At 44.4% G+C, this 144,179-nt stretch overlaps 1 long non-coding RNA gene across 1 annotated transcript; it reads right to left on the bottom strand.

The window, feature by feature from the left end:
- Positions 1–101,416: 101,416 nt before the first annotated feature.
- On the bottom strand, positions 101,417–102,971 carry LOC143809892 (uncharacterized). Its single transcript, XR_013222515.1, has 3 exons — positions 102,958–102,971; positions 101,852–101,915; positions 101,417–101,731 (listed from the first exon to the last, which is right to left on the bottom strand). It is a non-coding gene; the product is annotated as an uncharacterized LOC143809892 (long non-coding RNA).
- Between the last annotated feature and the right edge of the window lie 41,208 nt (positions 102,972–144,179).

The raw sequence follows: 144,179 nt of genomic DNA, 5'->3' as shown, positions 1-144,179 counted from the left end.
AATAGGTTCCTACAAGTCTTTCATTACACCCAATCCAGCAGATGGACACCCAACCAGGAGTGTTCAGATTTCCAAAAATTATTGGCAGAGACCACCACAGTGGCATAAATTTCACCACAGTAGAAATAGTATAATAAGGACCCACAGTTTTTCCACTACACCCAATGCAGCAGATGGTCACCAAACAAGGAGTGTTCACATTTAAAGAAATGATGGCCTTACACCACGGAACTGGCATAAATTTCACCACAGTAGAAATAGTATAATAGGGACTGACAGTTCTTTCATCACACCCAATACAGCAGATGGACACCCAACCAGGAGTGTTCACATTTAAAGAAATGAGGGCCTTACACCACAAAAATGGCATAAATTTCACCACAGTAGAAATAGTATAATAGGGACCAACAGTTCTTCCATCACACCCAATCCAGCAGATGGACACCCAACAAGGAGTGTTCACATTTCCAAAAATTATCGGCAGATGCCACCAAAGTGGCATCAATTTCACCACAGTAGAAATGGTATAGTAGGGACCGACAGGTCTTTCACTACACCTAATCCAGCAGATGGACACTCAACCAGGAGTGTTCATATTTCCAAAAATTATTGGCAGGCACCACCAAAGTGGCATCAATTTCACCAGAGTAGAAATAGTACAATACAGACCAACAGTTCTTCCACTACACCCAATGCAGCAGATGAACATCCAACCAGGAGTTTTCACATTTAAAGAAATGAGGGCTTTACACCACAGAACTGGCATCAATTTCACCACAATAGAAATAGTATAATAGGTACCTACAGGTCTTTCATTACAACCAATCCAGCAGATGGACACCCAAACAGGAGTGTTAACATTTCCAAAAATTATTGGCAGAGACCACCAAAGTGGCATAAATTTCACCACAGTAGAAATAGTATAATAGGGACCAACAGGTCTTTCACTACACCCAATCCAGCAGATGGAAACCCAACCAGGAGTGTTCACATTTAACCCCTTTCTGACATCCGACGTACTATCCCGTCGAGATGACCTGGGCCTGCCTGACCATCGACGGGATAGTACGTCATATGCGATCAGTAGCCGGGTGTCAGCTCCCAGCACTTTAACCCCCGAAACACTGCGATGAAACAAGATCGCAGCCTTCAAATGGCATAGGGAAGCATCGAGTATGGAGGGGACTCCTCACATGCTTCCCTGAGACCCTGAGAACAACGCTATCTGATCGTGTTGTTCCGAGGGTCTCCTCCCTGATGGCCCCCAGATCCAAAATGCCTGTGGGGTCCTTCCGGGTCCTGCAGGGAGGGGCTTGCCAGTGCCTGCTGAGAGCAGGTGCTGAGAAGCCTCCTACACTGCCTGTCAGATTGCTTATCTGACACAGTGCTCTTCAAAGTGTCAGATCAGCGATCTGACTTTATACAGTGATTTCCCACCCTGGGACAATGTAAAAAAGTAAAAAAAGAATTAACATGTTTAAAAAATTTATTTATTTAAATTCCTAAATAAAGAAAAAAAATGAATAAATATTTTCCCCAAAAATACATTTCTTTATGTAAATAAAATAAAAACAATAACATATATTTGTTATCACCGCGTCGGTAACGACCCAACCTATAAAACTGTACCACTAGATAACCCCTACAGTGAACACTATAAAAATAATAAAAAAATGAGGCAAAAAACAATGCTTTATCATGATACTGCCGAACAAAAAGTGGAATAACATGCGATCAAAAAATAGATATAAATAAACATGGTACCTCTGAAAATGTCACGTTGTTCAGCAAAAAAACAGCCACTATACATCACCATCAGCAAAAAAATAAAAAAGTTAAAGCTCTCAGAATAAAGCAATGCAAAAAAATTATTTTTTATTTCAAGCAGTTTTTATTGTATAAATAACAAACATAAAAAATGATATAAATGAGGAATCGCTGTAATCGTACTGACCCGAAAAATAAAACTGCCTTATCAATTTTACCACACATGGAATGGTATAAACACCCCACCCAAAAGAAATTCATGAATTACTGGTTTTTGTTCATTCTGTCTCACAAAAATCGCAATAAAAAGCGATCAAAAAATTTCATGTGCCCGAAAATGGTACCATTAAAAACGGCAACTAGTCCTGTAAAAAACAAGACCTCACATGAGTGTGGGACAAAATATGGAAAAATTATAGCTCTCAAAATGTGGTGATTAGAGTTGAGTGACTTTTACTTTTTTAGGATCGAGTCGGGTTTCGCAAAACACATTGGTTTGTCAAAAGTCGGGTTTGGTGAAATCGGCCGATTATTGCGTAAAGTCGGGGGCCGAATGAAATACGAAACCCAATGCAAGTCAATGGGGAATCAAATTCGGCAGAGAGTGGAGGACAGGAAAACACCTACAGTGCCCATTTTAATGCCAAAAACATCAATTCTTATTACTGAAGCTTGTCAATCTTAATTAACTTTATAATAATAGTTAGGCATTAAAAACTGGGGGTCATTTGGCTAAAGTTGTGGGGGGGTAGGGCTGGCTCAAGTTTTTCGTGGGCTCAGGAAATGCAGAATACGTCACGGCGGTGGAGCAGGGAGAAGTAAGTATTTCAACTTTGGAAGTGCTGTGATCCTGAGCAAGCACTGGGGGCCCACTTGTTGGCATTGGCACTGGCACAGGTCCCCTCATAGTACGGCGGTGTGTTTGACGGCGGGTGGCACCTCCCACCGGCAGAGACACTTTTGCGTACTATGAGGGGCCATGTACCAGTGACGTCACCAATGAGCATGCCCCCCACCTGATGAAGGAACCTGCACTTTCATCTGCACCTTCCTCTTTGTCCCCGTGTAAAGTGGTATAGTATGCGGGAAGGGGAACCTGACTTTCAGCAGGGTCAGATTCTGGCTGTGTAGAGTGCAAGTAGTACATGTAGTGGTCTGGGTCAATGTACCAGCAGACTCATCTAGCAGTGGCTGGGCAATGGGCAGGATGAGGAGGAAACACAGATATAGGCCCAAATAATAAAATGGGCTAAATGCAGTTCAAAATTGGTAACAGGACTAAACAGGCGGCATTGCATGGTTCAGCGGAAGACAACTGTAATGAGAGGCTGACACAGTTAGTAGACCCAAAAAAGTAAGTAGGCTAAATGCAGTTCAAAATTGGTAACAAGACGAAACGCCTGGCATTGCTTTGCTCAGTGGAGGACAATTGTAAGGAGTGGCTGACACAGTGAGTAGGCCCAAATAAGTAAGTAGGCTAAAAGCAGTTCAAAATTGGTAATAGGACTAAACTGCCGGCGGTGCTTTATTCAGTGGAGGACAATTGTAAGGAGTGGCTGACACAGTGAGTAGGTCCAAATAAGTAAGTAGGCTAAATGCAGTTCAAAAATGGTAACAGGACTAACCAGGCGGCATTGCTTTGTTCAGCGGAGGATATTTGTAAGGAGATGCTGACACAGTGAGTAGGCCCAAATAAGTAAGTAGGCTAAAAGCAGTTCAAAATTGGTAACAGGACTAAACTGGCGGCATTGCTTTGTTCAGTGGAGGACAATTGTAAGGAGTGGCTGACACAGTGAGTAGGTCCAAATAAGTAAGTAGGCTAAATGCAGTTCAAAATTGGTAACAGGACTAAACTGCCGGCGTTGCTTTGCTCAGCGGAGGACAATTGTAAGCAGTGGCTGACACAGTGAGTAGGCCCAAATAAGTAAGTAGGCTAAATGCAGTTCAAAATTGGTAACAGGACTAAACTGGCGGCATTGCTTTGTTCAGCGGAGGACAATTGTAAGGAGTGGCTGACACAGTGAGTAGGCCCAAATAAGTAAGTAGGATAAATGCAGTTCAAAATTGGTAACAGGACTAACCAGGCGGCACTGCTTTGCTCAGCGGAGGACAACTGTAAGGAGTGGCTGACACAGTGAGTAGGCCCAAATAAGTAAGTAGGCTAAATGCAGTTCAAAAATGGTAACAGGACTAACCAGGCGGCATTGCTTTGTTCAGCGGAGGACAACTTTAAGGAGTGGCTGACACAGTGAGTAGGCCCAAATAAGTAAGTGGGCTAAATGCAGTTCAAAAATGGTAACAGGACTAGCCAGGCGGCATTGCTTTGTTCAGCGGAGGACAATTGTAAGGAGTGGCTGACACAGTGAGTAGGCCCTAATAATAAAGTAGGCTAAATGTCTGCCAAATTTTTTTTCAGAAATAACCAGGTGGCATAGCTAGGTACAGGGTTGGGCTCCTCTGCTGAGCAGCAGACAGTGGTAGTAGGCGCAAAGTATTAACTGGTCTAAATGGAGGCCAGGGCCCCTGTATATTTTAACTATCATCTATCATTTCAACAAATTTGTGTTGGCAGTGCCATTGAAGGATTTAACCGCACAGACTACACAGTGGTGGAGCAGGGAGAGGTAAGTATTGCATGTGGTAGAGCACTCTTCGAGCTGGGGGGAACACTCTCTTATGGGCTGCGGTACTGGTACAGGGCCCTTTATATTACAACGGTGTGTCTGACGTTGGTTGTGCACCACCACTGTCAGAGACACTTCATTGTACTATGAGGGACCCTGTGCCAGTGCCGTCGCCCAAGAGTGGGCACACCCACCTGTCCAGGCAAACGGCACTCACACGGGTGCTTGTGCCAGGAGGTGAACACGGCCCTGTGGGGGGAGTCAGCCCATTTAAAGAGGTATAAAAATGGCCTATGGTGTACATTCAGTAGCTGCAAATGGAGGAATTGGAGAAGTCAGTAAGAGGAGGCCAAAAGCAAGACATTTTTCAGGCAAGCTACGTGTCAGCAGGGGAAGGTGGGGCCAAATAATTTGAAATCCATGATTGGTTCATTTTAACGAAGGTTAGATCACCAACATTTCGGGTAGCCAGACGTGTCCTTTTTCAGTCAGTATTGAACCAGCAGCACTGAATACTCTTTCTGATAGCACACTAGCAGCAGGGCATTCGAGCTCCTGTAATGCATAATCTGCCCATTCAGGCCAGGTGTCTATTTTAGATGCCCAGTAATCAAAGGGGAATGACCTGTGAGAAAGAACATCGATAAGGGTGGAAAAGTAGTTCGTAACCATACTGGAAAAATGCTGTCTCCTGTCACTTTGAATCGATGAAGCAGTACCTGTCGTGTCAACGGTCATTGCAAAATCACTCCACAACCTGGTCATAAAACCCCTCTGTCCAACGCCACTTTGGATTGGTGCACTCTAACACCTCTGCCATGTTGCCCACTATGGCTCATGTGAGAACCATCCCCGCCGCTGTGTGCTGGGCCTGGGAATGCCTGAACCAAACGGTCTACAAGAGTTGCTTGTTTGGTAGCCAATATTTGCTCAAGGTTCTCATGTGGCATGATATTTTGTAATTTTCCTTTATATAGTGGATCCAGGAGGCAGGCCAACCAGTAATCATCATCGGTCATCATTTTGATAATGCGGGGGTCCCTTTTTAGGATACGCAGGACATACTCAGCCATGTGGGCCAATGTTCCAGGTGTCAATTCACTGCTTGTCCTGGGTTGAGGAGCACTTTCTTGCAAATCAACATCACTTGTGTCCCGCAAAAACCCTGTACCTGACCTTGCAACGCCACCAGTTTCTATTGCCCCCTGAGAAGCATCCTCCTCCAATAAATATTCATCCCCATCCTCCTCCTCCTCCTCCTCTTCGTCTGCCACCTCGTCCAGGAGAGTTCCCTGAGCTGACAATGGCTGACTGTCATCAAGGCTTTCCTCCTCTTCGGCTGCAGATGCCTGCTCCTTAATGTGCATCAAACTTTGCATCAGCAGACGCATTAGTGGGATGCTCATGTTTATGATGGCGTCGTCTGCACTTACCAGCCATGTGCATTCCTCAAAACACTGAAGGACTTGACAGAGGTCTTGTAGCTTCGACCACTGCACACCAGACAACTCCATGTCTGCCATCCAAGTGTCTGCCCGTGTATGTGTATCCTCCCACAAATACATAACAGCACGCCTCTGTTCGCACAGCCTCTGAAGCATGTGCAGTGTGGAGTTCCACCTTGTTGCAACGTCGATTATTAGGCGGTGCTGGGGAAGATTCAGCGATCGCTGATGTTTCAGCATACGGCTGGAGTGTACGGGTGACCGGCGGATGTGCGAGCAAAGTCTTCACACCTTCAGGAGCAGGGTTGGTAACCCCGGATAATTTTTAAGGAAGCACTGCACCACAAGGGTCAAGGTGTGAGCCAGGCAAGGTATGTGTTTCAGTTCTGAAAGGGCTATGGCTACCATAAAATTTCTTCCGTTATCAATGACTACCTTGCCTGCCTCAAGATGTATACTGCCCAGCCATGACTGAGTTTCTTGCTGCAAGTACACGGCCAGTACTTCCACGGTGTGTCTGTTATCGCCCAAACACTTCATTTGTAACACAGCCTGCTGACGCTTACCACTAGCTATTCAATAATGGGACACCTCGTGTGCAACACTGGCAGCTGCCGATGGAGTGGTCATGCGACTGCGCTCTGTGGATGAGCTTTTGCTTCTGGAGGAGGAGGAGGAGGAGGGGTGGCGAACGCCTACAGCCAATTGTTTCCTAGACCGTGGGCTAGGCAGAACTGTCCCACTATGGCTGTCCCCAGTGGACCCTGCATCATCACATTAACCCAGTGTGCCGTGATGGACACGTAACGTCCCTGGCCATGCCTACTGGTCCATGCATCTGTTGTGAGGTGCACCTTTCCACTGACTGATTGCCTCAGTGCATGGACAATGCGGTCTTTGACATGCTGGTGGAGGGCTGGGATGGCTTTTCTCACAAAGAAGTGCCGACTGGGTAGGTCATAGCGTGGTACTGCGTAGGCTATCAGGTATTTGAAAGCTTCACTTTCAACCAACCGGTAGGGCATCATCTCTAATGAGATTAGTCTATCAATGTGGGCGTATGCATATGATGGAACTGGCGGTGGTGGTGGTGGTGGACATGGCGGATTGAGAGAGGGTTGGTGATGGTATTCTTGATGTTGGCCTACATACAGTGTTTCCTACCAATAACCTTGTGATTCCCTGACTGCTTTGGCCTTGCGACGATACCTCCACATTTGCTGCTGGTGGTGTCCTAACCGGTGAGCTTACAGTGAAGGAAGCAATGTAGCGTTGCTGACTACCTTCATTCTGAGCAGGTGCACCAACGGTACGTGACGTTTGGTAGTTAGTCCAGGCTTGCAAATGCATGCTGGTTAAATGTCTACGCATGCACATTGTATTTAAATTTTGGGGATTCTTCCCTCTGCTTAACCCCTTTCTGTCATTGGACGTACTATTCCGTCCATGTGGGGTGGGCCCTACCTCCCAAGGACGGAATAGTACGTCCAGAGCGATCGGCCGCGCTCACAGGGGGAGCACGGCCAATTGCGGCCGTGTGTCATCTGATTATCACAGCTGACATCCGGCACTATGTGCCAGGAGCGGTCATGGACCGCCCACGGCACATTAACCCCTGGCACACCGCGATCAAACATGATCGCGGTGTGTCGGCGGTATAGGGAAGCATCGCGCAGGGAGGGGGCTCCCTGCGGGCTTCCCTGAGACCCCCACAGCAACGTGATGTGATCTCGTTGCTGCGAGGATCTCTTACCTCCTCCCCGCTGCAGGTGCCCGGATCCAAGATGGCCGCGGCATCCGTGTCCTGCAGGGAGGGAGGTGGCTTACCGAGTGCCTGCTCAGAGCAAGCTCTGGTAAGCCTGCAGTGCTCTAAGTCAGATCGGTGATCTGACAGAGTGCTGTGCAAACTGTCAGATCTCCGATCTGTGATGTCCCCCCTGGGACAAAGTAAAAAAGTTAAAAAAAAATTTTTCACATGTGTAAAAAAAAAATAAAAAAAAAATTCCTAAATAAAGAAAAAAATATATATATTATTCCCATAAATACATTTCTTTATCTAAATTTAAAAAAAACAAACAATAAAAGTACACATATTTAGTATCGCCACGTCCGTAACGACTCAACCTATAAAACTGTCCCACTAGTTAACCCCTTCAGTAAACACCATAAGAAAAAAAAAAAAACGAGGCAAAAAAACGCTTTATTATCATACCGCCAAATAAAAAGTGGAATAAAACGCGATCAAATAGGCAGATATAAATAACCATGGTACCGCTGAAAGCGTCATTTTGTCCCGCAAAAAAGAGCCGCCATACAGCATTATCAGCAAAAAAATAAAAAAGTTATAGTCCTTAGAATAAAGCGATGCCAAAATAATTATTTTTTCTATAAAATAGTTTTTATCGTATAAAAGCGCCAAAACATAAAAAAATTATATAAATGAGGTATCGCTGTAATCGTACTGACCCGAAGAATAAAACTGCTTTATCAATTTTACCAAACGCGGAACGGTATAAACGCCTCCCCCAAAAGAAATTGATGAATAGCTGGTTTTTGGTCATTCTGCATCACAAAAATCGGAATAAAAAGCGATCAAAAAATGTCACGTGCCCGAAAATGTTACCAATAAAAATGTCAACTCGTCCCGCAAAAAACAAGACCTAACATGACTCTGTGGTCTCAAATATGGAAAAATTATAGCTCTCAAAATGTAGTAACGCAAAAAAATATTTTTTGCAATAAAAAGCGTCTTTCAGTGTGTGACGGCTGCCAATCATAAAAATCCGCTAAAAAACCCGCTATAAAAGTAAATCAAACCCCCCTTCATCACCCCCTTAGTTAGGGAAAAATTAAAAAATTAAAAAAACGTATTTATTTCCATTTGCCCATTAGGGTTAGGGATAGGGTTAGGGTTAGGGTTAGGGCTAGGGTTAGGGCTAGGGTTAGGGCTAGGGTTGGGGCTAGGGTTAGGGTTAGGGTTAGGGTTAGGGCTAGGGTTAGGGATAGGGTTAGGGCTAGGGTTAGGGATAGGGTTAGGGATAGGGTTAAGGCTACAGTTAGGGTTGGGGCTAAAGTTAGGTTTAGGGTTTGGATTACATTTATGGTTGGGAATAGGGTTGGGATTAGGGTTACGGGTGTGTCTGGATTAGAGGTGTGGTTAGGGTTACCATTGGGATTAGGGTTAGGGGTGTGTTTGCATTAGGGTTTCAGTTATAATTGGGGGGTTTCCACTGTTTAGGCACATCAGGGGCTCTCCGAATGCGACATGGCGTCCAATCTCAATTCCAGCCAATTCTGCGTTGAAAAAGTCAAACAGTGCTCCTTCCCTTCCGAGCTCTCCCATGTGCCCACACAGGGGTTTACCCCAACATATGGGGTATCAGCATACTCAGGACAAATTGGACAACAACCTTTGGGGTCCAATTTCTCCTGTTACCATTGGGAAAATACAAAACTGAGGGCTAAATATAATTTTTGCGGAAAAATTTTTTTTTTTTATTTGCACGGCTCTGCGTAATAAACTGTAGTGAAACACTTGGGGGTTCAAAGCTCTCACAGCACATCTAGATGACTTCCTTAGGGGGTCTACTTTCCAAAATGGTGTCACTTGTGTGGGGTTTCTACTGTTTAGGTACATTAGGGGCTCTGCAAACGCAATGTGATGCCTGCAGACCATTCCATCTAAGTCTGCATTCCAAATAGCGCTCCTTCCCTTCTGAGCCCTCCCATGCACCCAAACGGTGGTTCCCCCCCACATATGGGGTATCAGCGCACTCAGGACAAATTGCACAACAACTTTGGGGGTCCAATTTCTCCTGTTACCCTCAGAATAAACAAAATTGGGGGCTAAAAAATAATTTTTGTGGGAAAAAATGTTTGTTTTATTTTTACGGCTCTGCATTATAAACTTCTGTGAAGCCCTTGGTGGGTCAAAGTGCTCACCACACATCAAGATAAGTTTCTTAGGGGGCCTACTTTCCAAAATGGCATCACTTGTGGGGGATTCAATGTTTAGGCACATCAGTGGCTCTCCAAACGCAACATGGCGTCTCATCTCAATTCCTGTCAATTTTGCATTGAAAAGTTAAACGGCGCTCCTTCCCTTCCAAGCTCTCCCATGCGCCCAAACAGTGGTTTACCCCCACATTTTGGGTATCAGCATACTCAGGACAACTTGGACAACAACTTTTGGGGTCCAATTTCTTCTCTTACCCTTGGGAAAATAAAAAATTGGGGGCGAAAAGATAATTTTTGTTAAAAAAAATGATTTTTTATTTTTACGTTTCTGCATTATAAACTTCTGTGAAGCACTTGGTGTGTCAAAGTGCTCACCACACCTCTAGATAAGTTCCTTAGGGGGTCTACTTTCCAAAATGGTGTCACTTGTGGGGCGTTTCAATGTTTAGGCACATCAGTGGCTCTCCAAACGCAACATGGCGTCCCATCTCAATTCCTGTTAATTTTGCATTGAAAAGTCAAATAACGCTCCTTCGCTTCCAAGCTCTGTCATGCGCCCAAACAGTGGTTTACCCCCACATATGGGGTATCGGCGTACTCAGGACAAATTGTACAACATCGTTTGGGGTCCATTTTCTCCTGCTACCCTTGGTAAAATAAAGCAAATTGAAGCTGAAGTAAATTTTTTGTGAAAAAAAGTTAAATGTTCATTTTTACTTAAACATTCCAAAAATTCCTGTGAAACACCTGAAGGGTTAATAAACTTCTTGAATGTGGTTTTGAGCAATTTGAGGGGTGCAGTTTTTAGAATGGTGTCACACTTGGGTATTTTCTATCATATAAACCCCTCAAAATGACTTCAAATGAGATGTGGTCCCTAAAAAAAATGGTGTTGTAAAAATTAGAAATTGCTGGTCAAATTTAACCCTTATAACTCCCTAATAAAAAAAAATTTTGGTTCCAAAATTGTGCTGATGTAAAGTAGACATGTGGGAAATGTTATTTATTAAGTATTTTGTGTGACATATCTCTGTGATTTAATTGCATAAAAATTCAAAGTTGGAAAATTGCGAAATTTTCAAAATTTTCGCCAAATTTCCGTTTTTTTCACAAATAAACGCATGTAATATCAAAATTTTTTTACCATTATCATGAAGTACATTATGTCACGAGAAAACATTGTCAGAATTACTGGGATCCGTTGAAGCGTTCCAGAGTTATAACCTCATAAATGGACAGTGGTCAGAATTGTAAAAATTGGCCCGGTCTATAACGTGCAAACCACCCTTGGGGGTAAAGGGGTTAAGGTCTTTGAGCATTTCCTACAGATAACTTTGCACTGATCATTCGGATCTTGGTTAAAAAATTGCCACACTGCACTTTTCCTACTATCGAATACCTTTTCAGGCATTGCACGCTGCGTTACTTTCACCGGATGGCCACGCTGTCCTAAAACTGTTTTTGACACACGTTTTTGGCCTGATACGGGCCTGCCAAATGACAGCCGTTGCAATGTAGATGGCTGCTGCAGATAATCCACCTCTGCTTCTGAGCTACTGACAGCGACACCCTCTTCCCCCAATGGCTGCCAATCTGGGTCAACAACTGGGTCATCTATCATCTCCTCTTCAATGTCATGTGCACCTTCCTCTGTGTCACCGTATAAGGTGCTATAGCATTCGGGACGGGGCACCATAGTCTCATCAGGGTCAGATTCTGGCTCAGTACACTGCGAGAGCAATGTAGTGATCTGAGTCAATGGAACAGCATAATAATCAAATGCACAAGAACATCAGCCGTATATTACCAAACCAAAAAACTAGCGACTCAACCATGAATATAACATTAATAGGAGAACCATGAGTCAAAAAGGGTTGCCAGCCGTATTTAAATCAAATAATATCAATTTTTATTAAGGTACAATCAAATAACATAATAAAATATTACCACTTATGATAAAGTGACATAGTGACTAAATCCGTGGATGCAGTGGTGAGCTGGGAATATCGGTACGAGACATGAAAGCTCCTATGATATACATATGTGAAGATCGTATATTATCACAATGAAGTGTGCTAGCAGCTGACTGCCGAAAACCGGCAGCCCAGCAAAGGTAAATTGATTCTATAAAGTGCAACAGTGCTATGAAACAGACCTAAAGCTGCAAATGCACACAGAGTAAGTAAAAGGTGTTATTTACCCATGTGGGATAGTGTAGAAGTCTCGTCCGGCACCCAGTCACATACCCCAACGCGCGTTTCGCGTTTGAACGTTGCCGCTTCCTCATAATAATAATCAAGCTGTGGCTGTGCATCAGTGCACTCCATGTCCGGTTCATCTTGTAATGGGCAGTTAACAATTTCCCTTTCTAACCCAGGCACGGTATGTGTAAAGAGCTCCATGGAGTAACCTGTAGTGTCGCCTGAGGCATCCTTCACTTTTGGTTTGGGTGAAGGACACAAGGAAGCGACTTGTTCCTGACTGGGAGCATCCACTGACGACTCGCTGCTTTTATATTTGGAACTTTCTGAAGAGGAGGCGAAAGACCTAGAGGCTGAGTCAGCAAGGAAAGCCAAAACTTTTTCCTGCTGCTCCGGCTTTAAAAGCTTTTTTCCTACTCCCAGATAAGGGAGCCTTCGAGGCCTTGTGTAGCCAGACGATGATGCTGGCTCAACACCTCCAGCCTTAGGTCCTATTTTGCTTTTCCCACTACCACCAGATGCTTCACCACCACCACCACCATCAGTACCAGCTGGCAACGACTGCCCACGGCCTCTTCCACCAGACTTCCTCATTTTTGGGAAAATCTAACCAAAATAACAACTTGTATATGGTACTGTAAAACAAGGTAGAATTTGTATATAAAATTTATGAGAATTTAAATCTCCCTTTTTTGGGGGGAGACTGAACCCAAACTCAGGCCCAGTGTATAAAACAACGCAATGTGAGTGGCAGCAAGTGGCTGGCTGATATATGACAAACTAAGAGGACTGAGGTATATCCACTTTGTGAGCATTAAATCTCCCTTTTTATTTTGGGGAGACTTAACCCAAACTCAGGCCCAGTGTATAAAACAACCCAATGTGAGTGGCAGCAAGTGGCTAGCTGATATACGACAAACTAAGAGGATTGAGGTATATTTACTTTGTGAGAATTTGAATCTCACTTTTTTTGGAGGGAGACTGAACCCAAACTCTGGCCCAGTGTATAAAAAAGCGCAATGTGAGTGGCAGCAAGTGGCTGGCTGATATACGAAAAACTAAGAGGACTGAGGCATATCCACTTTGTGAGAATTTAAATCTCCCTTTTTATTTTGGGGAGACTGAACCCAAACTCAGGCCCAGTGTATAAAACAATGCAATGTGAGTGGCAGCAAGTGGCTGGCTGATACACCACAAACTAAGAGGACTGACGTATATCCACTTTGTGAGAATTTCAATCTCACTTTTTTTTTGGGACACTGAACCAAAACTCAGGCACAGTGTATAAAACAACACAATGGAAGTGGCAGAAAGTGGCTGGAAGATATATGAAAAAATAAAAGGACTGTAGTACAATTTCAATCTCCCTACAATGATCTCAGGACAAGTGTGGCAGCAATAAAAAGGACTGCTGCACACAAAAGTGTGGACAAATAAACAAGATAACTGTGCTGAAAAGAGCAACAGGATTTTTGCTTTTAAAAAAGCAGTTGGTTTGCACAGCAGCGGTGCAAACGGCAATGCAGCTATCAGGGAGCCTTATAAGGCAGCCTAATGAGCTACAGAGCTGATGCACAAAGATATAGCCTCCACTGTCCCTGCAAAAAAGGTGGTGTTGGACAGTGGAAATTGTTACAGCACAAGCGGTTTGGGGGTTAATCTTCCCTCCCTATCTATGTCCCTGCTTCTAACAAAGCTGCAGCAACCTCTCCCTATGCTAAGATCGGCAGAAGTAAGATGGCGGTCGGCGTGCACGCCCCTTTATAGCCCTTGTGACGCCGCAGAAAGCAAGCCATTCAGTGTCATGCCCTTCTCTAAGATGGTGGGGACCGAGACCTATGTCATCAGGCTGCCAACACTCTGCATCCTCCTTCGTTGGCTGAGAAACGGCACTGAACGCGTCATATGAAATGCGACTTTGGCGCGAAGATCACCGACCTCATGGCCGATCCCATACTAGGATCGGGTCAGGTTTCATGAAACCCAACTTTGCCGAAAGAATTTGTCCGATCCATTTCGCTCAACCCTAGCCAGTACACCAGGAGATGTGGAGGGGGCCATAGGAGGGCAACAACCCAGCAGCAGAACTGCTACCTCAGCCTTTGTGCAAGGAGAAAATGGAGGAGCATTGCCAGAGCCCTGCAAAATGACCTCCAGCAGGCCACAAATGTGCATGTGTCTACACAAACGGTTAGAAACCGCCTCCATGAGAATGGTCTGAGTGCCTGACTTCCACAGATGGGGGTTGTGCTCACAGCCCAACACCGTGCAGGATGCTTGGCATTTGCCACAGAACACCAAGATTGGCAAATTCACCACTGCTGCCCTGTGTTCTTCACAGATGAAAGCAGGTTCACACTGAGCACATTTGACAGACGTGACAGAGTCTGGAGATGCCATGGAGAGCAATCTGCTGCCTGCAACATGACTGGTTTTGGCAGTGCGTCAGTAATGGTTTGGGGTGGCATTTCTTTGGAGGGCCGCACAGCCCTCCATGTGCTTGCCAGAGGTAGCCTGATTGCCATTAGTTACCGAGATGAGATCCTCAGACCCCTTGTGTGACCATATGCTGGTGCGTTTGGCCCTGGGTTCCTCCTAATGCAGGACAATGCCAGACCTCATGTGGCTGGAGTGTGTCAGCAGTTCCTTCAAGATGAAGGCATTGAAGCTATGGACTGGCCCACCCATTCCCCAGGCCTGAATCTGATTCAACATATCTGCGACATCATATTTTGCACAATCCACCAACATCACGTTGCACCACAGACTGTCCAGGAGTTGGCGGATGCTTTTGTCCAGGTCTGGGTGGAGATCCCTAAGGAGACCATCTGCCGCCTTATCAGGAGCATGCCCAGGTGATATAGGGAGGTCATACAGGCACGTTGAGGCCACACACACTACTGAGCATCATTTCCTTGTCTTGAGGCATTTCCACTGAAGTTCGATCAGCCTGTAACTTCATTTTCCACTTTGATTTTGAGCATCATTCCAACTCCAGACCTCCGAGGGATAATAACTGTGATTTAAGTTGAACATTTTTAGGTTTCATTGTTCTCAACACATTCCACTATGTAATGAATAAAGATTTAGAACTGGAATTTGTCATTCAGTGATATCTAGGATGTGGGACTTTAGTGTTCCCTTTATTTTTTTTTGAGTAGCGTGTATCTATCTATCTATCTATCTATCTATCTATCTATCTATCTATCTATCATATATACAGTATATATACAGTTGAAACCAGAATTGTACACTATATAAATGACACATATGCATGTTATTCTCAATATCTGACATGAAATCAGAATAAAATCTTCCCATTTTGGGTCAATTAGGATTACCATCATTATTAACATTTGCCAAATGCCAGAATAATGAGAGAGAGAGAATGTTTTTTATTGCTTACTGCAAACTCAAACGTTTACATACACTAAGATTACTATGCCTTTAAACAATTTTGGACTGGCCTTAGAATGATGTCAAGTGTTTGGAAGCTTCTGATCTTTTTTGGCAAAATCTAGGTTAATTAGAGACACACCTGTGGATCTATTTTAATGCACACCTGAAACACACTGATTCTTTGTGTAGCATCATTGGAAAGTCAAAAGAAATCAGCCAAGATATCAGGGAGAGAATTGTGGACTTGCATGAGTCTGGTTTGTCCTTGGGTACAATTTCAAGATACCTGAAGGTGCCTCGTTCATCGGTACAAACAATTAGTTGCAAGTACAAACAAGATGGGAATGTCCAGCCATCATACTGGTCACAAAGGAGATGAGTCCTGTGTCGCAGATTTGAACATGCTTTGTCCAACGTGTGCATATCAACTCAAGGACAAAAGCAAAAGACCTTGTGAAGATGATGGCAGAAGCTGGTAAGATTATGTCAATATCCACAGTGAAATCAGTACTAGATTAACAAGGGTTGAAAGGCCACTTTGCAAGGAAGAAGCCATTACTTCAAAAGAAACATGAAAAAGCCAGGTTAATGTTTGCAAATGCACACAGGAATAAAGACCTTAATTTTTGGAGACATGTCCTGTGTTCTGCTGAAATTAAAATGGAACTTTTTGGGCATAATGACCATTGTTACATTTGTTGGAAAAAGGGAGAAGCTTGGAAGCCTTAGAACACCATCTCAGTTGTGAAACACAGGGGTGGCAGCATCATGTGGCGATGTTGCTTTGTTGCAGGATGGACTGGTACACTTCACAAAATAGATAGCATCGTGAGAAAAGAAGATTATTTGGCAATACTGGTGCAACATCTCAAGACATAAGCCAGGAAGTTAAAGCTTGGGCGGAAATGGGCCTTACAAATACACATGACCCAAAGCATACTGCCAAAATGGTAAGAAAGTGGCTTAAAGATAACAAAGTCAATATTTTAGGGTTGCCATCACAAAGCCCTGACCTCAATCCTATTGAAAATTAATGGGAAATGGTGAAAAGGCAGGTACGAGCAAGGTGACCTACAATCCTGGATCAGTTACCCAAGCTTTGTCAGGTGGAATGGGCCCAAATTCCGACCAACTGTTATGAGAAGCTTGTGGAAGGATATCCCAAATGTTTGACGCACGTCATTCCGTTTAAGGGCAATGGTACTAAATACTAATGAAATGTATATACATTTTTGACTTTGCAGTAAGTAATAAAAATGCCTTAAAACATTCTCTCTCATTACTCTGGAAATTGGCGAATATTAAAAATTTCGGTAATCCTAATTGACCTAAGACAGGAGAGGTTTATTCTGATTTCATGTCAGATATTGAGAAAAACATGCACATGTGCCTTTTTAATATAGTGTATATAAACTCCCGATTTCAACTGTATGTATCTCCATAGTTCATCAACACATCCTAAATCTTGGTCATTCATTAGCATGCCCTGTCCTTTTAACCCCTTTCTGACATCGGACGTACTATCCCGTCGAGGTGGGGTGGGCCCCCATGACCACGGACGGGATAGTACGTCCAGCGCGATCGGCGGCGCTCACGGGGGGAGCGCGGCCGATCGCGGCCGGGTGTCAGCCGCCTATCGCAGCTGACATCCGGCACTATGTGCCAGGAGCGGTCACGGACCGCTCCCGGCACATTAACCCCCGGCACACCGCGATCAAACATGATCGCGATGTGCCGGCGGTGCAGGGAAGCATCGCGCAGGGAGGGGGCTCCCTGCGGGCTTCCCTGAGCCCCCCGCAGCAACGCGATGTGATCGCGTTGCTGCGAGGGTCTTACCTCCCTCCCTGCCTGCTCCAGACCCGGATCCAAGATGGCCGCGGATCCGGGTCCTGCAGGGAGGGAGGTGGCTTCACAGAAGCCTGCTCAGAGCAGGCACTGTGAAGCAGCCCGCGCTTCTCTCAGATCGGTGATCTGTCAGAGTGCTATGCAAACTGGCAGATCACCGATCTGTATTGTCCCCCCCTGGGGCAAAGTAAAAAAGTAAAAAAAAAAATTTCCAAATGTGTAAAAAAAAATTAAAAAAAATATTACAAAATAATGAAAAAAATATATACTGTATATATATTATTCCCATAAATACATTTCTTTATCTAAATAATAAAAAAAAACAATAAAAGTACACATATTTAGTATCGCCGCGTCCGTAACGACCTGATCTATAAAACTGGCCCACTAGTTAACCCCTTCAGTAAACATCGTAAGGAAAAAAAAAAAAAAAACGAGGCAAAAAACAACGCTTTATTATCATACCGCCGAACAAAAAGTGGAATAACATGCGATCAAAAAGACAGATATAAATAACCATGGTACCGCTGAAAGCATCATCTTGTCCCGCAAATAACGAGCCACCATACAGCATGATCAGCAAAAAAATTTAAAAGTTATAGTCCTGAGAATAAAGCGATGCAAAAATAATTATTATTTCCATAAAATAGTTTTTATCGTATAAAAGCGCCAAAACATAAAAAAATAATATAAATGAGGTATCGCTGTAATCGTACTGACCCGAAGAATAAAACTGCTTTATCAATTTTACCAAACTCAGAACGGTATAAACGCCTCCCCCAAAAGAAATTCATGAATAGCTGGTTTTTGGTCATTCTGCCTCACAAAAATCGGAATAAAAAGCGATCAAAAAATGTGACGTGCCCAAAAATGTTACCAATAAAAACGTCAACTCGTCCCGCAAAAAACAAGACCTCACATGACTCTGTGGACCAAAATATGGAAAATTTATAGCTCTCAAAATGTGGTAACGCAAAAAATATTTTTTGCAATAAAAAGCGTCTTTCAGTGTGTGACGGCTGCCAATCATAAAAATCCGCTAAAAAACTCGCTATAAAAGTAAATCAAACCCCCCTTCATCACCCCCTTAGTTAGGGAAAAATTTCCATTTTCCCATTAGGGCTAGGGTTAGGGTTAGGGTTGGGGCTAGGGTTGGGGCTAGGGTTAAGGCTACAGTTAGGGTTGGGGCTAAAGTTAGGGTTAGGGTTGGGGCTAAAGTTACAGTTAGGGTTTAGATTACATTTACGGTTGGGAATAGGGTTGGGATTAGGGTTAGGGGTGTGTCAGGGTTAGAGGTGTGGTTAGGGTTACTGTTGGGATTAGGGTTAGGGGTGTGTTTGGATTAGGGTTTCAGTTATAATTGGGGGTTTTCCACTGTTTCGGCACATCAGGGGCTCTCCAAACGCGACATGGCGTCCGATCTCAATTCCAGCCAATTCTGCGTTGAAAAAGTAAAACAGTGCTCCTTCCCTTCCGAGCTCTCCCGTGTGCCCAAACAGGGGTTTACCCCATCATATGGGGTATCAGCATACTCAGGACAAATAGGACAACAACCTTTGGGGTCCAATTTCTCCTGTTACCCCTGGGAAAATACAAAACTGGGGGCTAAAAAATAATTTTTGTGGGAAAAAAAAAGGATTTTTTATTTTCACGGCTCTGCGTTATAAACTGTAATGAAACACTTGGGGGTTCAAAGTTCGTACAACACATCTAGATAAGTTCCTTCGGGGGTCTAGTTTCCAAAATGGGGTCACTTGTGCGGGGCTTCTACTGTTTAGGTACATTAGGGGCTCTGCAAACGCAATGTGACGCCTGCAGACCATTCCATCTAAGTCTGCATTCCAAATGGCGCTCCTTCCCTTCCGAGCCCTTCCATGCGTCCAAACGGTGGTTCCCCCCACATATGGGGTATCAGCGCACTCAGGACAAATTGGACAACAAATTTTGGGGTCCAATTTCTCCTGTTACCCTCGGGAAAATACAAAACTGGGGGCTAAAAAATAATTTTTGTGGGAAAAAATGTTTGTTTTATTTTTACGGCTCTGCATTATAAACTTCTGTGAAGCCCTTGGTGGGTCAAAGTGCTCACCACACATCTAGATAAGTTCCTTAGGGGGTCTACTTTCCAAAATGGTGTCACTTGTGGGGGGTTTCGACTGTTTAGGTACATTAGGGGCTCTGCAAACGCAATGTGACACCTGCAGACCATTCCATCTAAGTCTGCATTCCAAATGACGCTCCTTCCTTTCCGAGCCCTCCCATGCGCCCAAACAGTGGTTCTCCCCACATATGGTGTATCATCGCACTCAGGACAACTTGGACAACAAATTTTGGGGTCCAATTTCTCCTGCTACCCTCGGGAAAATACAAAACTTAGGGCTAAAAAAATAATTTTTGTGGGAAAAAATTTTTGTTTTATTTTTACGGCTCTGCATTATAAACTTCTGTAAAGCACTTGGTGGGTCAAAGTGCTCACCACACCTCTAGATAAGTTCCTTAGGGGGTCTACTTTCCAAAATGGTGTCACTTGTGGGGGGTTTCAATGTTTAGGCACATCAGGGGCTCCCCAAACGCAACATGGCGTCCCATCTCAATTCCAGTCAATTTTGCATTGAAAAGTAAAATGGCGCTCCTTCGCTTCCGAGCTCTGTCATGCGCCCAAACAGTGGTTTACCCCCACATATGGGGTATTGGCGTACTCAGGACAAATTGTACAACAACTTTTGGGGTCCATTTTCTCCTGTTACCCTTGGTAAAATAAAACAAATTGGAGCTGAAGTAAATTTTTTGTGAAAAAAAGTTAAATGTTCATTTTTATTTAAACATTCCAAAATTCCTGTGAAGCACCAGAAGGGTTAATAAACTTCTTGAATATGGTTTTGAGCACCTTGAGGGGTGCAGTTTTTAGAATGGTGTCACACTTGGGTATTTTCTATCATATAGACCCCTCAAAATGACTTCAAATGAGATGTGGTCCCTAAAAAAAAATGGTGTTGTAAAAATGAGAAATTGCTGGTCAACTTTTAACCCTTATAACTCCCTAACAAAAAAAAATTTTGGTTCCAAAATTGTGCTGATGTAAAGTAGACATGTGGGAAATGTTACTTATTAAGTATTTTGTGTGACATATCTCTGTGATTTAATTGCATAAAAATTCAAAGTTGGAACATTGCGAAATTTTCAAAATTTTCACCAAATTTCCGTTTTTTTCACAAATAAACGCAGGTACTATCCCAGAATTTTTACCACTATCATGAAGGACAATATGTCACGAGAAAACATTGTCAGAATCACTGGGATCCGTTGAAGCGTTCCAGAGTTATAACCTCATAAAGGGACAGTGGTCAGAATTGTAAAAATTGGCCCGGTCATTAACGTGCAAACCACCCTTGGGGGTGAAGGGGTTAATGTCTATTTTTTAAACAGGTCATACACAGACCAAAAATAAGTTCATCTGAACATTTCCTATTTTGTTTGATGAATTGATTTGGGTGCACATCCTACAATAAGCAGTAATCCATGGAAAATTGAGTTCTTGGTCTTATAATTGCTTTACTTAAACAGAGTAAGAATAATAAGGGCAGGTGTAACATCAAAAGCATCGTTTTTCTTCCATTATAGATACAAAATATTTCTAAGGCTGGTTTCACACTTGCGTTTTTAAACGCATGCGTTTTTTAAAAAAAACGCATGTAAACGCGTGTAAACGCAGCGTTTTTTTGACGCATGCGTTAAACGCGTGTGTCAAAAAAACGCTGCGTTTACACGCGTTTACATGCGTTTTTGCATGCGTTTGCGTTTTTTTTAACATTTTACCAAAAAAAAAATAAAAATGTTCCAGACACAACCAATGGGAATAGAGAGGGCGTATATGATTGTCTCTCAATATATAGACCCTAGGGGGACAGAAATTTTCAGAGCTTGCGACTGTTTCCGGTGTCATGATGGATCTTGCTATGGATAACTTTTATTTCAAACTGGAGTTCAGCTTCAAGATTTTCCTTGCCTGTGTTTTTGCTTGGGAGCAAGACCGAAACCGCCAAAGATGGAGAAGGAGACAGCGTCGGCGTTTTTGGAGGCACCCCATCATTGAAGTGCGTGAGAGCCGTGGAGCATATCACACGCTCTATGCAGAGCTGAATGCCAACCCGGAGAAATTCCAGGATTATACCAGAATGTCTCAAGATTCTTTCCGGGATTTACTGGCTCGTGTAGAAGGATCCATAAGGCGACAGGATACAAGGCTCCGTAGAGCGATTCCACCTGAGGAACGTCTGTTAGTGACATTACGGTATGTTCCAAAAATAAACCAATGACCGTCAAATTTGTTGTTATGACATTATTTATTTATTTATTTTTTTTTAAACACACCATTAAGAGCCGATTCTAAATGTTTTTTTTGTTTCTTTTTCTTCTAGATTTCTTGCCACAGGAGAGAGTTTATCTTCCCTGCACTTCCAATACCGCCTTGGAATCTCAACCCTCTCCGGAATTGTTGTGGACACCTGTCGTGCGTTATGGAATGTACTCCATGAGGAGTTTATACCCGTACCCACCGTGGACATGTGGCGGGAAATTTCAACTACATTTTTGAACGTGTGTGATTTCCCCAACTGTTTAGGGGCGGTGGATGGAAAGCACATCCGCATTGTCAAACCTGCCAGAACCGGATCTGAGTTTTATAATTATAAAAAATATTTTTCGGTAGTGCTCATGGCAATAGCGGATGCGGAGTGTCGCTTCATCGCCGTGGATATTGGAGGTTTTGGCCGTGGCAATGATTCCCAGACCTTCAAGAGCTTGGATATGGGCCATCGGGTGTATGGCAACAATTTTAATTTTCCCCCTCCACAGCCTCTCCCCAACACTCAAGGCCCACTGCTGCCATTTGTTATGGTTGGGGATGAGGCCTTCCAGATGTGTGAAAATCTCCTGAAGCCCTATTCTAGTAGGGACTTGGACCACACTAGAAGAATATTCAACTACAGACTGACCAGGGCCAGAAGAACCGTAGAGTGCAGCTTTGGCATTCTTGTTGCTAAATGGCGCATTCTTGCAACAGCCATCAATCTAAAAGTGGAAACAGTGGACGAGGTGGTCAAAGCCTGTGTGGTTCTACACAATTTTATAATGGCTAAGGAGCGACCCCACATTGAACTTGATGAACCTGTTTCACACCCATTGCCTGATTTTCAGCATCACCCGATGGGGTCAACTGCAGCCGTTGGTCTTATGCGGGACCAATTTGCGGCCTATTTTGTGTCCGATATTGGACGTGTGTCATGGCAGGACAATGTTGTGTAAATGTCCTGTTGTATGTTTATGTTTACCAATTATTAAACACTGATACAAATTTTTCTAATTAATAAACTTTTTTGTGTTGACCATGTCTACTATCTTTTTCCTCTCTAAACAAAGGTTGACCATAGATGGGAAGTAGATATGTATATTATATTGTGTAATCCAAATCCAGGAGTGGGTGATAGTTGATGAGGTAATAATTTTTATTTTTTAATCGTATTTTACCTCTGTTGCACTCCTTATTTTGGTTTTCAAAGAATGATATAAAAAACGGACCCCAATACGTATAATAATGGTTCAAAATTTACATTTATTTAATGTTAATCTTGTTGACGTCATTGCGTCAAGACTGTCACGGTCTCTATACCCATCAAGTCAAGTGTAAGAAATAATAAATTCGTGATAAACATATACATGATCATGAATTCACAATTTCTTACACCTGGCCAAGTGAGAATAGATATGTAGCGTGTGACAACCATTGTCCCATCAGTTTGACAACCATTGTCACATAATGTGCTATATAGAATATGGTGAATATACAAGGCAGTAATCAACTTAATCGGTCAGGCGTCTATTTTGACATCTGACCGGTTCAGTTGAGTTCTGAACTTGATTTCCACAATTTTCTCTTTGTACAGTGACACTACACTAGGTACAAAAATAAGAGTATGGAAATAAATAATATTTTTTTGGCCAACTCATATCTGTATACTAAAGAAAAACATATAGATGTTGACTTGTATTTTATACTACTGGAGATATGTTTTGGCCAAAAGAATAAGTGTGTGGCGAAGTTTATTGATGTGTATTGAGAGCGGTGAAAGACACAATAAACCAAGCATAATTGTTGCAAATAAACTTTTTTTTTATTGATGAAACACAAACAAATTTATTTTTTTGTGCCGCGACGGGTTGTACCGCGCCGGCGTGGGGTGTAGTGACGTATCTGGGGGGTGTTCAGAACTGAAGCCTGGCTCACCGTGGAGCAGGCAGAGGTGGCAGGAGAAGGGGCAATAAAACTGGAAGGGTCTGGAAGTTCAGGGATGGGGCTTAAAACATGAGGGGCTTGAGACACACTGGAAGGTTGAGACACAACAGACAATAGAGACACATCGGTAGGTGATGGGGGAGGAATACTCAGAGTTTTTTGTTTTTTGTGAGTTTTTACGGTTTCCCTTTGGGTTCTCCTGGTAGGGGGATTTATTCTTGGGCTAGGATGTTGAGTGTTGGCGGGAGACACGTCAGGACCCGGCTCCACAATTACACAGTCCGTCTCCATTGTGGAGCGCTCGGCAACGTCTGAGTCCAATACCATTGTAGTGGGGGGGAAAGATAAAGCCCCGCCTGGGTCCTGGTGCCTCGTGTGGGGGGGGGGAAACAAAGCCCATACCAGTGTCCTGCTGCATTGCTGGTGGGGGGGAACATAAAGGCGTGGCAGGGTCCTGCTGCATCATGGGGGGGCCGGTGCGATACGCCATGCCTGGGTCCTGCTGTATGGGGGGGTGGCCCATCCTATACGACATGCCTGGGTCCTGCTGCATGGGGGGGTGGCCCATCCTATATGCCATGCCTGGGTCCTGCTGCATGGGGGGGTGGCCCGTCCTATACGCCATGCCTGGGTCCTGCTGCATCGGGGGGTGTCCTGCCCGGAAAGCAATGCCTCGGTCCTGCTGCATCGGGGGTGGGCCGGTCCGATATGCCATGGATGGGTCCTGCTGCATTGGGAGGGGTCCGGGCCGATAAGCCACACCAGGGTCCTGCGTCATCGTGGTGTCAGCGGAGGAGGTCCAAGCCGGAGCAGCGGTTGTCACGGTGGTGGCGGTGGGATGTCCAACAGCACTCGTCATCGTGTTGGCGCTGTAGTGTAGTACACCTGTGGATGGAATAGAGGTGGCCGTGCAGTGGTATGCAGCAGCGGTAGGAATGGTGTTTAATAGTGACAGTGACGGCACAGTTGGATATGCCGCCACATTACGACTCTGACTCTGCTGCATAGCCTGCACAAAAGCAACATTGCAGGCCTGCATCACACTCAGCTGGAGATCAGGGCTAAGGTGTTCCGACATGCCCTGTAGGATTTGATTAAAAAAATGATGAGCTGGCTTCTTGAGGTCGGCTTTCAATTGATCAACGCTTTTGGCGACATCCTGGATGCGACAATGTAAGAGATTATGGGTCACATCCATTCTGTCACCTAAAGCCTTGATAGCTTCGTGTAAAACTGAGCTCAAGTGCAAAAACTCGGGCATGACGGACCTATCCGAAGCCCTCTGTCGCTGCCGGGATGTGCCCGCAAAAATGGGTGCAGTGAAAGAGGACTGCGAAAGGGGAAGACCTGATGTGCCAGCCCCCTGGTCTCCAGTGAGTGTGGAAGACCCACCTGGTGCTGCGCTGCTGGATGGCTGGGATGGGTCCGTGGCTGCCGGCTGAAGGACCGCTCCAGAACCTGTTGCGACAGTCGTGCAGTGTGTGCTGTGAAAAAAGAAAACAGAAAATTAATACCAAACTATAACAAGACGGTACATCCTGTGGAATTAAAAATGACAGATTATCTCAATGCAATACAACCAGAAGCATGTGAGAAATACTTACGTTCTCATGAGAAGGACCGGTCTTAGAAAGGCCAGCACACGGTGATATTTGTACGGCCTGGGCCTTGCTCCGGAACCACTGGCTGCACGATTCTCATCATGAAGGTCCTTATTGAAGCGGTCCTTCATGGAACGCCAACGTGTTCTTACTTTGTCCACTGTGAAATAACAATAAAATATAATGGTCAGAAAAAGGACTTTAGGCCATGCTCTCTTGACTGTGTGTGATGACAGAAACTCCGAAAAGTTTCTTTCATCACACACAGTCAAGAGAGCCCGGCCAAGGTCTCTGCTGCTTCACACTGCAGTGCAATACTTACTAAATGCATTACGGACCCGTGGCGGGGCATTCTCCCAGCCATCCCACAATGCTTGGGCCACCTCACTCCACAACCGACATAGCGTACTGTTGACGGCATGCTGTGGATCCCGGCTGTCCCACAATGGGACTCGCTCCTGGACCAGGGTGATCAGGAGGTCATTATCGATCCGGTCGTCGTCCCGTTGTGATACCTAAAAGTAAAAGAAAATCATTTAAGTTTGCTCAATCACATTAGGAAAAAAAAAAAACATAATATGAGAAAGGGCAGGAATATGAAAGACAAATTTAAGAAAAGGATCATACAAGAAAAATTTAAAGAAAATCAAGGGTACACAGAAAGGAAGGTTCAAGAATATTTCAATGAGGACAGTCTGCCTTTTATACATACCCGCTGCCGTCTTCCCACCGGACCTTGACTACGCTGCTCAGTCCCTCTCTGTCCCTCAGTTGAAGTGCTCTAAAAAAAAAAAAAAAAAATTGTCTCATGTGTCGATGTGACAGTCAATACTTACCAAGATGAAGGACAAAAAACTAACCTCACTGACACGATCCACTTCTGACTGACGTGGCTGGAACTCCTCATCTGATGAAGACTCCATAGAAGACATTCTGATGCATGTTGAAAGAAAAAAAAAAGAAATTAGGACATGTAGATCCAAAAAATTTAAAATAAATGCATTGCCTAGGATATACTCACATTGCTCTGGGTATTGTCCACCAATGCGTCCGGCCAGGGTCTTGTCTTCTTTTGAGTCTGATGAGAAGTGACCAGAAACTTCCCCCAACCTTCCTTTTATAACCCTGCTGCTATGGGGGAGGCTTATCAGTGTCTAGATAACCTTATCTACAGTCTATTCAACTTTTGTTTAAAAAAACGCATGCGTCAAAAAACGCATGCAAACGCATGTACAAAAAAACGCATGCGTTCTCATTGACACCATTGCATTTTTTGTCCAAAAAAAAACGCATGCAAACGCATGCGTTTTTTTTGGCCAAAAAAACGCCCCTCAAAAATACTACAAGTTGCATTTTTGAAAATGAACGCATGCAGTAAAAAAACGCATGCGATTGAAAACGCGACCAAACGCGTACACATAAAAACGCATGCGTTTTCAATGTTAAATATAGGGGAAAAAAACGCATGCATTTTTTTGAAAAAAAACGCTGCAGACAAAAACGCAAGTGTGAAACCAGCCTAAAGCAGACGGTTGTGTAATACTGTAAATGTTCTAAAATGTTTTTTTTTAATAAAACTAAATATTTTAGTTTACTGATAATGGTATAAAATGGTTGGTTCAATTAATTGTGAAACATTGATTTGTTTGGTTTATGCCAGGAGTCAGTGAATTGATTCACTTGTTTATTGATTGATGATATTACATTGCTACCCTATTGATTGCTTTTCTATTTAATCCCTCAAACAACCATTTTCTTTATGCTCTTTATAATAAATGAGTATTGCTGCATTAATAAAATAATGTCTTATTATTTAAAATGCTATTCAGACATTATTTTTCTGTCTAAATGACTTCATTTTTGGTTCTAGCATTATGCTGCAATGTTTTTCTTCTATGACCACATTCAGATGTAATCAGTGTATAATTTTTTTGGTGCATAGTAATAATGTGCAACAATCTACTGTACAATGGTAATAAATAAGGTTTTTAGATGCATAGTGGATTTAAAAGAGGCAAAATGCCTATCATTGATTTATCATAACAATAAATGGAGTGGCAACAAATCCACAGTAGATTGGATATGGATTCAGCTGGAAAATTAATGACAAAATTCATATGGATTCATGACGAAATCCCTACAAATTATAGGCAAGATGATTCTAATTAGATATAATTTGTGAGCCTTAAGACAAAAAATCAGGTTGATTGATATTAGTAACCAATATGGCAGTCATGCTATTTCACTAGATACACTTATCTAAGGCTTAAGGGTGCTTTCACACTAGCGCGAAATGCGTCGTTTTGGAGAAAAAACGCATCCTGCAAAGTTGCCCTCAGGATGCCTTTTTTTCTCTGTAGGGTTGCATTAGCGACGCATTGCGACGCATTGCCACACGCCGCTGTTTTGGCGGACCGTCGGCACAAAAAAATGTAACTTTTTTTGTGCGTCGTGTCCGCCATTTCCGACCGTGCATTCGCGGCCGGAACTACGCCCCCTCCTCCCCGGCCATCACAATGGGGCAGCGGATGCATTGAAAAACTACATCCGCTGCCCCGTTGTGCTTTTTTTTCACAGTATGCGTTGGTATGTCAGCACGACGCATTGCGTCGTGCATCGTACGATGCTAGTGTGAAAGTAGCCTTACTTCACTGCATTTTGAACTTACATAGCCACAACAGACTGTGGTAGATTGGTTCACTCGGCTGTACATGGAGGTAGACTAGTGAACACTGTCTCTTTAAAAACTTTTTGGTTTATTATAGGCAGTATAAACCAAGGTGTAGTAAAACAAATACAGTCCTCTGGGCAAAACAGGAAAACAAAACAAAATGGTATCACAAAGCACAGTCCTTCTGGGGTTCCTCCCACTCACCAATAGCAAAACACACCCAGTTAAGGTTGGTTCCAGCACAATCACTTCTCTGGAGTGATTCCTCTCCAGACACTGAACAACTAGTGCCTTTTGTGGCCGGCTACTTAAGCCCCAGACCACACCCTGGGGTGTAGATAAGGTGGACATCTTCCCACTGACTCTATGGATGCCAACACTGAGCCCATTATACCTGTGACTTTGTCACAAGATGTATATCATTGTCTACAATGTCAAAAACTATCTGATAGGAAAAAGTTCTGTCACTTGAGGAGCATTTTGAATATAAGCAAGTCAGGAGCACATCTCATCATAACAGTAGGTTTACATCGATTAGTGGTGACAAATTATGCAACTTCAATATTAACAATGGTGCGCATAGAAATCATAAGAACTTTGATAACAAACAGGATTGGCTATGTCAATCCAAAAATCATAGTAAAAAAAGTAAAATCAAGTGAAAAAAACATTTTTTACAAAATTGGATAAACTATGTATCGATTTACCTGTTTCATCTCTGGAATATAAAAACTGTGCAAATTGTGATGCATGCTATGTGTGCATTAACCCCTTCATGACCTTGCCCTTTTCCGTTTTTGAATTCTTGTTTTTCACTCCCCTGCTTCCCAGAGCCATAACTTTTTTATTTTTCCGTCAACATGGCCATGTGAGGGCTTGTTTTTTGCGGGACAAGTTGCACTTTTCAATGGCATTATTGGTTTTAGCATGTCGTGTACTAGAAAATGGGAAAAAAATTCCAAGTGTGGTGAAATTGCAAAAAAATGTAATCCCACACTTGTTTTTTGTTTGGCTTTTTTGCTAGGTTCACTAAATACTAAAACTGACCTTCCATTTTGATTCTCCAGGTTATTATGAGTTCACAGACACAAAACATGACTAGGTTATGTTTTATCTAAGTGGTAAAAAAAAATTCCAAACTTTGCTAAAAAAAAAAAAAAAATGCACAATTTTCTGTTACCCGTAGCGTCTCCATTTTTCGTGATCTGGAGTCAGGTTAGGGCTTATTTTTTGTGTGCCAAGCTGTCATTTTTCAGCGCTGTTATCGTTTCAAAACCGGCGCCTGCGCTGTGTACTGGTGTCCTGCGCAGACGCAGTAAGCTCTGGCCGTCTGACATCCCAGCCTGGCTTGCACACTGCGCCTGCGCGGGCATTGCGGCCAGCCACCTTTGGAATCCCTGGAAAATGTCTTCTTATCAGTATATATTTATGTTTCACCTATACAGAATATTCCGTGTAATGGCTGATACCAGAGAACAAAAGACATCCACAGAACACCAGGATGGATCTGCTGCACAGCAAATAGCTGTAGGACCTGCGATGACGTCACTGCCATGTGATTAGGTCCTACAGCTATTTGTTGTGCAGCAGATCCATCCTGGTGTTCTGTGGATGTCTTTTGTTCTCTGGTATCAGCCATTACACGGAATATTGTGTATAGGTGGAACCTTTGGAATCCACGCCCCGCACTGTGCATAATGTATAACACAGTGCGGGGCGGGGAGTCCAAAGGTGGCTGGCCGCAATGCCCGCGCAGGCGCAGCGTGCAAGCCTGGCTGGGACATCAGACGGCCAGAGCTTACTGCGCCTGCGCAGGACACCAGTACACAGCGCAGGCGCCAGTTTTGAAACGATAACAGCGCTGAGGGGGCGGCGCCGAAAGCGCAGGAAGATGTGAGTGACGGCAGAGGAGCTGGCCAAGCTGGGGAGTGAGGACCCGCCTACCTGGCTAGAGACAGGAATTGTGGCTAAGTATATAAACGCTTTATTTGGGGTATACTTGGACCTAAAACTAAAAGAGCCAACTTATTAGAATGCAGCATTACTGCTGCACAAGGTGGCTTCTTTAGTTTATAATGGCTGGAGGGGGGTGACAGTGGCCCTTTAAAGTTGTTCAGAGTGGAATTTCCATTCCATCAAAGACACCTCTTTCTTTTCTGCCATTTAGCCCCTAACCTGGATCACCCTATGGGCTAAGAAAAATGCTACACATAAATAACTTCTTCCAGTTGATTTATTGAAAGAGATGAACTGTCAGCCTTTATTTTCAGATGATATAGTGCCATCGGAGATGGAGAATATGATTTTAATGCCATATTGAGTTGCTGCTTCTTTTGGTAGTGTGGGCACAGGAAGTGGTAGTAGACCACTGTGGAATGGAAAATCTCAAAGTGAGAGTCAGGTGGGGAGAGCAAGAAGCATAGACCATTCCCACACAGAAGCAATTGTTAGAGGAATCATGGATGACAACGATGATTATGTATTGGGCAAGTGTCACATATAAAATACAATCTATATAGAGTCTTGTGCTTGGGTGCGAGGAAACACAGAAGACACAGGCTTGTTTTAAGTAGTTCTTGTCTTACTTCATACAAGTAAGGGTTAACACAGTTGCAGGCAGGAGACAAGACAGGCAGGAATAAACCTTAAGTCCATCTAGTCACAGAAGCAGGTTAAAGTCTCTCTCTCTACTTCCCTTGCCAATGTTGATGGTAAGCTGAGGGATTCCTGAGTCCACACATGTCCAAAGATCCAAAGTACAAGGTGGTTAGGATAACAAGTTCAAGACTACCAGGAACAAGATGACAGGTAAACTGCAGACTTGATTCTGAAGCACTGATTAAACAGCTGATCCTGCTTAAAAGGGCAAATGGCAGAGAACAGGGCAGAAACATAGAAATTGAGAACTCCATGCTGGTTAAGGGCAAGGTAGATACAGCAGGACAAAAGCAAAATGGCCGACAGGAAAAACTAGGTTCTATTGAAAATAACAGCAGATATGGCAAAGTTTCTAAAAACCTTACAGAAAGACCTAGGAGCCGGACTGGGGTGCTGAGGAAGTGAGGTGCAAAGTGTATGTGACAAATGGCTTAATATCCTCTGGGAAAAATCTTTTGCTGCAATCAGCTCTTCATTGCAGTGCACTAATACATCACCATAACCACCATCAGTACATGAATACAGCATCAGAGACAACATAAGTACATGACTACAGCACCAGAATCATAATCAGCACATGAATACAGCACAAGTATCAACATCAGTACATGAATACATCAACAGAACCACCATCTGAACATGAATATATCACCAAGCTAAAAGGCATTGCCTCGTGTCTGGAACTGGATGCAGCACTGACATCACATAATAAAGCTAGATTAGTTCAGATATGGTCCTATTAGTATAGTAATACCAGAAAAAAACAGCAAATTGGGATTGTATTAAAAATTAACTTTTATTAAATTTTAAATACAAACCCAATTTTTTGGCTGTTTCTGGTAGCACTGATATCACATCTACAGAAAAGCAACCATTCAAGATTAGCAGCTTTTCCAATATAGATGGAGCACCGCGCTCAGTGCTGCTAAGTTCTTTGATTGGCTGCTGTGCTGTAAAATTGATGACAGCTCTACAGCCAATTCCAGAAAATCGTGCAGTAGAGAAAACTCATCAGTTGACCTGAGTTTCTTTTTTACAACAAACAGAACTTTGGAACAGGAATTTTCTGAAACAGTACAATCACTTTAAGGGTATGTTTCCACGGTCAGGAAACGCTGCTTGTTTGACGCTGCGCAGGGCTGCAGCGTCAAACAAGCAGCGTCCAGATGTTCCAGCATAGTGGAGGGGATTTTATGAAATCCTGTCTCCACTATGCGTGGAAACCCGCACGCGGCGGCCCTGCGACTCCGGACATGCTGCGCGTCTTTTCAGATCGCAGCATGTCCGTACACCTTGTGGGGACGCAGCGTCCCCGCAAGGCATATCACAGGGCCCTATGGGACAGAGCGATCATCCCGGATGTGAAGAGTTAACACATCCGGCATGATCGCGTCCCAGAAAGGGGGTGGGGCTTAGCGCCGAGCGGCTTCGCCGCTGCGGCGATACCGCCGGCCATCCTGAACGTGGAGACATAGCCTCATAGCAATCAGTTGTAATGTCAAAATAGCCCTCTCCATATACATTTGTACACCATAGACTTAAAACTCACAGTATTTCCTCAACATTGTAAGGAAATACTGAAAGTTGTTATCAGCCATCATCAGATTGCAAACTATACAGGAATCACAGTACTGATTAGACACGGGCAGTATCACAAATAAACATTTACATTCAGGGTCCTTATCAGTGGGCAAAAAATGTATTTGATCCCTTGCTGATTTTGTAAGTTTGCTCACTGACAAACACATGAACAGTCTATAATTTTAAGGGTAGGTTAATTTCAGCATTGAGAGATAGAATATAAAAAATAAAATCAAAAAAATCACATTGTTTAAATTATTAAATTTATTTGCATTTTGCAGTGAGAAATACGTATTTGATCCCTCTGGCAAACAAGACTTAATACTTGGTGGCAAAACCCTTGTTGGCAAGCACAGCAGTCAGGATTTTATTGTAGTTGTTGATGAGGTTTGCGCATGTCAGGAGGAATTTTGGTCCACTCCCCTTTGCAGATTATCTCTAAATCATTAAGATTTTGAGGCTGTCGCTTGACAACTCGAAGCTTCAACTCCCTCCATAAGTTTTCAATGGGATTAAGGTCTGGAGATGGGCTAGGCCACTCCATGACCTTAATGTGCTTCTTTTTGACCCACGTCTTTGTAGCCTTGACTGTACATTTTGGGTCATTGTCTTGCTGGAAGACCCAGCCACGACCAATTTTTAATGTCCTGGCGGAGGGAAGGAGGTTGCCACTCAGGATTTTACGGTACGTGGCTCCATCCATTCTCCCATTGATGAGGAGAAGTAGTCCTGTGCCCTTAGCAGAGAAACACCCCTAAAACATGTTTCCACCTCCATGCTTGACAGTGGGGGCGGTGTTCTTTGGGCCATAGGCAACATTTCTCTTCCTCCAAACACGGCAAGTTGATTTAATGCCAAAGAGCTCAATTTTTCTCTCATCTGATCACAGCACCTTCTCTCAATCACTCACAGAATCATTCAGGTGTTTATTGGCAAACTTCAGATGGGCCTGCACATGTGCCTTCTTGAGCAGAGGGACCTTGCAGGCACTGCAGGATTTTAAACCTTTACGGCGTAATGTGTTACCAATGGTTCTCTTGGTGACTGTGGTCCCAACTGCATTGAGATCATTAACAAATTCCCCCAGTGCAGCTTTAGGCTGATCTCTCACCTTCCTCAAGATCAAGGATACCCCACGAGGTGAGATTGTGCATGGTGCCCCAGATCAATGTCGATTGGCCGTGATTTTGTATTTCTTCAATTTTCTTACTATTGCACCATCAGTTGTCTCCTTCTCACCCAGCGTCTTGCGTATGGTTTTGCAGCCCATTCCAGCTTTGTGCAGGTATATGATCTTCTCCCTAACATCCTTATAAAGTTCTTTGGTCTTGCCCATGTTGTAGAGGTTAGAGTCTGACTGACTAATTGAGTCTGTGGACAGGAGTCTTTTATAAAGGTGACTATGTAAGACAGCTGTCTTTAATGCAGGTAACAAGTTGTTTGGAAGCGTCTTAATGGCTGGTAGGGGATCAAATACTTATTTCTCCCAGCAAAATGCAACTAAATTTATATAATTTATACAGTGTGATTTTCTGGATTTTATTTTTGATATTCTATCTCTCAATGTTAAAATTAACCTACCCTTAAAATTATAGACTGTTCACGTCTTTGTTAGTGGGCAAACTTGCTGTTACAGAACCCCCCCAGCACCCAGAATATGTTATGCAGTTATTTGTATATATAATAGGTTGCATGTGAGATATATGTCCCTAAGGGTACTGTCACACAGTGCAATTTTGATCGCTACGACAGTACGATTCATGACGTTCTAGCGATATCGTTACGATATCGCAGTGTCTGACACGCAGCAGCGATCAGGGACCCTGCTGAGAATCGTACGTCGTAGCAGATCGTTTGGAACTTTCTTTCGTCGCTTGATCACCCGCTGACATCGCTGGATCATTGTGTGTGACAGCGATCCAGCGATGTGTTCGCTTGTAACCAGGGTAAACATCGGGTAACTAAGCGCAGGGCCGCGCTTAGTAACCCGATGTTTACCCTGGTTACAAGCGTAAACGTAAAAAAAACAAACAGTACATACTCACATTCTGGTGTCTGTCCTCCGGCTGTCATGAATCCCAATGGCTAGGGATAGCACAGGACAAGCAAGGTACAAATATATAACGGACGAGCTCTAGGGTGATGGAACCTGGGCTGACCGCTGCCCTACGCCTGACAAACGCAACTAGAGATAGCCAGGGAGCGTGCCTACGTTGGTTCTAGACGCCACGCACCAGCCTAAGAGCTAACTAGTACTGCAGAGAAAATAAAGACCTCACTTGCCTCCAGAGGAATTAACCCCAAAAGGTATAGTTGCCCCCCACATGTATTGACGGTGAAATGAGAGGAAGGCACACACATAGAGATGATATATATAGGTTAAGCAAATTGAAGCCCGCTGTAAACTAGAAAGCAGAACGATACAAAAGGGGTCTGAGCGGTCAGCAAAAAACCCTAATCAAAAAACCATCCTGAGATTACAAGAACCCATGTGCCAACTCATGGCACATGGGGAGAACCTCAGTCCACTAGAGCTACCAGCTAGCATAGAGACATAATAAGCAAGCTGGACAAAAAAACCAAACAACTGAAAATCAGCACTTAGCTTATCCTGAAAGATCTGGGAGCAGGTAGGCAGGAACAAAACAGAGCACATCTGAATACATTGATAGCCGGAAAGGGAATGACAGAAAGGCCAGGTAAAATAGGAAACACCCAGCCTCTGATGGACAGGTGGAAACCAAAGGCCGCAACCCACCAAAGTCACCCAGTACCAGCAGTAACCACCAGAGGGAGCCCACAAACAGAATCCACAACAGTACCCCCCCCTTGAGGAGGGGTCACCGAACCCTCATGAGAACCCCCAGGGCGATCAGGGTGAGCTCTATGGAAGGCACGGACCAAATCAGTCGCATGAACATCGGAGGCGACCACCCAGGAATTATCCTCCTGACCATAACCCTTCCACTTAACCAAATACTGGAGTTTGCGTCTGGAAACAGGAGAATCCAAGATCTTCTCAACAACATACTCCAATTCTCCCTCCACCAGCACCGGAGCAGGAGGCTCAACCGAAGGAACAACGGGCACCTCATACCTCCGCAACAACGACCGATGGAACACATTATGAATAGCAAACGATGCTGGGAGATCCAAACGAAAAGATACAGGGTTAAGAATCTCCGAGATCCTATAAGGACCGATGAACCGAGGCTTGAACTTAGGAGAAGAGACCTTCATAGGGACAAAACGAGAAGACAACCACACCAAATCCCCAACAAGAAGTCGGGGACCCACGCGGCGACGGCGATTAGCAAACTGCTGAGTCTTCTCCTGAGATAACTTCAAATTGTCCACCACCTGATTCCAAATCTGATGTAGCCTGTCCACCACCACGTCCACTCCAGGACAATCCAAAGACTCCACCTGACCAGAGGAAAAACGAGGATAAAACCCCGAATTACAAAAAAAAGGAGAGACCAACGTGGCCGAACTAGCCCGATTATTAAGAGCAAATTCGGCCAGTGGCAAAAAAGCAACCCAGTCATCTTGATCAGCAGAAACAAAACACCTCAAATAAGTTTCCAAGGTCTGATTAGTTCGCTCCGTCTGGCCATTCGTCTGAGGATGGAATGCAGACGAGAAAGACAAATCAATGCCCATCTTGGCACAAAACGTCCGCCAAAATCTAGACACAAACTGGGATCCCCTGTCAGAAACGATATTCTCCGGAATCCCATGCAAACGAACCACGTTCTGAAAAAATAAAGGGACCAACTCAGAGGAGGAAGGCAACTTAGGCAAGGGCACCAAATGAACCATCTTAGAAAAGCGGTCACACACAACCCAGATAACGGACATTTTCTGTGAAACCGGGAGATCAGAAATAAAATCCATGGAAATGTGCGTCCAAGGCCTCTTCGGGATGGGCAAGGATAACAACAACCCACTGGCCCGAGAACAACAAGGCTTAGCTCGAGCACACACTTCACAAGACTGCACAAAGGTACGCACATCCCTAGACAAGGAAGGCCACCAAAAAGACCTGACCACCAAGTCTCTAGTACCAAATATTCCAGGATGACCAGCCAACACAGAAGAATGGACCTCGGAGATGACTCTACTGGTCCAATCATCCGGAACAAACAGTCTTTCTGGTGGACAACGATCCGGTTTATCTGCCTGAAACTCCTGCAATGCACGTCGCAAGTCTGGGGATACGGCGGACAATATTACCCCATCCCTAAGGATGCCAGTAGGCCCAGAGTCTCCAGGAGAGTCAGGCACAAAACTCCTGGAAAGAGCATCTGCCTTCACATTCTTTGAACCTGGCAGGTATGAAACCACGAAATTGAAACGAGAAAAAAACAACGACCAACGAGCCTGTCTAGGATTCAAACGCCTGGCAGACTCAAGGTAAATGAGATTCCTGTGATCAGTCAAGACCACCACACGATGTTTAGCACCCTCAAGCCAATGACGCCACTCCTCAAATGCCCACTTCATGGCCAAAAGCTCCCGATTACCCACATCATAATTGCGCTCGGCGGGCGAGAATTTTCTAGAGAAGAATGCACATGGCTTCATCACCGAGCCATCAGAACTTCTCTGTGACAAAACCGCCCCCGCTCCAATCTCGGAAGCATCAACCTCAACCTGAAAAGGAAGTGAAACATCTGGTTGACACAACACAGGAGCAGAAGAAAACCGGCGCTTAAGTTCCTGAAAGGCCCCCACGGCCGCAGGAGACCAATCAGCAACATCAGCACCCTTTTTAGTCAAATCAGTCAAAGGTTTAACAATACTGGAAAAATTAGCAATGAACCGACGATAAAAATTAGCAAACCCCAAGAACTTCTGTAGGCTCTTAACAGATGTAGGTTGTGTCCAGTCACAAATTGCCTGAACCTTGACGGGATCCATCTCAATAGTAGAAGGAGAAAAAATGTACCCCAAAAAAGAAATCTTCTGGACTCCGAAGAGACACTTTGAGCCCTTCACAAACAGAGAATTGGCCCGCAGAACCTGAAACACCTTCCTGACCTGTAGAACATGAGACTCCCAGTCATCAGAAAACACCAAAATATCATCCAAATACACAATCATAAACTTATCCAGATATTCACGGAAAATATTGTGCATAAAGGACTGAAAGACTGACGGAGCATTGGAGAGTCCAAAAGGCATTACCAAATACTCAAAATGGCCCTCAGGCGTATTAAATGCGGTTTTCCACTCATCACCCTGTTTTATCCGCACAAGATTATACGCACCGCGAAGACCTATCTTAGGCTACGTTCACATTTGCGGCTAGCGCCGCAGCGTCGGACACCGCAGCGGCGCCGCATGCATCATGCGCCCCTATATTTAACATGGGGGCGCATGGACATGCGGTGCACTTGCTTTTTGCGCCGCATGCGTCCCTGCGGCGCCCGCGTCGGGGCGCAGAGGACGCAGCAAGTTGCATTTTTGCTGCGTCCAAAATCAATGGAAAAAAGGACGCATGCGGCGCAAAAAGCAGCGTTGTGCATGTGTTCACATTTGCGCTGTGCGTTGCGGCGGCGACACTGTGGCGCACACCGCAAATGTGAACGTAGCCTTAGTGAACCACCTAGCCCCCTTAATGCGAGCAAACAAATCAGTCAATAATGGCAATGGATACTGATATTTGACTGTAATCTTATTCAGAAGGCGATAATCTATACAAGGCCTCAGGGAACCATCTTTTTTTGCCACGAAAAAAAAACCTGCTCCCAGAGGGGACGAAGATGGACGAATATGTCCCTTTTCCAAGGACTCCTTAATATAATTCCGCATAGCAGTATGCTCTGGCAGTGACAGATTAAATAAACGACCCTTAGGGAACTTACTGCCAGGAATCAATTCTATAGCACAGTCACAATCTCTATGAGGAGGAAGCGAATTGAGCTTAGGCTCCTCAAAAACATCCCTATAGTCAGACAAAAACTCAGGGATCTCAGAAGGAGTAGATGAAGCGATTGAAATCGGAGGTGCATCATCATGAACCCCCTGACATCCCCAGCTTAACACAGACATTGTTTTCCAGTCCAGGACAGGATTATGAGTCTGTAACCATGGCAGACCCAGCACTAGTACGTCATGTAAATTATACAGTACAAGGAAGCGAATCACCTCCTGATGAACGGGAGTCATGCGCATGGTCACTTGTGTCCAATACTGCGGTTTATTCATAGCCAATGGTGTAGAGTCAATTCCCTTCAGAGGAATAGGAACTTCCAGAGGCTCCAGACTAAAACCGCAGCGTTTAGCAAATGACCAATCCATAAGACTCAGGGCAGCGCCCGAATCCACATAGGCATCAACGGAAATGGAAGACAGTGAAAAAATCAGAGTCACAGACAAAATGAACTTAGGCTGCAGAGTACCAATGGCAAAAGATTTATCAAGCTTTTTTGTGCGTTTAGAGCATGCTGATATAACATGAGCTGAATCACCACAATAAAAACACAATCCATTTTTCCGCCTATAATTTTGCCGTTCACTTCTGGACTGAATTCTATCACATTGCATAGTCTCAGGTGCCTGTTCAGAAGACACCGCCAACTGGTGCACGGGTTTGCGCTCCCGTAAACGCCGATCAATCTGAATGGCCATAGCCATAGACTCATTCAGACCTGTAGGCGTAGGGAACCCCACCATAATATCCTTAATGGCCTCAGAAAGACCATTTCTGAAGTTTGCAGCCAGGGCGCACTCATTCCACTGAGTAAGCACCGACCATTTCCGAAATTTTAGACAATATATTTCCGCTTCATCATGCCCCTGAGAGAGGGCTAACAAAGCCTTTTCAGCCTGAATCTCCAGGTTGGGTTCCTCATAGAGCAATCCCAATGCCAGAAAAAATGCATCCACACTGAGCAATGCAGGATCCCCTGGTGCCAATGCAAATGCCCAATTCTGAGGGTCGCCCCGCAGGAAAGATATTACAATCCTAACCTGTTGAGCAGGGTCTCCAGAGGAGCGAGATTTTAAAGAAAGAAACAATTTACAATTGTTCCTGAAATTCAGGAAGGTAGATCTATCTCCAGAGAAGAACTCTGGAATAGGAATTCTAGGTTCAGACATGGGAGTGTGAACAACAAAATCCTGTATGTTTTGAACTTTTGCCGCGAGATTACTCAGGCTAGAAGCCAAACTCTGGACATCCATGTTAAACAGCTAAGATCAGAGCCATTCAAGGGTTAAGAGGAGGTAAGAAGCAGCTAGACAGCAATTAAGGGCTAGGCAGCAAAACTCTGAAGGGAAAAAAAAAAAAAAAATTTCCCTTAAACACTTCTTTTTCTCCTGCTTCAGCCCAAACAATTAACACTTTGCGGGCCGGCTATACTGTCATGAATCCCAATGGCTAGGGATAGCACAGGACAAGCAAGGTACAAATATATAACGGACGAGCTCTAGGGTGATGGAACCTGGGCTGACCGCTGCCCTACGCCTGACAAACGCAACTAGAGATAGCCAGGGAGCGTGCCTACGTTGGTTCTAGACGCCACGCACCAACCTAAGAGCTAACTAGTACTGCAGAGAAAATAAAGACCTCACTTGCCTCCAGAGGAATTAACCCCAAAAGGTATAGTTGCCCCCCACATGTATTGACGGTGAAATGAGAGGAAGGCACACACATAGAGATGATATATATAGGTTAAGCAATGTTGTGGATTATGTTTGCGGGCTCCCTCTGGTGGTTACTGCTGGTACTGGGTGACTTTGGTGGGTTGCGGCCTTTGGTTTCCATCTGTCCGTCAGAGGCTGGGTATTTCCTATTTTACCTGGCCTTTCTGTCATTTCCCTTGCCGGCTATCAATGTGTTCAGATGTGCTCTGTTTGGTTCCTGCCTACCTGCTCCCAGATCTTTCAGGATAAGCTAAGTGCTGATTTTCAGTTGTTTGGTTTTTTGTCCAGCTTGCTTAGAATGTCTCTTTGTTAGCTGTTGCTCTAGTGGACTGAGGTTCTCCCCATGTGCCATGAGTTGGCACATGGGTTCTTGTAATCTCAGGATGGTTTTTTTTATTAGGGTTTTTTGCTGACCGCTCAGTCCCCTTTTGTGTCATTCTGCTTTCTAGTTTTCAGCGGGCCTCTATTTGCTAAAGCTATATACATCATCTCTACGTGTGTGCCTTCCTCTCATTTCACCGTCAATACATGTGGGGGGCAACTATACCTTTGGGGTTAATTCCTCTGGAGGCAAGTGAGGTCTTTGTTTTCTCTGCAGTACTAGTTAGCTCTTAGGCTGGTGCGTGGCGTCTAGAACCAACGTAGGCACGCTCCCTGGCTATCTCTAGTTGCGTTTGTCAGGCGTAGGGCAGCGGTCAGCCCAGGTTCCATCACCCTAGAGCTCGTCCGATATTTATTATACCTTGCTAATCCTGTGCTATCCCTAGCCATTGGGGATTCATGACAGTATAGCCGGCCCACAAAGTGTTAATTGTTTGGGCTGAAGCAGGAGAAAAAGAAGTGTTCAAGGGAAATTTTTTATTTTTTTTTTCCCTTCAGAGTTTTGCTGCCTAGCCCTTAATTGCTGTCTAGCTGCTTCTTACCTCCTCTTAACCCTTGAATGGCTCTGATCTTAGCTGTTTATCATGGATGTCCAGAGTTTGGATTCCAGCCTGAGCAATCTCGCGGCAAAGGTTCAAAACATACAGGATTTCGTTGTTCACACTCCCATGTCTGAACCTAGAATTCCTATTCCAGAGTTTTTTTCTGGAGATAGATCTACCTTCCTGAATTTCAGGAACAATTGTAAGTTGTTTCTCTCTTTGAAATCTCGCTCCTCTGGAGACCCTGCTCAACAGGTCAAGATTGTTATATCGTTCCTACGGGGCGACCCTCAGAATTGGGCATTTGCATTGGCACCAGGGGATCCTGCGTTGCTCAGTGTGGATGCGTTTTTTCTGGCATTGGGATTGCTCTATGAGGAACCTAACCTAGAGATTCAGGCTGAAAAGGCTTTATTAGCCCTCTCTCAGGGGCATGATGAAGCGGAAATATATTGTCAGAAATTTCGGAAATGGTCGGTGCTTACTCAGTGGAATGAGTGCGCCCTGGCTGCAAACTTCAGAAATGGTCTTTCTGAGGCCATTAAGGATATTATGGTGGGGTTCCCTGCGCCTACAGGTCTGAATGAGTCTATGGCTATGGCCATTCAGATTGATCGGCGTTTACGGGACCGTGCACCAGTTGGCGGTGTCTTCTGAACAGGCACCTGAGACTATGCAATGTGATAGAATTCAGTCCAGAAGTGAACGGCAAAATTATAGGCGGAAAAATGGTTTGTGTTTTTATTGTGGTGATTCAGCTCATGTTATATCAGCATGCTCTAAACGCACAAAAAGGGTTGATAAATCTTTTGCCATTGATACTCTGCAGTCTAAGTTCATTTTGTCTGTGACTCTGATTTTTTCACTGTCTTCCATTTCCGTCGATGCCTATGTGGATTCAGGCGCTGCCCTGAGTCTTATGGATTGGTCATTTGCTAAACGCTGCGGTTTTAGTCTAGAGCCTCTGGAAGTTCCTATTCCTCTGAAGGGAATTGATTCTACACCATTGGCTATGAATAAACCACAGTATTGGACACAAGTGACCATGCGCATGACTCCCGTTCATCAGGAGGTGATTCGCTTCCTTGTACTGTATAATTTACATGATGTACTAGTGCTTGGTCTGCCATGGTTACAAACTCATAATCCTGTCCTGGACTGGAAAACAATGTCTGTGCTAAGCTGGGGATGTCAGGGGGTTCATGATGATGCACCTCCGATTTCTATCGCTTCATCCACTCCTTCGGAGATCCCTGCATTTTTGTCGGATTATAGAGATGTTTTTGAGGAGCCTAAGCTCAATTCGCTCCCTCCTCATAGAGAGTGTGACTGTGCTATAGAATTGATTCCTGGCAGTAAGTTCCCTAAGGGTCATTTATTTAATCTGTCACTGCCAGAGCATACTGCTATGCGGAATTATATTAAGGAGTCCTTGGAAAAGGGACATATTCGTCCATCTTCGTCCCCTCTGGGAGCAGGTTTCTTTTTCGTGGCAAAAAAAGATGGTTCCCTGAGGCCTTGTATAGATTATCGCCTTCTGAATAAGATTACAGTCAAATACCAGTATCCATTGCCATTATTTACTGATTTGTTTGCTCGCATTAAGGGGGCTAGGTGGTTCACTAAAATAGATCTTCGTGGTGCGTATAATCTGGTGCGGATAAAACAGGGTGATGAGTGGAAAACCGCATTTAATACGCCTGAGGGCCATTTTGAGTATTTGGTAATGCCTTTTGGACTCTCCAATGCTCCGTCAGTCTTTCAGTCCTTTATGCACAATATTTTCCGTGAATATCTGGATAAGTTTATGATTGTGTATTTGGATGATATTTTGGTGTTTTCTGATGACTGGGAGTCTCATGTTCTACAGGTCAGGAAGGTGTTTCAGGTTTTGCGGGCCAATTCTCTGTTTGTGAAGGGCTCAAAGTGTCTCTTCGGAGTCCAGAAGATTTCTTTTTTGGGGTACATTTTTTCTCCTTCTATTATTGAGATGGATCCCGTTAAGGTTCAGGCTATTTGTGACTGGACACAACCTACATCTGTTAAGAGCCTTCAGAAGTTCTTGGGGTTTGCTAATTTTTATCGTCGGTTCATTGCTAATTTTTCCAGTATTGTTAAACCTTTGACTGATTTGACTAAAAAGGGTGCTGATGTTGCTGATTGGTCTCCTGCGGCCGTGGAGGCCTTTCGGGAACTTAAGCGCCGGTTTTCTTCTGCTCCTGTGTTGTGTCAACCAGATGTTTCACTTCCTTTTCAGGTGGAGGTTGATGCTTCCGAGATTGGAGCGGGGGCGGTTTTGTCACAGAGAAGTTCTAATGGCTCGGTGATGAAGCCATGTGCTTTCTTCTCTAGAAAATTCTCGCCCGCCGAGCGCAATTATGATGTGGGTAATCGGGAGCTTTTGGCCATGAAGTGGGCATTTGAGGAGTGGCGTCATTGGCTTGAGGGTGCTAAACATCGCGTGGTGGTCTTGACTGATCACAAGAATCTCATTTACCTTGAGTCTGCCAGGCGTTTGAATCCTAGACAGGCTCGTTGGTCGTTATTTTTTTCTCGTTTCAATTTCGTGGTTTCATACCTGCCAGGTTCAAAGAATGTGAAGGCAGATGCTCTTTCCAGGAGTTTTGTGCCTGACTCTCCTGGAGACACTGGGCCTGCTGGTATCCTTAGGGATGGGGTAATATTGTCCGCCGTATCCCCAGACTTGCGACGCGCATTGCAGGAGTTTCAGGTGGATAAACCGGATCGATGTCCACCAGAAAGACTGTTTGTTCCGGATGATTGGACCAGTAGAGTCATCTCCGAGGTCCATTCTTCTGTGTTGGCTGGTCATCCTGGAATATTTGGTACAAGAGACTTGGTGGCCAGGTCTTTTTGGTGGCCTTCCTTGTCTAGGGATGTGCGTACCTTTGTGCAGTCTTGTGAAGTGTGTGCTCGAGCTAAGCCTTGCTGTTCACGGGCTAGTGGGTTGTTGTTATCCTTGCCCATCCCGAAGAGGCTTTGGACCCACATTTCCATGGATTTTATTTCTGATCTTCCGGTTTCACAGAAAATGTCCGTTATCTGGGTTGTGTGTGACCGCTTTTCTAAGATGGTTCATTTGGTGCCCTTGCCTAAGTTGCCCTCCTCCTCTGAGTTGGTTCCTTTGTTTTTTCAGAACGTGGTTCGTTTGCATGGGATTCCGGAGAATATCGTTTCTGACAGGGGATCCCAGTTTGTGTCTAGATTTTGGCGGGCGTTTTGTGCCAAGATGGGCATTGATTTGTCTTTCTCGTCTGCATTCCATAGTCAGACGAATGGCCAGACGGAGCGAACTAATCAGACCTTGGAAACTTATTTGAGGTGTTTTGTTTCTGCTGATCAGGATGACTGGGTTGCTTTTTTGCCACTGACCGAATTTGCTCTTAATAATCGGGCTAGTTCGGCCACGTTGGTCTCTCCTTTTTTTTGTAATTCGGGGTTTCATCCTCGTTTTTCCTCTGGTCAGGTGGAGTCTTTGGATTGTCCTGGAGTGGACGTGGTGGTGGACAGGCTACATCAGATTTGGAATCAGGTGGTGGACAATTTGAAGTTATCTCAGGAGAAGACTCAGCAGTTTGCTAATCGCCGTCGCCGCGTGGGTCCCCGACTTCTTGTTGGGGACTTGGTGTGGTTGTCTTCTCGTTTTGTCCCTATGAAGGTCTCTTCTCCTAAGTTCAAGCCTCGGTTCATCGGTCCTTATAGGATCTCGGAGATTCTTAACCCTGTATCTTTCCGTTTGGATCTCCCAGCATCGTTCGCTATTCATAATGTGTTACATCGGTCGTTGTTGCGGAGGTATGAGGTGCCTGTTGTTCCTTCTGTCGAGCCTCCTGCTCCGGTGCTGGTGGAGGGAGAATTGGAGTATGTTGTTGAAAAGATCTTGGATTCTCGTGTTTCCAGACGCAAACTCCAGTATTTGGTTAAGTGGAAGGGTTATGGTCAGGAGGACAATTCCTGGGTGGTCGCCTCCGATGTTCATGCGACTGATTTGGTCCGCGCCTTCCATAGAGCTCACCCTGATCGCCCTGGGGGTTCTCGTGAGGGTTCGGTGACCCCTCCTCAAGGGGGGGGTACTGTTGTGGATTCTGTTTGCGGGCTCCCTCTGGTGGTTACTGCTGGTACTGGCTGACTTTGGTGGGTTGCGGCCTTTGGTTTCCATCTGTCCGTCAGAGGCTGGGTGTTTCCTATTTTACCTGGCCTTTCTGTCATTTCCCTTGCCGGCTATCAATGTGTTCAGATGTGCTCTGTTTGGTTCCTGCCTACCTGCTCCCAGATCTTTCAGGTTAAGCTAAGTGCTGATTTTCAGTTGTTTGGTTTTTTGTCCAGCTTGCTTAGAATGTCTCTTTGTTAGCTGTTGCTCTAGTGGACTGAGGTTCTCCCCATGTGCCATGAGTTGGCACATGGGTTCTTGTAATCTCAGGATGGTTTTTTTGATTAGGGTTTTTTGCTGACCGCTCAGTCCCCTTTTGTGTCATTCTGCTTTCTAGTTTTCAGCGGGCCTCTATTTGCTAAAGCTATATACATCATCTCTATGTGTGTGCCTTCCTCTCATTTCACCGTCAATACATGTGGGGGGCAACTATACCTTTGGGGTTAATTCCTCTGGAGACAAGTGAGGTCTTTGTTTTCTCTGCAGTACTAGTTAGCTCTTAGGCTGGTGCGTGGCGTCTAGAACCAACGTAGGCACGCTCCCTGGCTATCTCTAGTTGCGTTTGTCAGGCGTAGGGCAGCGGTCAGCCCAGGTTCCATCACCCTAGAGCTCGTCCGATATTTATTATACCTTGCTAATCCTGTGCTATCCCTAGCCATTGGGGATTCATGACAAAGCAAATTGAGGCCCGCTGTAAACTAGAAAGCAGAACGATACAAAAGGGGTCTGAGCGGTCAGCAAAAAACCCTAATCAAAAAACCATCCTGAGATTACAAGAACCCATGTGCCAACTCATGGCACATGGGGAGAACCTCAGTCCACTAGAGCTACCAGCTAGCATAGAGACATAATAAGCAAGCTGGACAAAAAAAACAAACAACTGAAAATCAGCACTTAGCTTATCCTGAAAGATCTGGGAGCAGGTAGGCAGGAACAAAACAGAGCACATCTGAATACATTGATAGCCGGCAAGGGAATGACAGAAAGGCCAGGTAAAATAGGAAACACCCAGCCTCTGATGGACAGGTGGAAACCAAAGGCCGCAACCCACCAAAGTCACCCAGTACCAGCAGTAACCACCAGAGGGAGCCCACAAACAGAATCCACAACATCCGGCGTCTCAGCTTCTCTGCACTGTGAGCGCCTGCCAGCCGGAAAGCGAGCACAGCGGTGATGCGGTGACGTCACCGCTCTGCTTTCCGGCTATGGTGCTTACACAGTGCAGAGAAGCAGAACGCCGGAGGACAGACACCGGAATGTAAGTATGTACTGTTTATTTTTTTTACGTTTACGCTGGTAACCAGGGTAAACATCGGGTTACTAAGCGCGGCCCTGCACTTAGTAACCCGATGTTTACCCTGGTTACCCGGGGACTTCGGCATCGCTCCAGCGCCGTGATTGCACCGTGTGACCGTAGTCTACGACGCTGGAGCGATAATCATACGACGCTGCGACGTCACGGATCGTGCCGTCGCAGCGATCAAAATTGCACTGTGTGACAGTACCCTAATGCATCAGCCCACAGGCTGCACCCCTGGGCAGAGGAGACAAGATATCCCCCTTCTGACCTCCCCCACCTTTGTAATTCCCACAGTAAATATCAGCAGGCTCTGGCCCCCTGCGGCTATTGTAATGTATGTCTGGCCTGCCGCTTTTGAATGGACCTGCCCTCTGTATCTGTTGTTACATATATTCTGTGTTCTGTGAATAAAGTGTTGTGAGACTGGAAATACATGGAGAAGCAGTCAGTTTTTATATGCTCTCATGTAATCAAGGAATTCCAGCCAGTGTCCTTCATTCAGACTCCAGCCAATTCAAAGTGGACCTCCTGAAACACGGGGTGGTACTGAAAGAGGTACCCCAGCTTGGTAGACCCAGTTACACTTGCAAAATCAGCAAGGGATCAAATACTTATTTCCCCCACTGTAGATGGCATGTTCTTTGTTCTTTGATTGGAGTTGTTCTTGTAACTTTTCATGTCCAACAGCTAGTCTCTACAGATTTCCCTCTTCTCCAGTTTTCTGAAGCACACCCAAACACAGTGCCCTTAAAAATATCAGTCTCATTATATCACTCAAAAAAAAATATCAGCTCGTTATGTCTGTAATAAAAATTGCACCTCCCTGCACCAAATGTGAACGCCACATTTTCCCTCTTGAGGTACGTAGCCTGCACATTGGTCTTCCCTAAGTGGACCTCCTGAAACAAGGGGTGGTACTGAAAGAGGTACCCCAGCTTGGTAGACCCCGTTACACTGGTGGCAGACAGCGGGATCTGATACCCCTTCTACAGGAGGAAAGGAATGAATGGGAAACAACTAACAGAAGTTAAAGAGGACTAAATTAAAAGATCTGGTGGAAGCCCGAGGGTTAATCGCCAGCAACAAAACAAAAGCGGATTTGATAGCAGCCATCATGGAACACGACGGTACAGCGCCCCCCAATGTGATCGTGGAGGAGACTGAATTCCAGAGGGAGGTAAAGAACAGACTGGCGTTCTATGGCCCAAACCCTGCAGCAGAGATCATTACGAGAGGGGATGGCTGATGTGCGTACTGATCTGAAGGAAAAGATGGCCGAGCGGACCAGTATAGAGCTAACCAATATGGAGGTGGCAGATCGGACCAAAGTGGAGCTGGCCAAGATGGAGATGGCAGAGCGGAGAGAGGAGAGTCAGCGAGCAGGGGGAGCTCTGGCCTCCTACCAGGTACCTTCAACAGTAAGCCACAAAAAGATCCAGTATAATGCCTTCTGACAGTTGGGGGAGGCAGAGGAAGACATTGATGGCTTTCTGCAGGACTTTGAGCGGCAGTGTGCCCTTCATCAAGTGAAGCCGGAGGAACGGGTTCAGATCCTGGCCAGCAAGCTGACCGGCCGGGCAACGGACGCCTATCGCATGGTATCTGATGAGGACTGTATGGACTATGAGCGGATCAAACAAGTGATCTTGGCCCGGTATGCGCTGACACCAGAGGCATACCGCCAAAAGTTCTGCGGACTTATAAAATGAGTAACCAATACCCACACTGAATGGGCCTGTAAATTACGGTGGTCACTGCTACAGCGGGCACAAGGGAGCCAAGCAACCACTAAGGAGGACGTCCTCCAGCTCTTCTTGTTAGAACGATTCTTTAATAGACTAACCCCCGAGACACAGGAATGGCTTCGGGACAGGCGGCCAATGACTCTTGAGGAAGCCGCAAGTCTGGCCGATGAACATCATGGCGCCAGGAGGCCTCAGGTGTCTGGATCAGAGATGGTCACTAAGGGTCCGCCCATGGACCTGGAGGGCCCCAAACCACCGAAGATTGTAGGGGGACTGTTGTGAACTCTGTTTTTGGGCTCCCTCTTGTGGTCACAAGTGGTACTGTGTGAGTGCTGTCTTTGGGCTCCCTCTGGTGGCAATGTGTGTCTTTCTGCAGGTCTGAGGCGGATCAACTGTCTCGTTATCTGTTAGCTGGGTTACTATTTAGCTCACCTGGACTTTCAGTGTTTGCCTGCTGTCGATGTATTCAGTGCTATCTTGATCCTCCTGAATTCCTTCGCTATCAGTCTCTCCAAGAGAAGCTAAGTTTTCTGTTTGGTTATTTTTTGCTCATTAGTGTTCAATATGTTTCTTGGTTATTTACTTGTCCTTGTCCAGCTTGCTAATATGTGATTTCCTTGCTTGCTGGTAGCTCTAGGGGGCTGAGTTTCTCCCCTCACACCGTTAGTTGGTGTGGGGGTTCTTGTATTCTCAGCGTGGATATTTTGTATAGGGTTTTTCACTGACCGCACAGTTCCCTGCCTGTCTTCTGCTATCTAGTATTAGTGGGCCTCATTTGCTGAATCTGTTTTAATTTCTACGTTTTGTATTTTCCCCTTACCTCACCGTTAATATTTGTTGGGGGCTTACTATATCTTTGGGGTCATTTCTCTGAGGCAAGTGAGGTCTTACTTTTCTCTATAGGGGTAGCAAGTTTCTCAGGCTGCGTCGAGACGTCCAGGAATTTAGGCACGTTCACCGGCTACCTTCAGTGTGTTTGGTTAGGATCAGGTTTTGCGGTCAGTCCAGTTACCACCTCCCTAGAGCTCGTTCTATGTTCAGTAACTTAGCTAGTTCATTCTGTGATCCTCAGCCACTATGGATCATAACAGTACAGCAGGCCATAAAGTGTTTAATGCATCACAGAAGTGGGATAAGGGAAGCCCTGAGTACAATTTTTTTTTCCTCTCCCTTTGCTGCAGTCTGTCCAGCTTCTCTCATCCCCTTAATTTCTGGGTGGCTTTGAGTTCAGCTGCAGACATGGATATTCAGAGTCTGACTTCTAGTGTGGATCATCTTGCTGCAAGGGTGCAAAGCATTCAGGATTTTGTTGTTCACAGTCCTATGTCTGAGCCAAAAGGACCTATTCCTGAGTTGTTTTCTGGAGATAGATCTAGGTTTCTGAATTTTAAGAATAATTGTAAATTATTTCTTTCTTTGAGACCTCGTTCCTCTGGTGATTCCGCTCAGCAAGTTAGAATTGTTATCTCCCTGTTACGTGGCGACCCTCAAGATTGGGCTTTCTCCCTGGTGCCAGGAGATCCTGCATTGCTGAATGTGGATGCGTTTTTTCTGGCGCTTGGTTTGCTTTATGAGGAGCCTAATCTTGAGAACCAGGCAGAAAAGGCCTTGCTGGCTCTCTCTAAGGGCCAGGATGAAGCTGAGGTGTATTGTCAAAAATTTTGGAAATGGTCGGTGCTTACTCAATGGAATGAGTGTGCCCTGGCTGCAAATTTCAGAGAAGGTCTTTCTGAAGCCATTAAGAATGTTATGGTGTGGTTCCCCACGCCTGCAAGTCTGAATGACTCAATGGCTTTGGCCATTCAGATTGATCGGTGTTTGCGGGAGCGCAAATCTGCGCACCATCTGGCGGTGTTTTCTGAACAGAGACCTGAGTCTATGCAATGTGACCGAATTCTGACCAGAATTGAGCGGCAAAATCATAGACGTCAAAATGGGTTGTGCTTTTACTGTGGTGATTCTACTCATGTTATCTCAGCATGCTCTAAGCGCGTAAAAAAAATCGCTAAATCTGTCACCGTTGGTACTATACAGCCTAAATTCATTTTGTCTGTTACTTTAATTTGTTCTTTGTCATCCTACTCGGTTATGGCTTTTGTGGATTCAGGTGCTGCCCTGAACCTGATGGATTTGTCGTTTGCCAGGCGCTGTGGTTTTGTTCTGGAGCCTTTACAATTCCCTATTCCACTGAGGGGAATTGATGCTACACCATTGGCTGAGAATAAGCCTCAGTATTGGACTCAAGTGACCATGTGCATGACTCCTGTACATCAGGAGGTGATTCGCTTTCTTGTGCTGCATAATTTGCATGATGTTGTCGTTTTGGGTCTACCATGGCTGCAGGCCCATAATCCAGTTCTGGATTGGAAAGCTATGTCTGTTTCAAGTTGGGGTTGCCAGGGGATTCATGGCGATGCTCCTTTGGTGTCAATTGCTTCTTCCACTCCTTCTGAGGTTCCTGAGTTTTTGTCGGACTACCAGGATGTATTTGATGAGCCTAGATCCGGTGCCCTGCCTCCTCACAGGGATTGTGATTGTGCTATAAATTTGATTCCTGGTAGTAAGTTCCCTAAGGGACGACTTTTTAATTTGTCTGTACCAGAACATGCCGCGATGCGGAGTTATATAAAGGAGTCTTTAGAGAAGGGACATATTCGCCCGTCCTCCTCCCCTCTTGGTGCAGGATTCTTTTTTGTGGCCAAAAAGGATGGTTCTCTGAGACCTTGTATAGATTATCGTCTTCTAAATAAAATCACGGTCAAATTTCAGTATCCTTTGCCATTATTATCTGATCTGTTTGCTCGGATTAAGGGGTCCAGTTGGTTCACCAAGATAGATCTTCGTGGTGCGTATAACCTTGTGCGTATTAAGCAGGGGGATGAATGGAAAACAGCATTTAATACACCCGAAGGCCATTTTGAGTACTTGGTGATGCCTTTTGGACTCTCTAATGCTCCTTCTGTGTTCCAGTCCTTCATGCATGACATCTTCCGAGAATATCTGGATAAATTTATGATTGTGTATCTGGATGACATTTTGGTCTTTTCTGAGGACTGGGAGTCCCATGTGAAGCAGGTCTGGATGGTATTTCAGGTCCTGCGTGCTAATGCCTTATTTGTGAAGGGCTCAAAATGTCTCTTCGGAGTACAGAAGGTTTCCTTTTTGGGTTTTATTTTTTCTCCTTCTACTATTCAGATGGACCCAGTCAAGGTCCAGGCTATTCATGACTGGACTCAGCCTACATCTGTTAAGAGTCTTCAGAAGTTCTTGGGTTTTGCTAATTTTTACCGTCGCTTCATTGCTAATTTTTCTGGCGTGGTTAAACCCTTGACGGATTTGACCAAGAAGGGTTCTGATGTGACTAATTGGTCTCCTGCGGCCATGGAAGCCTTTCGGGATCTGAAGCTCCGGTTTTCTTTGGCTCCAGTTTTGTGTCAGCCTGATGTCTCTCTTCCTTTTCAGGTCGAGGTTGATGCTTCTGAGATTGGAGCAGGGGCTGTTTTGTCGCAGAGAAGCTCTGATTGCTCTGTGATGAAACCTTGTGCTTTCTTTTCAAGAAAGTTTTCGCCCGCCGAGCGGAATTATGATGTTGGTAATCGGGAGCTGTTGGCTATGAAGTGGGCATTTGAGGAGTGGCAACATTGGCTCGAGGGAGCTAAGCATCGTGTGGTGGTCTTGACTGATCACAAAAATCTGATTTATCTCGAGTCTGCCAAGCGGCTGAATCCTAGACAGGCTCGTTGGTCGTTGTTTTTCTCCCGTTTAGATTTCGTGGTCTCGTACCTGCCTGGTTCGAAGAACGTGAAGGCTGATGCTCTTTCTAGGAGTTTTGTGCCTGACTCTCCGGGAGTTTCACTCAGAGAGGGAGTGATTTTGTCTGCCATTTCCCCAGATTTGCGACGAGTGCTGCAGAAATTTCAGGCGGATAGACCTGACCGTTGCCCACCAGAGAGACTGTTTGTCCTAGATAGATGGACCAGCAGACTTATTTCCGAGGTTCATTCTTCGGTGTTGGCAGGCCATCCTGGGATTTTTGGTACCAGAGATTTGGTGGCTAGGTCCTTCTGGTGGCCTTCTTTGTCGCGGGATGTGCGTTCCTTTGTGCAGTTCTGTGGGATTTGTGCTCGGGCTAAGCCTTGCTGTTCTCGTGCCAGCGGTTTGCTTTTGCCTTTGCCTGTCCCGAAGAGGCCTTGGACACACATTTCCATGGATTTTATTTCGGATCTTCCAGTCTCTCAGAGAATGTCTGTCATCTGGGTGGTGTGTGATCGTTTTTCCAAAATGGTCCATTTGGTGCCCTTGCCTAAGTTGCCTTCCTCCTCCGATTTGGTTCCTCTATTTTTTCAGAATGTGGTTCACTTGCACGGCATCCCTGAAAATATTGTTTCTGACAGAGGATCCCAGTTTGTGTCCAGATTTTGGCGGATCTTTTGTGCTAAGATGGGCATTGATTTGTCTTTTTCGTCGGCCTTCCATCCTCAGACGAATGGACAAACCGAGCAAACTAATCAGACCTTGGAAACTTATTTAAGATGTTTAGTTTCTGCTGATCAGGATGATTGGGTGACTTTTTTGCCATTGGCCGAGTTTGCCCTTAATAATCGGGCTAGTTCTGCTACTTTGGTTTCGCCTTTTTTCTGCAATTCTGGTTTCCATCCTCGTTTTTCCTCGGGTCAGGTTGAGCCTTCTGACTGTCCTGGGGTGGATTCTGTGGTGGATAGGTTGCAGCGGATTTGGAACCATGTGGTGGACAATTTGAAGTTGTCACAGGAGAAGGCTCAGCGCTTTGCCAACCGCCGTCGCGGTGTGGGTCCCCGACTTCGTGTTGGGGATTTGGTATGGCTGTCTTCTCGGTATGTTCCTATGAAGGTCTCCTCTCCTAAGTTCAAGCCTCGCTTCATCGGTCCTTATAAGATTTTGGAAATCCTTAACCCGGTGTCATTTCCTTTGGACCTCCCAGCGTCGTTTGCCATTCATAACGTGTTCCATAGGTCTTTGTTGCGGAGGTATGTGGTGCCTGTGGTTCCTTCTGTTGAGCCCCGTGCCCCGGTGCTGGTTGAGGGCGAATTGGAGTACGTGGTGGAGAAGATCTTGGATTCTCGTATTTCTAGACGGAGGCTTCAGTATTTGGTTAAGTGGAAGGGCTATGGTCAGGAGGATAATTCCTGGGTTGTCGCCTCTGAGGTTCATGCGGCCGATTTGGTTCATGCCTTCCATGTGGCTCATCCTGATCGCCCTGGAGGTTTTGATGAGGGTTCGGTGACCCCTCCTCAAGGGGGGGGTACTGTTGTGAACTCTGTTTTTGGGCTCCCTCTTGTGGTCACAAGTGGTACTGTGTGAGTGCTGTCTTTGGGCTCCCTCTGGTGGCTCTGTGTGTCTTTCTGCAGGTCTGAGGTGGATCAGCTGTCTCGTTATCTGTTAGCTGGGTTCCTATTTAGCTCCCCTGGACTTTCAGTGTTTGCCTGCTGTCGATGTATTCAGTGCTATCTTGATCCTCCTGAATTCCTTCGCTATCAGTCTCTCCAAGAGAAGCTAAGTTTTCTGTTTGGTTATTTTTTGCTCATTAGTGTTCAATATGTTTCTTGGTTATTTACTTGTCCTTGTCCAGCTTGCTAATATGTGATTTCCTTGCTTGCTGGTAGCTCTAGGGGGCTGAGTTTCTCCCCTCACACCGTTAGTTGGTGTGGGGGTTCTTGTATTCTCAGCGTGGATATTTTGTATAGGGTTTTTTACTGACCGCACAGTTCCCTGCCTGTCTTCTGCTATCTAGTATTAGTGGGCCTCATTTGCTGAATCTGTTTTCATTTCTACGTTTTGTATTTTCCCCTTACCTCACCGTTAATATTTGTTGGGGGCTTACTATATCTTTGGGGTCATTTCTCTGAGGCAAGTGAGGTCTTACTTTTCTCTATAGGGGTAGCAAGTTTCTCAGGCTGCGTCGAGACGTCCAGGAATTTAGGCACGTTCACCGGCTACCTTCAGTGTGTTTGGTTAGGATCAGGTTTTGCGGTCAGTCCAGTTACCACCTCCCTAGAGCTCGTTCTATGTTCAGTAACTTAGCTAGTTCATTCTGTGATCCTCAGCCACTATGGATCATAACAGTACAGCAGGCCATAAAGTGTTTAATGCATCGCAGAAGTGGGATAAGGGAAGCCCTGAGTACAATTTTTTTTTCCTCTCCCTTTGCTGCAGTCTGTCCAGCTTCTCTCATCCCCTTAATCTCTGGGTGGCTTTGAGTTCAGCTGCAGACATGGATATTCAGAGTCTGACTTCTAGTGTGGATCATCTTGCTGCAAGGGTGCAAAGCATTCAGGATTTTGTTGTTCACAGTCCTATGTCTGAGCCAAAAGGACCTATTCCTGAGTTGTTTTCTGGAGATAGATCTAGGTTTCTGAATTTTAAGAATAATTGTAAATTATTTCTTTCTTTGAGACCTCGTTCCTCTGGTGATTCCGCTCAGCAAGTTAGAATTGTTATCTCCCTGTTACGTGGCGACCCTCAAGATTGGGCTTTCTCCCTGGCGCCAGGAGATCCTGCATTGCTGAATGTGGATGCGTTTTTTTCTGGCGCTTGGTTTGCTTTATGAGGAACCTAATCTTGAGAACCAGGCAGAAAAGGCCTTGCTGGCTCTCTCTAAGGGCCAGGATGAAGCTGAGGTGTATTGTCAAAAATTTTGGAAATGGTCGGTGCTTACTCAATGGAATGAGTGTGCCCTGGCTGCAAATTTCAGAGAAGGTCTTTCTGAAGCCATTAAGAATGTTATGGTGTGGTTCCCCACGCCTGCAAGTCTGAATGACTCAATGGCTTTGGCCATTCAGATTGATCGGCGTTTGCGGGAGCGCAAATCTGCGCACCATCTGGCGGTGTTTTCTGAACAGAGACCTGAGTCTATGCAATGTGACCGAATTCTGACCAGAATTGAGCGGCAAAATCATAGACGTCAAAATGGGTTGTGCTTTTACTGTGGTGATTCTACTCATGTTATCTCAGCATGCTCTAAGCGCGTAAAAAAAATCGCTAAATCTGTCACCGTTGGTACTATACAGCCTAAATTCATTTTGTCTGTTACTTTAATTTGTTCTTTGTCATCCTACTCGGTTATGGCTTTTGTGGATTCAGGTGCTGCCCTGAACCTGATGGATTTGTCGTTTGCCAGGCGCTGTGGTTTTGTTCTGGAGCCTTTACAATTCCCTATTCCACTGAGGGGAATTGATGCTACACCATTGGCTGAGAATAAGCCTCAGTATTGGACTCAAGTGACCATGTGCATGACTCCTGTACATCAGGAGGTGATTCGCTTTCTTGTGCTGCATAATTTGCATGATGTTGTCGTTTTGGGTCTACCATGGCTGCAGGCCCATAATCCAGTTCTGGATTGGAAAGCTATGTCTGTTTCAAGTTGGGGTTGCCAGGGGATTCATGGCGATGCTCCTTTGGTGTCAATTGCTTCTTCCACTCCTTCTGAGGTTCCTGAGTTTTTGTCGGACTACCAGGATGTATTTGATGAGCCTAGATCCGGTGCCCTGCCTCCTCACAGGGATTGTGATTGTGCTATAAATTTGATTCCTGGTAGTAAGTTCCCTAAGGGACGACTTTTTAATTTGTCTGTACCAGAACATGCCGCGATGCGGAGTTATATAAAGGAGTCTTTAGAGAAGGGACATATTCGCCCGTCCTCCTCCCCTCTTGGTGCAGGATTCTTTTTTGTGGCCAAAAAGGATGGTTCTCTGAGACCTTGTATAGATTATCATCTTCTAAATAAAATCACGGTCAAATTTCAGTATCCTTTGCCATTATTATCTGATCTGTTTGCTCGGATTAAGGGGTCCAGTTGGTTCACCAAGATAGATCTTCGTGGTGCGTATAACCTTGTGCGTATTAAGCAGGGGGATGAATGGAAAACAGCATTTAATACACCCGAAGGCCATTTTGAGTACTTGGTGATGCCTTTTGGACTCTCTAATGCTCCTTCTGTGTTCCAGTCCTTCATGCATGACATCTTCCGAGAATATCTGGATAAATTTATGATTGTGTATCTGGATGACATTTTGGTCTTTTCTGAGGACTGGGAGTCCCATGTGAAGCAGGTCTGGATGGTATTTCAGGTCCTGCGTGCTAATGCCTTATTTGTGAAGGGCTCAAAATGTATCTTCGGAGTACAGAAGGTTTCCTTTTTGGGTTTTATTTTTTCTCCTTCTACTATTGAGATGGACCCAGTCAAGGTCCAGGCTATTCATGACTGGACTCAGCCTACATCTGTTAAGAGTCTTCAGAAGTTCTTGGGTTTTGCTAATTTTTACCGTCGCTTCATTGCTAATTTTTCTGGCGTGGTTAAACCCTTGACGGATTTGACCAAGAAGGGTTCTGATTAGTGTTGAGCGATACTGTCTGGTACTTGAAAGTATCGGTATCGGAAAGTATCGGCCGATACCGGCAAAGTATCGGATCCAATCCGATACCGATACCCGATACCAATACAAGTCAATGGGACTCAAGTATCGGACGGTATTCCTGATGGTTCCCAGGGTCTGAAGGAGAGGAAACTCTCCTTCAGACCCTGGGATCCATATAAATGTGTAAAATAAAGAATTAAAATAAAAAATATTGCTATACTCACCTGTCCGACGCAGCCTGGACCTCAGCGAGGGAACCGGCAGCGTTGTTTGTTTAAAATTCGCGCTTTTACTTGGTTACGTGAAGTCCCGGCTTGTGATTGGTCAGGGCGGCCATGTTGCCGGGACGCGGACCAATCACAGCAAGCCGTGACGAAATTACGTCACGGCTTGCTGTGATTGGTCCGCGTCCCGGCAACATGGCCACCATTAACCAATCACAAGCCGTGACGTCACGGGAGGCTGGACACGCGCGCTTTTTAAAATACGCGCATGTCCAGCCTCCCGTGACGTCATGGCTTGTGATTGGTTAATGGCGGCCATGTTGCCGGGACGCGGACCAATCACAGCAAGCCGTGACGTAATTTCGTCACGGCTTGCTGTGATTGGTCCGCGTCCCGGCAACATGGCGCCGTGACCAATCATAAGCCGGGACGTCACTGGAGGCTGGACACGCGCGCTTTTTAAAATACGCGCATGTCCAGCCTCCCGGCTTGTGATTGGTTGACCGCGCCGCAACCAATCACAAGCCGGGACGTCACGGGAGGCTGGACACGCGCCCATTTTAAAATGCGCGCGTGTCCAGCCTCCCGTGACGTCACGGCTTGTGATTGGTTGCGTCTCCCATGTGACTGTGACGCAACCAATCACAAAGCCGGGACGTAATTTTAAAATCCTTAAGGACCTGAAATTACGTCACGGCTTGCTGTGATTGGTTGCGTTGCCCATGTGACTGCGACGCAACCAATCACAACTCCGGAACGTAATTTTAAAATCCTGAAGGACCTGAAATTACGTCACGGCTTGCTGTGATTGGTTGCGTCCCGGCCACATGGTCGGCACGCGACCAATCACAAGCCGGGACTTCAGTAAAGGAAAGAAAAGCGCAAATTTTAAACAAAGAACGCTGCCGCTTCCCTCGGTAAGGTGCAGGCTGCGTCGGAGAGGTGAGTATAGCAATATTTTTTATTTTAATTCTTTCTTTTACACATTTTTACATTAATGTTGTTTCGATACCGATACCCGATACCACAAAAATATCGGATCTCGGTATCGGAATTCCGATACAGCAAGTATCGGCCGATACCCGATACTTGCAGTATCGGAATGCTCAACACTAGTTCTGATGTGACTAATTGGTCTCCTGCGGCCGTGGAAGCCTTTCGGGAGCTGAAGCGCCGGTTTTCTTCGGCTCCAGTTTTGTGTCAGCCTGATGTCTCTCTTCCTTTTCAGGTCGAGGTTGATGCTTCTGAGATTGGAGCAGGGGCTGTTTTGTCGCAGAGAAGCTCTGATTGCTCTGTGATGAAACCTTGTGCTTTCTTTTCAAGAAAGTTTTCGCCCACCGAGCGGAATTATGATGTTGGTAATCGGGAGCTGTTGGCTATGAAGTGGGCATTTGAGGAGTGGCAACATTGGCTCGAGGGAGCTAAGCATCGTGTGGTGGTCTTGACTGATCACAAAAATCTGATTTATCTCGAGTCTGCCAAGCGGCTGAATCCTAGACAGGCTCGTTGGTCGTTGTTTTTCTCCCGTTTAGATTTCGTGGTCTCGTACCTGCCTGGTTCGAAGAACGTGAAGGCTGATGCTCTTTCTAGGAGTTTTGTGCCTGACTCTCCGGGAGTTTCACTCAGAGAGGGAGTGATTTTGTCTGCCATTTCCCCAGATTTGCGACGAGTGCTGCAGAAATTTCAGGCGGATAGACCTGACCGTTGCCCACCAGAGAGACTGTTTGTCCTAGATAGATGGACCAGCAGACTTATTTCCGAGGTTCATTCTTCGGTGTTGGCAGGCCATCCTGGGATTTTTGGTACCAGAGATTTGGTGGCTAGGTCCTTCTGGTGGCCTTCTTTGTCGCGGGATGTGCGTTCCTTTGTGCAGTCCTGTGGGATTTGTGCTCGGGCTAAGCCTTGCTGTTCTCGTGCCAGCGGTTTGCTTTTGTCTTTGCCTGTCCCGAAGAGGCCTTGGACACACATTTCCATGGATTTTATTTCGGATCTTCCAGTCTCTCAGAGAATGTCTGTCATCTGGGTGGTGTGTGATCGTTTTTCCAAAATGGTCCATTTGGTGCCCTTGCCTAAGTTGCCTTCCTCCTCCGATTTGGTTCCTCTATTTTTTCAGAATGTGGTTCACTTGCACGGCATCCCTGAAAATATTGTTTCTGACAGAGGATCCCAGTTTGTGTCCAGATTTTGGCGGATCTTTTGTGCTAAGATGGGCATTGATTTGTCTTTTTCGTCGGCCTTCCATCCTCAGACGAATGGACAAACCGAGCAAACTAATCAGACCTTGGAAACTTATTTAAGATGTTTAGTTTCTGCTGATCAGGATGATTGGGTGACTTTTTTGCCATTGGCCGAGTTTGCCCTTAATAATCGGGCTAGTTCTGCTACTTTGGTTTCGCCTTTTTTCTGCAATTCTGGTTTCCATCCTCGTTTTTCCTCGGGTCAGGTTGAGCCTTCTGACTGTCCTGGGGTGGATTCTGTGGTGGATAGGTTGCAGCGGATTTGGAACCATGTGGTGGACAATTTGAAGTTGTCACAGGAGAAGGCTCAGCGCTTTGCCAACCGCCGTCGCGGTGTGGGTCCCCGACTTCATGTTGGGGATTTGGTATGGCTGTCTTCTCGGTATGTTCCTATGAAGGTCTCCTCTCCTAAGTTCAAGCCTCGCTTCATCGGTCCTTATAAGATTTTGGAAATCCTTAACCCGGTGTCATTTCCTTTGGACCTCCCAGCGTCGTTTGCCATTCATAACGTGTTCCATAGGTCTTTGTTGCGGAGGTATGTGGTGCCTGTGGTTCCTTCTGTTGAGCCCCCTGCCCCGGTGCTGGTTGAGGGCGAATTGGAGTACGTGGTGGAGAAGATCTTGGATTCTCGTATTTCTAGACGGAGGCTTCAGTATTTGGTTAAGTGGAAGGGCTATGGTCAGGAGGATAATTCCTGGGTTGTCGCCTCTGAGGTTCATGCGGCCGATTTGGTTCATGCCTTCCATGTGGCTCATCCTGATCGCCCTGGAGGTTTTGATGAGGGTTCGGTGACCCCTCCTCAAGGGGAGGGTACTGTTGTTAACTCTGTTTTTGGGCTCCCTCTTGTGGTCACAAGTGGTACTGTGTGAGTGCTGTCTTTGGGCTCCCTCTGGTGGCTCTGTGTGTCTTTCTGCAGGTCTGAGGCGGATCAGCTGTCTCGTTATCTGTTAGCTGGGTTCCTATTTAGCTCCCCTGGACTTTCAGTGTTTGCCTGCTGTCGATGTATTCAGTGCTATCTTGATCCTCCTGAATTCCTTCGCTATCAGTCTCTCCAAGAGAAGCTAAGTTTTCTGTTTGGTTATTTTTTGCTCATTAGTGTTCAATATGTTTCTTGGTTATTTACTTGTCCTTGTCCAGCTTGCTAATATGTGATTTCCTTGCTTGCTGGTAGCTCTAGGGGGCTGAGTTTCTCCCCTCACACCGTTAGTTGGTGTGGGGGTTCTTGTATTCTCAGCGTGGATATTTTGTATAGGGTTTTTTACTGACCGCACAGTTCCCTGCCTGTCTTCTGCTATCTAGTATTAGTGGGCCTCATTTGCTGAATCTGTTTTCATTTCTACGTTTTGTATTTTCCCCTTACCTCACCGTTAATATTTGTTGGGGGCTTACTATATCTTTGGGGTCATTTCTCTGAGGCAAGTGAGGTCTTACTTTTCTCTATAGGGGTAGCAAGTTTCTCAGGCTGCGTCGAGACGTCCAGGAATTTAGGCACGTTCACCGGCTACCTTCAGTGTGTTTGGTTAGGATCAGGTTTTGCGGTCAGTCCAGTTACCACCTCCCTAGAGCTCGTTCTATGTTCAGTAACTTAGCTAGTTCATTCTGTGATCCTCAGCCACTAAGGATCATAACAGGGGACCAGCTAGAAACCTGGCCTACCACAGTTCCCCTGGGGCACGATGTCACACCTGCCGTCAGCTGGGCCACCTGCAAAGACAATGTCCCAACTGGACTCAGCATACCCAGTGGCCAAAGGCGGGAACAGCTACCTTCAGCCGGGCTGCTGTACACTGCTACCAAGGCGAAGCTGACCCGGCATTGGGGGCTACAACTAACCAAGGGGTGGAAGAAATGGAGGAAGTGCTGCATGAAGTAGACCCCGTGCAGGTAGCCCGGGCAGATAATCGACAACAGCATAGACAGGTCGTGTGGGTTAATGGGAAACACATGCAGGGACTAAGAGATTCCGGAGCAACATTGACCCTTGTGAAGCCTCATCTCGTCCGGGACCAAGAGAAGATGGACCAGACAGTAGCAGTCCGTGTAGCAGGGGGAGCCATCCATCGACTGCCCACTGTCAGGATTCACCTGAACTGGGGAGTCGGGATGGCCTTGTTGAGGTTGGTTTGATGGAGGATTTGCCTGCAGACATCTTGCTGGGAAATGACTTGGGGCCCATGTTGTCTGCCTTCTCGGTTGCCTCTCTGGCTGAGACATATCCTGTGACCACCCGGAGACAAGCTAGAGCTGCAGAGGCAGAATCACACTCAGAGGAGGCCCAGGTAAGACATCCCAGCACTACACGTATTCCCATAGCCAGACACATTTCTTGGGTCACCCCAGATGAATTTAAGAGGGAGTTACTTGAGGATCCTTCATTGGAGGGATATCATGGGAAGGCAAAGGAGGGGAGAGGGGTACTGGAAGGGGAATGGTTTATATGGAAGCAGGGACTCCTCTATCAGATCACAGAGCAGCACCACACAGGGACGAGCCCCACTATAAAACGACAGCTGGTAGTTCCCAAGAAGTATAGGCAGGAGTTACTGCGAATCTCTCATGACATACCCTTGGCCGGGCACTTCGGCGTTTGTCGCACCAGGCATCGTCTGACATAAAACTTCTTTTGGCCGGGGGTAACCTATGATGTTCGTCAGTACTGCCAGACCTGTGACAGTTGCCAGTGCATTGGCAAGAGGGGAGATAGATGCAAGGCCAAATTACGCCCCCTCCCCATTGTGGAGGAAAAAACACCAAAAACAGGCAGAGATGCTTACCTGTCTGAATAGGCCTCAATACTAATGCACAAGCAGGATGCAGCGGACCCAAATGAAATAGCAAATGCACAGGTGCAATACCTGATGAGACAGCCAGCCTTCAATAAGGGTTTGGCCGTGTGGTGCACCCGTGCACTAAGATAAAAACTATTTCATTTGGGTCCGCTGCATCCTGCTTGTGCATTAGTATTGAGGCCTATTCAGACAGGTAAGCATCTCTGCCTGTTTTTGGTGTTTTTTCTTGGATTGTTCCTTTTTTGGTGTTTTTCATGTTAGTGTAGGACTGGCAATAAGTAAGGACCCTTGACGTGGGTTGCCAGCTTCCATATTATGGCCAGAATATCAACCAATACCTTACATATATTTATATGTTTTGTTTTTGCACGTATATCTTTTTGCAGGGTGCAGCTGGGCCCAATTGGTTCTGTACACTGTGGCCTCTGTTCACACGGGATGCATTTTGGCACTGGGCAGCCCGCCATAGGGCGTTATTAATAGGCTGGAGCCAGATGCCTGCATTCCCTGTGTGAACACGCCACATACAGTTTTTATCTTAGTGCACGGGTGCACCACACGGCCAAACCCTTATTGAAGGCTGGCTGTCTCATCAGGTATTGCACCTGTGCATTTGCTATTTCATTTGGGTCCGCTGCATCCTGCTTGTGCATTAGTATTGAGGCCTATTCAGACAGGTAAGCATCTCTGCCTGTTTTTGGTGTTTTTTCTTGGATTGTTCCTTTTTTGGTGTTTTTCATGTTAGTGTAGGACTGGCAATAAGTAAGGACCCTTGACGTGGGTTGCCAGCTTCCATATTATGGCCAGAATATCAACCAATACCTTACATATATTTATATGTTTTGTTTTTGCACGTATATCTTTTTGCAGGGTGCAGCTGGGCCCAATTGGTTCTGTACACTGTGGCCTCTGTTCACACGGGATGCATTTTGGCACTGGGCAGCCCGCCATAGGGCGTTATTAATAGGCTGGAGCCAGATGCCTGCATTCCCTGTGTGAACACGCCACATACAGTTTTTATCTTAGTGCACGGGTGCACCACACGGCCAAACCCTTATTGAAGGCTGGCTGTCTCATCAGGTATTGCACCTGTGCATTTGCTATTTCATTTGGGTCCGCTGCATCCTGCTTGTGCATTAGTATTGAGGCCTATTCAGACAGGTAAGCATCTCTGCCTGTTTTTGGTGTTTTTTCTTGGATTGTTCCTTTTTTGGTGTTTTTCATGTTAGTGTAGGACTGGCAATAAGTAAGGACCCTTGACGTGGGTTGCCAGCTTCCATATTATGGCCAGAATATCAACCAATACCTTACATATATTTATATGTTTTGTTTTTGCACGTATATCTTTTTGCAGGGTGCAGCTGGGCCCAATTGGTTCTGTACACTGTGGCCTCTGTTCACACGGGATGCATTTTGGCACTGGGCAGCCCGCCATAGGGCGTTATTAATAGGCTGGAGCCAGATGCCTGCATTCCCTGTGTGAACACGCCACATACAGTTTTTATCTTAGTGCACGGGTGCACCACACGGCCAAACCCTTATTGAAGGCTGGCTGTCTCATCAGGTATTGCACCTGTGCATTTGCTATTTCATTTGGGTCCGCTGCATCCTGCTTGTGCATTAGTATTGAGGCCTATTCAGACAGGTAAGCATCTCTGCCTGTTTTTGGTGTTTTTTCTTGGATTGTTCCTTTTTTGGTGTTTTTCATGTTAGTGTAGGACTGGCAATAAGTAAGGACCCTTGACGTGGGTTGCCAGCTTCCATATTATGGCCAGAATATCAACCAATACCTTACATATATTTATATGTTTTGTTTTTGCACGTATATCTTTTTGCAGGGTGCAGCTGGGCCCAATTGGTTCTGTACACTGTGGCCTCTGTTCACACGGGATGCATTTTGGCACTGGGCAGCCCGCCATAGGGCGTTATTAATAGGCTGGAGCCAGATGCCTGCATTCCCTGTGTGAACACGCCACATACAGTTTTTATCTTAGTGCACGGGTGCACCACACGGCCAAACCCTTATTGAAGGCTGGCTGTCTCATCAGGTATTGCACCTGTGCATTTGCTATTTCATTTGGGTCCGCTGCATCCTGCTTGTGCATTAGTATTGAGGCCTATTCAGACAGGTAAGCATCTCTGCCTGTTTTTGGTGTTTTTTCTTGGATTGTTCCTTTTTTGGTGTTTTTCATGTTAGTGTAGGACTGGCAATAAGTAAGGACCCTTGACGTGGGTTGCCAGCTTCCATATTATGGCCAGAATATCAACCAATACCTTACATATATTTATATGTTTTGTTTTTGCACGTATATCTTTTTGCAGGGTGCAGCTGGGCCCAATTGGTTCTGTACACTGTGGCCTCTGTTCACACGGGATGCATTTTGGCACTGGGCAGCCCGCCATAGGGCGTTATTAATAGGCTGGAGCCAGATGCCTGCATTCCCTGTGTGAACACGCCACATACAGTTTTTATCTTAGTGCACGGGTGCACCACACGGCCAAACCCTTATTGAAGGCTGGCTGTCTCATCAGGTATTGCACCTGTGCATTTGCTATTTCATTTGGGTCCGCTGCATCCTGCTTGTGCATTAGTATTGAGGCCTATTCAGACAGGTAAGCATCTCTGCCTGTTTTTGGTGTTTTTTCTTGGATTGTTCCTTTTTTGGTGTTTTTCATGTTAGTGTAGGACTGGCAATAAGTAAGGACCCTTGACGTGGGTTGCCAGCTTCCATATTATGGCCAGAATATCAACCAATACCTTACATATATTTATATGTTTTGTTTTTGCACGTATATCTTTTTGCAGGGTGCAGCTGGGCCCAATTGGTTCTGTACACTGTGGCCTCTGTTCACACGGGATGCATTTTGGCACTGGGCAGCCCGCCATAGGGCGTTATTAATAGGCTGGAGCCAGATGCCTGCATTCCCTGTGTGAACACGCCACATACAGTTTTTATCTTAGTGCACGGGTGCACCACACGGCCAAACCCTTATTGAAGGCTGGCTGTCTCATCAGGTATTGCACCTGTGCATTTGCTATTTCATTTGGGTCCGCTGCATCCTGCTTGTGCATTAGTATTGAGGCCTATTCAGACAGGTAAGCATCTCTGCCTGTTTTTGGTGTTTTTTCTTGGATTGTTCCTTTTTTGGTGTTTTTCATGTTAGTGTAGGACTGGCAATAAGTAAGGACCCTTGACGTGGGTTGCCAGCTTCCATATTATGGCCAGAATATCAACCAATACCTTACATATATTTATATGTTTTGTTTTTGCACGTATATCTTTTTGCAGGGTGCAGCTGGGCCCAATTGGTTCTGTACACTGTGGCCTCTGTTCACACGGGATGCATTTTGGCACTGGGCAGCCCGCCATAGGGCGTTATTAATAGGCTGGAGCCAGATGCCTGCATTCCCTGTGTGAACACGCCACATACAGTTTTTATCTTAGTGCACGGGTGCACCACACGGCCAAACCCTTATTGAAGGCTGGCTGTCTCATCAGGTATTGCACCTGTGCATTTGCTATTTCATTTGGGTCCGCTGCATCCTGCTTGTGCATTAGTATTGAGGCCTATTCAGACAGGTAAGCATCTCTGCCTGTTTTTGGTGTTTTTTCTTGGATTGTTCCTTTTTTGGTGTTTTTCATGTTAGTGTAGGACTGGCAATAAGTAAGGACCCTTGACGTGGGTTGCCAGCTTCCATATTATGGCCAGAATATCAACCAATACCTTACATATATTTATATGTTTTGTTTTTGCACGTATATCTTTTTGCAGGGTGCAGCTGGGCCCAATTGGTTCTGTACACTGTGGCCTCTGTTCACACGGGATGCATTTTGGCACTGGGCAGCCCGCCATAGGGCGTTATTAATAGGCTGGAGCCAGATGCCTGCATTCCCTGTGTGAACACGCCACATACAGTTTTTATCTTAGTGCACGGGTGCACCACACGGCCAAACCCTTATTGAAGGCTGGCTGTCTCATCAGGTATTGCACCTGTGCATTTGCTATTTCATTTGGGTCCGCTGCATCCTGCTTGTGCATTAGTATTGAGGCCTATTCAGACAGGTAAGCATCTCTGCCTGTTTTTGGTGTTTTTTCTTGGATTGTTCCTTTTTTGGTGTTTTTCATGTTAGTGTAGGACTGGCAATAAGTAAGGACCCTTGACGTGGGTTGCCAGCTTCCATATTATGGCCAGAATATCAACCAATACCTTACATATATTTATATGTTTTGTTTTTGCACGTATATCTTTTTGCAGGGTGCAGCTGGGCCCAATTGGTTCTGTACACTGTGGCCTCTGTTCACACGGGATGCATTTTGGCACTGGGCAGCCCGCCATAGGGCGTTATTAATAGGCTGGAGCCAGATGCCTGCATTCCCTGTGTGAACACGCCACATACAGTTTTTATCTTAGTGCACGGGTGCACCACACGGCCAAACCCTTATTGAAGGCTGGCTGTCTCATCAGGTATTGCACCTGTGCATTTGCTATTTCATTTGGGTCCGCTGCATCCTGCTTGTGCATTAGTATTGAGGCCTATTCAGACAGGTAAGCATCTCTGCCTGTTTTTGGTGTTTTTTCTTGGATTGTTCCTTTTTTGGTGTTTTTCATGTTAGTGTAGGACTGGCAATAAGTAAGGAACCTTGACGTGGGTTGCCAGCTTCCATATTATGGCCAGAATATCAACCAATACCTTACATATATTTATATGTTTTGTTTTTGCACGTATATCTTTTTGCAGGGTGCAGCTGGGCCCAATTGGTTCTGTACACTGTGGCCTCTGTTCACACGGGATGCATTTTGGCACTGGGCAGCCCGCCATAGGGCGTTATTAATAGGCTGGAGCCAGATGCCTGCATTCCCTGTGTGAACACGCCACATACAGTTTTTATCTTAGTGCACGGGTGCACCACACGGCCAAACCCTTATTGAAGGCTGGCTGTCTCATCAGGTATTGCACCTGTGCATTTGCTATTTCATTTGGGTCCGCTGCATCCTGCTTGTGCATTAGTATTGAGGCCTATTCAGACAGGTAAGCATCTCTGCCTGTTTTTGGTGTTTTTTCTTGGATTGTTCCTTTTTTGGTGTTTTTCATGTTAGTGTAGGACTGGCAATAAGTAAGGACCCTTGACGTGGGTTGCCAGCTTCCATATTATGGCCAGAATATCAACCAATACCTTACATATATTTATATGTTTTGTTTTTGCACGTATATCTTTTTGCAGGGTGCAGCTGGGCCCAATTGGTTCTGTACACTGTGGCCTCTGTTCACACGGGATGCATTTTGGCACTGGGCAGCCCGCCATAGGGCGTTATTAATAGGCTGGAGCCAGATGCCTGCATTCCCTGTGTGAACACGCCACATACAGTTTTTATCTTAGTGCACGGGTGCACCACACGGCCAAACCCTTATTGAAGGCTGGCTGTCTCATCAGGTATTGCACCTGTGCATTTGCTATTTCATTTGGGTCCGCTGCATCCTGCTTGTGCATTAGTATTGAGGCCTATTCAGACAGGTAAGCATCTCTGCCTGTTTTTGGTGTTTTTTCTTGGATTGTTCCTTTTTTGGTGTTTTTCATGTTAGTGTAGGACTGGCAATAAGTAAGGACCCTTGACGTGGGTTGCCAGCTTCCATATTATGGCCAGAATATCAACCAATACCTTACATATATTTATATGTTTTGTTTTTGCACGTATATCTTTTTGCAGGGTGCAGCTGGGCCCAATTGGTTCTGTACACTGTGGCCTCTGTTCACACGGGATGCATTTTGGCACTGGGCAGCCCGCCATAGGGCGTTATTAATAGGCTGGAGCCAGATGCCTGCATTCCCTGTGTGAACACGCCACATACAGTTTTTATCTTAGTGCACGGGTGCACCACACGGCCAAACCCTTATTGAAGGCTGGCTGTCTCATCAGGTATTGCACCTGTGCATTTGCTATTTCATTTGGGTCCGCTGCATCCTGCTTGTGCATTAGTATTGAGGCCTATTCAGACAGGTAAGCATCTCTGCCTGTTTTTGGTGTTTTTTCTTGGATTGTTCCTTTTTTGGTGTTTTCCATTGTGGAGGAACCATTTAGCCGAGTAGCGGTCGATCTGATAAGGCCGTTAGCCAAACCCAGTCCGTCAGGGAAAAGGTATATATTGACAGTGGTAGATTATGCCACACGGTATCCAGAGGCGGTTGCATTACCTAACATACTGGCAGAGACGGTGGCGGCTGCACTGCTCCAGGTTTTCTCATGGGTTGGATTTCCCTGGGATATTATCTCAGACCAGGGTACCCAGTTTACAGCAGAGATGACCAACCAACTATGGAATCTGTGTGGCGTAAAGTCCATTAGAAGCGCCCCATACCACCCGCAAACCAATGGGTTGTGTGAATGCTTTAACGGGACATTAAAACAACTCATTGGGACTTTTACCAGGACCTACAGGAACTGGGAGAAATTCTTGCCTCACCTCCTGTTTGCCTATCGGGAGGTGCCCCAAGAATCCACGGGGTTCTCCCCATTCGAACTGGTATACGGGAGACGGGTAAGGGAACCCCTAGACTTAGTGCTAGAACACTGGGAAGGGGAGGGCACCATAGAAGGGGTACCTATTGTACCCTATGTTCTGGAATTCCGGGACCGCCTACAGGAGCTGACCCAGGCTGTACGTGGGAACCGGCAGGTGGCCCAACGGTGCCAGCGTGTATGGTACGATCGGAGGGCCAGAGAACGCAACTTTGAGATAGGACAGAAGGTCCTGATGTTAGAACCCACTAGACAGAACAAGTTCCAAGCTGCATGGCAGGGGCCCTACCAGGTAGTGGGGAAAATAGCCGACACCACCTATAATGTCGCCAAATGTGATGACCCCAGGGTTATCCGCATGTTCCACGTGAACATGCTGAAGCCCTACCGGGAGCGCCCTGAAGAGGTAGTGGCCATCTGTGCACCTGAAGCAGAGGATGTAGCTGGACTCCCCTTGCCTGATGTCTTAGGGGAGAGGACTCAGTCTAAAACATGGGACCAGGTACACTGGGGTGAATACCTAGGTCCCCGGGAGAGACAGCAGGCCGAGGCATTGTTGAGGCAGCGACAGAGGATGTTTTCAGGGAGACCGGGGTACACCCACCTGGCACAACACAAGTTTGACACCCAGGATCAGACCCCCCCTGAGACAACCCCCCTTCCGTGTCTCTGAGCCTGTACGAGAAGGGATGCGACAAGAGATATGAGAGATGTTGCGTTTAGAGGTCATTGAAGAATCAGATAGTCCCTGGGCATCCCCCGTAGTGTTAGTGCCCAAGAAGGATGGGACTACACGGTTTTGTGTAGACTATCGCAGGCTCAATGAGAAAACGGTGACGGATGCGTATCCCATGCCGCGCGTGGATGAGCTGTTAGACCGGCTGGTGGGGGCAAAGTATTGGACCACCATCGATCTATGCAAAGGCTACTGGAAGATTCCCCTTAGTCCTGACGCTATTCCCAAGTCTGAATTTGTCACCCCATTCGGCTTATTCCAGTTTCGAGTTATGCCATTCGGGATGAAGAATGCCCCTGCGACCTTCCAGAGGCTGGCTTACCGGCTTCTGGATGGTCTCCAGGACTATGCGTGTGCCTACCTGGATGACATCGCCATCTACAGCGTGACATGGGAAGAGCATCTAAATCACCTAGAGACAGCATTAGGCAGGATCCACAAGGCCGGAATCACCCTGAACGCAAACAAGTGTCACGTGGGCAAGCGGAGGTTCAGTATTTAGGACATTGGGTGGGAAGTGGGAAACAGCGACCAGAACCAGCCAAGATTGAGGCCATAGCCAAATGGCCCACCCTACGCACTAAAACCCAGGTCATGGCGTTTCTAGGGACAGCGGGGTATTACAGGAAATTCATCCCCAATTACAGCAGCGTAGCCAAGCCCCTCACTGATCTGACCCGTAAGAACCAACCCCACCAGGTAATCTGGACCCCAGAGTGTGAGGAAGCTTTCCGCCAGCTAAAGGACGCCCTCACCAATACCCCTGTATTGGCCGCACCCGATCCAACTAAACGTTTCCTTGTTCACACAGACGCTTCTATGTTTGGATTTGGGAGCAGTACTGAGCCAAGTCGGGCCGGACGGCCAAGAACACCCGGTAGCTTACCTGAGTCGGAAACTACTGCCCCGTGAAGTAAGCTATGCGGCCATCGAGAAGGAGTGCCTGGCAGTAGTATGGGCACTCAAAAAGTTATAACCATATTTGTATGGACGACAGTTTTCACTCCTAACGGACCATAATCCCCTAGTCTGGCTTAATCGGGTCTCCGGAGACAACGCCAGATTACTGCGGTGGAGTTTAGCCCTACAACCTCTGGACTTCACTATCCACTACAGACCCGGCAAACAAAACAGTAACGCTGATGGACTAAGTCGACAAACGGAACTTGTACCAACCCCATAAACTTCGGTCATCCCCAAACCGATCTGTTAAGGATCAGACTGTGTATGCCGATCGCGTTGCTGAAAGGGGGAGCCGTGTTACAGAACCCCCCAGCACCCAGAATATGTTATGCAGTTATTTGTATATATAATAGGTTCCATGTGAGATATATGTCCCTAAAATTGCACTGTGTGACAGTACCCTAATGCATCAGCCCACAGGCTGTGCCCCTGGGCAGAGGAGACAAGATATCCCCCCTTCTGACCTCCCCCACCTTTGTAATTCCCACAGTAAATATCAGCAGGCTCTGGCCCCCTGTGGCTATTGTAATGTATGTCTGGCCTGCTGCTTTTGAATGGACCTGCACTCTGTATCTGTTGTTACATATATTCTGTGTTCTGTGAATAAAGTGTTGTGAGACTGGAAATATGTGGAGAAGCAGTCAGCTTTTATATGCTCTCATGTAATCAAGGAATTCCAGCCAGCGTCCTTCATTCAGACTCCAGCCAATTCAAAGTGGAACTCCTGAAACACGGGGTGGTACTGAAAGAGGTACCCCAGCTTGGAAGACCCCGTTACACTTGCAAAATCAGCAAGGGATCAAATACTTATTTCCCCCACTGTAGATGGCATGTTCTTTGATTGGAGTTGTTCTTGTTTCTTTTATCTACGTCTGGTCAAGATATTATGGTAACTTTTCATGTCCAACAGCTAGTCTCTACAGATTTCCCTCTTCTCCAGTTTTCTGAAGCACACCCAAACACAGTGCCCTTAAAAATATCAGTCTCATTATATCACTCAAAAAAAATATCAGCTCGTTATGTGTCTGAAATAAAAATTGCACCTCACTGTCCTCCCTGCACCAAATGTGAACGCCACATTGTCCCTCTTGAGGTACGTAGCCTCCGCATAGGTCTTCCCTATACAATATTGCCTCTACATTGTCCTTATAAAAAATAACCATCACACTGTGTTCTCTTATGAACTGTGGCCTCCATGCCATCCTACCTTAATAGCTTTGACTGCTACACTGTCCAATTTTATGAGCTATAACTTTCACATTGTCTTCCATTATGAACTATGACCACCACACTGTTTAACTTTATTAGCTAAAATCACCAGTCTGTCTGCCCTTATGAACTATGAACTATAACTGCTACATTGTTGAACTATATGAATTAGAACTACCACACTGTCCACCCTTATGAATTTTAACCACTGTTTGCCCTCATGAACTTTAACTGCCACACTATATGCCTTTATTAGCTATAAGTATCAGATTGTTGGTGCATATGATCTATAAGTCCCACACTGTCTGCTCTGTAAACAATAACATCCACACTTTCCCCCTTAAGAACTATGGTCTCCACACTGCAAACAGTTTACTGTCTACCAGATATAACCACCTTTGTAAACTGTTTTGCACACACTGTCCCCTTCCATACTATCCCCCATACAATTCTACTTTCCATAATACGTCCCAATGCTGTTCCCTCTCCATCCTGCCCCTCACATCTGTCCATTTTCATGCTTTTCCGCACAAGCTGCCTCCTTGTCAAACTGTCCGCTACTCCTCCTCCATACTGTCCCGCCCATGTTGCTCTGTCTCTGTAAATGAAAATATTCACTATATTCTATTGACCATCTGGTCGACACAGTAGGAAACCAGGAAAATACATCCAGATATACCGTATATACTCGAGTATAAGCCGACCCGAGTATAAGCCGAGACCCCTAACTTTGCCACAAAAACTGGGAAAACTTAATGACTCGAGTATAAGCCTAGGATGAAAAATGCAGCAGCTACTGGTAAATTTCAAAAATAAAAATAGGTACCAATAAAAGTAAAATTAATTGAGATATCAGTAGGTTAATTGTTTTTGAATATCCATATTGAATCAGGAGCCCCATATAATGCTCCATAAAGTTTATGATGGGCCCCATAAGATGCTCCATAGACACATTTGCCCCATACAGTGCTGCATATAGGTTAATAAGGGCCCCATAAGATGCTCCATAGAGACATTTGCCCCATATAATGCTGCACAAATGCTGATTATGGCCCATAAGTTGCTCCATAGAGATATTTGCACCATATGCTGCTGTTGCTGTTATTAAAAAAAAATGGCATACTCACCTCTCGTAGCTCAGGCCCCCAGCTCTTGCAATATTCACCTGTCCTCGTTCCACCGCCGGGTGCCGCTCTGTCTTCAGCGTCCTATGCACTGATGTTCAGGCAGAGGGCGCACACTAACCACATCATCGCGCCCTCTGATCTGAGCGTCACAGCAGAGGAAGCGGAAGACGGAGCCCGGTGGTGGAATGAGGACAGGTGAATATCGTGCAATGCTGCTCACCCTTCCCATTATACTCACCTGCTCCCAGCGCGGTCCCTGGCAGCTTCCCTGATGGTCTTCTCCGGGTGCTGACAGCTTCTTCCAGCGTTGAGCGGTCACTATTACCGCTCATTACAGCAATGAATATGCGGCTCCACCCCTATGTGGGTGGAGTTACTTCCATATTCATTACTGTAATGAGTGGTATCATGTGACCGCTCAACGCTGGAAGAAGCTGTCAGCACCCAGAGACCATCGGAGATGCAGGGACCATGCCAGGAGCAGGTAAGTATGTCACAGCCACCGCTCCCCCTCTCCCGCCGACCCCCCCTGGGATAAATACTCGAGTATAAGCCAAGAGGGGAACTTTCAGCCTAAAAAAATGGGCTGAAAATCTCAGCTTACACTCGAGTATATACGGTAAGTAAAAGACTCCACTTAACTATTCTGGTGATATATAGAGTTACGTCTCTCCCAAAAGACCAGCCTCAGTAGTACATCCTAGAGATGATCTAACTTTTGTGCACCTTCTGTTATAGTGAAAGCAAAGTCTCTGTCCTTTTAATACTGAGGAAATTAATTGATATATTAATTAGAGATGAGCAAGCACTAAAATGCTTGGATGCTCGTTATTCAAGCCAAGCAATTTCTAATGCTCGGATGCTTGCTTCCAGTAACTAGTATAATTAATAAAATCATTTTTTCCGCAGATGCTGCAAGGAGGTCTGAGGAGGGAGTGAATATGTTGAAATGGGTGGAAAAAGAGTAGAATGGAAGGAGCATGGGAAAGACCCCTGAAAGCATCTCTGACACCAGATCTCTGCTGAGAACAAAGGTCATACTTTTACTGCACTGTAAGGACTGATAATTAAACATTCAAAATAGATGTAAATTTGAGCTTACAGGGAAACTTTATTATCTGTATAATGACTTGTATATAACGCACAATTTAAAAAGCATTTAAAAAATATAATTTAAGTAAACCAAAATTACATTATTTATTAAAAAATTGGACATTTCAGTGTTATTTTTAAAGAAAGCAAGAAGTGCCAAACATTAGAGAGTTAGATACACCCTGTATTAGACATAAGGGAGCACTTCATACACATTCTGTTTAAATTATACAGTAATGTATTAGTACTCCTAGACTCATAAGGACTATGCACTAAGTGCAAATTCTGCCAAAAATGAAAAGCGTGGTCAATACATACTCGCTTAAAGGCACCAAAACTAGTGCCTCATTCAAATATTGTAAACTAAATGTGATTGTGTTAAGATTGTTAAGTAAAAGAAAAGTGTGTAACAAAACATCTTTGTTGCAAAAAAATAAATAAAAAAAACTTGAAGGTAATAGTCAATTTTTGAACAACTAAATTTCAACACCTGAACCAGGCCAATTTTGGTTTTCATTTTAAACCAACAAAATTTCACACAAAACAAGTTCTAGAGTATATATGACAATAGTCCATTTGAACAGCCAAATCTGTACGCCTGTGTCAGGCCTTTTCTTGCTTATAATTCAATCCAATGAAATTTCACCCAAAGCAGTTTCTACAGTATATATGACAATAGTCAAATTTTGGAGCAAAAATATTTTATGAACTGAACCAAGCCAAGAGGTTTTTAAAACTTTTAACACACCATAATTTTACACAAAGAATGTTAAAGTGTATGGAGTATTAATTGAATTTCGAAACAAAAATGTGAAGATTTTCTTTAGAGTTTTAGACAGCACCATAATGTACCATTAACCATTCTAAACTATATGGATGACTAGTTGAATCCATAACAAAATGTGAACATAAATATTTTGAAAGTATAGTTGATCTACTCCTACACTCATAAATGCTTTGCAGAAAGTGCAAAGTCAGGAAAAAATAATAAGGAGGGTAGTAAAGCAATCATCTTCAGGTGTCAGCTTCTTCCACGGGATTACCTCCACCTGCTTCCTTGGGTCCGATTTCCAGGTGCCTGGGCAGAAAGTGACCTTGCTTCAGGAAGTGCTAGAGCCCCTGACATATAGAAATGTGCAACAGCATGTGTCACTTGCATCATTGCCTGCTCCCACATAGGAGATGGCTGTGCCAAAGGACAATCTGCTCTCTCTCGGGGGTGCTAGTAGCCCTGTCTCGAATCACCTGAAGGTGCCTCTTAAAGGCCCATTCACTTCTCATGAAGGGTGCAACCTGCTTACTTCCTTCTTGTATCACACCCACTGCATACCGATGATGTTGCCCCTCCATTTTGAGGAACATGACTCTGGTTCCAGGAATCAGCTCTTGCAGCATTTGAGGCAAATATTCTGTCTCCACTGCCCGCTGGTTTAACAAGATGTGGTGACCAGTCCCAAAGTCTTCTATGGACCCCCTTTTCCACTGCCGGTCGTAAGTAATGACCTCTCCACTGGAAGCTAACTGTTGGTATCTTGCGGCTATCAGTTATGGTAGCATTTCTCCAGCACTGGTCCTAGCTCACCTCCTTTTCTCTTCTGAGCAGCCCAGGCCATGCAGTCCACTCAGCAGTTCTTGGATCCTGGCTTTCCCATCCGCAGTACACAAGAACTCTAGTGGTGAAGGCTGGAGATTCCAGGAAAGCAGATGGTTCAGAACCACAGGCTCCAGCCACTGTTGCTCCAGCTTCCTCTGGCTTCGATATTACTCCATTCACTCCGTCGGGAGTCTCATTTGATTCTGAAATCTTTGTCACTCGCAGAGCACGTATTACTAGTGATGAGTGATACCTTCTGATACTTGAAAGTATCGGTATCGGATAGTATCGGCCGATACCCGAAAAATATCGGATATCGCCGATACCGATACCCGATACCAATACAAGTCAATGGGACTCAAGTATCAGAAGCTATCCTGAATGGTTCCCAGGGTCTGAAGGAGAGGGAACTCTCCTTCAGGCCCTGGGATCCATATTCATGTAAAAAATAAAGAATTAAAATAAAAAATATGGATATACTCACCCCTCCGGAGGCCCCTGGACCTTACCGATGTAACCGGCAGCCTCCGTTCCTAAGAATGAGGAGTTTAGGACCTTCGATGACGTCGTGGCTTGTGATTGGTCGTGTGACTGCTCATGTGACCGCTCACGTGACCAATCACAAGCCGCGACGTCATCGCAGGTCCTAAACTCCTCATTCTTAGGAACGGAGGCTGCGGGTTACATCGGTAAGGTCCAGGGTCCACCGGAGGGGTGAGTATATCCATATTTTTTATTTTAATTCTTTATTTTTTACATGAATATGGATCCTAGGGCCTGAAGGAGAGTCTCCTCTCCTCCAGACCCTGGGAACCATACACTGGGAACTTCCGATTCCGATTTCCGATATCACAAACATATCAGCTGTGTAACAGGTACCAAACATGCAGGGCGTGGAGTCGAGTGTGAAATCTAGCTCTGGATAATGCTCGCTGCATGCCAAGAACATCCGAGCATCCAGATACTAGAGTGAAATCCAAGTATCATCTAGCTTGTTCGCTCATCCCTATTATTATCCCTTTATGACATCGGGCGTAATAGTACGCCGATGTCGGACACCCTCCCTTTGATGGGGGCTCTGGCTATGTACCCACATCCTTTCTGGCACATATCAGCTGTTTTGAACAGCTGAAATGTGCCGCTAATAGCTTCGGGAGGAATCATGATTATTCCGCGGCTGGTAGCCCGTTAAACCTCTGTCAAACTCTGACAGTGGCATTTAACATGTGCTTCTGGTAAGCACTCCGGTAATCCGCACATTCTGGTTCGGTAATCCGTCAAGTCTTCTCGGGTCACCAATGGGTTTGCATTACAACCATAGATCTCTTGAAGACCTCTATTGTTCTCACTGCAGCATTGCTTTGAGCGCCGCCCGGTGGTCGGTGGTCATAGCAAGTGAGTCATTGAGCTACATACTGGTGATCTGATCATTGCCTGTCTGTAGCTGAGGTGCTTAGGTTATGGCAGCTTCTAGTCTCCCATGGAGACTAATGAAGCATGCCAAAAGTAAAAAAAAAAATGTTTCTAAAAATTAAAAAAAATAAATAAATAAATAAAAGTTCAAATCACCCCCCATTCGCCCCATTCTAAATAAAACAATAAAAAAATCAAACAAATATTTGGTATTGCCGGATTCAGAATCGCCTGATTTATCAATAAAAAACTGGATTAACCTGATCGCTAAACGGCGTAGCAAGAAAAAAATGTCAAAATGGCAGAATTACGTTTTTCGGTCACATTGACATTGCATTAAAATTCAATAACGGGCTATCAAAAGATCGTATCTGGACCAAAATGGTATAATTAAAAGCATCAGCTTGGCATGCAAAAAACAAGCCCTCACCAATCCCGACAAAAAGAAAAATGGAGACACTACAGGTATCGTAAATGGGGCAATTTTTTTTTGGTATCAAAGTTTGGATTTTTTTTACCACTTATATAAAAAAGAACCTAGACATGTTTGGTGTCTATGAACTTGCAGTGACCTGGAGAATCATAGTAGCAGGTCTGTTTCAGCATTTAGTGAAAAAAGTAATAAGCAAAACAAAAAACAACTGTGGATTGCCCTTTTTTTTGCAATTTCACCGCACTTTGAATTTTTTCCTGTTTTCTAGTACATGATATATTAAAGCCAATGGTGTGTTTCAAAAGTTCATCTTTTCCTGCAAAAAAATAAGCCCTCACATGGACATTTTGACTAAAAAATAAAAAAGTTATGGCTCTGGGAGGAAGGGGAGCTAGAAATGTAAAATGCAAAACCATAAATACCTCTGGTTAGTAAGGGGAAAATCACTTACATATGAGAAACTTTTATAATCTAATGTTACGTTTTGATTTTTTTCATAGCTCATAGGTCCTCTTGAAAAAGTAAAATAATTTTTTCTTATAAATTAATAGTATAAGAAAATTTTAGCTAACATTTATAATATATCAGAACCAAAACTTTTACCATTTAAAAGCCACTTTTTCTCTTATAATTATTCACTCAGAATTTGTTGGCTAAAACAAAGGTCATTGCACTAAGGAATCAGTTAGCATACACTGATTATAGAAATTGATATAGGTGGGGGAAAAATAGCTAGAATGAGAAACAGAGACATAGAGACACACTGCAGCTTTTTAATGATTTTCTCCCAGTGCTAATCTCAAAGCAAAACTTCTCAGCAGTGCTATAATAATAACAATAATAATTTAATTTATTTTGCACCAATGTATTCTGTACAATTAGGTGGGGACATAATCAGACAATAAAGACAATATATCATATTTTGAGAACTATAAGGCCGGCGTCACACTCGGCGTAAGACAATACGGTCCGTATTTTACGGCCGTAATACGGAGAAATGTTCCCAAAATAGTGATCCGTAGGCAGGGTGTGTCAGCGTATTTTGCGCATGGCATCCTCCGTATGTAATCCGTATGGCATCCGTACTGCGATATTTTCTCGCAGGCTTGCAAAACCGACATCTAATGGATTTATGTGCTCAAATGTTCGGGAAAACATATATACAGTATATATATATATATATATATGTCATTGAGACACATATATATATATATATATATATATATATATATAGTCTGTATTTATATTTAATACAGCGCGATATCTGTGAAAAGCCAGTAATTCAATTGCCGGCTTTTCATTTCTCCTTCCCAAACCCGACAGGATATGAGACATGGTTTACATACAGTAAACCATCTCATATCCCCATTTTTTTGCATATTCCACACTACTATGTGCAAAATTTGGGCGCTGTAGCTGCTAAAATAAAGGGTTAAATGGCGGAAAAAATTGGCGTGTGCTCCCACGCAATTTTCTCCGCCAGAGTGGTAAAGCCAGTGACTGAGGGCAGATATTAATAGCCAGGAGAGGGTCCATGATTATTGGCCCCCCTGGCTACAAACATCTGCCCCCAGCCACCCCAGAAAAGGCACATCTGGAAGATGCGCCTGTTCTGGCACTTGGCCACTCTCTTCCCACTCCCGTGTAGCGGTGGGATATGGGATAATGAAGGGTTAATGCCACCTTGCTATTGTAAGGTGACATTAAGCCAGATTAATAATGGAGAGGCGTCAATTATGACACCTATCCATTATTAATCCAATTGTTTGAAAGGATTAAAAAACACACACACACATGATTTAAAAGTATTTTAAAGTAATAAACACAGCGGTTGTTTTAATATTTTATTGCTCTCTCAATCCATTTGCAGACCCTTGCTTGGCAAAACAATAAACCCACAATATACATACCTTCTGCTGACCCGTCACGTCCCACGAGGTAATCCATCGGAAGGGGTTAAAATAATTTACAAGCAGGAGCCCTGCAAATGCAGCTGTGCTCGTGCTTGTAATTCCCCGGCGAATGAAGGAAATGTAGGTCATTGACCTACATTTCCTTCAGTCGCGGTGATGCGCCCCTGCTGGATGTTCTCATGAACTGCAGCCTGGGAACTTTTTCTGCAAATGGTCTGAGGGTCTGCAAATGGATTGATAGAGCAATAAAATATTAAAACAACCGCTGTGTTTATTTCATTAAATTACTTTTAAATCATGTGTGTGTGTGTTTTTTAACCCTTTCAAACAATTGGATTAATAATGGATAGGTGTCATAATTGACGCCTCTCCATTATTAATCTGGCTTAATGTCACCTTACAATAGCAAGGTGGCATTAACCCTTCATTACCCCATATCCCACCGCTACACGGGAGTGGGAAGAGAGTGGCCAAGTGCCAGAACAGGCGCATCTTCCAGATGTGCCTTTTCTGGGGTGGCTGGGGGCAGATGTTTTTAGCCACGGGGGGGCCAATAACCATGGACCCTCTCCTGGCTATTAATATCTGCCCTCAGTCACTGGCTTTACCACTCTGGCGGAGAAAATTGCGCGGGAGCCCACGCCAATTTTTCCGCCATTTAACCCTTTATTTTAGCAGCTACAGGGCTGAAATTTTGCACATACACACTACTAACATTAGTAGTATGGAATATGCAAAAAAAAAGGGGATATGAGATGGTTTACTGTATGTAAACCATGTCTCATATCCTGTCGGGTTTTGTAATATTTTATTATACTGGTAATCCACCTAAAGACCCTCGTCCTGTAAATAAGGTAAAATAAAAAATCAACAATATCCCATACCTTCCGTCGTTCTGTCAGTCCCACGATGTAAATCCATCTGAAGAGGTTAAATTATTTTACAGCCAGGAGCTGTGCTAATGCAGTCGCTCCTGTCTGTAAAATGTTGTGAATGAATGTAATGCAGGGGAATGTCCTGTAGTTACCTTGAGTCGCGGTGATGCGCCTCCTGCTGGATGTCCTCATATGAACTCGAGCATGGGAATTTTTCCCAGGCTTGAGTTCATATGAGAACATCCAGCAGAGGGCGCATCACCCTTTATTTTGCAAGCTACAGCGCCCAAATTTTGCACATACACACTACTAACATTAGTAGTGTGGAATATGCAAAAAAAAGGGATATGAGATGGTTTACTGTATGTAAACCAAGTCTCATATCCTGTCGGGTTTGTGAAGGAGAAAGAAAAAGCCGGCAATTGAATTACCGGCTTTTCACATATCTCGCGCTGAATTAAATATAAATACAGTATATATATATATATATATATATATATATATATATATTTGTGTGTGTGTCTCAATGACATACACTCACTGGCCACTTTATTAGGTACACCTGTCCAACTTATTTTTAACACTTAATTTCTAATCAGCCAATCACATGGCGGCAACTCAGTGCATTTAGGCATGTAGACATGGTCAAGACAATCTCCTGCAGTTCAAACCGAGCATCAGTATGGGGAAGAAAGGTGATTTGAGTGCCTTTGAACGTGGCATGGTTGTTGGTGCCAGAAGGGCTGGTCTGAGTATTTCAGAAACTGCTGATCTACTGGGATTTTCACGCACAACCATCTCTAGGGTTTACAGAGAATGGCCCGAAAAAGAAAAAAAATCCAGTGAGCGGCAGTTCTGTGGGCGGAAATGCCTTGTTGATGCCAGAGGTCAGAGGAGAATGGGCAGACTGGTTCGAGCTGATAGAAAGGCAACAGTGACTCAAATCGCCACCCGTTACAACCAAGGTAGGCCTAAGAGCATCTCTGAATGCACAGTGCGTCGAACTTTGAGGCAGATGGGCTACAGCAGCAGAAGACCACACCAGGTACCACTCCTTTCAGCTAAGAACAGGAAACTGAGGCTACAATTTGCACAAGCTCATCGAAATTGGACAGTAGAAGATTGGAAAAACGTTGCTGGGTCTGATGAGTCTCGATTTCTGCTGCGACATTCGGATGGTAGGGTCAGAATTTGGCGTAAACAACATGAAAGCATGGATCCATCCTGCCTTGTATGGAGCATCTTTGGGATGTGCAGCCGACAAATCTGCGGCAACTGTGTGATGCCATCATGTCAATATGGACCAAAATCTCTGAGGAATGCTTCCAGCACCTTGTTGAATCTATGCCACGAAGAATTGAGGCAGTTCTGAAGGCAAAAGGGGTCCAACCCGTTACTAGCATGGTGTACCTAATAAAGTGGCCGGTGAGTGTATATATATATATATATATACACTGTATATATGTTTTAACGAACATTTGAGCACAAAAATCCATTAAATGTCGGTTTTGCAAGCCTGCGAGAAAATATCACAGTATGGATGCCATACGGATTACATACGGAGGATGCCATGTGCAAAATACGCTGCCACACCCTGCCTACGGATGCCATATGGATCACTATTTTGGGAACATTTCTGCGTATTACAGCCATATAAAACGGACCGTATTTTCATATGCTGAGTGTGATGTCGGCCTTAGGCTGCCGTCACACCAGCAGTATTTGGTCAGTATTTTACATCAGTATTTGTAAGCCAAAACCAGGAGTGGAACAATTAGAGGAAAAGTATAATAGAAACACATGCACAACTTCTGCATTTATCACCCACTCCTGGTTTTGGCTTACAAATACTGATGTAAAATACTGACCAAATACTGCTAGTGTGACGGCAGCCTTATAGTTCATTTTAGCAGTTGTCCGAGGGGTTGGCGGTGGTGAAGCAGGGTCATAGGAGGCAGGGTCACTGCTTCAGGAGGCCGGCGGCAGCAGGAGTACAGCAAAGCTGTTGGCCTGGGCTGGGTGGAGATGGCTTCAAACCGGTGCGAGGCTGCGGGCCCTTGGCTCTCATAACATGTCAGTGCCATTGAGTGGAGACCCCTTTCCCATTTATTTCCCTGCCGTGGGCTTTGGGAAAATGGCTGCCAGAGGCTGCGCTTCTGCAGATTGAAATCTTGGGAGATGAGATCTCTTCACCCAATATCCAGTCTCACCAGATCTCAGTCTATGGCATGCGTTGCCATTTTCCCAAAGTCTACCTCAGGAAAATAAATGGGAAAGGGGACTTTGCTCACTGCTGTTGGCATCTTATGAGAGCCCAGGACCTGCAGCATAGCCCCACTGGTGCCACCGCCAGCGTCCTGAAGCAGCTACCCTGCCTCATGTGACCCCACTGCACTGCAGCCAACCTTTCCCTGGGAAGCTACCTTCAGATTATAAAACACATCCCCATTTTCCTCCTAAATTTGTGGGAAAAAGTGCATCTTATATTCTGAAAAATATGGTAAATAACTAGTGTTGAGCATTCCGATACCGCAAGTATCGGGTATCGGCCGATATTTGCGGTATCGGAATTCCGATACCGAGATCCGATACTTTTGTTGTATCGGGAATCGGTATCTGGATCGATACAATGTGTAAAATAAAGAATTAAAATAAAAAATATTGATATACTCACCTCTCCGACGCAGCCTGCACCTTACCGAGGGAACCGGCAGCCTTCTTTGCTTAAAATGCGCGCGTTTACTGCCTTCCGTGACGTCACGGCTTCTGATTGGTCGCGTGCCGCCCATGTGACCGCGACGCGACCAATCACAAGCCATGACATAATTTTCAGGTCCTGAATGCCTAATTCTAGGCATTCAGGACCTGAAAATTACGTCACGGCTTGTGATTGGTCGCGTGCCGCCCATGTGACCGCGACGTGACCAATCACAAGCCGTGACGTAATTTTCAGGTCCTGAATGCCTAATTCTAGGCATTCAGGACCTGAAAATTACGTCACGGCTTGTGATTGGTCGCGTCGCGGTCACATGGGTGGCACGCGACCAATCAGAAGCCGTGACGTCACGGAAAGCAGTAAACGCGCGCATTTTAAGCAAAGAAGGCTGCCGGTTCCCTCGGTAAGGTGCAGGCTGCGTCGGAGAGGTGAGTATATCAATATTTTTTATTTTAATTCTTTATTTTACACATTAATATGGATCCCAGGGCCTGAAGGAGAGTTTCCTCTCCTTCAGACCCTGGGAACCATCAGGGATACTTTCCGATACTTGAGTCCCATTGACTTATATTGGTATCCGGTATCGGTTTCGGATTAGATCCGATACTTTGCCGGTATCGGCCGATACTTTCCGATATCGATACTTTCAAGTATTGGATGGTATCGCTCAACACTATAAATAACACATAGTTTAGCAGTTACAGGAACAGTGAGGGCCTTGCGCGCAAGCTCATAATCTATGAGAATCTAGGGGGATACAATAGGTAAAAATTTCTTGTCATGTATGATCCAGCCTTCATTGCGATAAATAGGGCATTTCAAGTAGGCTGTGTGATCCGGTCTTCATCCAGTATTTGTCTATGCACAGTTACCATGTACTACTGGGTGCATTGAGGATGTGCAGACAGATGAATAGGAGGCACCTGATTCTGAGAAAAATTTAGACCGATGGAACAGAGAAAGGTTAGATTATTGAAGTGAGGTGGCAGGCTTGTCTAAAGAGATGTGTTTTTAAAACAATTATAAAATTGCGAGGGATAAATAATAGTTGCATCTTCTGGGATAGTTCATTCCAGAAAACTAGTACAGCATGAGAGAAGTGTTGGAGAGAGGGGTTCAAGGTTCGGTATATGAAGGACGTTACAACATGGGTATGGTGATGGACAGAGATAAGAGCGGAGACATAGAGTGGTGCAGAACTGTGGAGAGATTTGTAGTTGAGAGATAAGTTTGAATTGTATTCTGCGGTGGATTGGCAAGCAGTGTAATGACTGTCACAGAGTGGAGGCATCAGTTAACCCCCAACCCCAAGCCTGTTTTCAACTACATGACCAGGCCAAATTTTACAATTCTGTCCAGTGTCACTATACGAGGTATTTACTCTGGAAAGCTGCAACAGATCCCACTGATTAGGATAATTTTTTTCTGACATATTGCAATTCGTGATGATGGTAACAATTCTTCAATATGATTTGTGTTTATTTTTAAAAAAAAAATGGAAATTTTGTGGAAAGATGAAAATTTAGCAATTTTCAAATTTTTATTTTATGCCCTTAAATTAGAGAGTTACATCACCAAAAAATTAAGAAATAACATTTCACAAATGTCTACTTTACATCAGCACAAATTCTGAAAACATAACTGTTTTTGTTAGGGAGTTATAAGTGTTAAAAGTTGACCAGCGATTTCTAATTTTTACAACAAAATTTATAGAACAATTTTTTTTTAGGGATCACATACAGGTGCTTCTCATAAAATTAGAATATCATCAAAAAGTTTATTTATTTCAGTTCTTCAATACAAAAAGTGAAACTCATATATTATATAGAGCCATTACAAACAGAGTGATCTATTCCAAGTGTTTATTTCTGTTAATGTTGATGATTATGGTGTGTCATCCAGCTTTTCTACTACCTCAGCCTGCAGCAAAACTTGGTATGTCATCCAACTTTTCCACACTGAACTTTCCTACCTCAGCCTGCAGCAAAACTTGGTATGCTTTTCAACTGACCCCTGAAATACCCCTAATGTTATTTATGGCCTTGTTTACTTTGGCTTGATCATATGCATCTAGTCCACTCATAATTATGTAACCAAGATGAGCACAAACCACTTCCATCTGCTTCACATCTGAATGCACTTTGTTGCACATACAGTATATTGTATAGCATAAGTCTGCCAAGATGTCAGTCTGCCCGGTGTATCACATAAGTGTATCATAGAAGTGTGATGCTCAGAATTAATTCCAGAATTGAACCAGAAGGGAACTGAAGGTAACTGGATACAGTCACTGCAAACAATGTTTCTGTTTCTTTTCACACTCATCCCTATAATCCTTCATTTTCTGCTAACCCCCTAATCCCAACACCTAGTAAGGAACTGGTCATCTCCTCCCCATCCATTTCACCTCCTCCTCTGAACTGTTCCTCAACATACAATCCTCTGTCTCCAAACACAGACAGTCTTCTCATGCTCTATCCTGCTCCCACCTGCTAACACTTTCTCTGCTCCTCCTCACTGCCGGTGATATTGCTCCAAATCCTGGTTCTCATCACTGCATCCCCATAGTCATTTCTACCTCCCATCCATGCTCTATCATAACTTTCTGTAACCTCCCTAACCTTATACCCATCTGCCCAGCCCCCACTTCCCCAGTCCCACTAACAGGAGCTCTGTGGAACGCTCGCTCTTACTGCAACAAACTTTCCTACATCCATGATCTTTTAATTACTCACAAACTTTCCTTCCTTGCCATCACCGATATCTGGCTCATCCCCTCTGACAGCCTCTCCTGGTGGATTCCACCACTCATTCCACTCTCATGGTGGATTCCACCTTTCCCACACACCCCATCCCAGCAGCAAGCATGGTGGAGGAGTTGGTTTTCTCCTGTCAGATAACTGCTCCTTCACCCCAATCCCACTGTCACCCTCTGTTGCCCTCCTTTACTTTGAGGTGCACTCTGTGAACATCTATTCCCCCTCCAACCTGCAACTAGCTGTCATCTACCGCCCCCCCAGGGCCAGCCACCACCTTCTTTGACCACTTCACCACTTGACTACTTCATTTCCTCTCCTCTGACATCCCCACTATCATCATGGGTGACTTCAACATCCCCATTGACACTTGCCTCTCAGCTACCACTAAACTTTAATCTCTCACTTCCTCCTTCGGCCTCGCTCAATGGTCTTCTGCAGTCACTCACAAAAATGGCCACACATTGGACCTCATCTTCATTTGCCTCTGTTCCCTATCTAACCTCTCTAACTCACTAACTTTCTGGACACAACCTACTCACATTCTCTTCCCTCTCCGCTCCTTGTTCACAATGCCCACTCCACCAACTCACTCTCTGAATCCCTCCTCCCTCTTACAGACCTAAGTTCTCTACACAATGCTGCTGCTGCTTTATATAACACCACAATAGCTGTAGCTCTGTAATCGGTCACCCCTCTCACACATAGCAAAGCTCGCAAAATCAACAGACAGCCCTGGCACATCAGCCTGACCAAAGATCTGAGATGGGGTACCAGGGTTGCTTAGCTGAGATGGAAAAGATCTCACTCCAATGAGCATTTCATAACATTCAAACAGTCCCTCACTACTTTCAAGGCCACACTCACTGCAGCAAAACAAACTTATTTCTCATCTCTCATATCCTCCCTGTCTCACAGCCCTAAACAGTTATTCAACACTTTAAATTCTATTCTCTTTCCCCCAGCACCCCTTCTCTCTCCATTCATCTTGGCAGAAGATTGATAACATCAGAGACAGTTTTGGTATACAACCCACAGAGCCCTTCCTCCTAACGGCTCAGCCCTCCTCCTCCAAAACCAACTTCTCCACCATTACAGATCGACTCTCTGATCTCAAGATCACATCTCACCACCTGTTCACTTGATCCAATCCCATCCCACTTCATCCCAAACCTCACCACAGTCTTCATTCCAACCCTAACCCATCTCTTCAACCTATCACTAACAACTGGTGTTTTCCCCTTGGTTTGTTAAAATCTACAAAAGTGTACACAATCATACTATTCTTTTACTTTTGTACTTTGAAAAAATTTTGTGTTATATCGCAAGTAGTGGCCTTCTTTAAAGCCGTATCCGAACCTTAGTGTTAAAAACTTGGCAATACATAATTTGGCACAATCGTCAGGATACGCAGAATTCTCAGAAGTTTTTTTATTAAAATTAACTGAACTCTGTGTGATAGTGTGATATTGTGTAAATCATGCCTCTCTTTAAGAAAAAAGTGGCTGTGAGTGAGTCTATTGAGATTCCAGGTTTGGAACAGGCTCCCCATCATATTTTGACAACCAAGTGGTAGCACAGTGTTGGTTTGGGTGAAGCATGGGAAAAATGTTTGAAGGATGCTGAACCTGCTGATGTGGTTGCATGCTTACAGAAATTGAAAGTGGAGAAAGGTAAAGATTTGGGTGCTGTTGGTAGGCGTGGATGAATATTGTTGTCTGCATATAGAAAACAGCATGAGGAAAGAATACGTATGTTAACATAAGTACATGTTTTGTAAAAACAGTTGTGTGAGACCCAGAATGCATTGGTTATAGCACAATGTCAGAATAAGTAATTAATTGACAGACGTGATGGATATCAGCATGTTGCAGAAAAGGCTGCCATACATGTAGCAGAGTATAAGTACAGAAGGAGGTGAGGGAAGGTGAATAAAAAGAAAGTAGCTTTGGCCATAGCCAAAGCAGAGATAGAGTGGAACCCAGATCAGTGGGATGGTGATGTTTGGAATTCAACTGACTCCGAAATCATCACCGATCCAGAATCTGAGGATGAATATTTCCATGGGAAGAGGGAAATTAATCCTTCTCTTAACCCAATGAAGGTTCATCATATATTGGAGACAGATTCTAGAGATAGCTACAGGTAAACAGAATGAGAATGCGATAGAGGATTATAGTCAGCATGAGCTTAATGACCTTCATGATTGTTTTTCTCAAAAGCCAAATGAACCCCTGGTAGCTTGGGCAGTCAGATTTTGGGAGATGGGGTTCATGGAGTACAGGTAGACGCTGTGGATGGCCCAAAATTCCAACTCAGTCATGAATCAGTAGAGAAGGAGGCATTCCGTACCTTGATTATCCAGCAACCACATGTGCAGTATGCTTGACATTGTGGCTATGGCATTGCAGCATAAATACCCATCTGAGGTGGACTGGCCACCCATTGAAAAACATGGTTTACGTTAAATGATTGTGCTCAGAGGTTGAAGGAGGAGGTCATGAAAAATGCTATTTCAGCAAACACCTATGATGATTATATGCAAGTTGTTGTAAGTGTATCTGGTTGAAATCACAGAAATCGTATCACTAGAAATGCCCCTCCAGCTTAAAAACATATCATAATGACGCTAATGGTAAATCAGACTTGGAAAACAATCACTAAGACATTGGAGGCAATTTGACAGTTAAGCGGTCTGGGAGATTGGGGTCCCAAGCAAAAGGGTAATTTTGCCTCTGAAGAGCAGCACGACAATGACAAAAAACATTACAATCTGAGATACCGTAATTCCGGAAATATATGTTTTATGGCCTTAATAAAGGATGGCGTCCACAGGGATAAAATAGACAGGATTGGTACTGACAAGATGTGGAAATTGTTTCAAAAGAAAGTAATTAATAAAAAGCCAGGTGTTTCACATAATAAAAAGGTTACAGTAAATGATTCTGAATCTCCACAGCAGGGGCGATATCTCCACAGCAGGGGCGAGACAGGACATGGGGAGAGAGAGGGCCCAGTTCCTCTTCATCTCCATCAAAGTCCACAGTACCGGGGTTTGATGATCTTTATGCTGAAGTCAAATCTTTGATACAGGAATTCAAAACCCAACTGAAGGGGCTCATTTTCTCCTACCAAAATGTCTTCATCTGAAATGGAGGATCATTGTGGATAAAAGTTAAGAATGATTGACTTGCTGGCCACACCCTACAAATGGATAGACGCTCCCACATAGATTTGGTGATTAACTGGAAAAATAAAAACAGGCGCAGAATGTTAAAGCTTTGGTAGATATAGGGCCGGAGGCCAGTTTGATTTATGGAAATCCAAAATAAATCAGTGGGCGCAAGGTTATAATTACAAGATTAGGAGGAAAGCAAATTCAGACAATTCAGAATTTGTTAGAGATCGGTGTGTTTATGCTTACTACTACTGAGTGGAACAAACCTGTAGTGTGGGGAAAAGAGTTGTGGCAGGATATCTGGGCATTTGTACAATAATTAAAGTGACTTTGTTTAATGTTGATGTTCATTGTGTTTCAGATAAACTCAAAAGACTGTTCAACTCAGTAGCAGGTGAATATTCCAGAATATCAGTTGCTGAAGCCAGTAAAAAGACTGACATCACTGAGGCACTGCTTGGATTGACTTAGTGGGCACACTAGAAACATGGACACCTTGGAGAAAAAGATACTTGCCAATGGGTTGCCCATCAGGTTAGATTTGATAAAGGATTTGGATCCTCACATCCTATCAATGATGGTGCAAGAATCTGAGTGAAACATCTGAGGGACAAAGGTCCTCCAGAACCTGCTGAAGTAATTGCTTGTGGAACTGATAGCGTGCTGATAGTTCTGAAACCCAGGCAAGAGAAGTGGGAACAAGTCCCAACTGACAAGTGTTTTCTCAGAGAATAATATATATTTTTTCCTTTAGATCAAAATCTGGATATGGTGTGCACGCCCTTATAATCTCCGGCCTTGATTACTGCAACCTCTCTGGCCTCCCCTTTAGGACTTTGGCACCACACCAATCCATCCTACACTCTGCTGCCCAACTAATCCACCTGTCTCCCCATTATTACCCAGCCTCTCCTCTCTGCCAAGCCCTTCACTGGCTTCCTATTGTCCAGAGGTTCCAGTTCAAAACCCTAACTATGAAATACAAAGCCATCCACAACCTGTCTCCTTCATTCATCTGTGTCATGGTCTCCCGGTACTTACCCACACGCAACCTTCAATCCTCTCAAGATCTCCTCCTTTACTCCCCTCTTATCGCCTCTCCCCACAACCACATACAAGACTTCTCCCGTGCCTCCGCATACTCTGGAACTCTCTACCCCAACACATCAGACTCTCACCAACAACGGAAACCTTCAAAATGAACCTGAAGACCCACCTCTTCTGACAAGCCTACAACCTGCAGTGATCCTTAGTCTGCTGAACCACAGCATGACCAGCTCTACCCTCTCTTAGTGTATCCTCAGCCATCCCCTGTAGACTATGAGCCCTAGCGGGCAGGGTCCTCTCGGCTTCTGTATTTGTGTGTGCCTTGTTTTGTTCATGCTTATTGTGCTTGTCTATATCTGCCCCTTTCACATGTAAAGTGCCATGGAATAAATGGCGCTATAAAAAATATAATAATAATAATAATAAAACAATAATAATATGGTGCATATTTGCAGCCACTGTGTGCATGGTCCTTTCAACTTCTTTCACTACCCAAAATATCTTCAGCCCAAAACCTAGAGATAAAAAATGGAAAATGGGAAGTTATGGAAAACCAAAAAGAATTTATCGATTTACTTGGCTCAGCTGATGAAAACTAGCCATTTTTGTATGTCAAAAAGACTAATACTTCTACCAATACATTAGAAACTTGTCAGGTGGCGGTACCGATCCCTTCACAGTTATGAACAAAGCAGATAGGGGTATCTACTCAGGATGATGACATAGAAGAAGATGTGACTCAAAACTTTACAAACAATAGTATTTTTTATATAATTTGTGCATGCATTGCTTTGTGTTGTTGTATACAGTGTAAAATTCCATTATTACCTTTATGTCAATAATCCATTAAAACTGTCCCCTTATGGTATGGTATCTTGTATAAATAAAGAGTGGATTGCAGTGTGAACATAAAAATGGATATTTTGAGTACATATTGAAATATATACAGAATGCATTCAGACCATGACAGAGCAGCATTGCTGGTCATATATTTACAGACAGACAATGTTCATTAGTGACTAGGGATGAGCCACTACTCGTTACTCGTCCTAGTATCACTATGCTCGTTGTACTCGGCGAGCACCAAGCTTTTCTGGGATTATTTGGCGGTAACTGGTGTCTCCACCCAGCATTTTTGGTGGACTTTAGAGACCCAATCACCATGCAGGGATTGTCTGCCAGGCCATGAAACGCCACAGCCATCTTTGTTGTGGTCGTGCAGAGATTGGCATGGCCACACAGCATCATCCCGAGTATAAGAGACCTGGCGCCGCCCTGCTCGCGGCATTCTGCTCCGGATTCAGCAAGAGTAGGGAGAGCTGCTGACAAGATAGGATCAGAATTGTGGTTTTTAAAGTTAGTGTAGGTCTGCAACTCTTAAATCCACAACTCCAGAGAAACCAACAGTCCTTTTTAGGGCTAATTCTTGGGTCCCGATATTGCAGCGCTAGGTAGGCAGGGCACAGCATATCCACATCAGTGCAAGGCCTGCAGGCACTGTATGTGCGTCCATTGCTCCCACTGCATCCCTCCCAAAGCTCCATAACTGTCTGCTGCTGCTGCAGCTTCTTTACTATATACCTAGTTGCATCTTTTTTCCCCAAAAATTCACCCCCCAAAAAAAATATACAGTGTGTTCTGTCAGACTGAAGCCTGTTTAAAAATCATAGTTTTCAGGCATACATAGCATAGTTGTGTGTGCTAGCCTTGTGCCACTTTTTTTTTTTGGTGTTAAATTTACCAAAAAAGGCCTCATATATCTGCGTGCTCCAAGTTTTTGTATTTTAGGCCATTTTGCCACTGTTTTTGCTGTCTGTTACTCTAATTGTATACAGCACTATTTGCCATTTTTTTTAAAAACAGGCCACATATTTGCCAGTGTGGTATTTCCGTGACAGCCCTCATATATCTGTGTGCTTTGGGCATTGTATACCGGAGGACCACTACATTTGCTGTCTGTTACAAAAATTATATACAACACTATTTGGCATAAAAAAATATTAAAAGGCCATATATTTGCCAGTAATAGTATGGTATTTCCGTGACCGCTCTCATATATCTGCGTGCTCCAAGTTTGCTCATTGTAGGCTGGTGTATCACTTTTTTTGCTGTCTGATACTCTAATTATATACAGCACTATTTAGCATAAAAAATATAAAAAGGCCACATATTTGCCAGTGTGGTATTTCTGTGAGAGCCCTCATATATCTGCATGCTCCAAGTTTGGGCATTGTAGGCCATTTTGCCACTGTTTTTGCTGTCTGTTACTCTAATTATATACAGCACTATTTGGCATTTTTTAAAAAAACAGGCCACATATTTGCCAGTGTAGTATTTCCGTGACAGCCCTCATATATCTGCATACTCCAAGTTTGGGCATTGCAGGCCGGTGTACCCCTTATTTTGCTGTCTGTTACTCTACTTATATGCAGCACTATTTTGCATAAATTAACTTCACAAAAAAGCCCCCCAAAAATTAATACAGTCTGTTATGTCAGGCTAAGGCCTGCCTGGTATTTGGGTTTGAAAAATCGTAGATTTGCAGGCATACTTATCAGATATTATTTCGCTACTAAAAAATATATTTGTGTTGAGCATTTGAAATAGTGCAGTAGGCCATTTAAAATGGGCAAGACAAGGGGCAAGGGATGGGGAAGTGGACTTGATGATGATGGTGCATGCAGAGGACGAGGCCATGGCCAAGGTGAAGTGGGCAACAACAAAGACCCACATCTTCTCGCTCGACCTTCCTGTCCCAGTTTCTTGGGGACCGCAGCACACCACTATTGAAGCCAGAGCAGTGTGAAACGGTTGTTGGTTGGATAGCGGATAATGCTTCCAGTCACTCAGCCACCACCACCATGTCTTCCACATGGTCAAGTCTGAGTAGCCATGAGTGTGGCCAGGATATTCCTCACACTGATCCTCCTTCCTCCCACCATGCCGAGTGCCCTGAGACAACTAATCCCACACTTGGACACTCTGAAGAGCTGTTCAGTTTTCCATTTCAAGATTCAGTCAACTTGAATTGGGGACAGATGAGATTGCATGTAGAGATGCCCAAAGCTTTGACCAGCCCCAGTCACGCGAAGGCAATGGTGAGAAAGTGTCAGAAGAGGTGGATGATGAAGAGACACAATTGCCAGAAAGTCAGGAGGAGCAGGGTGCGGATGTGGAAGACGAGGTGGTGTATGACTATGTGACTGACCCAACCTGGAAGGAGGACATGCAGAGCGAGGGCAGCAGCACACATGGGGAAGGAGCCATATCATCCCAACAGGCAGGAAGAAGCAGTGTGGTGGCCACAGACAGAAGGTGTGCATCTGTTCCCCGTAACACTAACATGAGAGAAGTTGCCATTCCAACTGTTAGATCTTCCCGAGCCTGGATATTTTTTAAAGACTTTGCCGATAACCCCAAACAGGCCATTTGCAGCACCTGCCATGCCCGCATCAGCAGGGGTAGCAAAACTACCAGCCTGACCACCACCAGCATGATCAGGCACATGGAAGAAAAGCACCTGACTTTGTTGGCCGAACCCCAGGCTCCTGGACAACTGCCTGCAGGTCACACCACTGCTTCTTCCACTGTTTTGCACAGAAGCCAATCCCCAGTACACCGTGCATGTAAAGATGCCTCTAGCTCCTCACTTGTTGTGGCCCACAGTCAAGCAGCACCATCATCAAGCCCATCCATGACCTTGTCCCAGCACAGCCTTCAGTTGTCTATAACCCAGTCTTTGGAACACAAGCGGAAATACCCAGCCAACGCCCACAGGCCACAGTCCTCAATTCTAATATTTTTCTTCTGCTTGCTCTAGAAATGCTGCCTTTTAGGCTCATCAAGACAGAAGCTTTCCGCAACCTGATGGCGGCAGCCGTCCCAAGTTACTCAGTCCCCAGTTGCCACTATTTCTCCCGGTGTGCCATACCAGCATTACACCAGCATGTGTCGCACAACATTAACCATGCCCTCAACAATGCTGTTACAGGGAAAGTCCACCAAACCACAGACACATGGAAAAGTGTTTTTGGGCAGGGATGGTACATCTCCCTGACGGCACACTGGGTTAACATAGTGGAAGCCAGGACCCAGTCGGACCTTGGGATGGAACACATCCTCCCCACACTGAGGATTGCTGGCCCTACATCAATCAGCCACAGTTTACAGCTCCTGCACCTCCTCCTCCTCTTCATCCTCCATCTCTGAAATCAATACATCAGTCAGAAGCTGGAAGCACTGCAGCACTGCCTCAGCCAAGCGGCAACAGGATGTGCTGAAGCTAATCTGCATAGGTGACAAACCACACAATGCAGAAGAGTTGTGGACAGCACTGAAAGAGCAGCCAGATGTTTGGATGACACCGCTGAACCTACAGCCAGGTATGGTCATGTGTGACAATGGCCATAACCTGGTGGCAGCTCTGAGGCAAGGTGAGCTCACACGTACCTTGATTGGTCCATGTGCTTAACCTAGTGGTTCAGTGTTTTCTGAAAAGCTACCCGGAGAAGCCGGATCTGCTAGTGAAAGTACGCAGTCTGTCTGCCCATTTTAGTAAGTCAGCTACAGCTTCAGCCGCCCTTGCCGTGCTTCAGCAGCGTTTGCAGCTTCCAGCTCACTGGCTGGTGTGTGATGTCCCCACGCACTGGAACTCTACGCTGCATATGTTGGAAAGGACTTGTGAGCAGATGAGGGCAGTTGTTGACTATCAACATCAACAAGGCTGTCGATATTCAATTCAGACTCCACACATAAGACCTCTGGAGTGGACATGGATGTACGACATATGTACCATCCTCCAAAACTTTGAGGACTGCACCAAGATGGTGAGCGACGATGATGTCATAATTAGCATCACCATCCCTCTTCTCAGAATTCTGAAAACCTCTCTGCTCACAATTAAAGAGGATACATTGCAGGCAGAGCACGAGGACATGGAGCAAGGAACCATACAGGGGCATTACACTCTGCCCAGCCTCATGTCTTCTCAATGTGGATTGGTGGTCAATGAGGAGGAGGAGGAAGAGCAGGAGCTACTTTCATGCTCTATAGCTATACGGTACTACAAACACAGTTTGTCATACTGTCTGTTCATTGGGGATGGCCAGAGGACAGGGAAGAGGAGGATGAGGATGAGGAGGACAGCATGTTCAGTTGTCCTGTTGGTGAGGACATGGAAGTCTTTCCAGTTAGCAGTCTGGCACGCATGGCTGACTTTATGTTGCGTTGCGTTTCACGTGACCCTCACATTATAAAAATTTTGGGTGACACTCATTACTGGTTGGTGACCCTATTAGATCCAGGCTACAAGGAGAACTTTCAATCTCTTCTACCAGAGGCAGAGAAGTGTACTAAAATGTTGCCGTACCAGAGGGCCCTTGTAGCTGAATTACTTGGAAAATTCCCATGTGAGAATGCTGGCAGCAGACATCAGAGTTTGTTGTACAACCAAGGAGTCCAAGCGAGAGAGACAGAAGTACAATCCAGCTCATGCAGGGGAGCAATGGCAAAATTCTGGGACAGTTTTCTCAGACTCTCCCATCATGACGGCACAGAGGCATGGGGTGCTGTCACAAGAAATGCAATGTTTGGGAAGATGGTGAGGGAGTGCCTTGCAGATTGTACAAACATCCTCTGTGATTCCTCTATGCCTTTTAATTATTGGGTATACAAGCTGGATTCGTGGCATGAACTGGCTCTCTACACCTTGGACGTTCTGGCATGCCCTGCTGCTAGCGTTCTGTCAGAGCGGGTTTTTAGTGCCGCTGGTGGAATTATAACAGTTAAGCGCATCCGCCTGTCAACTAAAAATGCTGACAGGCTGACTCTTATAAAAATGAACAGGGGCTGGATTGAAAAAGATTTCTGTACACCACCAAGTGAAAACAATGAAACAACTTCAAATACATTCTCTCTTCTGGGGAGGTGTATTCTCATTTACCTCTTGACAACCACACATGGGTATACACTTCCAGATTTGGGTTGTTTGTTGTTATCCTCATCCTTATCCTCATCCTCATCATCCAGAACCACTACATGACCAGGGTGAAACTGCTCTGTACTATTATAGGCCGGTGAATTTTGGGCAAGGGGGCTTTCATGGCACTTTTTTATTTAGTAAAAAAAGGACCCCACATTTGGGAATTGGGCATTACATTACATTGGGCCTACTTCTTAACTCTGTCTCCTGCAATGTGTCCTTTAACTGCCACTAGATCACCAGGGTGAATGTACTCTGCACGGTGCATTTTGGGCAAGGGGGCTGTGATGGCACTATTTTATTTAGTAAAGAAAGGACCCCACATTGGAGAATTGGGCATGACATTACATTGGGCCTATTTCTTAACTCTGTTTCCTGAAATGTCTCTTCATTATCTCCGATGACATGACCTTGGTGAACATGTTCTGTACTTTTATAGGCCCCAGAATTTTGACCAAAGGGGGCTGTGATGGCAATACTATATTTTTAGAAAAGGTACCCCCATTGGTGAAACCACATCCTTGTTGGCAAAGACTTCATAACATTTGTGTACCTTTATGAGCTCACTAAAAAAGCTCCTTTTTGTATTGCCTACTACTCTGATATTCCAGACAGATGATGTTTAAAAGTCTCTTGTGGATAATGTAAGTTTACTGTATGTAGTTCATCTTCATATATACGTAATCACTATATGTATTTAATCCTTCTATGTACTAATTAACCTTTTTATGTTAACATATACAAAAGTGTACGCACTCACACTATTCAATCATACTATTCCTTGAATTTTGTAGTTTGCAATAAAATTGTATTAGTCTTATTTAAAACCCTCTCTGAAACTTAGTGTTAAAAACATGGCAAATAAAATTGCCAAATTCTCCTGTAAATAATTCAGCAAAGAGGGAACCATCATACCATTAAAAAATACAAGTGGATTTTCATGGGCTCATCCAGTATGCGGGTTCCAAAGCATAATGGGGTGCATATGACTGACTTTGCAGCAGGGCTGGCCTTGCTGCCAATGTGTAAAATAAAGGAGTACGGGAATGCAAAATGCATATTGTAAAGTGTATTTTCATGGGCCCATCCAGTATATGGGTTCCAAGGCATAATGGGGTGCATATGACTGACTATGCAGCAGGGCGGTCTTTGCTGCCAATGTGTAAAACAAAGGAGTATGGAGTACAAAATGCATATTGTGAAGTGGATTTTCAGGGGCCCATCCAGTATGTGGGTTCTTATTGGGGTGCATATGAATTGGTAGCAGAGCAGGATTTGAATTCAATGCAACACTTGTTCAGTAGTTCCCCCTGGACATCTTATGAAAGGGGTATTGTGGTGCGTCGTAATTCTTTGCAGCCCATCCACACACAACATAGGCTACAACAGCTTAGTAGACCCACTGTTTAATAATGGCCCTTTAAGAAGATTAATGCCGCCTGATGCACCAGTAAAAATAGGCTCTGTGACTTTAGGACTCCCTCCTTCATAAATGAAACAAGATGGGTCTGCTTGTGTGTCACTCACCGCATGGCCAGCAAGGGTTGTTAAATGTTACAATTACATTTCCCAGTGAACGCATTTGTAGTGGTTGAAAGCAATGTTAAAGTTGAAAAACGCTTCAAAAACGCTGCGTCTGAACTAAGCCTAAGTGGGGGAGGAAATTTTTGGTCTGGGGTTAATTATTTGGCCTTACAGGAAAGTCATTAACCTGCAAAGGATGTACCTTAACATATTTCCCAGCAAAATCCGTTATGGTTTCATTTTAGTGTGTTTTTTGTGGCACCAGGAAAAATGGCATGAATCTCAGAAAAAAATGTTTAAAGCTGTGAAATAGGAGTCAGGAATGCTTCCAGGGGCGATTCCCATGATGTTCCTGAGTCAGTTGAGCAGTGTTTCCATCATTTTCTGACATTTTTAGACCTTAAAAGTACCCCCGGGGGATCGAGGTAAAAATACCCTGGTCTCCCATACACTTACATTAGGCTCATTGTTCTGGCTGAGTACCCAAGTATTCCAATCTGCTCGACCCGAGCAATGAGCACCTGATAATTTTAGTACTCGCTCATCACTATTAGTGACACAATCTTAAGGGTATGTGCACACGTCCGGATTTCTTGCAGAAATTTCCTGAAGACCGCCACGCGACCAATCACAAGCCGCGATGTCATCTAAGGTCTTTCAAGCACTCATTCTTAGGAACGGAAGCTGCCGGTTGCATCGGTAAGGTCCAGGCTGCGTCGGAGAGGCGAGTATATCAATATTTTTTTTTTTTATTCTTTATTTTACACATTAATATGGATCCCAGGGCCTGAAGGAGAGTTTCCTCTCCTTCAGACCCTGGGAACCATACAGGATACCTTCCGATACTTGGTGTCCCATTGACTTGTATTGGTATCGGGTATCGGTATCGGCGATATCCGATACTTTTTGGGTATCGGCCGATACTATCCGATACTTTCAAGTATCGGACGGTATCGCTCAACACTAATGATAATACCAACTTGGACTTAACAAAAGTTAGCTCATTAGGTGCAAATTACCTTGTGAAAATACTGTGTATTTTTGCTGTTTAAAAAATAAAATGTATTACAATTCCAGCAAAGTGAATTGGATTGATAGAAATCTCATGCACACTGAGCTTTTTTTATTCAGTGTAAACTGAACATGTCAGTTTTGCTTGCTGTAAATATGCGTTTTACCTGTGGGTTTTTCCCAGAGACTTTAATGAGATAAGGAAAATCCATATGTGTTGTTAGTGTGATGTCGCAGTGGAAATGCACTAGAAAAGAATGTAATCTGCATATGACTTTAGCAATAAAGCTTTATCAATGCTAAGTAAGAGGAAGCTTCCAAAGCATAGCAGTTTTATTTAAAACATGACATACCAAAAGGTAACAAAATTCACAGCTGAAAAAATGCAACAAAAATGCAAGTTAAAAAAGTACTAAACAAAAGCAGTGAAAAAATGCAAGTAATCTAATTACGCTAAATACTGCAGTAAATGTGCAACATCAAAAGCAAACCACTCAATGCGGGAACTTATTATTGGGAGTCACTGAACCATGACCATTTCCTGCTCTGGTTTAAAGGGGTTTTACTGCCTTAGACTACAAGCCTGCTTTAATTCTATGCGACTTCAGACTTGTGAATGCTCACAATAAACGCACTGCACACTGAGGATTCTCTGGTGCCGGCACTGGAAGCGGGCAGTTATGTGACCACAAGTTAGGGATTTGCATACTTCCGGTCACATTCCAACTAGACTATATCCAGCTCCCCTCAATCCACTTACATTGAGTGAGGTTGCACCTATCTAGTCTGCATGTATGCAAATTGCATGCTTGCTGTCAAACGCCTGCCCGCTCTTGGAGTTGGCACCAGAGAATCCTCACAGTGCACACTGTGCAAGATGTGAAGATTTGTAAGTCTGCAGTCACATAGAGTGACTTGTAGCTTTAGGCCAGGCAACTCCTTTAAGCCTAGTTTACTTTTGTTGCCCTATGATGTTTATGAGTAGTGTTGAGCGATACCGTCCGATACTTGAAAGTATCGGTATCGGAAAGTATCGGCCGATACCGGCAAAGTATCGGATCCAATCCGATACCGATACCCAATACCAATACAAGTCAATGGGACTCAAGTATCGGACGGTATCCCTGATGGTTCCCAGGGTCTGAAGGAGAGGAAACTCTCCTTCAGGCCCTGGGATCCATATTAATGTGTAAAAGAAAGAATTAAAATAAAAAATATTGCTATACTCACCTCTCCGACGCAGCCTGGACCTCACCGAGGGAACCGGCAGCGTTGTTTGCTTAAAATTTGTGCGTTTACTTCCTTACGTGAAGTCCCGGCTTGTGATTGGTCGCGTGCCGCCCATGTGGCCGCGACGCGACTAATCACAGCAAGCCGTGACGTAATTTCAGGTCCTTCAGGATTTTAAAATTACGTTCCGGCTTTGTGATTGGTCGCGTCGCGGCCACATGGGCGGCACGCGACCAATCACAAGCCGGGACTTCAAGTAAGGAAGTAAACGCGCGAATTTTAAGCAAACAACGCTGCCGGTTCCCTCGGTGAGGTCCAGGCTGCCTCGGAGAGGTGAGTATAGCAATATTTTTTATTTTAATTCTTTATTTTACACATTAATGTTGTTTCGATACCGATACCCGATACCACAAAAATATCGGATCTCGGTATCGGAATTCCGATACAGCAAATATCGGCCGATACCCGATACTTGCGGTATCGGAATGCTCAACACTATTTATGAGTAATTAGTATTTTGTCTATTCAATAGATTTCCCCATTTTGAGCCATTTATGATGTGGTCACTTAGTACGGAGACAACTATGTTGACCTAGCCTTAAATAAATTAATTAAATAATAGTTTGAAACTACGGTATATCCTTTTATTACTTCTTGCATTTACTGACACTATATCTCTTAAATTCTGTATTTTTATATGGATTTTATTGATATTACTGTTTAATTGACTCTTACAATTAGAATCTTTTTAACATTCATTTAGTAAACAACGCATTAATTAAATTTGTACAAAGACCATTAACAAATCTATTGACTACTCAAGCAAAGCAAATGAGAAAATGAGAGTGATGAAGTCATTGGAAGATGAAACACTGCTGACATGATCTGAGCTTTCAGAGGTCACAGTAACACTTGTTATGTCAGACTGAGAGTCTGAGATCACTACATTGACTGTAAGCTACCTCACAGCAAATATCAAGAGAAATTGAGCCAATTAACTATTATCACATTTACAACCCATCTGTGAGCTGTTATTGAGATAATGTATAAGACGTAAAGCTTACATTTCCAGCTAGCCTTTTATGCTGCAAATTGTGTATTTAAGTATGTGTTACATACACAGTGTCTATTACAGCATTTACAGAACATTCATTATAGTACTGTAATTATTCAATTTCTATATTAAATATTATGATCTGTATCTTCATAAAAACTGACCTTAATGCCAAATTTACCTTCCCTCTTTTATGTTTTTGCATCAAATGCCACCTATTCACAACAACAGATTGCAACCACTGTATTTTCAGATCTGCCTCTGGGCACACTAATGTTCGCAACTGGTTTCAGGATAAAATAATGCCTGACATCTGCATGAAAATATTGATCTATATTTCATCTCTATGGGGTAACATTATGCCATATGTCATAAGTTTCAGATGCTGGTGCACAAAAATATATCATGATGATCGATGTATGTACGTGTGCTATGTATTCACATAGATGAACACCACAGGCAATAAACAGCAGTTCTGCACACACAAAAGATTATTTTGATGGAATTATCTCATTATACTGTATGTTTCCATAATGAGTAAAAATGCTCTGATTGTTCCAATCCTTTGCTTTTGTATGTGCAGTGTATGACCATAGCCCATAGCAACATAATTTGGCTACCTGGAATAGGAATTTTGGAAATGATCAGCATACACTTTTTTTATTAGTCAGAGAAACTTTATAAGTCTGAGATTAGAAGTTGTAGCAACTACAGAAACATACCGTGGGTACGGAAAGTATTCAGACCTCTTTAAATATTTCACTCTTTGTTTCATTGTAGCCATTTGGTAGAACCACGAGCCTTAGTGAGAGAGGTAAAGAAGAACCCCAAGATCACTGTGGCTGAGCTCCAGAGATGTAGTAAAGAGATGGGAGAATGTTCCACAAAGTCAACTATCGCTACAGCCCTCCACCAATCGGGCTTTTTTGGCAGAGCGGCCAGACGGAAGCCTCTCCTCAGTGCAAGACATATGAAAGCCCACATAGAGTTTGCTAAAAAACACATGAAGGACTCCCAGACTATGAGAAATAAGATTCTCAGGTCTAATGAGACGAAGATAGAGCTTTTTGGTAATAATCCTAAGTGGTATGTGTGGAGAAAATCTGGCACTGCTCATCACCTGCCCAATCCAATCCCAACAGTGAAACATGGTGGTGGCAGTATCATTCTATGGGGGTATTTTTCAACTGCAGGGACAGGACGACTGGTTGTCATTGAAGGAAACATGAATGAGGCCAAGTACAGAGGTATCCTGGATGAAAACCTCTTCCAGAGTGCTCTAGACCTCAGACTTGGCCGAAGGTTCACCTTCCAACAAGACAATGACCCTAAGCATGCAGCTAAAATAACAAAGTAGTGTCTTCAGAACAACTCTATGACCATTCTTGACTGGCCCAGCCAGAGCCCTGACCTAAACCCAATTGACAATGAAAAAATGCACACGGCACTCAAGGTTCCTGTGTGGTGCTCAAGTCGGGTTTCCAGCCCCTCAATCTAATACTCAAATAATACTTGGCACTCAGAAGAATATGTTGCAAGTTGATTATTTTCATTTATTTGTGCATCCAGTTAGAAAGTTTAAACGTTTTCGGTCCATACATCAGACCTTCATCAGAAATTCCCTTTTTTTTAACAAACTGAAATACAGATAGATGATACAACAAATGAATATCCATATACAGACAATCACAAAATACAAAATGCATGGTGCACAACATGGAGGACACTGAATTTACAAAGATACGTTTCCAAACCAAATCCATTGTGTGACAGACCGAGTGCATGCAACCGTGGCGGCTGGAGCAATTCCGGGTTGGTGGTCCGTGAGTTGTGAGTGCTTCCAATTATCAAGAGCTAGATAACAGGAGGTAAAAAGCTGTGCAGCTGAACGTGCAGATAAGGAAAGAACAAATGGCACATAAGTAGAAGGTTACGCTATAATGATGGTAAGTTCTGTCATAGGACCATAAATATGGTAGAGGTCCATATTGCCCCAAAGGATACTACGAGAGGGATTAATCCGGGTGCTTGCAGGGAGTGCTGTGCTCTATAACGGACTAGTGTCAGCCTACAAAGCAATTGTGACAACATATGTTAATTAACACAGAAACTGGTATCCAGGCTATCCGGAGCACTAATCGTCGTGTGAATACTATGCGTGACCCGTTTGTCCCAGATACTGAGCTGGTAGTTTAGGCACATTAGGCGAAAGGTAAAATAAAATGAAATAAAGAGAGTATGAAACAGGGAATGACAAGGCCGTATGTGGATTATTTGGAGCCAAGTGGCATCAATAATTGTGATGGATAAATGAATGCTGAGCGGTGTGATAATGTGAACCGGTGTGAGGAGGTCCTTAGAACAATAATGGAATAACGTTACCTGGACAAAAAAATTAATGGAAGGGTATATCAAAGCCTATGCAGGCCAGAGCTGGGTGACCCGGGATAAAGGCCGAGAGGCTGGTAGCCTAAGAGATATATGAGGAAAATTCTTATATGATAACCCCGTTATAAATCCACCAATGCTATGTAGGTAATGGTAAAGGATAGTTACCAGGTAGCCTCACTATGCCTGAGGAAGTGGTGCTGGGTAAAGGCGCCGATCTGCCACTGTGGGTAGCGCTGGAGGGAGGTACAAAGGGAAAATGTCCTGAATAGCATGTAGAGGCATCCGCAAAAGGAAGCGCTGCCTTAAGTGGGTCAGATATTACCTTGCAGCGCCGGCTGTGTGGCGTGTGGACAGGAGATCCCGGGGACCGCTGTGTAATGGCGGTACTTCCGGGTTTAAGAGCCCTGTGTAATCGGGTCATGTGACCCGCCGCGTCATGTGACCGCGGTGTGTCTAAACTGCGCATGCGCGCCTCTGAAGCTGAAAAAGCAGCAGCAGTGACTGCAGTGGATAATGGATATGTTAGGTCGCGCATGCGTTAGGGCCAGGGGTGTCTGTTGTGGTTGCCAAGGTGATGCATGCCGTTCAGGAAGGAGCAAAGGTAGCGAGCATAGTAAATGTGAGAGAAAGCATGAATGAATATAAGATCAGGGGTTTAACAAGACAGAATAAGGATGCCTATATTGTGCCAGCTCCCTATGGGTGCTTGTATACTCTACCATATATGGTGCCATATGTGATCGCTGGTGCCACGTGTGTGCCGTGAAACTATCGATTCTAGAAAGAAGGAAAAGACATAATAAAATTAGACAAGTTGATAAAATAACTATATACACGTATTGCCATAATAAGGAATTGTATGCATATAAACAATTACAGGAATGCTGCTATTTCAAACTCCCTGTTAAGTCCCTTGGGCTCTAGGGTCTGTAAGGTAAAGATCCAGAACGCTTCCCTTCTTTTGAGTGTTTTTACGCGATTCTGACCTCTTCTCTGGGGATCTATCTGCTCTAGAACCTGAAATCGGAGTTGGGAAATATTATGATTTTTTTCATTAAAATGGTAGGGGAGTGGTAAATGCGTTTTTTTACACCGGATGGTAGATTTATGCTGGGACACTCTGTCCCGAATAGCTTGCGTGGTTTCTCCCACATACGCCAGGCCACAAGGGCATTTGATGACATAAATGACGTATGTGGATTCGCAGGTGTAAAAGCCTTTAATGGGTAGGGCTTTGCCCGTTTGTGGATGGAAAACTGAGGGGCCCTTTTGGACATTGCTACACTGTAGACAATTGAGGCATGGGAAGGTACCCTTTCTTTGCGTTTGGAGGAACGTTTGTCTGGCCACGGTTGTCTCTGGACCTATGTCGGCTTTGACCAATCTGTCTTTTAGATTCTTTGCGCGTCTGAAACATGAAAGAAATGGAGATTTGAATTCAGGAATGAGTGGATAACTTTTTGACAAAATGTTCCAATGTCTCCTAATGGTGGATTGTACCAAGCCTGAAAATGGGTGAAAAGTTGTGACAAAAGGAATTCTTTTGGTGTCAGAATTGGGCCTCCTCTGTGATGTGTTTGATCTGGCCTGGGAGAGTATCCCCTGTGGGTAGCCTCTATTTGAGAATTTTCGCTCCATCTCTTTTAATCTAGCCTCCTTTAGACTATCATTGGAGACAATCCGTTCCACCCTTTGAAATTGGGACTTGGGGATGGATTTTTTTGTTGAGGGAGGGTGACAGCTACTGAAATGGAGTAGGCCGTTGCGGTCCGTGGGTTTGGTATATAAATCAATGGCAAGAGAACCATCCCTCTCCTTATAAACCAAAGTATCCAGGAAACTGATACGCTTGGTATCATGTTGTATGGTGAATTTTAGTTCTGGCCATATGTTGTTTATATGGTTGTCAAATGCCACCAGTGATTCCATCGGTCCCTCCCATATGCAAAAAATGTCATCAATGTATCTCCGCCAGATTTTACAGTGATTGATGAACAAAGGGTGAGAGAACACGAAATCTGTTTCGAAGGCTGCCATGTAGGCTACTGCAAAAGGAGGCGCAACGTTAGAGCCCATGGCTGTGCCCTGTTGTTGGACATAGAAGGAGTCCTGGAACATGAAATAATTCTCCTTTAAGACAAGATCTAAAAGGTCAGCGCAAAAGTGACGTATTTTAATGTCCACTCCGGCTTCACTTAGAAGCCTGTCTGTGGCCTGTAGTCCCTTCTCATGGGTTATGGACGTATACAAACTATTTACGTCCCAGGTGATCAAAAGGCAAGTTTTGGATACAGGGCCCATGGATTTGATTATGTTGATGAAGTCATTGGTATCTAGTAGGAAGGACTGTGTGGTCTTAATCAAAGGTGTGAGAATTTTCTCTAACACGATAGCCAGTGGTGACAGGACTGAATCTGTTAGGGACACAATAGGTCGACCTGGTGGTTTGGTCAATCTCTTGTGTATCTTAGGTAATATATAGAAAATGGGGGTAATGGGATCTGTTTTAGTAAGAAAATCCCTCATTTTACTATCGATAGTGCCTGCTTGAAGATGGATCTCCAGTACCTGTTTGATTTTCGTCTCTATACGGTTTAGGGGATTGTGAGAAATTTTTTTATAAACCGCCTGATCACTGAGCTGTCTAAATACCTCCTCCAGATAATCTGATTTGTCCATAATCACGGTAGCCCCACCTTTATCTGCTGGTTTCAACATGAGAGATTTGTCAGATGCTAGTAGTTCAATAGAAAGTTTCTCAGACCGTGTCAAGTTAGTCTGAAAATGGAATTTCCCCTGTTCCACTTCTCGATAGAACTGATGGATATCTCTTTCGACCAGAGAAACAAATGTTTCCACCGGAGGACTGTTCCTTGGAGGCATATACGAACTGGGCAATCGTAATCCCAATTCTTGAAGTACAAGTAGGGAGGAATGGTCCCGACGTAGGGGTTCTGGTACCGGTGGTTGTTCAGAAAAATGGACTCGTAATCTGATATTCCGATAGAACCTCTGTAGGTCCATACTCAATTCAAAAGGGTTAAATTTGTACATAGGGCAAAACGATAGGCCCTTTTGGAGTAAGGAGAGTTGGTGTGTGTCCAGGCTCCTGGAAGAGATGTTGATCACCAATGGTAAGTCCTTACCTGTGACCTGGTTGTCATCTGGTTTTTGGGGTCCCCGGCGGCATTGGCCCCCCCGCCTCGTTTTCCTTTTGGACGGCCCCGACCGTTCCCTAAAAAAGAGTGAGATGTAGAGGAATATGATGTGCCAGACCGGCTGTCGGTGGAGCCTGAGGAACTTTGGGAGCTGCGTCGTCGGGTGAATTGGCGAGTGCCACGCCATTGGTAGACACGATTCTGGAGGTAATCCTCCGTGTCCCTTAAGAATTTTGACCTCTTCTTCTTCTCCAATTCCACTCTGTGTGTCCGTAATAAATCTTGGTTCTTCATCTTGAGCTCAAGGAACTCCTCCTGGGGCATGGTACTGGTCAATTGACTCTCGATGGCCGCTACTTGGGACTTGACCGATTCCAGGTTCTTCTGCAGATAAGATAAAGTCAATGTCATTAGATCTGCAGAGCATTTGTTCAGTATATGCTCAAACTTTGTGCAATAATCCTTGTCGTCCCTGAAAAAAGTTGGCTGTAAAGGAACCCTCAGACCCCTCGGGATTCGTTGGACCCGAAGGTATTCCGCCAAGGTTATGATATGTAGCTCCAAATTAATGGCTCTTCTGGACTCACGTTCCAGATCCCGGTTTTTAATCTCCTGGGTAGGAGTCTGTAGAAAGTCGCTCGGTGCGGTAACTTTAGCAAGAATCTCCGCCGCTTCTGCTGCGTTGAATGAAAACGTCTCGCTGGACATTATCCGGGGTGCACGTGTAAGGATACTGTAGACAATGAAAAAATGCACACGGCACTCAAGGTTCCTGTGTGGTGCTCAAGTCGGGTTTCCAGCCCCTCAATCTAATACTCAAATAATACTTGGCACTCAGAAGAATATGTTGCAAGTTGATTATTTTCATTTATTTGTGCATCCAGTTAGAAAGTTTAAACGTTTTCGGTCCATACATCAGACCTTCATCAGAAATTCCCTTTTTTTTAACAAACTGAAATACAGATAGATGATACAACAAATGAATATCCATATACAGACAATCACAAAATACAAAATGCATGGTGCACAACATGGAGGACACTGAATTTACAAAGATACGTTTCCAAACCAAATCCATTGTGTGACAGACCGAGTGCATGCAACCGTGGCGGCTGGAGCAATTCCGGGTTGGTGGTCCGTGAGTTGTGAGTGCTTCCAATTATCAAGAGCTAGATAACAGGAGGTAAAAAGCTGTGCAGCTGAACGTGCAGATAAGGAAAGAACAAATGGCACATAAGTAGAAGGTTACGCTATAATGATGGTAAGTTCTGTCATAGGACCATAAATATGGTAGAGGTCCATATTGCCCCAAAGGATACTACGAGAGGGATTAATCCGGGTGCTTGCAGGGAGTGCTGTGCTCTATAACGGACTAGTGTCAGCCTACAAAGCAATTGTGACAACATATGTTAATTAACACAGAAACTGGTATCCAGGCTATCCGGAGCACTAATCGTCGTGTGAATACTATGCGTGACCCGTTTGTCCCAGATACTGAGCTGGTAGTTTAGGCACATTAGGCGAAAGGTAAAATAAAATGAAATAAAGAGAGTATGAAACAGGGAATGACAAGGCCGTATGTGGATTATTTGGAGCCAAGTGGCATCAATAATTGTGATGGATAAATGAATGCTGAGCGGTGTGATAATGTGAACCGGTGTGAGGAGGTCCTTAGAACAATAATGGAATAACGTTACCTGGACAAAAAAATTAATGGAAGGGTATATCAAAGCCTATGCAGGCCAGAGCTGGGTGACCCGGGATAAAGGCCGAGAGGCTGGTAGCCTAAGAGATATATGAGGAAAATTCTTATATGATAACCCCGTTATAAATCCACCAATGCTATGTAGGTAATGGTAAAGGATAGTTACTTGGCTCCAAATAATCCACATACGGCCTTGTCATTCCCTGTTTCATACTCTCTTTATTTCATTTTATTTTACCTTTCGCCTAATGTGCCTAAACTACCAGCTCAGTATCTGGGACAAACGGGTCACGCATAGTATTCACACGACGATTAGTGCTCCGGATAGCCTGGATACCAGTTTCTGTGTTAATTAACATATGTTGTCACAATTGCTTTGTAGGCTGACACTAGTCCGTTATAGAGCACAGCACTCCCTGCAAGCACCCGGATTAATCCCTCTCGTAGTATCCTTTGGGGCAATATGGACCTCTACCATATTTATGGTCCTATGACAGAACTTACCATCATTATAGCGTAACCTTCTACTTATGTGCCATTTGTTCTTTCCTTATCTGCACGTTCAGCTGCACAGCTTTTTACCTCCTGTTATCTAGCTCTTGATAATTGGAAGCACTCACAACTCACGGACCACCAACCCGGAATTGCTCCAGCCGCCACGGTTGTATGCACTCGGTCTGTCACACAATGGATTTGGTTTGGAAACGTATCTTTGTAAATTCAGTGTCCTCCATGTTGTGCACCATGCATTTTGTATTTTGTGATTGTCTGTATATGGATATTCATTTGTTGTATCATCTATCTGTATTTCAGTTTGTTAAAAAAAAAGGGAATTTCTGATGAAGGTCTGATGTATGGACCGAAAACGTTTAAACTTTCTAACTGGATGCACAAATAAATGAAAATAATCAACTTGCAACATATTCTTCTGAGTGCCAAGTATTATTTGAGTACTAAACCCAATTGAGTTTCTCTGGAGAGACCTGAAAATGGCTGTCCACCAACATTCACCATCCAACCTGATGGAACTGGAGAGGATCTGCTAGGAAGAAAGGAAGAGGATCCCCAAATCCAGGTGTAAAAAATGTGTTGCATCATTCCCAAGAAGACTCATGGCTGTACTATCTCAAAAGGGTGCTTCTACTCAATACTGAGCAAAGGGTTCTGAATACTTATGACCATGTGATATTTCAGTTTTTCCTTTTTATTACATTTGCAAAAATTTCTACATTTCTGTTTTTTTACAGTCAAAATGGGGTGCAGAGTGTACATTAATGAGAAAAAAAACTTTTTTGAATTTACAAAATGGCTGCAATGAAACAAAGAGTAAAAAAAATAAAGGGGTCTGAATACTTTCCGTACCCATTGTACATAGGAGAAGTCAGGCAACATAACAGATATTTAAAGGTACCAATGTTACTTTTCTTTTTATACCTATTTTATATTTATATTTTTTTCCTACTTTATATTCCATCTGGAGTCTTGCACAGGTTCTTACCACCAAAAGAAAAGGGACTGGGCTTTGCTTTCTTACATTTGGGAATGGTAAGATTATTAAAAATATTATTATTATACATTTTTATAGCGCCATTTATTCCATGGAGCTTTACATGTGAAAAGGGGGCAAATATAGACAAATACAATAAACATGAGCAAAAAACAAGGCACTAACAAGTACAGAAGGAGGGAGGACCTTGCCCACGAGGGCTCACAGTCTGCAGGGGATGGGTGAGGATTAGTGTTGAGCGATACCTTCCGATACTTGAAAGTATCGGTATCGGATAGTATCGGCCGATACCCGAAAAATATCGGATATCGCCGATACCGATACCCGATACCAATACAAGTCAATGGAACTCAAGTATCGGAAGGTATCCTGGATGGTTCCCAGGGTCTGAAGGAGAGGAAACTCTCCTCCAGGCCCTGGGATCCATATTCATGTAAAAAATAAAGAATTAAAATAAAAAATATGGATATACTCACCCGTCCGGCGGCCCCTGGACCTTACCGCTGTTAACCGGCAGCCTCGGTTCCTAAGAATGAGGAGTTTAGGACCTTAGATGACGTCGCGGCTGACGTCGTGGCTTGTGATTGGTCGCCTGACTGCTCATTTGACCGCTCACGCGACCAATCACAAGCCGCGACGTCATCGCAGGTCCTAAACTCCTCATTCTTAGGAACAGAGGCTGCCGATTAACAGCGGTAAGGTCCAGGGGCCGCCGGACGGGTGAGTATATCCATATTTTTTATTTTAATTCTTTATTTTTTACATGAATATGGATCCCAGGGCCTGAAGGAGAGTCTCTTCTCCTCCAGACCCTGGGAACCATACACTGGGAACTTCTGATTCCGATTTCCGATATCACAAAAATATCGGAACTCGGTATCGGAATTCCGATACCGCAAGTATCGGCCGATACCCGATACTTGCAGTATCGGAATGCTCAACACTAGTGAGGATACACTAGGAGAGGGTAGAGCTGGTCGTGTGGCGGTTCAGTAGGTTGAGGTTCAGGCTGTAGGTTTGTTGGAAGAGGTGAGTCTTCAAGTTCTTTTTGAAGGTTTCTATGGTAGGTGAGAGTCTGATGTGTTGGGGTAAAGAATTCCAGAGTATGGGGGAAGCACGGGAAAAGTCTTGTATGTGGTTGTGGGAAGAAGAAATAAGAGGGGAGTAGAGAAGGAGATCTTGTGAGGATCGAAGGTTGTATGTAGTTAAGTACCGGGAGACCATGTCACAGATGTATGGAGGAGTCTGGGTGTGGATGGCTTTTTATGTCATAGTAAGGGTTTTGAACTGTAGCCTCTGGACACTAGGAAGCTAGTGAAGGGCTTGGCATAGGGGAGATGCTGGGGAATAGCGGGGAGACAGGTAGATGAATTATTAATGAATTATTAATAAAAGGTATATTTTAATACTTTTAATAATCTTATCACTACCTTGCTACATTCCCATTTATTGGATTGGTATACATCTTTGCATTATAATTTCTTATATTTGGGCCCCATACTGGGAAAAGGAGAAAACGTATGTACCAAAAATATAAATTTCAACAGCAATCATATCATAGATAATCAAGTGAAACAGGTAAGTATACATGTACTAAATCAAAGAAAGTCAAAACTAAATACTGTGAATCAGATTACAATATTAGTTCAGTGGGTAGAATACTTTCAAAATAGATGCGGTATAGGAATATAAACATTAGTATTAAAGTACACTGGCCAAACACTGTGGTAGAAAACAGTGTTAAAAGGAATCAAATGTAAACCCGTGCGTAAAGCAAGATGATGTGTAGTTAAATAATATGTTGCATATACAAGATCAGAGAAAAAATGTCCAGTAAAATTAATACGCAATGTCCTAAAGTGCAAGTGCCTGAAGGTGCATAAAGACCATTGCAAAAAGGGGGTTGCAACAAGAGAGTTTCTAAAAGTGCTGCCAGTACCTGTATGAATGAGGCTACTCAGGAGGGAAATCCCCGATGCGCGTTTTGCTATTGCTTCTTCCAGGGGGGGCTATAGATGTGCTCAAAATATCATGAAAACATGCAGTATTATATTGAAAAACGTCTCCTCTGACACTTTGGAGAAATGGCTGGACCACTGGTTTCAAGACTGATCCATTTTCTACTGCAAGTGAAATTGGACATCACATAACAAGCCTGAACCTGAAGAATGAATTGAAGGTATATCCTTCTCTACGATGAGAGATTGAGCTAGAAACCTCATGGGTAATGCCATCATGATAGAACGTCACACTAGGGTTGAGCGAAACGGATCGGACAAATTAAAAAATCGCCGACTTTTGGCAAAGTCGGGTTTCATGAAACCCGACCTGATCCCAGTGTGGGATCGACCATGCGGTCGGCGATCTTCGCGCCAAAGTTGCGTTTCGTATGCCGCTTTCACCGCCATTTTTTAGCCAATGAAGGAGGACGCAGAGTGTGGGCAGCGTGATGACATAGGTCTCGGTCCCCACCATCTTAGAGAAGGGCATGACAGTGTTTGGCTAGCTTTCTGCGGCGTCACAGGGGCTATAAAGGGGCGTGCACGCCGACCGCCATCTTCCTTCTGCCGATCTCAGCATAGGGAGAGGTTGCTGCAGCTTCGTCAGAAGCAGGGATACAGTTAGGGAGGGAAGATTAACCCCCAAACCGCTTGTGCTGTAGCGATTTCCACTGTCCAACACCACCTTTGTTTTGCAGGGACAGTGGAGGCTATATCTTTGTGCATCAGCTCTGTAGCTTATTAGGCTGCCTTATAAGGCTCCCTGATAGCTGCATTGCTGTTTGCGCTGCTGCTGTGCAAACCAACTGCTTTTTTAAAAGCAAAAATCCTGTTGTTCCTTTCTGCAGTTATCTTGTTTATTTGTCCACACTTTTGTGTGCAGCAGTCCTTTTTGTTGCTGCCATGCTTGTCCTGAGATCATTGTAGGGAGATAGAAATAGTACTACAGTCCTTGGATTTTTTCAGATATCTTCCAGCCACTTGCTGCCACTTACATTGCGTTGTGTTACACACTGTGCCTGAGTTGTGGTACTGTCTCCCCCCCAAAAATAGGAGATTCAAATTCTCACAAAGTGGATATACATCAGTTCTGTTATTTTGTCGTATATCAGCCAGCCACGTTCTGCCACTTACATTGTGTTGTAAAATTCAGTGGGCCTGAGTTTGTGTTCAGTCTCCCCCCAAAAAAAGTGAGATTGAAATTCTCACAAAGTGGATATACCTCAGTCCTCTTAGTTTGTGTTGTATCAGCCAGCCACTTGCTGCCACTCACATTGCGTTGTAAAATACACTGGGCCTGAGTTTGTGTTCTGTGTCCCAAAAAAAAAGTGAGATTGAAATTCTCACAAAGTGGATATACCTCAGTCTTCTTAGAATGTGGTGTATCAGCCAGCCACTTGCTGCCACTCACATTGCATTGTAAAATACACTGGGCCTGAGTTTGGGGTCTGTGTCCAAAAAAAAAAGTGAGATTGAAATTCTCACAAAGTGGATATAGCTCAGTCCTCTTAGTTTGTGGTGTATCAGCCAGCCACTTGCTGCCACTCACATTGCGTTGTAAAATACACTGGGCCTGAGTTTGTGTTCTGTGTCCCAAAAAAAAGTGAGATTGAAATTCTCACAAAGTGGATATACCTCAGTCCTTTTAGAATGTGGTGTATCAGCCAGCCACTTGCTGCCACTCACATTGCATTGTAAAATACACTGGGCCTGAGTTTGGGTTCTGTGTCCAAAAAAAAAAGTGAGATTGAAATTCTCACAAAGTGGATATAGCTCAGTCCTCTTAGTTTGTGGTGTATCAGCCAGCCACTTGCTGCCACTCACATTGCATTGTAAAATACACTGAGCCTGAGTTGTGGTGCAGTCTCCCCCCCAAAAAAGTGAGATTCAAATTCTCACAAAGTGGATATATCTCAGTCCTCTTAGTTAGTGGTGTATCAGCCACTTGCTGCCACTCACATTGCATTGTAAAATTCATTGGGCCTGAGTTTGGGTTCTGTGTCCAAAAAAAAAGGTGAGATTGAAATTCTCACAAAGTGGATATACGTCAGTTCTGTTAGTTTGTTGTATATCAGCCAGCCACTTTCTGCCACTTACATTGTATTGTGTTATACACTGGGCCTGAGTTGTGGTGCAGTATCCCCCCAAAAAAGGGAGATTTAAATTCTCAACAAGTTTAGATACACCTTCTACCTTGTTTTACAGTACCATATAATGGTTGTCATTTTGGTTACATTTTCCCAAAAATGAGGAAGTCTGGTGGAAGAGGCCGTGGGCGGTCATTGCCATCTGGTAATGATGGTGGTGGTGGTGGAGCATCTGGTGGTAGTGGGAAAAGCAAAATAGCAGCTAAGACTCAAGTTGTTGAGCCAGCGTCATCTTCTGGCTACACAAGGACTCGAAGGCTCCCTTATCTGGGAGTAGGAAAACCGCTGTTAAAGCCGGAGCAGCAGGAACAAGTTTTGGCTTTCCTTGCGGACTCAGCCTCTAGCTCTTTCACCTCCTCTGCAGAAAGTTCCAAATTTAAAAGCAGCGAGTCGTCAGTGGATGCTCCCGGTCAGGAACAAGTCTCTTCCTTGTGTCCTTCACCCAAACCAAAAGTGAAGGATGTGTCAGGCGACACTGCAGGTTACTCAATGGAGCTCTTTACACATACCATGCCTGGGTTAGAAAGGGAAATTGTTAACAGCCCATTACAAGATGAATCGGACACGGAGTGCACTGATGCACAGCCACAGCTAGATTATTATGCTGTTCCATTGACTCAGATCACTACATTGCCCTCGCAATGAGGCAGAATCTGACCCTGATGAGAATATGGTGCCCCGTCCCGAACGCTATAGCATCTTACACGGTGACACAGAGAAAGGTGCACATGACATTGAAGAGGAGGTGATAGATGACCCAGTTGTTGACCCAGATTGGCAGCCATTGGGGGGAAAATTGAGCCGCTGACAGTAGCTCAGAAGCGGAGATGGCAGCAGCCATCTACATCGCAACAGCTTTCATCTGGCAGGCCCGTCTCAGGCCAAAAATATTTTTCAACCAAAAAAACAGTTTTAGGACAGCGTGGCCATCCAGTGAAGGTAGCACAGCGTGCAGTGCTTAAAAAGGTATTCCATAGTAGGAATAGTGGAGTGTGGCAATTTTTTAACCAAGATCCGAATGATCAGTGCAAAGTTATCTGTAGGAAATGCTGAAAGACCTTAAGCAGAGGGAAGAATCCCCAAAATTTAAATATAACGTGCATGCATAGACATTTAAGCAGCATGCACTTGCAAGCCTGGACTAACTACCAAACGTCCCGTACCGTTGGTGCACCTGCACAGAATGAAGGTACAACGCTACATTGCTTCCCTCACTGTAAGCCCACCGGTTAGGACACCACCAGCAGCAAATGTGGAGGTATCGTCACAAGGCCAAAGCAGTCAGGGAATCACAAGGTTTTTGGTAGGACACACTGTATGTAGGTCAACCTCAAGGATACCATCACCAACCCTCTCTCAATCTGCCATGTCCACCACCACCGCTTGTTCCACCATATGCACCTCTCCAGTCCAGCTCACCCTACAAGAGACTCTTGTTAGGAAAAGAAAGTACTCATCCTCTCATCCATGAACACAGGGTTTAAACGCCCACATTGCAAGACTAATCTCGTTAGAAATGATGCCCTACCGGTTGGTTGAAAGCAAAGCTTTCAAAGCCCTGATGGCCTACGCAGTACCACGCTATGATCTACCCAGTCGACACTTCTTTGCGAGAAAAGCCATCCCAGCACTCCACCAGCATGTCAAAGACCGCATTGTCCATGCACTGAGGCAATCAGTAAGTAGAAACGTGCACCTCACAACAGATGCATGGACCAGTAGGCATGGCCAGGGACGTTACGTGTCCATCACGGCACACTGGATTAATGTGGTGGATGCAGGGTCCACAGGGGACAGCCATAGTGGGACAGTTCTGCCTAGCCTACTGTCTAGGAAACAGTTGGCAGTAGGCATTCGACACCCCTCCTCCTCCTCCTCCAGAAGTGAAAGCTTGTCCACAGAGTGAAATTATATACTTAACAAAAAGTGTGAAACAACTGAAAATATGTCTTATATTCTAGGTTCTTCAAAGTAGCCACCTTTTGCTTTAATGACTGCTTTGCACACTCTTGGCATTCTCTTGATGAGCTTCAAGAGGTAGTCACTGAGAATGGTCTTCCAACAATCTTGAAGGAGTTCCCAGAGATGCTTAGCACTTGTTCGCCCTTTTGCCTTCACTCTGCGGTCCAGCTCACCCCCAAACCATCTTGATTGGGTTCAGTTCATCTGGCGTTGCACCCCATCACTCTCCTTCTTGGTCAAATAGCCCTAACACAGCCTGGAGGTGTGTTTGGGGTCATTGTCCTGTTGAAAAATTAATGATGGTCCAACTAAATGCAAACCGGATGGAATAGCATGCCGCTGCAAGATGCTATGGTAGCCATGCTGGTTCAGTATGCCTTCAATTTTGAATAAATCCCCAACAGTGTCACCAGCAAAGCACCCCCACACCATCACACCACTTCCTCCATGCTTCACGGTGGGAACCAGGCATGTAGAGTCCATCCGTTCACCTTTTCTGCGTCGCACAGACACCATGGTTGGAACCAAAGATCTCAAATTTGGACTCATCAGACCAAAGCATAGATTTCCACTGGTCTAATATCCATTCCTTTTGTTCTTTAGCCCAAACAAGTCTCTTCTGCTTGTTGCCTGTCCTTAGCAGTGGTTTCCTAGCAGCTATTTTAACATGAAGGCCTGCTGCACAAAGTCTCCTCTTAACAGTTGCTGTAGAGATGTGTCTTCTGCTAGAACTCTGTGTGGCATTGACCTGGTCTCTAATCTGAGCTGCTGTTAACCTGCGATTTCTGAGGCTGGTGGCTCGGATAAACTTATCCTCAGAAGCAGAGGTGACTCTTGGTCTTCCTTTCCTGGGGCGTCCTCATGTGAGCCAGTTTCTTTGCATCGCTTGATGGTTTTTGCCACTGCACTTGGGGACACTTTCAAAGTTTTCCCAATTTTTCAGACTGACTGACCTTCATTTCTTAAAGGGAAGGTGCCACCAGTTTTCTTGTAGTTTGTTTTTTTGTGAAATTAAGCTTAAAATAGTAAATAAAATGTATTAATGCAATGTTTGCACTGTTTGCAAACATTTCTATATGAAAAATATTATATATTTTCTTACAAATATATATATTGACCACTAGGGGGAGCATTTTCCGTTTTAGACCTCAAGCAGCTATAGTGAGACTTACCAGCTTTACTGTTAGCTGGAAAATTGGGGCAGTAACTGCTGACATCACCATTTCCCTCTCCTTTTGGGTGGTCTAGTATCCCTGGGGCAGAATGAAGAGCAGCATCACAGGGCAGAGCCATTTTGTGTGTGACTGCCCTGTGATCTGCTATCACCAGCAGTTACTGCATCAGAATCACAGTTATATAGTTTATGTGGTGTTTATGTATGGAGCTGCATTGTCTGTGCAGAACTGTCTGTGACTCATCCCTCAGTAAGATAAGAAGGAGCTCCAGGTCTGCAGTGAATGGCCAGGCAATGTGGAGGGAGGGGAGAGATACATTGTATGGCAGAGAGAGGTGTCAGGTGTCACCTCTCTCTGCAGGCTGTGAATGCAGCTTAATGGAGTGAATGGAGCTCCTGTGATAGAGAGTAAGTGGAGCTTGGCAGAGAGCACTGGGCTATAATAAAATGGCTGCTAGTCACACCTACAGCAGTGATTTGTGCAGCCCACAGAGGCGTGCTCAGCTCACTGCTAACACCTCTCCAATGTTAAAGGGAGGGTGCCGTGATTTTAGTTTTTGTATTAATAATTATTGATTATATAATCAATTATTATTAATACAAAAGTAAATGTACCTCTTTCATACTTTTTTATTTATTCACTTTTACTTTCACCACTGGAGGCCGCCATTTTCATTAGTGTGGGTGTAAGTGTCTGAGCACGACACTTGCACACCTCACTTACGGCAGCCATGTACATAGGAGCCAACGGTCGGGCTCCGACTGCATCTCCTGCCTCTCAGCTGTGACTTGGCCACGCCCACTGAGCTGCCACGTCACAGCTGTGAGAGGAGATCGCGGCCATTTTGTTTATTTCCCTCTGCCATCGCACACACAGCTCAGTGCGTGCGATGGCAGAAGCTTCTGCTGGGAGAAGCTGCTGCCGAGGGTCCAGGGTAAATATCTGCAGCGAGGAGCTGTGATTGCAGCCTGTACTTAAGGTACCGTCACACTAAGCAACGTCGCCAGCGATCTGTGACGTTGCAGCGTCCTAGGGAGCGATATCGCTGTATTTGACACGCAGCAGCGATCAGAATCCCGCTGTGAAATTGCTGGTCGCTGCTAGAAGGTCTGCACATTATTTGGTCGCTAGGTCGCCGTGTATCGCCGTGTTTGACAGCAAAAGCAACCATACCAGCGACATTTTACGCTGGTAACCAGGGTAAACATCGGGTTACTAAGCGCAGGGCCGCGCTTAGTAACCCGATGTTTACCCTGGTTACCAGCGTAAAATGTAAAAAAAAACAAACAGCACATACTCACATGCTTCCCCCGGCGTCCGCTTCCCACACTGACTGAGCGCCGCAAATTGAAAGTGAAAGCACAGCACAGCGGTGACGTCACCGCTGTGCCCTGCTACTGCCGGCGCTCAGTCATTACAGGAAGCGGACGCCGGGGGACGCATGTAAGTATGTACTTACATTTTACGCTGGTAACCAGGGTAAACATCGGGTTACTAAGCGCGGGCCTGCGCTTAGCAACCCGATGTTTACCCTGGTTACCCGGGGACCTCGGCATCGTTGGTCGCTGGAGAGCGGTCTGTGTGACAGCTCTCCAGCGACCAAACAGCGACGCTGCAGCGATCGGCATCACTGTCGCTATCGCTGCAGCGTCGCTTAGTGTGACGGTACCTTTAGTATTACAGTACAGGCTGCAATCACTGCCGACCTGTTCAGAGCAGAGCAGGGAGATCGTCACACTGCTCTGCCCTGAACATGACTCGGCACTTCCTGGTAGAGGAAAGAAGGTAAGTACAGCGTTTTTATTTTCTTATGCATCTACCACTGCTACCAGCCCCTATATAGCACCTAGCACTGCTGCCTGCCTCTGTATACCACTGCCTGCCTGCCTCTGTATACCACTGTCTGCCTGCCTCTGTATACCACTGCTACCTGCCTGCCTCTGTATACCACTGTCTGCCTGCCTCTGTATACCACTGCCTGCCTCTGTATACCACTGTCTGCCTGCCTCTGTATACCACTGCCTGCCTCTGTATACCACTGCCTGCCTCTGTATACCACTGCCTGCCTGCCTCTGTATACCACTGCCTGCCTCTGTATACCACTGTCTGCCTGCCTCTGTATACCACTGCCTGCCTGCCTCTGTATACCACTGCTACCTGCCTGCCTGCCTCTGTATACCACTGCCTGCCTGCCTCTGTATACCGCTGTCTGCCTGCCTCTGTATACCACTGCCTGCCTCTGTATACCACTGCCTGCCTCTGTATACCACTGCCTGCCTGCCTCTGTATACCACTGCTACCTGCCTGCCTGCCTCTGTATACCACTGCCTGCCTCTGTATACCACTGCCTGCCTCTGTATACCACTGTCTGCCTGCCTCTGTATACCACTGCTACCTGCCTGCCTGCCTCTGTATACCACTGTCTGCCTGCCTCTGTATACCACTGCCTGCCTGCCTCTGTATACCACTGCTACCTGCCTGCCTCTGTATACCACTGCCTGCCTCTGTATACCACTATCTGCCTGCCTCTGTATACCACTGCCTGCTTGCCTCTGTATACCACTGCCTGCCTGCCTCTGTATACCACTGCCTGCCTGCCTCTGTATACCACTGCCTGCCTGCCTCTGTATACCCCTGCCAGCCTGCCTCTGTATACCACTGCCTGCCTGCCTCTGTATACCCCTGCCTGCCTCTGTATACCACTGCCTGCCTCTGTATACCACTGCCTGCCTGCCTCTGTATACCACTGCCTGCCTGCCTCTGTATACCACTATCTGCCTCTATATACCACTGCTACCTGCCTCTATATACACCTACCACTGCTACCTCTGTCCTGGGTAGCTAATCCTGTCCCGTGTACTGTGTCCTCAGCAGTCAGTATCACACAGGACAGGATTAGATACACGGCTCAGCAGTCGGTATCACATAGGACAGGATTAGATACACGGCTCTGCAGTCGGTATCACACATGACAGGATTAGATACACGGCTCAGCAGTCGGTATCACAGAACAGGATTAGATACACGGCTCAGCTGTCGGTATCACACAGGCCAGGATTAGATACACGGCTCAGCAGTCAGTATCTAATCCTCTCCTATGCACTCTCCCCCCTGCGTGTCTTTCCTCAATGTGGTTTATTATTTTTGTTGTGGGAGATGAGGGAGTCGAGGATTATGCGTTCGGTATGGTTTAAAAAAGATTAATAAAGGACTTTATTCTGGCCGAGTCTTTATTTACAATACAACTATAGGATTAGTAATGGATACGTGCCTTATAGACGCCTCTCCATTACTAAGCCGTGGGCTTGATGTCACCGGACAATATGGAGGTGACATTAACCCCACAAATATGAACCCCACTTGCTACCGCTACAGGGTAAGTGGAAATTGCCAGGCAAAGCGCTAGAAAAGGCGCATGTAAAAGGCGGCTGAGAGCTGATGTTTTTAGCCTGGGGGGGGACAGTATCCATGGCCCCTTCCTAGGCTATTAATGTCAGCCCGCAGCTGTCTGCATAATATTTGATGGTTATTAATTATAAGGGGGCCCCACGTCTTTTTTTGGGGGGTGTTCCCCATTTTAATAGCCAGTAAAGGCTATAAGTATACAGTTGCGAGCGTGTGAGTGTGAGCACACCCTCCCACCCACAGACCAGTACACTGCTGTCCTGAAATACTGTGCTCCTGTCACCCTGCTCCTTCCACCATATGTCTCTCACCTCCCTAGAGCAGCACAATACCATATGGATCACGTATAATGCCGATATATATATATATATCACATATACTCCCATAAAGACCACACATTATGCCGGGATATTATAATATTATAATATATATATAATATCACACATTATGCCGCCAAGTATTGTGTGATCTATGTGACGGTATTATATGTGATCTATATGGCAATATTATGTTTGCTCAGTGTTGTGGAATGATGTAAATACTATATGACGGTGGTATATGAGAACTATATTGTGGGATTATGTGTGATCTATGTGGAAGTACTAGGTGAGAATTATATGGCAGTATTATGTGTGATCTATATGGTGGTATGTGAGAACTGTATGACAGTATTGTGTGATCTATTTGATAGTATTGTGTGTGATGTATATGGCGGTATTATGTGTGATCTATATGGTGGCATTATGTGAGAACACTATGGCAGTATTATCTTCAGAAAGTGGACCCATTCTACGGTGGTTCTGGCTGAGCACCTGCACGCGGGTCTGGGGTAATAGAGGGGGCAGCATGACCTCCAGTTAGGTGCAGTCAGGGCTAGTGAGGCAGCTGAAGAGAGGGGTCTCATTTTTATCGTTACTATATGGCTACATTTCCTTCCCAGCATCACCCCGTACTTCGCCTGATGTCTCACTTTCACACATCGCCAGGACAGGATGGAGAAGACAGGATCTGAGGAGGGGAATGGGGTCTGCATGCAAAGTCTGGATCAGAACAGGCCATCAATCCACAGAAATGTTTCCTGGATTTCTGTGGAGCAGACGGTCCATCCATGTGTATAAAAGACAGCGTTCTATGTAAATCCCTGGCTGCTCCGCGCACTGAACAGGGTGCCCCCCATAGACCAGCACACTGCTCTCCTGAAATACTCTGTGCTGCTGTCACCCTGCTCCCTCCACCACATACCTCCCAGAATCCTTGCTGCCTGCCATCCTCGGTGACTGTCTACTTGTCAGTACAAGGCTGCCGTCACACATTCAGTTATTTGGTCAGTATTTTACCTCAGTATTTGTAAGCCAAAACCAGGAGTGGGTGATAAATACAGAAGTGGTGCATATGTTTCTATTATACTTTTCCTCTATTTGTTCCACTCCTGGTTTTGGCTACAAATACTGATGTAAAATATTGACCAAATACTGCTAGTGTGACGGCAGCCTTACTCTGCAGTCACCAACAAAATGGCTGCTCACTGGGTTCCTGAACATCATCCTCTTATCCCTTAGCAAACACCTAGAAGGGAAGGAGAGGAGACATCACACACGTCAGCAGACTCCGCCCATATTTACTGCAGTGCAGTAATGTGAGCTAGTTGTACACTAGGTTTTTCTGAAATTTCAGCAGCGGCTCCCCCTAGTGTTTAAAAGTGGAAATTCCAAAACTTTTCAAATTATTTTTCATATTTTACTAAATTATAAATAAATGAAAATATTTTTTAAGAAAATTTAAACATTAATTCTTTACATTTTTACAATTGCTGTAAAAATTTTTTTTTTTTATGGCACCTTCCCTTTAAAGATAGGGTCAGCGCCGGTCTATTATCTCCTATGTCCATGGGGTGCTGTAAAATGACACTGTTAGTGTCGTGAACTGCTGTGAAACCAAGATGTCAGCCCCCAGCTCCTTCTTTAAACACATATAACACACGAAATCTGTTTCGCATGCATTTAAAACTTGGTTATAGCAGCATGTTATGCTACATTACAGTGATTTATTAATAATCTACAAACGCGGTACCTTACCTTTAAAGTAATGATAGCCACTCGTTTTTCTTTACTTAGCTGCTTTTTTCTTGCCCTAATACGAATTCTAACAGTCTATTCAGTAGGATTATCAGCTGTGTATCCACCAGACTTCTGCACAACACAACTGATGGTCCCAACCCCATTTATAAGGCAAGAAATCAAACTTATTAAACCTGACAGGGCACACCTGTGAAGTGAAAACCATTCCCGGTGACTACTTCTTGAAGCTCATCAAGAGAATGCCAAGAGTGTGCAAAGCAGTCATCAAAGCAAAATGTGGCTACTTTGAAGAACCTAGAATATAAGACATAATTTCAGGTGTTTCACACTTTTTTGTTATGTATATAATTCCACATGTGTTAATTCATAGTTTTGATGCCTTCAGCGTGAACGTACAATTTTCATAGTCATGAAAACACAGAAAAATCTTTAAATGAGAAGGTGTGTCCAAACTTTTGGTCTGTACTGTATAAATATTTTGCCTAGTGGCATTAGATCAATGTATGATTTTTGGAGGTGCGGTCCATACTCTTTTTTTGGTACATCACATGGGTTCCACTTACTGGATTTAGGGATGGCGTCATTTACAACAGCCAGATCTCTTTAGTTTTTATTCCAAGTACACTAATACTTCAGCTTTATATTGATTTAGTCATGGAACCAGTGGTTACAGCTATTTTTACAAAGTTCTGGCCTAAACAAATTCTCATTGAGGTCAGGAACTGTGCTAGCATGGTCACATGAGGCAAAGCTTCATTCTCTTACTAACAGTAATACCGCTCAATCCTTATCTGCTCCTATGTACTAGTACTAGAAATATGTACCCCACAAAGGCTAATAGCCAGCAGGATGAATCAATATAACTCGCATAAAGGGAGGAATTGAATGATACCTACCCTCATGTGAGACATCTATCATTATTAGGTCTATACACTAATAGGGAAGTACGTCCCAATATCTATCACTGTAGTAATAGCCCCCAGCAGTTTACAATCACACTGCTTGAGGAGGGAGGCATGGTCACTTCTTATAATAAAGTGCTGGGAGATTAGGTGGGCAGCACCTTCAGAGTGAGGAGTGCTGTGAGAGCAGCTGAGGACCGATGGTATTACTGGTTGCGGAGAAACATTATCACTGTGATCACATGAGACATGAGGTTTTTTAATCCAGCACAGTGAATTAAAAGCAAACAAATTCTTTATTGTGACTTCATTAAAGTAGCAGCATGGGCGTACAAAATATTTATGCGTTTTGAGTCTGGTTGACTCTTTATCTATATGTATAAAGCTGAGTGTATGTATGTGTGTGTGTGTATGTACATATAAAGCCATGCCCACTCCACATAGCCTCACCCACTCCGCATAGCCACACTCACTTCACACTCAAAGCCCCATCTACACCGCCACATTGTTAGCGCACCCGGGCGGAGACACATTCACCTCAAAAGCCACCCTGCAAAACTCACCGGCTGCGATGCCCCAGCCACTGTGAGCTACAATCAGGGCCGCCACCTTCACAGTATCAGTGCGCGGCAGGCACAGGCCACATCTAGCTCCATCATGTCTAGAATGGAGTTGCTCCTGTGAGGCATGACGTCAAGGGAAAGGGATGAGTCTCATGGATTACACCGCTGTGCTCATAACAGGAAGTTGCTGTGCATGTGTGAAGGGAAGAGAGCAGTGAGGTGAAAATGAAAGGAGTGAGGGGAAAAATAGTGGAGTGAGGGAACAATAGTGGAGTGAGGGGAAAATAGTAGAGTGACGGGAAAATAGTAGAGTGAGGGGAAAATAAAAGATGTGGGGTGAAAATGAGAAGTGTGAGGTCAAAATGAAGAAATGTGAGTGGAAAATGAGAGGAGTGATGGGAACATAGTGGAGTGATCGGAAAATGACTGGTGTAAGGGGGAAAAAGAGAGGAGTGAGGGGAAAATGAAAGATGAGGGGAAAAATGACAGATGTGAGGGGAAAATGAGATGTGGGATGGGAAAATGAGAGAAGTGAGGTGCTACTGCAGTATGAGGCTGTGTATGGAGAAGAGTGAGGCGCTGCAGGTGGAGGCTGTGTATAAGGCCTACTTCACACGTTCAGTATTTGATAAGTTTTTTACCTCAGTATTTAAAAGCCAAAACCACGAGTGGGAGAAAAATACAGAAGTTGTGACATGTTTCTAATATACTTTTCCTCTGATTGTTTTACTCCAAGTTGTAGCTTACAAATACTGAGGTAAAAACACTGACCAAATAACATGTGAACAAGGTCTAAAGGAGAAAAGTGTGGTGCTGCAGAAGAAGTAGGCAGTGTATATGATAAGCTTTATTTTAAATTAGTGCAATTTCTCTTGGGATCAAGTGTTTCCAATTGTATATGAAAGAGGAGTGTGAGGTGCTGCTGGAGGAAGCCACTATAAAGGAGAAAAGCTGTGCTGCAGAAAAATGCTGTGTACAAAAGAGGAGCGTGTGGTGCAGGAGGAGGCTGTGTAAAAAGGAGGAGGAATAAGGCCCCTTAACTGTCACTGTTAAAAGTGGTATCGACAGTCATTAAGAGGTTAATATTGTGTTAAAAAAACCTTTTGCTTCAACAAAATGGCGCCGGTTATGTTTCGTGTACCAGTGCGGGAGCGTTGCTATGTTCAACAACAAGAATTTCTTTTTCTTTTGCACTTTCCCACACTGGTCCTCAGAGCTCAGTGGGCTTTGCATGTGCAGATTAAGAGCATTTCTTGCTGATAGATGCTATTGTGCATGCGCCAGCACCGTTTTGTTGAAGCAAAATTTTTCTTTTTTGAAGACCACAATATTTGTTAACAAGATCAGTCTGCAAATTTGAAGTCTCCTTCCAGGTATATGCACAATCTACAAGTCAGTTGATACAGAAAGAGACCCTGATCAAGCATTATTCTATCCAATTGAATTCCTCAACTCCTTGGAACCACAAGGACTTCCTCCGCATAAACTCTTTCTAGAACCTGGAGCACCTATTCTGCTGTTGAGAAATTTAGATCCACCAAAGCTGTGTAATGGAAGAAGACTCTTGATTAAGAACATGTTTACACATGTAATTGAAGCAACCATTTTGACAGAATGTGCCAAAGGAGAAGACATTTTCATTCCAAGAATTCCACTCATTCCCTCTGATTTGCCTTTTGAATTTAAACACCTCCAGTTTCCTGTTCAACTGCCATTTTCAATGTCCATTAAGAGGGTTCAGGGACAGTCCTTGAAAGTAGTAGGGATCGATTTGCAATCTCCATGTTTTTCTCATGGTCAACTTTACGTGCCCTGTTTAAGAGTTGGAACTGACAAAAATCTTTTCATCTTTGCACAGGAAGGCAAAACCAAAATGTTATTTATTAAAAGGCTCTTGAATGAGTTGAAAATAAAATACTATCAATACTTGGGTAATCATTTAGTTAATTTGTGTTGCAAATCTCTAGTGTTGAATATATGATGTGAAATGTTTTTATGTGCATTATAATCATTATAATTTGTTATAACTAACCGCAGATAGCTACTATGCCCGGGCAACGCCGGGCTCTTCAGCTAATTGTAGATAAAGTTTAATTTAGGTCAGAACTGTAGACATATAACTTTTCATACCTATGGATGTTGCTTTTTTTATTAATGGACAGCGTCATAGTGGGTTTAAAATTCACATGCACCCAGTTGAGTACAAAAATATACTTATTAGGTGCCATTAATTTCTGTGCCCTGTATCTCCACATCATAATAGTCAAAGAAAACACATGCACATTCCTGTTTCTATGTGCAGGAAAATGCAGTTTATAAGGCAAAAATTGGTGACAGGTCCTCTATAAGGCGATCTTGGACACTAACCCTTTTCCTGAGAATTGAAATGGTTGTGTTCTGCTGGTGTTTGTTGGGGAATTGGCACAATTTGGTGTCTTCTGTAGCTATCATCTTTTCAGAAAACTCTGATTCTTACAATTAGCCATTACTACTCCTCAAGACCTATTGGTTAACCCATCATTTACAGAATGCAGTATGAACTTTAAAAGGCAATTCTCTATGAAGTCCTCTATGCAAACTCCTGTGATTTCTGCAAACTCTCAGATCTGCTGAATAACTTTCACTTGCTGGTTAACCCATTGTTTGCTGTAGCAACAAGAACTATTATAATTCAAAAAATGTAACATCTTACAATTCCACAAAGTGGATGGGATTTATAGCAATCTCATTTTCATTGTGCTTCTTTTTAACGCAGCATAAACTGTGGTATGTGTTTCAAATCCACAACATGTCAATTTTTCTTCTTAGTACGCTGAGTTTTATGTGCAAATTTCTTGTGCATTCCTTATTGGAGCGCACTATTTGTTTCTTCACTTCCGGCTTAGGTTTCTTGTGCTCTTCACTGTGGAACGCAAGTGACACTTCCACGTTTTTTTTTGTTAGGGAGCTATAAGGGTTAAAAGTTGACCAGCAATTTCTCATTTTTACAACACCATTTTTTTTAGGGACCACATCACATTTGAAGTCATTTTGAGGGGTCTATATGATAAAAAATAACAGTGTGACACCATTCTAAAAACTGCACCCCTCAATGTGCTCAAAACCACATTCAAGAAGTTTATTAACCCTTCAGGTGTTTCACAGGAATTTTTGGAATGTTTAAAAAAAATGAACATTTAACTTTTCTTCACAAAACATTTACTTCAGCTCCAATTTGTTTTATTTTACCAAGGAGAAATTGGACCCAGAAAGTTATTGTACAATTTGTCCTGAGTACGCTGATACCTCATATGTGGGGGTAAAACACTGTTTGGGCACATGGCAGAGCTCAGAAGGGAAGGAACGCCATTTGACTTTTTCAATGCAAAATTGACTGGAATTGAGATCGGACAATATGTTGCGTTTGGAATGCCCCTGATGTGCCTAAACATTGAAACCCCCCACAAGAGACACGATTTTGGAAACTAGACCCACGGTGAGCACTTTGACCCACCAAGTGCTTCACAGACGTTTATAATGCAGAGCCGTAAAATAAAAAATCATATTTTTTCACAAAAATGATCTTTTCGCCCCCAATTTTTTATTTTCCCAAGGGTAACAGAAAAAATTGGACCACAAATATTGTTGTGCAATTTGTCCTGAGTACGCTGATAACCCATATGTGGGGGTAAACCACTAGTTGGGCGCATGGCAGAGCTCGGAATGGAAGGAGCGGCGTTTGACTTTTCAATGCAAAATTGACTGGAATTGAGATGGGACACCATGTTGCGTTTGGAGAGCCCCTAATGTGCCTAAACAGTGGAAACCCCCAATTCTAACTGAAACCCTAACCCAAACACACCCCTAACCCCAAACCACACCCCTAACCCCAACACACCCCTAACCCTAATCCCAACCCTAACCACACCCCTAACCTTAAACCCAACAATAACCCTAACCACACCCCTAACACTGACACACCCCTAACCCTAATCCCAACCGTAAAAGTAATCCAAACCTTAGCCCTAACCCTAGCCCTAACCCTAACCCTAACATTTTCGGGCACGTGACATTTTCTGATCGCTTTTTATTTTGATTTTTGTGAGGCAGAATGACCAAAACCCAGCTATTCATGAATTTCTTTTGGGGGAGTGTTTATACCGTTCCGCGTTTGGTAAAATGGATAAAGCAGTTTTATTCTTCGGGTCAGTATGATTACAACGATACCTCATTTATTCCTTTTTTATGTTTTGGTGCTTTTATATGATAAAAACTATTTTATAGAAAAAATAATTATTTTTGCATTGCTTTATTCTGAGGACTATAACTTTTTTATTTTTCGCTAATGATGCTGTATCATCACTTGTTTTTTGCCGGACAAGATGACGTTTTCAGCGGTACCATGGTTATTTATATCCGTCTTTTTTGATCGCGTGTTATTCCACTTTTTGTTCAGCAGTATGATAATAAAGCGTTGTTTTTTGTCTTGTTTTTTTTTTTTTACGGTATTCACTGAAGGGGTTAACTAGTGGGACAGTTTTACAGGTCGGGTCGTTACGGATGCAGTAATACTAAATATGTGTACTTTTATTGTTTTTTTATTTAGATAAAGAAATGTATTTATGGGAACAATATATATATTTTTTTTAGGATTTTTTTTTTTTATATTTTTTTACACATCTGAATATATTTTTTTTACACTATAACATTGCCCCGGGGGGCATCATGTTATAGTGTAAGATCGCTGATCTGACACTTTGCTGTGCACTGTGTCAGATCAGCGATCTGACGTGCACTCCTGGAGGCTTCCCGGCGCCTGCTCTGAGCAGGCGCTGGTAAGCCACCTCCCTGCAGGACCTGGATGCAGCCTCGCAGCCATTTTGGATCTGGTGCCTGCAAGGAGAAGAAGGTAGGAGACCCTTGGAGCAACGCGATCACATCGCGTTGCTCCGAGGGTCTCAGGGAAGCCCGCAGGGAACCCCCCTCCCTGCACGATGCTTCCCTATACTGCTGGAACACTGCGATCAGTGTGCCGGGGGTTAATGTGCCAGGGCGGTCCGTGACCGCTCCTGGCACATAATGCTGTCAGCCGATGTCAGCTGCGATAGTCAGCTGACACCCGGCTGCGATAGGCCGCGCTCCCCCCATGAGCGCGGCCGATCGCTATGACGTACTATCCCATCGGTGGGCATACGGGCCCACCCCACCTCAACGGGATAGTATGTCTAATGTCAAAAATGGGTTAATAATAATAGTAATTTTGGAGATCAGAGTCTCTAGATTATTTTCTGGATTGTATTCTTTACATTTATTTTTCCTGTTTATAACCAAGTATTGGCTTTCAGATAACTCTACTGTTTATTTTGCACTTCATATTGGGGCTCTAAAAATGCTTTATGCTTTGGTATAACCATACTAGGGTTTGGCATTTTGGGGTGGATGTAGCCAGGATATAGTGCAACTTTGAGTGTTGTGCCCTAATATGAAGGCTCCACACAGGATGCACTCATTGAATTACCATAGTTACTCTGCTAGCAAGCCAATTTTTGTTCTATCTGCTTGAATTTTTTTTTAAAAATACTTTAAAATGACTTAATAAAATAATTTATTTTAATGTTACTCCTGTGCAATGGATCCTCTTTCTCTCCAATATTTATTTATGTGGAGATGTGGTAAGATATGTTTGGTTTCCACATAGATTTCTGTAATAAAATCAGATTTCTAAAGATCTTTTACATGTGAGTAATGTATTTCTGGAACCGAAGAGGAGAGTGATTGTGCTCTGGGATTGAAATTAATACATTTTTTTTCATTCATATACTATTATCCAGGCAAATATATAATTGCCTGGATGTAGTAGTAGTTAAGACATTCTTAGGCTATGTTCCCACAGTGATCTTTTGGTGATTTTTTGATGTTGGAGATTTTTTGCATCTATTATGCAAGTTAGGTTACTTTAATTTTTTTCATTGCATTTTTGAATATGTTTTTTTACATGTGATTTCATTGTATTTTTGACACTGTTTTGCCTCTTGTTGGTAATGTAATGTTTTAAATAAAGCTACTTTGTTTTTGGCACTCCGTTATTTGTTTTTGACAAAACTTTATTGATACATTCATGAATGGATTACTTGCATTTTTTATGCATTTCTGCTGCTAAAATGCACTAAAATCGCATGTGCGGTCAGTCCCCAAAACATAAATTGAGAGGCCATAATTAGTCATCTAGCTTAGGGCTATGTCTCACATGCATGCATTTAGTTTCACAAGCACTGTGCCAGTAACTGGTAGAGTGCTGGTATGATTTTTAAAAGGGTTAAGTCCCCTATATCATTGTTTAGTTAATCTAATATGCATTTTAGAGGAGACAGATTGAGGTGGGGTACTCCATTTAACAAGTTTTTCAGCTTGTTCTTTTCATTGAATTAGTTTAAAGGGGTTATCCACCTTTGGAAACAATTTTTCATCTTTTGTCTTTTCTAGACTTTTTTCCTTGCACGTTCATCTTTGATGTGGGCTGTGGCCATAAATAAGCTGAGAGGAGCTCAGCTACAATTTCTCTTGTCAGAACGAGCTCACTGACAGATTTTCAGTAAATCCATTCTGCATCTGGCAATAGACAGTGAAACACACAGGATAGAGGAGGTGCAACATTTTAAATGAAGCCCATTGAAGAAAAAAATATTTTTTGCCCCAAACTCATGCATTTCAGTAAAAAAAAAATCCCAAGAATTTGACAACCTCTTTAATAAAAGTTATGCCTTATTACACAACAAAAATATACAATGAATTTGAGAAAAATGGGGAAAGTCTAATTATATTAATTCAGGGAAAGTATTCTACTTTAAACTTGATATAGTGACTACATCCATGATGGAAACTGGGATGAGATACTGATTTATGTTTTTGTTCATAAGATATTTATGAATTTAAGAACCTCATGGACAGATACTAAATGTTGGTGATTTGAAGATTTAACAAAAATTCAATTCATTTAAGACAATTAGAGAAATATATCAAATAAAGAAACTAATGATACTGGTAAATGTGAAAGATAAAGAAGCTAAATAGTTCTCAGTCTATTGCCCCGAGAACTCAAATTATTTGCTCAATCTTTTGCAATTAAAACTTTCAGTATTAAGAATCAAAGTTTATATAGTACGGTCCCTCTTGATTAAATTAGCTTTTATAATAGGAGAATTTTTGTCTATGTTACTGGCCTCTTCTGCTCTGGAGCATTTGTGAACAAATGCTAATTGCTAATAAAAACCTACAACCACAATCAGGAGCAATATTCCTTCTCGTTCAAGCAACATACTTTGTATTGCGCAGCAGCTGTAGTCATCAAATTACTAGAATTGCTTTGCATTATGTATGCAAATAGTAAATACTCTAGCCATTATGAGATTGAAAGCTTTTGTTAGTTAATTGTGACTGTATCTTAGCCGGCAGAACAAAAATTTAAAATATAAAATCCAATATAATTATAGAGTAATATTTGATAAATATAGAACATTATTACTAATGCACATGCAAAATTTCTATACGAACATCATACATTTCTCTGATGTAAACATCTTTTAAAACAAAATGACAAAATTGACATGTTTACTACACCCAAAATAATATGTTAATCATAAGATAATATATAAACTACAGTACCCATAAAAATGTGTACTCCCCTGGGTCTTTCATGTTGTATTGTGTTTTATTAGACTACAGAGGATATAATTAGGCTTTTGACACTGATTAATAGAAAAAAAAGCAGACTATTGTCATGTTCTCATTTGTAAAATCACTATCATTTTTCAGCTGGCTTTTTTTCGGCATATTTTTCATAGTTGTCCACAACAAAATTTGCAATCTGCTATCTGCTATACTCATTGAGTTTTTGTTACATTTTTGATGATTTTTTCCCTTTTGTAATTCATTTTTAGTGTACATCTGATTGTGTAATTAAGACACCCTGTAATTGCACACATAAAAACACATTTGTGATTTTATATGTTACTGTTTCAGGTCCTGCATATAAGTCTACAGGGAAAAAGCCCAAAATAATGCAATGCTTTTAAATGCACAGTGGGTATGAGATTTCCTGAAATCACATCTATTTTTTATTAAACTGTTAAGCACAGTGGATTTACAGCACAAAAGTGGCCCAGATTTCAACTCTCTTAAGTCAGTTTCCTATAGTGTCTATCAGATACCATATCCTATTTCCAGAGGCGTAGCTAGGGTTTTGGTTCAGGGGGGTGGCGAAGCTTCTGAGTGGGCCCCTAACCAGGTAACCTTGATTACAACTCGGTGACGCTCCCTAATAGTGGAGGAGAACCTCAGCAGATAACCGCACTGTTGCTGAAAATAATCTCTATACAAAGACTAACAATGATATTAACGCCATATGGTCAGTGGTAAATACCAGTCCTGCAGAACATATACTGTAACTGATCACAGCACAGTTATAGATGGGGATTTACCGCTGATAATCTTTCTGATGGAATCGTCACTTTACCCGTCTTTTCCATTTGGGCCAGACCGACATGACAACTTCTCCAGCCAGGAATTGGCTGCTGAGAATACAACAATACAACACTTCTCATATTCCAGCCCCATCGCCATCTATTCCCGACCTGCATTAACTCCTCATCCTGCTGATATCCCAATACTGAGCTGCTGCTGCCATATGTGTCGCTATTACTGCCCCTGTTCTGTGGTTCTCTGTGCCTTCTAAATTCTAAAACACCTCTCTATAATATAGTAATGCCGGGTGCAAGTGCCCTAGGAAATAGTGCCCACATTTTGCCCCCTAGAAAGTAATAATGCCCTGTGTGTGCCCCTTTGACCGTCACAGTAACCTGAATTTACCTATAACAATGAGTGCCCACTTTACATTTAATAATGTCCCGTCTCCCCCTGTACCGCTCCCCTATACACAGTATGATGCTCTCTTATACACAGTACAATGCCCCCTCACTGAATAGTACCACCCACACAGTATACTGACCCCTTAGTAGCCTCAAAACTGTTTGATGGCTCCAACACTGTAAGATGACCCCCTCACTTTAATCTCCACACTGTATGATGGCCCCCTAGAAAGCCTCCATATAGTATAATGCACCAGATAGTCCTCAATTTAGTATAATGCACTCCCCATAGGCCTCCACATAGTATGTTGCACCAGATAGTCCTCAATATAGTATAATGCACTCCCCATAGGCCTTCATATAGTATAATGCACCCCCATAGGCCTTCATATAGCATAATGCACCCCTATAGGCATTCATATAGTATAATGCACTCCCCATAGGTCTCCATATAGTTTAAATAATTCCCCATAGGCCTTCATATAGTATAATGCACTCCCCATAGGCCTACTCTATATTGTGTAATGCACCCCCATAGGCAGACTCTATAGCATAAGGCAGCCCCCATAAACAGACTCTATGGCATAAGGCAGCCCCTAAGGCACACTCTATAGCATAAGGATTCCCCCATAGGCAGACTCTATAGCACAAGGCAACCCCCATAGGCAGATTCTATAGCACAAGGCAGCTCCCACAGGCAGACTCTATAGCACAAGGTAGCACTCATAGGCAGACTTTGTAGTATAAGGAAGCTCCCCAACACAAGGCAGCACCCATAGGCAGACTCTGTAGTATAAGGAAGCTCCCAATAGGCAGACTCTTGTATAAGGCAGACCCCCATAGGCAGACCCTGTAGTGTAAGGCAGACCCCCCATAGGCATACTCTGTAGTAAAAGGAAGCCCCCACCCCATAGGCAGACTCTGTAGTATAAGGCAGACCCCCCAACCCATAGGCAGACTCGATAATATAAGGCAGACCTCCCCCATAGGCAGACTCTAGTATAAGGCAACCTCCCATAGGCAGAATCTGTAGTATATGGCAGACCCCCATAGACAGACTGTGTAGTATAAAGCAGACCCCCATAGGCAGACTCTGTAGTATAAGGCAGAGCCCCATAGTCAGACTCTGTAGTATAAGGCAGACCCCCATAGGCAGACTCTGTAGTATAAGGCAGACCCCCCATAGGCAGACTCTAGTATAAGGCAGACCCCATAGGCAGACCCTGTAGTATAACGCAGACCCCCATAGGCAGCCTCTGTAGTAAAAGGAAGCCCCCCACCCCGTATGCAGACTCTGTAGCAAAAGGCAGACCCCCCAACCCATAGACAGACTCTGTAGTATAAGGCAGACACCCATAGGTAGATTCTATAGTTTAAGGCAGACCTGCCCCCATAGGTAGACTCTGTGATATAAGGCAGACCCCCATAGGCTGGCTCTAGTATAAGGCAGATCACCATAGGCATACACTGTAGTAAAAGGAAGCCCCCCACCCCATAAGCAGACTCTGTAGTTAAGACAGACCCACCACCCCATAGACAAAATCTGTAGTATAAGGCAGACGCCCATAGGCAGACTCTATAATATAAGGCAGACCTCTCCCCATAGGCAGACTCTGTAGTATAAAGCAGACCCCATAGGCAGACTTTGTATTATAAGGCAAAACCCATAGGCAAACTCTGTAGTATAAGGCAGACCCCCATAGACAGACTGTAGTATAAGGTAGACCCTATAGGCAGACTCTAGTATAAGGCAATCCCCCATAGGCAGACTCTAGTATAAGCAGCCCCCATTACCCATAAAATAAATAAGTACTCAACTCTCTTCTTCCTAACTCTTCCTAACTCCTCCTCTGCTCAGAGCACCCGCTTATCTCCGGACAGCGGACGCTGGGTAGTAACATCATCATGCCCAATGTCAGTGGCTGAGTCAGATGCTGACAGGGGGATGATGGGAGAGGGAGTGTAGCACCCCTTCTCTCATCAATGCAGTCAGCTGTATCAGCATCCAGCTGATACAGCTAAACCTGCGATGACAGGTGGGGGGCCCACTGTTGGCACCAGGCCCCCCCTGCCTGCTCAGGGCCCCATAGCGGCTGGGCGGCAGAGCAGGGAGATCGATTCTCCCTGCTCTGCTGCAGAATGTAACTGTATTGGTGAGCTGTGCACACACCAACACAGTAGTGTAGCTCAAGGTGGGCCCCCTCAGAGTGCGCAGCTCGGGGCAATGGCCCAAACTGCCCCACCAATAGCTATGCTACTACCTCTTTCCTTAAGCTTGCTTAAACTCAATGTGGAAAAATACAGACTCATCAGCTTTTCATCATCACACTCAATTCATCTCCTTCACCCTTAGGACCTATCCATCACAGAAAATGGCTCAACAATTTTTCCTGTCTCTTGGTATGTGCCGTCACCATCACCCAACTTTTCTCCTGCAACATCCTTCTCTGAGGCCTCCCATCTAAATCTCGCACCCCTCCAATCTATCCTTAATTTCACTGCTCAATTCACCTATTTATCCTCTTACTACTTTTCACCCTTCCCCCTGTGAAATCCTTTCCCTAACTTAGAATTCTCCACAAAATGTAGTTTATATTCCTAAGAATACAAGGCTATCCAAGATCTCTTTCCTCCAAATATCTAAGTATGCAAATTGTCTCTTCAGAGAGGAAGAGAACTAGAACTCTATTGCCACCTATTGGAAGTAGCAATCCTACAAGTTAATGTTCACCCTTTAACGAGCCTTGTCGCATGACTTAGGATAATAGCCAAACCAGAATCTGAATTTGCAGACACTCTGTTTCGGGGTAATATCTCCAAAAATCTCTGACATAATGTTCCAATACCTCCTCACACGAATCTTTGGTTCTCACTAGTGTTGAGCATTCCGATACTGCAAATATCGGGTATCGGCCGATATTTGCTGTATCGGAATTCCGATACCGAGTTCCGATATTTTTGTGATATCGGAAATCGGAATTGGAAGTTCAAATAACTTCCCAGTCATCTTCGGCGTGTGCGGTGCATATGGTTCCCAGAGTCTGGAGGAGAGGAGACTCTCCTTCAGGCCCTGGGATCCATATTCATGTAAAAAATAAAGAATAAAAATAATAAATATGGCTATACTCACCCCTCCGACGGCCCCTGGCTCTCAACGGTGCAACCGGCAGCCTCCGTTCCTAAGAATGCAGTGAGTGTAGGACCTGTGATGACGTCTCTGTCTTGTGATTGGTAGCGTGACCGCTCATGTGACCGCGACATCATCGCAGGTCCTTCACTCACTGCAATCTTAGGAACAGAGGCAGACGCTTGCACCGCTGTGGTCCAGGGTCCGTCGGAGTGGTGAGCATATCCATATTTTTTTTTTTATTCTTTATTTTTTACATGAATATGGATCACAGATTTCATGCACCAGTCTTTCACACTGCTTCTGGAGCAAAAATTTAAGAAGTTCTTCTTTGTGTGATGCCTTGTGACTATCCATCATCCTCTTAATTACATTCCAGAGGTTTTCAATGGGGTTCTGGTCTGGAGATTTGGATGCCCATAACAGGGTTTTGATGTGGTGGTCTCTTAATTTTTGCAAGAGCTGTATCTGTTCTGAGCATTCTGGCTGTGAAATTACTGTACTTGGCTGAAGAAAATTTGTTCTTACTTTGAGATGTGTGCTCAAAAATCAGATTGCACATGCATGATCCGTGTGTCATCCATTTTATTTCCTTGCATCCATTGAATGCAGGGAGGCACTGTACACCACTTCTAAATCCAGAGCAGTGCAAACTGGTCATTGGTTGGATAGCAGATAATGCTTCCACTTGGTCCAGTCTCACCAGCCTACAGTCTGGATCACTTAATCCTCACCCTGATCTTTTCTTCTCCCATCATTTTGAGTCCCAGTAGACTAGTCATCCCACACTAAGATACTCTGAGGATCTCTTTAAAACATAATTTATTGAATGTGAACTCTCAATGTGCATGCTTCAAGAGAGACAGGAGGACATGCTGTTTGGTGATGCACAAATCTTAGAGCAGCCATGGTCACAAGAATATGATGTTGGGGAATGGAAAAATTGGGATAATGATGAAGATGTTGATGAGACACAGTTGCAGCTAAGTCTTGTTGTTTTTGTTTTTAAGTCACAAAGTCAGGAGGACCAGAGTGTGGAGGTGGAAGACGAGGTGGTGGATGACGAAGTCACCCACCCAATCTGGGAATCTGGCATGCTGAGTGAGGTGTGCAGCACCGAAACAGGCAAGAAGAGGTAGTGGGGTGACCAGAGGTAGAAGGTGGGCAACTGTTCTGCAGAACACCAACACTCCTGAATTTTTCCATCAAAAAGTAAGGTGTTTAACAGTCTTGGACTGAGTTCAAGATTGGTACTGTTGGGAGACATCACTGCCTTTTTCTCTGTTCCAGGTGTTTCCCAATCCCCTTTCCAAAATACTGACACTGATGCTTCCTGCTCTGAACGTATCCTTGGATATTCTGACTTACTATCATCAGTAACTTCAAAATCTTTATCCCACCCCAGCATTAAGTTTTCCCTACAGCAGGCATTGAAATGAAAAAGAAAATTTCCAGCCACCCACCCATAGGCCCAAATGCTAAACAGGCACATTTCCAGGCTGCTTTATGTGGAAATGTTGCCATTGAGGCTCATAGACACAGAGGATTTCCAACAGCTCATTGCTTGGTACTCGGTCACCAGCCGCCACTTTTTCTCCCAGTGTGGCATCCCCCTCTTGTATCAGCAGATGTCCGGGAATATTACCTGTGCCCTTACCATTGCATTTACTGTCATTTTCAACTAACGACTGACAAGTAGAAAAGCTCTTGAGACCAGGGATGCTACGTTTCCTTGATAGAACACTGGGTGAACTGTTATGACCCCAATGGCGAGGGTCTCAGAAATATCAGCAAGTCTGCGAAGTACAAAAATCCAGCTCATAGGGCAGTGGTAACTGGGCTGACCATATAACTAATCCTAGCACCACAAATACCAGCAGCCGGGGAACATGCCTACGTTGGTCGCTATATGTCTCGCGCCAGCCGGAGAGCTAACTACCCCTAGAAGAGGAAAACAAAGACCTCTCTTGCCTCCAGAGAAAGGACCCCAAAAGTAGGATACAAGCCCCCCACAAATAATAACGGTGAGGTAAGAGGAAATGACAAACACAGGGATGAACTAGGTTTAGCAAAGAGAGGCCCACTTACTAATAGCAGAATGTAGTAAGATAACTTATATGGTCAACAAAAACCCTATCAAAAATCCACACTGGAGATTCAAGAACCCCCGAACCGTCTAACGGCCCGGGGGGAGAACACCAGCCACCCTAGAGCTTCCAGCAAGGTCAGGATACAGATTATATACAAGCTGGACAGAAATGCAAACAAAAACAAAATAGCAAAAAGCAAGAAAGCGGACTTAGCTTAATCAACACAGGAACCAGGATCAGTAGACAAGAGCACTACAGATAGCTCTGATATCAACGTTGCCAGGCATTGAACTGAAGGTCCAGGGAGCTTATATAGCAACACCCCTGACCTAACGACCCAGGTGAGCATACAAGGGATGAATGACATACCCAGAGTCAAATCACTAGTAACCACTAGAGGGAGCCAAAAGGTAAATTACAACAGTACCCCCCCCTTAGTGAGGGGTCACCGAACCCTCACCAAGACCACCAGGGCGATCAGGATGAGCGGCGTGAAAGGCACGAACTAAATCGGCCGCATGCACATCAGAGGCGACCACCCAGGAATTATCCTCCTGACCATAGCCCTTCCACTTGACCAGGTACTGAAGCCTCCGCCTGGAGAGACGAGAATCTAAGATCTTCTCCACCACGTACTCCAACTCGCCCTCAACCAACACCGGAGCAGGAGGCTCAGCAGAAGGAACCACAGGCACAACGTACCGCCGCAACAAGGACCTATGAAATACGTTGTGAATGGCAAACGACACCGGAAGATCCAGGCGAAAGGATACAGGATTAAGGATCTCCAATATCTTGTAAGGACCAATGAATCGAGGCTTAAATTTGGGAGAGGAGACCTTCATAGGAACAAATCGAGAAGACAGCCATACCAAATCCCCAACACGAAGTCGGGGACCCACACCGCGGCGGCGGTTGGCAAAACGCTGAGCCTTCTCCTGTGACAACTTCAGGTTGTCCACCACATGATTCCAGATCCGCTGCAACCTATCCACCACAGAATCCACTCCAGGACAGTCAGAAGGCTCCACATGTCCCGAGGAAAAACGAGGATGGAAACCAGAGTTGCAGAAAAATGGCGAAACCAAGGTGGCAGAACTAGCCCGGTTATTAAGGGCAAATTCAGCCAACGGCAAGAAGGTCACCCAATCATCCTGATCAGAAGAGACAAAACACCTCAAATACGCCTCCAGAGTCTGATTAGTTCGTTCCGTTTGTCCGTTAGTCTGTGGATGAAAAGCGGACGAAAACGACAAATCAATGCCCATCCTACCACAAAAGGATCGCCAGAACCTGGAAACAAACTGGGATCCTCTGTCCGACACAATATTCTCAGGAATGCCATGCAAACGAACCACGTTCTGGAAGAACACAGGAACCAGATCAGAAGAGGAAGGCAGCTTAGGCAAAGGAACCAGATGGACCATCTTGGAGAAACGATCACATATCACCCAGATGACAGACATGCCCTGAGACACCGGAAGATCCGAAATGAAATCCATAGAGATGTGTGTCCAAGGTCTCTTCGGGACAGGCAAGGGCAAGAGCAACCCGCTGGCACGAGAACAGCAAGGCTTAGCTCGAGCACAAGTACCACAGGACTGCACAAATGACCGCACATCCCTTGACAAGGAAGGCCACCAAAAGGACCTGGCCACCAGATCTCTGGTGCCAAAAATTCCCGGGTGCCCTGCCAACACTGAGGAATGAACCTCGGAAATGACTCTGCTGGTCCATTTAGCAGGCACAAACAATCTGTCAGGTGGACAAGAGTCAGGCCTACCAGCCTGAAATCTCTGCAACACACGTCGCAGATCTGGAGAAATAGCTGACAAGATAACTCCTTCCTTAAGAATACCCACAGGTTCAGCGACTCCAGGAGCATCAGGCACAAAGCTCCTAGACAGAGCATCGGCCTTCACATTCTTAGAACCTGGTAAATACGAGACCACAAAGTCAAAACGGGAGAAAAACAATGACCAGCGGGCCTGTCTAGGATTAAGGCGTTTAGCAGACTCGAGATACATCAGATTTTTGTGATCAGTCAAGACCACCACACGATGCTTAGCACCCTCGAGCCAATGACGCCACTCCTCAAATGCCCACTTCATGGCCAACAACTCCCGATTGCCCACATCATAATTTCGCTCTGCCGGCGAAAACTTCCTAGAGAAAAAGGCACAAGGTCTCATAGGAGAGCAACCAGGGCCTCTCTGCGACAAAACGGCCCCTGCCCCAATCTCCGAAGCATCCACCTCAACCTGAAAGGGAAGTGAGACGTCAGGCTGGCACAAAACAGGCGCCGAGGTAAACCGGCGTTTCAACTCCTGGAAAGCCTCCACAGCAGCAGGAGCCCAGTTAGCTACATCAGAGCCTTTCTTGGTCATATCCGTCAGCGGTTTAACAACGCTAGAGAAATTTGCGATAAAACGACGGTAGAAGTTAGCAAAACCCAAGAACTTCTGAAGACTCTTAACTGACGAGGGTTGAGTCCAATCATGAATAGCTTGGACCTTGACTGGATCCATCTCCACAGCAGAAGGGGAAAAAATGAACCCCAAAAAGGGAACCTTCTGTACACCAAAGAGACACTTTGAGCCTTTTACAAACAAAGAATTTTCACGCAAAATCTCAAAAACCATCCTGACCTGCTCCACATGCGAGTCCCAATCATCAGAAAAAACCAGAATATCATCCAGATAAACAATCAAAAATTTATCCAGATACTTCCGGAAAATGTCATGCATGAAGGACTGAAAAACTGAAGGTGCATTAGAGAGCCCAAATGGCATCACCAAGTACTCAAAATGACCTTCGGGCGTATTGAATGCGGTTTTCCATTCATCGCCCTGCCTAATGCGCACAAGGTTGTACGCACCACAAAGGTCTATCTTGGTGAACCACTTGGCACCTTTAATCCGGGCAAACAAATCTGACAACAGCGGCAAAGGATACTGAAATTTGACAGTGATCTTATTTAAAAGCCGATAGTCAATACAAGGCCTCAAAGATCCGTCCTTTTTGGCCACAAAAAAGAATCCTGCACCAAGAGGGGAAGAAGAAGGACTGATATGCCCCTTCTCAAGAGACTCCTTGATATATGAACGCATCGCAGTATGTTCAGGTACCGACAGATTAAACAGTCTCCCCTTAGGAAACTTACTGCCAGGAATCAGATCAATTGCACAGTCACATTCTCTATGAGGAGGCAGTGCACTGGACTTAGACTCGCTGAAGACATCCTGATAATCAGACAAATACGCCGGAACTTCCGAAGGCGTAGAAGAAGCAATAGACAAGGGCAGGGAATCTCCATGAATTCCATGGCAGCCCCAACTAGACACTGACATAGCCTTCCAGTCCAAGACTGGATTATGGGTCTGTAACCATGGCAAACCCAAAACAACCAAATCATGCATTTTATGCAGAACAAGAAAACGTATCACCTCCCGATGTTCGGGAGTCATGCACATGGTAACCTGTGTCCAAAACTGCGGTTTATTTTTTGCCAATGGCGTAGAATCAATACCCCTAAGAGGGATAGGATTTTCCAATGGCTCAAGAACAAATCCGCAGCGCTTGGCAAATGACAGATCCATAAGGCTCAGGGCAGCACCTGAGTCCACAAACGCCATGACAGGATACGATGACAGTGAGCAAATCAAAGTTACAGATAGAATAAATTTAGGTTGCAAATTACCAATGGCGACCGGACTAACAACCTTAGTAAGACGTTTAGAGCATGCTGAGATAACATGTGTAGAATCACCACAGTAGTAACACAAGCCATTCTGGCGTCTATGAATTTTCCGCTCACTTCTAGTCAGGATTCTATCACATTGCATTAAATCAGGTGCCTGTTCAGACAACACCATGAGGGAATTTGCGGTTTTGCGCTCCCGCAACCGCCGGTCAATTTGAATTGCCAGGGCCATGGAATCATTCAGACCTGTGGGAATGGGAAAACCCACCATCACATTCTTAATGGCTTCAGAAAGGCCATTTCTAAAATTTGCAGCCAATGCACACTCGTTCCACTGGGTCAGCACGGACCATTTCCGAAATTTTTGGCAATACACTTCAGCCTCGTCCTGGCCCTGAGACATAGCCAGTAAGGCTTTTTCTGCCTGAATCTCAAGATTGGGTTCCTCATAAAGCAAACCGAGCGCCAGAAAAAACGCATCAATATCAGCCAATGCCGGATCTCCTGGCGCCAGCGAGAAAGCCCAATCCTGAGGGTCGCCCCGTAAAAAAGAAATAACAATTTTTACTTGCTGAGCGGAGTCTCCAGATGAACAGGGTTTCAGGGACAAAAACAATTTACAATTATTCCTGAAATTTCTAAATTTAAATCGGTCTCCGGAAAACGGTTCAGGAATCGGTATCTTAGGTTCTGACATAGGACTTCTGATAACATAATCTTGTATGCCCTGCACACGAGCAGCAAGCTGGTCCACACTTGTAATCAAGGTTTGGACATTCATGTCTGCAGCAATCACAAGCCACTCAGAGGTAAAGGGGAAAAGAAAAAAAAATGAGAGAGAGAAAAAAAAACTCAGAACTTTCTTTCTTATAATCCCGCTTCTGCAATGCATTTAACATTTAATACTGGCCTGGCAAACTGTTATGACCCCAATGGCGAGGGTCTCAGAAATATCAGCAAGTCTGCGAAGTACAAAAATCCAGCTCATAGGGCAGTGGTAACTGGGCTGACCATATAATTAATCCTAGCACCACAAATACCAGCAGCCGGGGAACATGCCTACGTTGGTCGCTATATGTCTCGCGCCAGCCGGAGAGCTAACTACCCCTAGAAGAGGAAAACAAAGACCTCTCTTGCCTCCAGAGAAAGGACCCCAAAAGTAGGATACAAGCCCCCCACAAATAATAACGGTGAGGTAAGAGGAAATGACAAACACAGGGATGAACTAGGTTTAGCAAAGAGAGGCCCACTTACTAATAGCAGAATGTAGTAAGATAACTTATATGGTCAACAAAAACCCTATCAAAAATCCACACTGGAGATTCAAGAACCCCCGAACCGTCTAACGGCCCGGGGGGAGAACACCAGCCACCCTAGAGCTTCCAGCAAGGTCAGGATACAGATTATATACAAGCTGGACAGAAATGCAAACAAAAACAAAATAGCAAAAAGCAAGAAAGCGGACTTAGCTTAATCAACACAGGAACCAGGATCAGTAGACAAGAGCACTACAGATAGCTCTGATATCAACGTTGCCAGGCTTTGAACTGAAGGTCCAGGGAGCTTATATAGCAACACCCCTGACCTAACGACCCAGGTGAGCATACAAGGGATGAATGACATACCCAGAGTCAAATCACTAGTAACCACTAGAGGGAGCCAAAAGGTAAATTACAACAGTGAACATTATGAAGGCTGGGGTCGAGTCACATCCCGGCATAACCCATGTGCTCCTAACACCAAAGATTGCTGGTCCTACTTCTATCAGAGTTTCCTCCATCCTGTACAGCATTTCCTCCACACTCTCCTGCTCATCCTCATCCTCCATCTCCGATGTGGTATCTCAGAGCATGTCGTCCACATCAGCCGGATGCTGGAAATTCTGCAGCACTGCTAAGCGAAGCGGCAACAGGCTCTGATGAAGCTAGTTTTTCTAGGAGACAAATCACACACCATGGCAGGGTTATTTAAAGGAATAAGAGACCAGACAGATCTGTGGTTTTTGCCACTGAATCTCCAACCAGGCATGGTTTTGTGTGATAATGGGTGAAGCATTTGAAGCTTGGCAAGCTTGCACATGTACTTTGCTAGGCAAGTGTGCTCAGCATGGTTGTTCAGCGGTTTCTGTAAATATACACCAATTTGCCAGAGCTTCTGGTCAAGTTAAGCCCAGTCACCACTGTGTTGTGGTCAACTTCCCCACATAACAACTGAAGAGTGGGCATGGGTGCCTGAAATTTGTTTGGTTGTCCAAGACTTTGAGGACTAAACAAAGATGGTGAGTGACAATGACACCACAGTCAGTGCAATTATCTCACTTCTGTGCCTACTTAACAATCACTGCTCACAAGTTTTCTTGAAGCTTTGCATGCGGACAAGGTGGGGATGGAGGAAGACATAACAGAGAGAGATTGTAGCCAGCCCAGCCTCATTTCATCTGTTCAGCGATTGATGGGTAACAATGAGGAGGTGGAAACTAAGAAAGAGGAGGAACAGGAGCTGGTGGCTAGCGCAACAGAGGTTAGTAGCCACACAACCTTCCTCCCATCTCTCCTATGTGGATGGGCTGAAGATGGAAATGAGGAGGAAGAGAGAGGAGTAGGAAGAGATGGAGAGTTGTCATCATGGTGGAGACAGGGAAGTGTTGGCTGCATGGAGCTTGGCACATATAGCCATTGTCTAGAGTACATTTCCTTGGTATATTAACCCTGAAAATGCTTCTTCAAAATGTATTCACATTATATTGCTCATCCATAGGGTATTACATTTGTTGGGTAAATTTATTTACTATATAAGTGTCAAAAATATTTTATTGCTATTATATTTCTCATCCATAGACTATTCCATGGTCTAGAGTATATTTCGTCATTATATAACCGTCTCAAAGCTTATTTTCAAAATGTATCAGTATTATATTGCTCAGTTATATAAGCCTCCAAAAACTTGTTAGAAAATTTATCCGTATTATAATTCTCGCCTATAGGCTATTCCATGGTCTGGAGTACATTTTTGGGGTATATAACCCTCAAAAAAATTGTTACAAATTTATTGGTATCATATTGCTCACCCATAGGGTATTACCTCTTCTTGGGTACATTTAGTTGCTATAAAAGCCTCAAAACAATAGTTAAAAATGTATTGGTATTATATTGCTTATCCATAGAGTATTACATATTCTTGGGTATACTTAATTGGTATATAACACTTAAAAAAATAGTTACAAATTTTGGCTGTGTGCACATATTGCAGATTTGGCATGTTTTTGTCACTTCTTTCTGCGCAGATTTGTCACAAAACCTGATGCCAATAAAGTGAATGATGAACCTGAAGTGTCATGCCACATTGAGTATTTTTGACTTTCAGGTTTGGTGCAGAAAATACCATATTTTTTAGACTATAAGACATAGTTTTTTCCTCCAAAAATGTGAAGGAAAATGGGGGGTGCGTGTCATAGTCCGGATGTACCTGCTCTGGTTGTGGATGGAGAGGTGGGGGAGTGGCAGCTGTGGAGCAGTGGGACACAGGAAGCAGGAGCCAGCAGCTTTGACAAACTCTTGTGCCCACTGCTAAAGAGAA

The sequence above is a fragment of the Ranitomeya variabilis genome, chromosome 2 (assembly GCF_051348905.1).
Source record: "Ranitomeya variabilis isolate aRanVar5 chromosome 2, aRanVar5.hap1, whole genome shotgun sequence".
In the NCBI taxonomy this organism is placed as follows: Eukaryota; Metazoa; Chordata; class Amphibia; order Anura; family Dendrobatidae; genus Ranitomeya; species Ranitomeya variabilis.
Note: the sequence above shows the minus strand (reverse complement) of the source record. Positions and strands in the feature narration are given on the sequence as shown.